The sequence below is a fragment of the Simochromis diagramma genome, unplaced genomic scaffold, assembly GCF_900408965.1.
Source record: "Simochromis diagramma unplaced genomic scaffold, fSimDia1.1 OVJJ01000510.1, whole genome shotgun sequence".
Classification (NCBI taxonomy): domain Eukaryota; kingdom Metazoa; phylum Chordata; class Actinopteri; order Cichliformes; family Cichlidae; genus Simochromis; species Simochromis diagramma.
In genome coordinates, this window is record NW_024387326.1 from 4,493,251 (window position 1) to 4,613,969 (window position 120,719).

A 120,719-nucleotide genomic window follows, 5' to 3' on the forward strand; every position below is an offset into this window, starting at 1 on the left:
AGAGACATGGCCAAGGTAAGAAAGGCTGAAAGACGACCACCACTGAACAAGACACACAAGCTGAAACGTCAAGACTGGGCCAAGAAATATCTCAAGACTGGTTTTTCTAAGGTTTTATGGACTGATGAAATGAGAGTGAGTCTTGATGGGCCAGATGGATGGGCCCGTGGCTGGATTGGTAAAGGGCAGAGAGCTCCAGTCCGACTCAGACGCCAGCAAGGTGGAGGTGGAGTACTGGTTTGGGCTGGTATCATCAAAGATGAGCTTGTGGGGCCTTTTCGGGTTGAGGATGGAGTCAAGCTCAACTCCCAGTCCTACTGCCAGTTTCTGGAAGGCACCTTCTTCAAGCAGTGGTACAGGAAGAAGTCTGCATCCTTCAAGAAAAACATGATTTTCATGCAGGACAATGCTCCATCACACGCGTCCAAGTACTCCACAGCGTGGCTGGCAAGAAAGGGTATAAAAGAAGAAAAACTAATGACATGGCCACCTTGTTCACCTGATCTGAACCCCATTGAGAACCTGTGGTCCATCATCAAATGTGAGATTTACAAGGAGGGAAAACAGTACACCTCTCTGAACAGTGTCTGGGAGGCTGTGGTTGCTGCTGCACGCAATGTTGATGGTGAACAGATCAAAACACTGACAGAATCCATGGATGGCAGGCTTTTGAGTGTCCTTGCAAAGAAAGGTGGCTATATTGGTCGCTGATTTGTTTTTGTTTTGTTTTTGAATGTCAGAAATGTATATTTGTGAATTTGGAGATGTTATATTGGTTTCACTGGTAAAAATAAATAATTGAAATGGGTATATATTTGTTTTTTGTTAAGTTGCCTAATAATTATGCACAGTAATAGTCACCTGCACACACAGATATCCCCCTAAAATAGCTAAAACTAAAAACAAACTAAAAACTACTTCCAAAAACATTCAGCTTTGATATTAATGAGTTTTTTGGGTTCATTGAGAACATGGTTGTTGTTCAATAATAAAATTATTCCTCAAAAATACAACTTGCCTAATAATTCTGCACTCCCTGTATGTATATGTATATGTATGTATGTATGTGTATATATATATATATATATATATATATATATATATATATATATGACCCAGTGTGCAATTCTAACAAGCTTGAAAGTCAAAATTTGGTACGATCACCTTTATTCTTCAACACACTTATTCTCTCTAAGGCAGTTTTTTTGACATTTCTTTAAGTCGTCTTCAGGAATAGTTCTCCAGGCTTCTTGAAGGACCTTCAACGCTCTTCTTTTCAATGTTGGCTTTGTTCTGTTCTCTGTCAGGATGATCCCATCCTGCTTCAATAATGTTGAGGTCTGTGCTCTGGGGAGGCCAATCCATGACTGATAGTTTTCCACAGTGTGTGTGGTTTATTTTCCTTCCTATCCAGGTTTGCTTTTACATTGCCAGTGTGTTTGGGATCATTGTCATGCTGAAAAATTTGATTCATCACTCAACTCAATTTTATTTATATAGTGCCAAATCACAACAATAGTCATCCTTAGACAGAACTAGGCTCAGGGAAGTCCAGATACTATTAGTCTATTGTTTCCTCAGATGTATTGTAAGGACATACAGCGCATCATGCTGAGTTATGCCAAGTTTTTGGCTAATAGTTCTTTTTTTTTTTTAAACAAACCCTTGTTTGTGCAAAAATACCATTTTAAACATGTCAAACTGTTATATTTGGTGTTTTTTTTGGAAGATTTTACTAAAGAGTAAATTATGTTGTAAATTAGTGCAAAAATGTACAAGTTTCACTGAACGAGCCCATTCTCACACCACACCAATGATTTTACTTGCCACAGATTTACAAGTTTAGACTCCCAAAACATCAAACCCAAATCAAATCGTATGTCTGAGGAGCCCTGCAAAACCACATGTGGACGGTTCAAGGAAAGGTGTCCAAGCAAGTGTTCGAGGTTTTATTACATGTTCATAATGACATGACTTTTAGTATAATAAAATTAAAACATCTTTGACACGTATCCATGAATAAAGCAACACCGCAGTGGTTTAATAAAACTCAATGAGAATATTTTTCTAGGGAGGCTCAGCAAAGGTTGTAAATTCAATAATTAATTGTTCAGTTATTTGACTTTGTGTGTAGTTTGGTGCTATCAAGTGGTGAGTTTTTTCAACAACATATTTGTTCCATTTTCAATGAGATCTCATCGCATTTATGTTTAACAACTCCCACCATCCCTTCAATATTCTACATAGAGAAAATGTAATCAAAGGGAACGTCTTATATTTTTATGTGGAAAATGTAACTAATTGCTTGGATTGCTCAACAGTGACATGTGACCTGCAGATGAAAAAAGTGGTGGAAAAACCATTTTAATCCAAAGCAGCTCTCAGACTTAATGATCCCAGTGTATTGATTGATATTGTATGTTTTTTCTAGGATATATATATATATATTTTTATATATATAAAATATATATATAGAAAAATCTTTTTATATAGATTTTTTATACACACACACACACTGTGTATGTGTCCTGAGATGTCTAGGGCCATCTCAGGCCCATCTCTGGGTGATGTCCTTGAGGCCTGGAGTTGCCCACCCCTGCAGTAACTGCTGGTTGTTCAATGAGAGGAACCAAAAACACATGTTTACAATCCGTTTCACTTTTATAGGTCTGTAACAAAGTGAATCCATCTAAACACCACCTGTTTTTGTGTGACTGGACAACACTCCCACTGTTGGGGAAACTGACAAATAACCAGAACAAAGCCTGAAAGAAAAGCTTACAACACTGAGTCACAATTTATTTTCTGAGCTTCAGAAAATGTTTTTTGACCTGCAATAAACACCTGCACTCACAGATTTTTGGAGATAAAATATCTTAATTTCAGGAGCAGGCCCACACCTCTAAACAGGCCCACACCTCTAAACATGCCCTTTCCGGTTCTTATACGATCCCTCAGTTGTACAAGCTGTTCTCGTTTGAAAAAGTCCAGCGCTGCCCCCTGCTGGATGATCCACAGCTGCCTTCAGGAGCTCTGATAGACTGAGCCAAACACCTGGGCAACTTGACCTTCAACATCTGGAACAACATGAAGGACATGGTCTCCTACACTCCTCTCATTCTGGACCCAAACACTGCTCATCCAGACCTTATCCTGTCTGAAGATCTGAACAGTGAGAGAAGGAGAGAGGCAGCGGCTTCCTGATAATCCAGAGAGGTTTGATTGGTTCTATTCTGTCATGAGCTCTGAGGGCTTTAACTCAGGGACTCACAGCTGGGATGTCGAGGTTGGAGACAGTACAAGCTGGATGCTTGGTGTGGTAGAAGAGTCTATCAACAGGAAGGGAAACATAGAGTCTGGATTTTGGGGAGTAGTGGTCTGTTTAGGTAAATACTCAACACGCTCACCATCAGCTGGATTCACTGCTCTCTCAGTTCAGAAGAAGCTCCAGAGGATCACAAATCAAAAGGATCAATCAAACAGTAAACACAAATCCATAACGTCTCACCCAGTTTCCCAAACATTGTATTGTCGGGTCAAAATGAAGCTCTAAACTCAAAACCATTCACTCTTGCTGAAAAACCAAACTTTGCCCACAGACATCACACACAAGGGCTCAGAAACACACACACTATAACATAGTCTTACACATTGGTGCAATAAATTACAATATTAATGATTTCCAAAACTGGCAAGTTACGTTGCTTGTGGTTCTTCCCCTCTAAACCTTTTCACATAATGAACACAAAAGACGCAACCAATGTATCTACAGTGGCACATTTTTATTCATGTACCATACAGTACAACACACACCAAAAACATTATTCCACCTCAGCATCCTGTCTTTGGTCTGAGTCAGGCCAGAAAATCTCATCCACATCACAGGCTATATTGGCCCTGGCCAGGCAGTGAGGGTAAAATCCTCATGCATGCCTGATCCACCCCTGGCATGCATCTACTGATATATCTAGGCAGGCTTCTTACAAGAGCCCGATGGCCAATTATGTTCCCCCACCTCCTCCCGGTTGTCCTAGACCACCTCCTCCTCCTCCACCTCTTCCTTTGCATCTCTTTGGATCCATTGCTTAACCAAAGGTTTTTAGTGGGAAGTTTTTGCAGCATGTACAGCATGAATAAGTGCGCTCGCATGCTCTTTTTTTGTCAGCATCATAAGATCTGCCACTAACACCAGATGGTGATTGGAAATATATTATCTTCAAACTCTTGTAAAAGTCTTTTGGAGATCTTTTTAGTTTCTGGTAGTGGGCCTCAATCGTCCTCTGTTTTTCCACACCATGAGAATAACCTTGTTCGTAGTTTTCGCTTCTTTCGGAAGAGGCGATCTTTGAATATAGAAATGACCACTTCCTGGTGCGGCTGAGCTACAGCCAGTGCAGTCTTTATGGAATATCCAGCACCTTTGAAATGTCTTTAAAAATGGCTTTTTCAAGACTTTTGATCCTCTTTTGTTTGATATTTAGTGGTTTTTCTTTAACTTGCGCCCACAGAGACGCTGACTCTTCGGACGGCGACACCTTTGCCTTTCTTGAGGCGCTTGTAATTACGGCATTTATGATCTCTTTAAAGAGCATCTGTTCCTTGGTGCATTTTTTGGGCCCTCTGCTACGGAGAGATCAGACTCCAGATCAGCTGACTGTGGCTCCTCCTGATTCAGTTGCTAGGGTGCAAGGATGGGGGCAGCACACACAGTGCTCTAATTTCTCCCCTGTACTTGTGCCAGTTTCCCACAAGTACATTTTTGTGAGTTAAAATCTAACAGGCAGAAGGCAAATGCATTTGGCACGATGTTGGTGCAGGCGACTATAAATCACACTGTTCACACAAACACAAACCCCGAGGCTTCATGCATTAAAGAAATGCACATTTACATTCCATGTGTCAAAAAAGAAACAAAAAACCCCAACTCAGTTTAAAAATACACAAAAAGCTGAAAAGTGTGTTTTGCTGTGTTAACTCAAGTGCATCAAGATGTAACACTAATATTTTTTTTAAATGTACACTAGTATGATAAGACAGTTACCATGGACTGACATGAGTTAAACTTAAACATGAATTATTATTGTTATTATTAATAACAATAATTTACAGAAACCTATTAAATCTTTGTTGTAATGAAAATCAATCAATCAATAATAATTGTCGATAGAACGAAAGTCAAAATGGAATTTCTTTACAGATTTGTCGTCAGCTCTTAAGGATTTAATTATTACATGATTTATGACTCATCACATTTTTGGTTATGATTTATGATGTATGTATAATAATTTATTATAAAAACCTGTATTGGATTAAGTAGCAGAATGTAACTTTTGCTAACAAATTAACAATTTCAAAATTGCAGCGCAGACTTCTTATTCAGCTACTCAGCACCCTTACCGTAATCTCGGTAATAAAGTAGCAACCAAATTCAAGGTGACTTTGGTAATTGCCCTCAACAGACCAGGTTTTCTGACTTGACTTGACCCTTCTGGACTACACAGCCGGGGGTATGAAGTACCAGAACCTCCAAGCTTTTGGCCCTTTCTGGCATGTCGTGGCAGGCCGTGGTATGTTACACTAACGAGTCCATGGTTTGCGGTATTTGTTAGCAATTGCAGTGTTACATCCACTAGGTGGCACCAAAAACCTGCCGTAGTCGTTTAGAATTGCGACATGCCGTAAATCAGCTGTCGCAAAAACAAACAAACAAGAAACGTGGATACTACTTTCTAATCATTAATTAATGTTTTTATTGCTTTTATTATTATTTCAACGCATGTTAATTGGTGGGTAGGTGACCAGTGTCCGGTCATCATGTTCGTGCTGGTGGAAATGGTCGACACGGTGCGGATTCCGCCGTGGAATTTTCACCGGCAACTCAACGAGGCTGTAGCGGAGGAACTGAACAAGAAACTGGCCAACAAGGTGATGGAGACAATTCTAGCAGACTTAGGATCAATTTTCACCACACAAAACATAAGCTGTACTAACAGTTCATCCAGGGTCCTTTATAAATTCATCCTCTTATTTTTAAGCTATACGCGTGGGTGGCAAATGCAAGGAAAAACCCGACCTCTCCACTGAGTGGATTCAGTGGCTCTGTTATTCAGTACGATTTGGTTTCACTTTGCCCTTTAGCAGATAAAACTAGTGTAGGTCACTAAACAAAGGGCTTAGATAACTTGAACACCTGTGTGAGATCTTGGAAAGCACTCACCATTATCATCGTTATCACTAAAACATGAAATGAGGGCGTATGTTGTGGAAAGTGATCATCCCTCTAATAGAGTTCAAGAAAGGCTAATGTTTCCATGGCATCTGGTGACCCTAAACCTTGCTGAGACCCATCCAGGTTATCTGAACTACTCCTGCGGTCAGAGCCTGATCAAAAAAGCCTTTAGATACCCATTACTAGTCTCCTTCAATGGTACAAGCCTTTAAACACTGAAGTTCTTGATAGTTCACCTCATGAGTAGTGCTTTGAGAAGAGATGCAATGTATTGAGGCATCTTCAGTAAGAGAAGACATGGCATTGCCACCTAGACTTGAGATACAACAATTTTAATAGGGAATTCCATTTACAAACATTTTTAGGATAAGACTGGTCTTTCTTTCGAAAACTGAGCCTCAGTGCTGTAAATAAACCTGCCATCATCAGTTTATACTCTAACCCATAATGAGGAATGGAAATGATTCTGTGAGAAATGTAAATATTTACATGTCTTTAAAAAGTGCACACAGCTCTGAAAAATATTCTTTACTTTGTCTTTTTGGCTAAAAAAAAAAAGATACATTTAATATTCTTCCTTAAAAATATGTTGCTACTGTATTTATATTAGGCATATAGCAGAGTCCTGATTTATAGACAAGAAAGCATTTATTAGCAAGCACATAATACCAGTATTTGGCAGCTAAAATACTGAACATATTTTGTCCTTTTAGCAGAAGTTTGTATGTTAAATTGTGTAGTGCTGTGCTTACATTAGGTGGTCTATAACGTGGGACTCTGCATCTGCTTGTACGACATCACAAAACTCGAGGACTCCTATATATTCCCAGGAGATGGAGCCTCTCACACCAAAGGTATGACGATCATCATCAAATAGCTGAGACAGCCTTGCTGTAGTTGAGTTAAAGTCATATACTGCTTGTAATACCTCAGACATCAAAGCAAAACTCACCTTTTTCTACTGTTAGTGCACAAACAAGGTAGATGGTGGTGAGTGGTACCTCCTCCTTACCTTCTCTGGTCTTTGTGTCAGTTCATTTCAGGTATGTTGTTTTTCACCCGTTCCTTGATGAGATCCTCATCGGCAAGATCAAGTACTGCAGTCAGGAGGGAGTTTACGGTAATTTTTGACATCTGCACAGCACCATTTTAACACATGTGTCTGCACGTTTATTCTCCACACCCTCAGAGGAAGGTTAGGGCGGCAACAAACAAGCATTCTCCTTGCTGACTGATATCAGCCTCGAAACCAACCATCAAAATCTCCCAGAGTTCAGGGTGACATCTTTAGAAGTTTTTTTTAACCAGTATTTAAGCTATTAACTGTGCAGTAATGCAGAGACTGTCTACAAATCAACATTTTGGAACCTTTTGCTTAAAAAATATAAATAACTTGTCAGTGTCTCCAGTGCCAGAAGGTGCCACCCTCATGTATGCTTTATTGGTACCCTCCAAATAACTTTCCATTATGGTTAAGACAGTATGGAAGGCACAGCAGGAACCTACAGAATGTCAAACACTGTATCAAAAGATCATAGAAACAGGAGAATACAAAATCAGTCCCATCGCATCATTCAAAATCATGGATGAGCTCATCTACCGTGTTGTCAAACTTACCGCACAAGACCCTGTTTCAAGTCTACATACCAAACAGCTTTGAGTGGCAGTTACTGGAGTGTTACCACCACGATCACGGGATTTTTTTTGGCTTTAAATATTGGAACAATTAGCACCGTGTGTTGTGAATTTTAGTAAATCAGTTTGGACGCTTGATTTAAATATTCTCCTCCCTGTTTTTGTGCCTTTAGAAAGAAGTTCATATGCAAGCGGGTCGGTCGCATCTTATGTGCAGTCTTCTCGTTGCGCTGTCTTTGTAAATACTGTATATAAAAAAATCATCATTATACATGATTTTTGATTAAAATATTTTCTACAAGGTATTTAAAGATGATCGTGAAGCTTTTCTTTAAAGTCTGCTTAAGAAACTTCCTGTGTCCCTACTTTCATCTGCAGCAGGCAATATAAAAGTACCTTTCTAAAGCACTTCTCTGCTTCACAGTGACCATGGGCTTCTTTGATGACATTCTCATCCCACCAGAGTCACTTCAGCAGCCTGCAAAATTGTATCCTGACATATGTTTCTGTGAATTACATAAAGGGTTCATTCACTTCACATTCACACACTGGTGGAGGCAAGCTACAGTTGTAGCCACAGCTGCCCTGGGGCAGACTGACAGAAGCGAGGCTGCCATATCGCGCCATCGGCCCCTCTGGCCAACACCAGTAGGCAAGTAGGGTAAAGTGTCTTGCCCAGGGACACAACGACCAGGACAGAGAGCCCAGGGATCGAACCGGCGACCTTCCGGTTACAGATGCGATTCCCAACCCCCTGAGCCACGGTCGCCCCGTCATAAAGTGCAGCTTTGTTTCCAAATCCCTGTTATTATAATCAAAATGATGTTTAGGTTATTTTCTTAGCTTAAGTGAAGCCTTCCTTAGTTGCCACTTCAGTGATGAAGCCGAGCAAGTTTGGCTTTGGGAGTATGAGACCGATGAGGGTGCCCATGACCTCTACATGGACCAAGGAGAGGAGATCCGTTTCAGGGTGACAGATGAAGTCTTTGTGGATACGTCACCAACAGGCCCGGCCACTGCCGCCTCTGATACGGCGGCACAACCGGGACAGTCAACGGCACCACCAAAAGAAGACGGCGGGGAGAAGAAAGAGGCACCATATACGCTGATTGTAAGAAAATACACTTTCTTATCATCTTCAATAAACATCATAAAGCTGTGTTTTACTACTGCAATCGGTTTTAAATCAAAAGTCAAGATGTGACTGAAGTGCAGTGAAATTGCAGACTTTCAGCTTTTCATTCAAAGCGTTTCACAAAAAAAATTGTATTGGCTGTTTAAGAAATTTATACACAGCCAAGATTTTCTGACGGGAATTGGAAAACTGGTTTTGTGGCCTCACATTTTTGCTGCTTTTCACTATAATTTGTATATGAGGCCAAAAGAGATGTCAGCGGCAGTGAAAGAAGCAGTCATTAAGCTGAAAATCCCAAATAAAAACATGTCAGAGAAGCACAGCAGAAACCTCAGTAGGAGGCAAATCAACAAGCTGGTGAAGAACTGACCAGCGTAGCAACCTCAAAAGGCCTGAAAAGACCACAGAAGACAACTAAAGTGTGTGACGATGGAATTAAGAAAAACAACTTCACAACATCTAACCAAGTCGGAAACACTTTTGAGGAGTGCCAAAGTGTACAAGCTAGAGACACTTTCATTAATGGAAATACAGCGAGTTTATAGCAAAGTGCAAACTGCTGGTTACACTCAAGGATAAGAAGGTAAGATTAGATCTCACCTGAAAACATCTAAAAGAGCAACAAAGAGAAAACAAGACGAACTTGACTGACAGAGGAAAGTATGAAGGAGTGATAAGCCACATAATACCGCATTGCCTGTCAAACATGGAAGTGTTGCAGTGGAAATGTTATTGCATGAGCATATATACATATAGACATACCTGTGTAACTGGTTTACTGGTGTTTATTGATGACGTTACCCATTTTTGAAGCAGCAGGATAAATTGTGAAGTGTAGAGCGCTGAACTCGCTGTTGAGATTCAGACAAATGCCGCAAAACTGGATAATGACCCGAATTAAACTGTAAATTTAACTCAAGAAACGGGAGGTTCTTTGGTGGCTGAGTCAGTCACCCGACACCCACAAATACAGCACAAACAAGCAGCTACTGAATGAGGTAGAGCATCTCAAAGGAGGAGACGGAGCATTTGGCGATGACCACGGGTCTTTCAAGAGTTCACAGTCACTGACTACAAAGTGTTTCCATCCAGTTATTAAAAACGATCTCTATTTTTAAATGACAATTAACCAGTTGTTATTGATCAGTTAATTCTGAGCCTTTGTACATAACGGACTTTGTATAAAAATGTCTGGAGTATCGGAATACATGTACCGGCGTTACGTATTGAAAATACAAAATATGAGTAACTGTATTTTGTTACAGTTACCATTTTAAAAGGTACAAGGCAATGAGTAGTTTATTGTTGTTACGTATAAAGTACAAGACATTGTAAGATGATTAAAACAAGCAAATAAACTAACTAACTAATTAACAAACAAACAAACAAACAAACAACAGTATATAAAATCAAAACAGATAAAATCAGAACAGTAGATAAAATCAGTAGTTAAATGTAAGTTTTGAAATTTAAGCTTAAAGTGTGGATTTGGTGCTTTATTCAAATGCAGCTGAGAACAGGTGAGTCTTCAACCTGGATTTAAATAAACTGAGTGTTTCAGCTGATCTGAGGCTTTCTGGGAGTTTGTTCCAGATATAAGGAGCATAAAAGCTGAATGCAGCTTCTCCGTGTCTGGTTCTGACTCTGGGAACTGATAAAAGACCGGATCCAGATGACCTGAGGGATCTGGATGGTTCATACTGGGTCAGGAGGTCATTGATGTATTTTGGTCCTAAACCATTCAGAGCTTTATAGGCCAGCATCAGAACTTTAAAGTCTATCCTCTGACGGACAGGCAGCCAGTGTAAGGACCTCAGAGCTGGACTGATGTGGTCCACTTTTTTGGTCTTAGTGAGGACTCGAGCAGCAGAGTTCTGAATGAGCTGTAGTTGTCTGACTGATTTTTTAGGTAGACCTGTAAAGATGCTGTTACAGTAATCAAGCCTACTAAAGATGAATGCATGGACTAGTTTTTCCAGGTCCTGTTGAGACATCAGATCTTTTATCCTTGATATATTCTTGAGGTGATAGTAAGCTGACTTTGTTATTGTCTTAATGTGTTTTTCTAAGTTTAGGTCTGCATCCATCACTACACCCAAATTTCTCGCCTGGTTTGTGGTTTTTAGATGTATAGATTGAAGTTCTCTGGTGACCTGTAATCGTTTTTCTTTGGCGCCAAAGACTATTACCTCAGTTTTGTTTTTGTTTAGCTGGAGAAAATTGTGGCACAACCAGTCATTGATTTCCTCAATGCATTTACCAAGAGCCTGTACAGGGCCTCGGTCTCCTGGTGACATTGTGATATATATTTGTGTGTCATCTGCATAGCTGTGATAGTTTATTTTGTTGTTGTTTATAATCTGTGCCAGTGGGAGCATGTAGATGTTAAACAGAAGGGGTCCCAAGATGGAACCTTGGGGAACTCCACATGTGATACTTGTCTGCTCAGATGTGAAGTTACCTATTGATACAAAGTATTTCCTGTTTTCTAAGTATGTTTTGAACCAGTTTAGTACAGTTCCTGAAAGACCTGTCCAGTTCTCCAGTCGTTTGAGTAATATGTTGTGGTCAACTGTATCAAATGCTGCACTGAGATCCAGTAAAACTAGGACTGACATTTTTCCACTGTCTGTATTCAGACATATGTCATTAAACACTTTGGTCAGAGCGGTTTCAGTGCTGTGGTTCTGTCTAAAACCTGACTGGAAGGCATCGTAGCAATTCAGAATAAAGTTACTTTGTTGAAATCGATGGATTACACAGCGGTCTTTTCCTGTTTCATATGTTAGGCTGTGTGCTCTCTATTTTTGGTAATTCCACACTGGTGGAAACCCCAAAAAACATGCATTAAGAGGCTCCAATGCCTGTGTCTCAATCTCGCGGCCCAGGTCACCTCTACATGCAGCCTGCATTATGACGTGAAGAAATATTTTTTAAAATTATTGTTCAAAAAATCTTTTAACATGAGGGCAACAGGCAGAGTGTTACAGGCATAGCCCTAACGAATGTAGCCTCATGGGCAGTGTAGTCCAGTTGTAAGTAAGCTATTAAGACTCGACTGTACACTGTGTTCGTGTTTTCCTCCGAAACAATAAGTTCTGTTAGAGCAGCCTTTCAACGCTTCTCTCTGTCTCTCGCTAGCAAAGTTGACCCAGACAACAAAGTAAAGCTAGTTTTTGGTTACGAGCCCGACACGGAGCCCAACACATTAGCCAGAGGTCCCTTTACTACGGTTCGGAGCCGTGGACCTGTTTTATATATGCGCGGAATAGTTTTCTATACGAGATCGCTGCAAAATTTGCAGCCTTACCTAATGTCCACCCTACTGTTACTCATTTTGGAATACATTTTAATAGTAACCTTCCCAACACTGGTAACACTTAATGCAATGCTTTCCTTTAACCCCTTGAATTAAAGCTCGCATTATGACTGATCGATATAAAATCCACTGCAGTGATGTTGAGAGGCAAAAACGACAAAAAAGTGCCCAACAAATTATGGCGCTAACAGTAACCTTGTGGTAATTAAGGCGTTGCCTTCATCTGTATGGCTGAAGGAGTCAACCAGGTTTTTCTTACCAAGCTGTCTCTAAATGGACACAAGAAAAGTTTTTTTTAAAACCATCCTTTTCATCGCTCTAGTGAAAGAAGTAATTACCACTGTGTGACTAAAGTGATCAAGACTTTTGCATCCCTCTGTGTTAGGCAGTGGGATGTGTTGTGTCAGTGTCACAAGCTAAGAAAAAAAAAACAAGAAGGCAATAGCAGTTTTGTTCTCTAGCTTTTCTGGGAGGAGCACCTTTGGAGCTAGACCTCGTTTCTTATGGTCGTGCAGTTCGGTCTCATGAAAATGATGCTGGGAGCTCGGACATCTAGAGATCGCAAGATAAAACACTTGATTAAAGTAGATATTTCCTATGAACTCCTGACTCCTGTTTGCAGTGCAGTAGAAGACCATAAACTTTGCTATCTTTACCTAACCTGACTGATACAGGACATTTACATTAGTGTACAAAGAAGTAAGAGGAAGGTGCAGCACTGATGCGAGACCAATATCATTACATTCACGTCTAAAAATGGGTCACTATTAAAATGTTATGTGTGTGCATGTTAAAAACATTTATCAAGCCCCAAATAGTTTTGTCTCTCTTTACTCATGCATACAAAATTAGGTACATGCTTATTTATAGATAACTTTTTAAATGCTGGATTGCAAAATAATGTCAAACTTGTGGCAGTGGAGCTTTAGCTTTTTGGAAGCCTTTTTTCCCCTGCTGTTTCTGTGTTGTGTTGTGTTCAGACCCGGAGATCATTTAGAAGCTTAATTGATGCTTAAAACTGGAGAAAATTGATGGAAAATTCATAACGAACAAGACCTGTAAGCAGAATAGATAATGTGAGTGGCATCTGTAAAATCTGAATTCTTCCATAGTGACAAGTTGCTCTTTTCAGCTCTTCAGCTTTATGTGAAAGCATAGTAGCCAGCATTGATTTTCTTTGTGTTTACCACACCAAGAATTGAAGTATGATGTGACCGATATGTATACGTTTTCCTGAAACAAGAGACCTACACAGCCTTGTGGATGTGCAGTGGCTTGAACTCTTCTAAAAGTCAAGGATCACACCCACCCTGACCTTTTCCACTTTTTGTTTCAGGGCACCATCTGTGAGCCAGGGCTCGGGCTGCTGTCATGGTGGAACAGCTAGCACTGAGTCTTTAACGCTAGCTGTTCAAACATCATAGCTGATCTGAGGCACGAGGGACCCTCGGCAAAGGTCGCTGAACCCCACTGTTTTGGTGCCTGTTTCCACCCATGTGGCATCCGTGTGATGGAGAACCAGTTCTTCCTTGGTGCCTTTTGAGCAGCAGTCCTTTCTGTGTCACATGCAGAACGTGGGGTAATTTAAAAGGGACGAGACAGTTTGTATGGAAGCACTGACTTTATGCAAGAATATTATTTACCATTTAATGTAATTAAGTTCAAATCTTTCAGGCGGGGGGGAGAAATAAGTGTGACCCTACTGTATATATAAACTGCATCCAGCGGCAAAATCAAAAAGAATATGTCACCAGCATTGCATGTTGTAAAAGATGTTATTTTTATTTGACATACCTCCACCTCCAGGATCTGCTGCACACATCCTCAGTGTGTGCTAACCCCCCACCCCTTCCTGTTTTTTTTTCCCACAATAAAAGTCGAAATGAGAGCTAGCTGCTCTGTGGATTTTTCATTCTGTGTGATTATAGAAAGTATATCAGAAAGGATTAGTGAGCAGCCTTTAAATCCTTCAGTGTAATGGGCAGTGAAGGACACAGTCAGATCTGCCCTCTGCACACTTAATGTCAGTCTACACACACACAGATGTGTTTATTGTGCAATCAGTGGGCTGTTTCATGTGACAACTGCATGGTTGATGTTGTGAAACAAGGACAGTCTGCGCTGGAAAGGGAGCAGCAGAAATGTTACATATGAACTAAGTCACCATTTGAATAAGTAGCGTTATGTAGGGTACTAAATAATGTGAACACGAGCTCATTTTTGCATCCTGACTCTGTCAGCAGTCATCAGTATAAATCTATAAATGCAAAGCCGTCAGTAGCAGCGCATAAACGACATACACGGTGAAACCAGCCTTCACCACACGAGGCTGGCATGGAAGTCAAGGAATGAGGGAAGTCATTTTCTCTCCCACACAGTCACATCACGGCATCGGAATCTCCGCCAGCTGCGCAGACTCACCAGCACCCCCCCCCCTACACTCCCCCGCCTCTCTCTTCGTCACATCAGGGTTTTCCGTCGATCTGCGCGGATTTGGCTTATTTATTTAATTACTCGTTATATAATACGCACTGACTTAAAACACACGCACTCACTCCCTGACCGTCCTCAGCCTACTAACGGAACAGATGCAGTAAGTATCATTTCTGGGAATGCATACGTGTGTAAGTGCCAGCAGAGAGGGTGTGTGTGTGTCAGTGTGTCTTTGTGCTTGGATCGGGACGTACTGTATTCTTTGCACGCCTGATTGACAGTCAGAGCTGGATCAGAAAAAGACAGGCTTGATGTGTGTTTTCCTGATTGTGTGGAGGATCGGTCGCCTTCCGTCGTCTCTCTGACTGTTGACGAAGCCACTTTTCACTCTGCTTTTGTTCCAACTTACACAGAGCACACAGAGCGCTTTATCCTCTTATTTTTTCGCAGAAATTGCACACTTGCAGGTGTGAGTCGAGGAAAATGTTTCTTTATGCTATGAAAAACGAAAACAAAGGAAACGACAGTTTATCCGGCTGTAAAGTGTATAATAGTGGATTCTCTGAGGACAGACTCCGCAATCAGTCAGGCCTTTCCATTTAAATTCTTTTTGCTTGATTCATTTTGTCATTCAGATGTTCTCCAGCTGTTGCATGTGGGTAAAAGTGAAAACTGTCGCTTCATTTCTTTCCCCCCTCTGTGATAAACACCTTAAAAGTCACCTATCATTCACGCAGAGAGCTGCTTTTCTTTAAATTTAATTTAATTTATTTATTTATTTGCATGCAGACTGCCATATCAGGTGCTAGTATAAGTGGGCCTTCTATTATGTTAGTCCTCTGGGATTACACTGACGTCACGAACGCGCCACTCTCCGCGGACTTCTGCAGCTGTTTTGACGTCACGTAGCGTGCCTGCATCATCAGATGAGTGGGCGTAAAGAAAAATACACCCTACACACACACACACATACACACACGCTATATCCTACCCAGCTTATATGAAATATAGACTATGATGTTAGTTTTCAGGACCATATTATTAGTTTTAGTTGAGTAGTTAAAATTGATACATTGATTGGAAGTGGAATTCAGGTAGCTGTAAGTTGAATATTATCAATATTTGCAAAGAGGCAATCCCAAAATGAGTTTATGCACTCATCCAAACACAGAAACAGCTAAATAATGCTTTTAGTGACTCTTCTTAACCTGACAGGAAGAACTGAGCTTTAACTGTGTCATCATGTGCCATGTCTTATACATCTGCACTATAGGACCTCTGCTAAGGATTTAAAAATGTGAGATGTTGGCATCCAGTGGCATTGCTCATCTTATTAATCTGTCAGTGACAAATCTCCCATTAATTAACGCGATTTACACTACTCGCTTGCACAATAACTCTTCTCCTTCAGCGAACTTCATCTATCTACATTTGGATCTAGTTCTTTGAATTGTTTGTGGTTTTTGGCTTCAACCATCTGGCCAAAAATATGACAGCTCCTTGATCTCCCTGGTCTCTCTTGCTCTCTGTTTCCTCACAGCTAGTCCTCCTAACAGACCTGAGGCAACAGCGCTGACCTGAATTTCCCCCAGACCTGTTTCCCAAACTGAGGCGGGCCCCTCTGAGCATACGGGCTAACAGATACACAGGAAGACAGACAGCAGTGTCAGCAGCTACATCTACAACATCCCCCCACCCCTAAATCGTCCTCTTCTTTATCACATCTGACATGGCGGACCCCAGTCTCACATCGCCCTCTGGGACCCCTCTGCGTTCCCCCAGCAGCTCTGTCACCCTGTCCTTCCCCTTCTTGAGCGAGAGGAGCCGGGTGTGGGAGGAAGGAAGGGAGCAGCCCCTGCCGCGAGAACTGCCCAGCCCACTGCCGACCAAACGCACCCGCACATACTCTGCGTACGTATCATTAGATTATTTACAAAGCAGTGAGAGATGAAAAGTTCTCATGCACTTGCATCTTACTTCAATGTTTCCATCTCTTACTTTTTAATTTTTTTAAATGCTTGGCTTACATTTAAGAGAATAATCAGAACCAGAATCAGAGAGACTTTATTTATCCCCAAGAGGCAATTAAGATACTGCTTTAACTTAAGTATGCTTTAACTTAAGTATGCTTAAGTTAAAGGTATATAAAATAGTTTAATGTAGTTCCACCTTGACTCAATACAGCAGCAACATTAAACTATCTGATCCAACACTGACCGACAGGTTACCCCAGGTTGCTGAGTACTTTTACCTGCTACAGAGTAATTTTAAATTGCAGTATTGTTACTCAGAATGTGTGAAGGACTGACACATTGTGGGACGATTGTGCCTCAGCAGATTAGTGCTCTCGTCTCTGCTGTCGTTGCGCCGTGACGTTGTGAGGCAGTTTGTGTGGGAGCAGATTTCATCAGCACTTCATCTGCTTTTCTCACCTCCTTGTTAAATGCTTCTCTCTGTTATCCCACGCCTGCATTTGTCAGGCTGAAAGAGTGTGACCCATTAAATGTATCACATAAGCATTGTTCCAAACTGCTTTTTGTCTTGTTTGTTTACTCTCCGCTGGAGGAACAGAACAGCTTTTGGACTATAAAAAGCCTATTTTATTGTTGATGTAAGCGATTTCATTGTCTTCCTCTTTCTGTCCACAGCACTGTGCGCGCTCACTCAGGTCCAGTTTTTAAAGGAGTATGTAAGAACTTCTCCAGGTCACAAGGTCACGGTTTCATCCAACCTTCCCACGGCGGTGAAGACATCTTTGTTCACATCTCAGAGTGAGTGGAAACAAAGCTGAACGCACAGCAGACTAATATGTTGTGTTAGCTGAATAAAAAATAGCGGATCTGCAGTGTCAACTGCACAGGAAGGACAGGAAGAACTGAGCAAACATCTCTGTACTTATTTTCAAATCGAAAGCATTTTTCTCTCTCACTTTATTACTTCTCTTACTCTGAATCCAGGAAAAGCTCATCTGTAGTGATTTTTTAAAATGATTTTTTGACAAGCAATGTGGCAAATGTTAGTAAAGACTCTGAAAACTGGTGCAAACTGATTATGCAGGATGATCCTGTTACCCTGGGGCTGTCTTCCAATTTTCTTTCTATGAACGGATGTCTGGACCTTATTGTGTAAAGGGAACAATTCCTTTAAAGAGAGCAGTCTTACATTTTGGAGAGGATTGAGTTGCTTGGATGAGGCGTTTTACTACTCTCATGTCTGTTTGTGAGAGTGGAAGGAGGAGGCATGTAGCTTTCTCTGTCAGTACACATAAATGTAAAAACAACAGCCACTGTTTTAAATCTTTTTAAGTTAATTGGTAGCTCAGAGGAGACGAGAGATCGATGTTAGGCTCTGAATGGAGGGGAAAGAGCTGCTTTCTCCTCTGTGTGCTCTAACACCACACTTCATCATGTGAATGGTTTTGGTATTTTCCCAAATGTCAGCCTATCCCTGTAAGTCGCTGCTTCTTTGGTTCATTGTGCAGTGTGGAGGAAATTTAGACAGAATAGTTAAAATAGAAGAGGCTTCAAATGGTCGTGATTATCAAACAGGTTCTCACATGTTGTGTGAATAACGCGAAAAAGTTAAAAACAGATTTTCTGTTGTAATTTTTACATAAGCGGATTGTTAATTGTTGATGGCGCCTCCTGTACAGCTAGGAAATAATCATTTGACCCCCTGCTGATTTTTGAATTTCCTAACTCACAAAAAAATGATTTGCATGTGACTGTGTGAAATAAGTCTTTGATCCACTACAAACCTGCAAGAATTCTGGCTCTCACACATTGGCTGTGTACCTATGTGGCACACAGCTTACTATCAATCAGTTACACATGTTTATGATCCAAACTCATTATGCACATGTACCACATCTGTTGACAGTTTCTCCCATTCCAACCTCTCCACTATGATACTCAAAACCAAAGGCCGACCAAGGGACATCAGGGACGAGACAGTAGGCCTGCAAAAGAATGGAATAGACTAAAAGACCTTGGTCAGAAGGAGACACCTGTCTACATGATTACTGGGAAATGGAAGAAATATAATATCAGTCGCCCTCGATCTGGAGCTTCATTCATGATCTTGCCTTATGGCAGCGTGGACCACAGTAACCAAGAACACGCTGCAATGGACTGAAATCTTGCAAGTCCCTCTGCTGAAGAAGTTTTACAGTTTTACAATGAACACCTAAATAACTCAGAGAAGGATTAGAAGAAAGGATTATGGTTGGGTGAAAGCAAAATCTAGCTCCATGATGGGTCAAGTTTTGGACCCATGGTGGGTCTCGAACTTGACCCGCATGGACAAAGAGAAATACTGAGTATAAGTCAAAGAACACCATCCCCCAAAGCAAAGCACAAAGGTGGAGACATTATGCTTTGAGGCTATTTTTCTGCTAAGGGTACAGGACAGGTTCAGTTTGTTCAGGAACTAATAGATGTGGCAATGTACTGCAATCCTCCCTCCCTCAGGCCGAACACTGATGGGTCGTGGGTGGGTCTTCTAACATGGCACTGACCCAAAACATACCAACAAAGGAGAGGCTAAAGAAGAAACACGTTAAGGTCATGGAGTGGCCAAACTAGTCTCCAGACTTCAGTTTTATAGAAAATCTGTGGAGGGAGCTGGTGATTTAAGTTGCCAAGCAACAGCAAAGAAAACTAAAAGATTTCTGTAAAGAGTAACATAGGAGTAGTAGTAAAGAGAAGTAGCAAATCCCTCATGAGATGTGTGCAAACCTGGTGACCGACTATAATAAACGTCCTACCGCTGTGCTAACCAACAAAGATTTCCCCACCACATGCTAGGTCATGTTTTGCTTGAGGATCAAATACTCATTATTACTCAATGACATGCAAATCATTTGATAACTTTCATGTAGCCTGTTCTTTTTTTCTGGATTTCTTTTGTTGCTTCGTTTTCCATTGAATCTGCCATATAAATTAGAGACTTTGTTTTTTGTAAGCAAGCAAACTTACAAATTCCGGCGTGGATCAAATAATTATTTCTCTCACTCTGTGTTCCTGTCAGCTTTTATCCTCATTGCAAAGCAAAACGCTCTAATTCAGTTTCATTGTCCTGAATTTTCTACATTTCAGCATCGAGGGGGAATACGTCCCAGTCGAGGGAGATGAAGTCACATACAAAGTATGCCGGGTCCCACCCAAAAACCTGAAGGTGCAGGCGGTGGAGGTGAAGATCACACACCTCAAGCCAGGAACGAAACATGAGACCTGGTCTGGGCAGATCATCAGCTCGTAGGGAGAGAGCTGTGGGCCTGTTGGGCTGCATTGGACTGGATTTGGTGTGCGCTGAAAGAGGTGCTCTGGGACTGACACTTTTTTTTAAAGGTTTTCCTTTCACAGAAAACATGCCCGGTGTTAATAAGAGTCAATAATGAAGTTGTTTTTGTGTCTACCCTACAGAGCTGACATGTCCTGTTCAAAAATGTCCACTGCTCTCATGAATTTTGTTTGGGATTGTAAACTGACCTGTGAGAGCTTTGAAAGGATGGGTCTGTAAAGGATGAAAAAGTAGAAAAGACATCATGCTGTTATATTATTCTGAAAACTGACATAAGTGAGGAGTAAACTGGGCAGAGAAAGTTGAACAACAGGCTGGATTCGGTTTTACTTCCCCTGATAGCAGCTCACCAAAGTTTCAGGGATCACATGTCTGGGTCAGATCACTTATCACAACATACTCACATGTCCAACTTTGAACAGATGAGTAGGAACTTCGTATTCAATGTGTTAAAATATTTAAAAAATATTAAGAGTATTAAGTCTGAAAAGATCTAAAGAAGTTAAAACTGGTTTAGCATTAAAAACCCACAAAAACGAAATCCCTACAAATCTTACAGTAACTACTTCCATATTTGCACCCATGACAGGACCTCCTTTTTGTTTCAGATCACCATTTTAAGACACACAACTGAGAGGGAAATGTTCTTCTGTGTTATTGTCAATGTTAGAGTAAACTTTTAAATGTTGTCTGTTGTGATGGGAGACCGAGGCAGACAAGATCAAACATTAACATTTCAAAAATATGAAATATATACAGGTTACTGCAAGCGTTTCCTTTAAGAATAACCACCTTTTACTGTATTGTCTTGTTTGTGGTCACTTCATTTTATCGTTCGCTTGTTGGTTTGTTTGTGCGTCTGTATGTCAGACTGCTTTGTTTTTCAAATAATGCAGTTAAAAGTTGCACTTAAGAAATTTTCAATACGAAAACTGCAGCGGTACTCGAGACATTTGTCTTAGTTTGTTTTTAAAAAAATCCTTTCGTCAAAGGATCTGGAGCCATGGATTACTTGTGTGTACATTTTGTTTTCTATTCATAGAAACATATATGTGTGTGATTTACTGAGTCATTGTGATTGTGAACTGCCAATGCGTTCTCATCCCAGAGCGTCAAATCCTGCTGTTCTCTCAGATGCGGCTTGTGTTGCCAAATTATGCATAAGATGTCCTTTGATGTCTGGACCTCAACACACTGCCTGTGGCATTTGTGCACGCTGCAAGTTAATGGTCCTCTTTTAAAGTCCACATGAGGAGGTTGCAGGGAAGGTGGTGCTGCAACTCAGAAGCTAGTTAGCCAGGATTCATTTGTTTGCTTCCTGTTTGAGAGCTTAACACTTTGAAATGTGGTTTACTTGGTTTTTGCTGGATGATTTTAGTTTTCAGGCCTGATTATTTCACCACTTTCCTTTCGCTGTACTAACTAACAAATGCAAAAATGTAAAAATAAATCCTGAAAGATGGGGGAAAAATGTGATCCCAAAGGGTTTTTGTTACACACCTAATGTCTAAACCTAAAAGGCCACCGTGTGTGTGTAATTGGGAGACGCCAGTGGCTTTACCAAAACGGGAGTATTAGACGCCATGAGAACGGGCTGCAACCAACTTGACTGCAGAGTTGCAGAGCTGGGTGCCAATAGTGCATATTGTCATATTGTTGTTCTTCAGGTTGAAAACTGTACTGTAAATCATTTTATGTGTTCCACTGAGTCTCTGTCTTTCTGTCAGTGTCACTGCCTGATTTTTTTAGTTTTTTCATTGTGAAATTTTACTTCATTAATTGGTGTTTTTGTCTTTCTGTAGACGAGCCACCGTTGTGGTAATCCTAGTCATCACTTCTACTGAGCCTTGAAAGAACATTAAAGCAGGTTATGATTCACTTGACTCTTGGAAGGTGTGTCTATTTTGAAAAATGCTGGACCACTGCAACTCAGGCAGCTTGTGTGGTAGACGGCTTGCAGAGGAAATGGCTGTTTCTTGTGGATGTAGCTGCTGGAGAGTCTTGTTTTAAACTGTTAAGCTGTTAATATGTATAAGAAATAAGCACTGATAAAAAAAAAAAAAAAAAAAATCACATAAGTAAACAAGGAAAAAGGTGATTTTTTTCCCCTTAAACAGTTTATTAGAGACTGATTAATTTTGCTTCTAACACAATAGAAGTTCTCTTTGAGACCATTTTAAATGTGAGTATGTGCTGTATGAGTAACAAGCCTCTATGGCAGGGGTGTCAAACTCAAATACACGGTGGGCCAAAATTCAAAACTGGAACAAAGTCACGGGCTAACATTAATATTTATTGAAAAAAAAAATCTTCCTCCAGATATAAGAATGAATCTTTTCTTATGGACTCAAATAAGTTTTGCTGGAAAACTGAATATGGAACAAGCAAATATATATTAGCTGTATAATACCAGTAGGCCAGCTCTAATAGTAATTTGGTATGGCTTCGCGGGCCAAATGTAATTAGGCTGCGAGCCAAATTTGGCCCACGGGCCAGAGTTTGACACCTATGCTCTATGGTAACTATTTCATACACAGTTAGTTACATGAAATATAATATTCAATGGTTTAATGGGTTTTTAATTAGAAAAGAAATGATTAAGGTTTGTTTGAGATATATTCAATATAAAACCAAGTATTAACAAGTACAGCCTGATATTATAATCCATCCAGTGGACAGTCAGCCAGTGCAGTGATGATGTTTGCAGCTTGATTGGTGGATAGGACAACTTGAACATGTCCAGTCAGTGGGAGGAAAGCGTGGTGGTCAGGGTGGAAGGCAGGATGTGGATCATGTGCAGGAATAGGGGCTTATCACACCATAATCAGCTGACAACAGTCAAAGAAGTTGACAACAAAGAAGGAGGAAGCGAGAAAAAGAGCTGCAACAAAAAGCATGAATAAAATGACAATCTTGCAGCTCTAAGTCAGAGGCCATCTAGTGACTGGGTATAGAAAGACAGGTAAAAGGCTGTTTACTGAAGAGCCACCGTCCCAATCTGGCTTTGTTTCTGGCTTCAGTCTCCAATTCAACCACAGAGAGGTGGAGCTGGAGTTTTTGTCTCTGCAGTGTTAGCACACCCAGGAAAGGAATCGTGGCAAGATTACAGAGAAAGTTTTTGTCAGCCTGAAGTGCTTCACATGTAAAATAGCTGAGAAAAACACCAACAGAGAGCTCTGACTGGAGAAACAAGTAGACGAGTGATTCCTGCACACTTTGATGTTCAATAAAGAGTTACTGGAAAACACATTGAGGTCCTTAGACAACATATCACACTGAACACAAAATGAATAAACATTTAATACAGTTCATTTTCATCCATATGTTACCAATCTTACAGTCAGCTTACAGGCTCATATCCAGATGTGCATGTCAGTCTACACGACCCCTGTAGTCTTTCAGGTTGAAGGAGTGCTCACAGTCAGAAACAGATATGTTCCATATATGACTTACTAAAATCCACATATTCGCATCAATGATCCATGAAGTACGATGATTTTTTTCAAACCAATAACAGATGTGACTGAAAAATGATGCCAACACATTTTAAACATCATTAAAAGGCATTTTTGAAACACTTTAACCTCCTAGGACCCGAACTCTTCCACAGCATGCATTTTTAATTTCTCTTTGATATTTGGGCTGATTGGGACCCGATGAATGTAAAAACAAAGAATTACCAGATTTTTTTTTTTTTTACCTTATTTTTGTTTTTAAGAAAAATAAGAGCCACATATGAGGATATTCGTTTAAAATTTTGACAGAACAGTAGCAGCATAATGTCCTCATAAGTGGATATCAGGCCCCTGTAGAGCAAAATTGAGTATTTTGGTCTAAATAACCCAAAATGTGATGTCCACATATGTGGACGCCAGGTCCTAGGAGGTTAAAGAGGACCTATTATGCTTGTACATGAATGAACACCTCAGGCTTCAGACTGCTCTAAAACCTTAGTTTCACTGAGTTTTTTCCAATATCGGCTCCATCTACTGATATCCTCAGTACCCAATTCTCTCCTGTTGTTCTCAAACCTTTGGTTTAGGACAAGCAGCCAATCAGAAGAAAGCTTGCATAAGAGGAGAGGAGCTAAAGTGGCTTGTTTCAGACAGAGGACGATCTGCAGCAAGGCTCAATGTAGGATAAATAAAGACTAGTTTGATCAGCATGAGTCAAAGAATAAATATAAGCAGCTGGAAATGAGCCTGAATGTTCCACTTTAAGCAGCTGTTGATAATGTCGTACAACTGGAAAACCATCAGCAGATGCAGTCACGCGTATCACATGCAGGCAAAAGCCCAGCTTGTAAGAAAAAGTTTCCATATTGAGCCACATAAGTATACAGTGACAGTAGCTTAATTCACTGATTACAGTAAATTCACATAGTCAGAATCTTTAGAACCTTCCCTTGGATGTGATTTATAAAGCTTTGAGAAGCAGAATGAGAAATGGCAGCAAGCTTCTTTCTGTTAAAGAAGTTAAAACAAAAATCCAATGTTCCTGTGATCACATAGTAAAACAGTCAAACACGTACAGTTCAGACATTAAAAACATCTGGAATGATTCCTCTGTATCCTCGACTTGAGATCTAAAAAAGGCCCTTAATTCCAATCTCGTTTTCATAGAAAATCCCATAAATCACCTGTTTAATGTCAGTCTCTCACACTGCTCGCCTCCATCAGCAGAGTTAAAAAACAATACATTGGCAAAAAGTATGTCAGCATTAGTGCAAGTCTTACATTTTTAAAAAAACTACATCAAGTGTTACAATCTCTCAAAGTGAACGTGATAACACGTCACAGTAACGCGACTCTCTGGTCAGAGCACATCTCCGGGCACAGTCCTCCGCACATGTAACACTTCCCTCGTCAACGTCCCTTCTTTAAAAAAAAAAAAAAAGAACTGCGACTTTCCGAACAGGTGTAGCTCATTCACCCCGCTTCAGTCCATTTAAATTTAGTAGAAATATTAAAAACATGGAGAGATCGGTATTGGTACCTTTCATCAGTTTAAAACAGCCTGGGCTCGCCAGCAGACGGCCACAGACTCGTGTTCAGACGGGGCTTGAGGAGAAAGGGGGCAGTTCGGGACATCAGGACTCATGTGGTAAAGCGTCAAAGAAAAGCTCCCGACAGAGCCGAGCTGTGTCCTCTGGAGAGTAGACCGTGAAGCCGATGGTCCGTGGGTCGTTGAAAATTTCATAGTCGTTTCCTCCCTGCAGAGAGAAAAGAAAAACCATTAGATTAGTGCCGCCTGGTTTGGCTTGTTTTGTTCTCTCTGAGCAAAACAAACCATAAAAAACAGATAAATCTTCATTTGGCTGAGGCCTGATTATTCTGGGACCTTTGGACTGAGATTGCAAAACAACTGAATGGACACTTAACAAGCAGGAGTCTTTCCAGGGTTTCCCAGAAGTGCAGCTGTTTCTCTTCACATCTAAACCCTTTTACATCCTCATAGAAAAACTACGTTATACGTCTCCACGTTATTTCTGTCAAATATGGTAAAAATGAATTTTGATCAAAACTTATCAAACTGATTCAAAGAGAGATTTTGGTCCAAATCAACATGATAGCATCAGACAGTTGCTGAAAATTTGTCAGATGGTACGAGGGATGAACATAGTCAGATAGGCTGATGTGTTTAAATGATGCTCATTGGTACACACACCATCACACCACCAGCAGCTTGAACCACTGTCATAAGGCAGGATGGATTTCATGCTGTTTACAACAAATCTTCTGCTTCTGTAGCCCGCTTGATATTTTCTATTTTTCTGTGTAAACGCTCACATTAGGCCATCTGACATCAACAACGACGGCACGTTCAAAGTCACTTCTTCCCCATTCTGACCTGTACCTAATGAAGTGGCCAGTACATGTAGAATCTAATGCTATTAATCCAGGAAGTCACTTTGTCAAATTTCTGCACTTCTTCTAGATATGCAATTGCTCATAAATGAAAACATCTAGGAAAAACATAAACAGGCTTACTGAAACTGCAAAACTCCTTGGTGCCAATTAAACATCTCATGTAAAAGTGAAAGCAAGTCAGATTTAAACCTTTAGACCAGCATTCTTTCTAACGGCCAGAAGGGGGAGGACTTCTCTGTTAGCTAAAACAAGTCGGACTGGATAGAAATCATAAACACTTCCCTAGCAAGTTATAGTTTCAAGTCATTTTTAATAGAATAAACATTTATTTTATAAATTATGGTCATCATAGGAAAACAAGAGGTACAACAAGGCCTTACTTAGAGAGTGGTTACACTGTGGCTGATGAGTTGTGACCATGTGAAGAGCTTTTCACAATTGTCTTCAACATGCCAAAGCACAAAATATGAAAAATGAAAGCCTGACTGGCCAATCAATGAGCTATTTCACAATCACATACAGCTGGGGTGTTGTAGTCTCCAGAACATTCCTGCTTTTTAACCGTTTATGACTGAACTTACATCTGAGGTCTCATTGCCAAAAAAGTAGATGGCATCCAAGCCTTCCCTCTCCAGCACCTCTAAACAGAGTCTCTTGTCCCAGCCCTCTGGGAAAATGTCAAAGCTGATGAGGCCACCTAAGAGGAGACAAGGACAAGAAACATGGCTGTCATTATAATGACTCAGACTTTAAATGTACACTGTGTGTTTCGCGAATGATAGCTTCAAAGAATAGCTTGTATTATAGAGTAAAAAAAAATTAACTTTTGGCTTCTTACTGACAACATACAGCAGTGTTTTTCTAGGAACTTTGTTGGCAGAGGAAACAACATACTAGGAAAAGGAATGTGTCCCCAAAACACACTTGTGTACGTCAATCTTTGTCGAAACAGCGCTGAGCACTTTTCTGTGTTTAAAGAGTCACAGAAAAGGGAGCAGAGATATTATCATGGCTGCAGGGTGATTTATGTTGCAGCTCAAGTTTTTTTTTAAACTCTAAATGTAACAGAAGAAGCTCTGTCGTTGCTCTGTGCTGACTTGAATGACCCCGGTGACATTTAAACTGTGAAATGTGGGTGAAACATCTTGCTCGGAGGCCTTTAGCAGGACCTCTTTCTCTCATCCTTCCCCCATCATATCTTACATTTTTTTGCCGTCTTGTCTTTCAGTTAAAGTCTTTAGAGCTCAAAAACAACAACAAAAGCCGAGAAGCTTCCAACCAATCGGAGCGCTACTTCCCTCACACACCCTCCACACGCCTCTGTCCTAAACACCTTCAACCTCAGACTTTAAACACGGCAGTTCTTCAGTCACATCTGTAATCAACCCACCCCAACCGTCGACATGCATTCTTCACCCTCATCAACTGCCCCCAGATGACTGCTGACACTGCACAGATGTACACACCTGACCTTTATCAAAACTTACTCAACCGCTTCAGCTAAATAGTTATACATCCACCTCTTAATCGCCTTCCTCATATAAACAGAGCCCTCTTTAAACTACAGGCATTATTTAATTGAAGAACACACAGGGTGTCGTTTACCTCGTGTCAAAGGTTTGTGTGCAGAGTGTCCCTTACATTCTGTACTCTCAATGCAGATTGGATAGAGTGTCACTCAGTTATATAACTCCTATCGCAGAGATCAGCTAATATCAGCAGCCATTCGCAAGAAGATAAACTCTGAGCAAAACAAACTAATAAATCACCACCGCTGCACATCCTCTGGATTGACTGACCTGTTTCTTTAGGTGTCATTAATAAAACACACACAGCTGCTTTAAACAAAAGAGAATACAAGTATATGCTCAGCAGAGATGGGCAGTAATTACTTTTTTCAAGTAACGAGTAAAGTAAGGGATTAGTATTGCAAAAAAGGTAATTAGATTACAGTTACTTTCCCGTAGGAACGCTGCGTTACTGCGTTACTAAAACTGTGATTTTTTTTTTTGCGAGAGTGTCTCATGACAGTGACGTAAGCGAGTGCGACGTTCATGACAACAGCTGTGCGCAGATCAACAGTGGATCATATATCGAGTGAGGGAGAGAGTATGAGCGTGCAGCGTTTAAAGCGTGGAAGTACTGACCTTACTTTGAGTTTGATTCCATAAAAAGTGACAAAAACATTAGCGTCCATCGTGCGTGGGAAGAAAACTTCTTTTTACAGCGAAAAAAACCCCTAAACTTCCAAGCAAGCACCGAGTGCGCTACGATGTAATGGGAAATTCACAGAGAAACTCGCGGATGCTTCAACTGACTGCTGCGGCACACCTGCACCAGCGTAAACCTCCGCCTACCCTACTCTTGCTTTACAGGTGAAAATAGAGCAAAAGGACCGCTGAGTCTTTGACTTTATTTATTTTCTGCTGTGTTGAACTTGCATCTATTTGAAAGACTGAGTGTAAACACAAAAAAAATAAAAAATTTCATGTGCTGGAATGTGCAGAAAATAGGTTTAAATGTTAAACTAATTTCTTCCAGTCAGAGAATGTTGCAGATAATTTAATTTTTGCTTGATGCATAAAGTTAAAAGATTAAAACTAATAAAACAAGTTTTAAAAAGAGACTTTTCCATTTGATTACATTTTGTATGATGGATTATGTAGAAAAAGTAGAATTGGGCTGAGAGATCTATCGCTTTATCACCTATTCAGGTTGTAAATCGTGTTTTTAAAAAGTAACTAAGTAACTAAGTAATTAATTACTTTTGAAAATAAGTAATCAGTAAAGTAACGGGATTACTTATTTGGGGAAGTAATCAGTAATTAGTTACTGATTACTTTTTTCAAGTAACTTGACCAACACTGATGCTCAGTATCTTTCTATTCATTTATCTGGGGAAGTAAGATCTAATCCCTTCTTTTGCTGCTACATGTCAAGGATGTTCACAAGCAGGTTTGCCGTGGGTAAACAAGGCCAGCTGTCTCGCATGTGGGCAGCCTTCATGCATCACCAGCTGAAGTTCACACCTCATGGAGCACGTAAGCAAACATCAAGTACTTGATTCACCTTCCCTGACACACTTTAATAAAGCAAGACAGGGAACAGCGAGTGTGTAATAGTTAACCGAGGCCTCGGATCAACAGCACAAGGTCCAAGACAATGCATACAGGCGGGAGACAGAGGGGCCTCTTTGTAAACTGAGATAAGATACAGCAGGCAGATAGATGTGGTTTGTCATTAAACTACATGGTATTGAGCTGAATACTGACTTAACTGAACATGAAAACAACATAAAAACAAAGGCGGTCTTACTGGTCTGACAAACCAGAAGAGTGAGTCGCTTAAAATAGTTCAAAGCCTGAAAGAACCAGTGTTAGGCTGATGATGGTGAACTGATTTGGCTGGTTCAGGTATGAAATAATACCTGATGTTTTGATGATAACTGAAGTGATTACCAAGACAAATAAATTACAATCACAGTGATAAAGTATCAGTTGCATACTATTTTAATCATCGCTTCAAGAAGTGTGTCCCAGTAATGTCAGCTTTCTTGCATGAAGATTTACAGAGAGCTTTATTATATTTATCAGTGGGTGTGAAGATGCTTTCAGTTTAAACTCTCTCACCTTTAGTAAACCGTAGTCCTTTTCCAGCAAACTCCTTTTTCAGAGCAGCAACAAATTTCTCTCTGATCTTCTCTCTCTGTGGAGGGAATGACAACCCAGTTAGCTCGATGGCAAAAACAAAGTAAAAGTGCTTTTGCAATGTAAAAGTTCGTCAAGTTCACAGAAACCGCTGCAGTAGCCATGTCATTTTCTCTATGAATACAGCAGAGAATGCAGGAATTTAAATGTTAGCAGGTAACTGAAGAGTTAACCTTCGACTTCCTCCATATCGCCTGTGTCTGTGAGCCATCAATGGGCAGCTTGTTAAGCGGTCCTGAAAGCTCGCCATTGTTTAACGTCCTTTGTCTTTGTAACCGAGACAGTAACACGACTTGCTGTAACTCTCAGTGACTGATATTTGATATTTAATTTTAAGGTTCATATGTCAGGACATAATAAAATCAATCATCTGGTCCTTCAGCTTCTAAAATGATTTAAATCTAAAACTAAATCAAATGCAGTGTGTGGAAAAACTTCGTGCACCCCATGAGTCAGTAGATTGTAGAAACACCTTTAGCAGCAATAACTCGAAGAGCTGTGGAGGAATTCAGTCCGACTCGTTTTTGCAACATTGATTCAGTTCATTGCGATTTGTGGATATTTGTTTATGCACAGCTCTCTTAGGGTCCCACCACAGCATTGTAACACCTTCATTCTTTTCTTTTTCAGACGTTCTGTTGTAGATTTGCTGATGTGCTTGGGATCGTTGCCCTGTTGCATGACCCAATTTGGACCAAGCTTTAGCTTTTAAACAGATGGCTTCGCATTTGAGTCTAGAATACTTTGGTATACAGAGGAGTTAATGGTGAACTCAATATCTGAGTCTAAGTCCTGTGAGTGTAAATCAAAGCTTAATTATCACTGTGCTTGGTAGAAGGATCAGCAGACAGCCAGAGATTGTTTTTTAGACTTAAGGAGGTTGCTGTCCTATTTTTACTCATGCAGAAATGCTGATCCCTTATGTTGATCTGAATTAGCAGAGAGCTTTGTCAAGGTAAGCGTGTTCAGTGTTGGATGAGTTTTCAGTTCAGCTGATTAAATGCGAGTTTGCTCGGTTAATGTTATCTCTAGAAAGCAGTGCATGTTCACAGTATTCAGTCTTGTTCACAGGTATTCCCAGAATGTCTTAATTTAATTTATAAAATATAAATATTTACCTGTCCTTGTATCCTTATCAGTACAATATTGCCACACAAATTATCATAATGCTATGCTTTATCGATTTTTTCCACCGCCCCTAGTGTTTAATGGTTGGTCTAAGGTGTTCCTGCTGATATGCTGTGTTTCGTTTTGGCCAAACATCTTAATCTTGGTCTCGTCTGTCAAAAGGACTTTGTCCCGGAAGTCAGATGTTATTCAGATGTTTTTTTTTACAATGTTTTATTGCTTTTCCCCCTTTTTTTGTAGCAAAGAAATGGCAGCTTAACTGCACTGCATAAGTTTTGCTGCTACTAAAATGCCTGCAGGGACAATAAATAAATACATGGTGTTTGCTTCTGCATAAAGTACTTCTGCCAATGAAGTTTACCTTGTCAATTTCAGAAAATTCAATTCGCTCCTCTGGCGTGCAGCTCCGACCGATGGGGGAGATGTTGATCATTCCGTTCCTGAACTCAATAAATGTACCCCTGCGGCAGAAAGGCATCGTCAGGACATAATACTTGAGTTTAAACATATTGTTATAGCTTCATATTTGATGAGAAATCACAACACAATTGTGTTCTCTTGCTTCAGTGCCTCAGGTCATTGCTGAAATACCTCACATTCCTGCAAAGCTGGAATTCAGGTTTGTCTTTCTGCCTTAGGTTAAAATAGCTTGTAGCCTAATTCTTGTGAGCTCTTTTTACCATCTCACCTTTTCTTTGGCAGTTTGATAAGTCCCATGTAACTGAGGCAGAAGTTGATCAGGTCCTGCAGCAGCTCCTCCCCGATCTGGTTTTGAATGGCCTGCAGGGATTAAAATACACGAAAAGACCAGGGTAAACAAATGGAGTAAAACTAAGTTTTACAACATGGTTTATGACAGCAAATTACTTTCTTTATGCTTTTGTGCAATCTTCCTTTCATTACAATTCTACTTGTATTCTTGTTACTGTTATTTTTTGAATCAGGACATAAAAACGTGTATCTGAGTATAGGAGGACTTACATGTTTTGAGAGGAGTTTCCCATCTTTGTACTGCACTGTCCCATTTTCAGCAAACACATAATCAAACTTGTGTATCACTGCAAGAAAAGAGACGGGTCAAATGTACCTAAATGTGCTCATCTATTTCTCTTTAACCTACATACTAAATTTGGAGCAGCTCCTTCGCTAATCGGAAGACATACCTGCTATATTTACCCAGCAGCAGATTAAAGTGTATGTAACGCTGGCTAGACGAGTTTAATCCTCCTGACTTTCACACTCACTCTGCACTAAGACAATGATGAGGAAGCTCTGTAGCTGAGCCTGTGTTAAAGCTGCTTTTATAACTTTAACAGAGGCAAAAGCCAGTAAAACAAAAGCATGCAGAACTGCATAAAAACATGTTAGTTACAACAGCTGTATCAAATTTCAAATACGCAACGTTAATATTACCTGTGACATTGTAACACAAAGTAAGTGAAGGTTCACCTTTGGCACACTTGGCAGGGTAAATGAAACTGCCGAGCTCTTTTTAAGCACAATGCAGCTGCATTCCAGCGGTAACCTCATATTGACTGACAGACAGGTTATCAGCCTGCCTGCAGCAGCTGGGCATGAACTCAGCTGAGAGGCTGCTGGTGCAATGCCCGTGTTACAATTGTGTGCTTTGGCTGCTGGTTTGGGGAATCACAAGATCATAAAGTGAAGTGAACATACATGCAACACACATGAAGTTAATGACTGGCCGAACCAGCTTGCGCTGTTATTTATTTATGGCAGGTCTCGCTTTTAGAAGGAAGCTTGCTTTAGTTTAATTTGCGGCTTAAATACAAAATTATTTCCAGAATTAATCATAACCTCAGCTCTACTCCCTGCAGCCCGTGTCAGGGCATGTTGGGTGATGGAGCTTGCTGAATCACAAGCGTCTGTGGCTGAGACAGGAAGAGATCTCCTCACCATCATCTCCCTCCCCAAGCTGCTCTGCAATCTTCGAGTAGTCCGACCCTCCCACGATGCCGATCTTCACCTTCTTACGCAGAGTCTGGAAGAACTCATCCAGCTCCGGGTCGATTTTCTACAAACAGGAAAAACACACTTTAATTATCACTTTATGTTTTAATGACACAAACACGCCTAAACAGACACACATATCGTCATCAACAACAAGCTCTCTATCTTGCAAAAAGGTGTAGTGTCATTTATTTGGAGCAGATTTAAAGTTTCCCAATGTAAGGAGGAAAACTCCCCGAACTGCACTCAAAGGAGACCACATTATGCAATATCCGGGCACTGACACGTCCTGCACACACGCACACTCACACACACACCAGTGATCCTGCATGAAACTGAGCATAGAAAGTCAAAGACAAAAGAACAAGAGAGTGTGCATAAATCAGACGCTCCAGATACAAAAATCAAAGGCTCTATTAAACTTTACATAACTGGTAACAAAAATAGTTATTTTAAATTTCTTGCAATAAGCCAGCTGAGCAATGCATTATCAGTTATTCTGCACAGCAACATGTGTACCTTACTGAGAGGCTTTGCATGCAGCTGCATGGCGAAGCCTGCCTTCAGTACCTTATGATAGAAGGACTTTCTGATGCACAGTTGATGTTGTGAAAGGTTAAAAACTTGGTAAATAAATTGTAAAAAACACCTCAAATAATAAATACAGGTTTGAATTCACATTGGATTGAAACCTCCTGGTTGACAGTTATGAGTTTATTGCATCTTAAAGTGCATAGTGTCGCCCTACACTTTTTTTTCCCTCCGAGATGCAACTATTACATCACAGCCCTGTGATTGGTCAGTTGCAGAGATCGCCATGGAGCACCATTAATATAACACTGAAGATATACATCCATGTGCATCCCCGCAGACCCGTACCTGGGTATGTGTATAGGAGGAGCAAGGAGTGCAAGAGGAAAGTAAACACTGTGAGAAAGAGCACGTGAAGTCATCAGGACACCGTGTTCTCTACAGTAAGGTGCCTCTCATCAGAGGTCAATGATGAGGGCAGAAGAGGAGAGAGCTGTCATGAAATCTGATCATAACTAATAACAATAATAATAAGATTATCGATGGGAAGCGAGCTCACCTCTCTCGGTGGTGTCAGAGTGCCGTCCACATCAAACAGGCAGAGGACGTTTCTGTCCGGAGAGAAGCCCTGTGCTTTCTCCATGTCTTCTGCTCCCTCACTGTTCTTATCTAGAAATGTTCAGCAGAAATGCTACTGCAAGGTCCACTCTCGTGTAAAGAGGCGCATAAAAATATCTAATTTACATAATGGAGAAAAAAATGCATCCGCTATCAGCTGCAGTGCAAAAACCAACAAAATAAAATATAAAATGAGCTTCCAGCTTTATAAATAAGGATGGTTATCTCTCTCAGTGCGAGGCTCTTCTCTCCCTTATCTTTCTTCTGAGCCGCAGTCCTGCTGGTTTGTTTTGGGTCCGCTTGGCTCAGTGAAGCAGCTCTGCTCACACTTCAACACACGCTGCGTGCCGTACGTGTTGGATTTTTCTGTTTCTGTTCTGCAGCGCTCATTAAATCACCAGCCAATCACAGCCAGGGTACATACGTGACGTCAGGAGGCGGGGCAGGTTAATTTACTCGCCATTCAACGGCCGACGGCCTTTCACCTACAAGCGATGAGCAGGAGCTAGGAGTGGTTGGAATAAGGAGGGTGCTGTATGTTTGACACTGAGTAAAGCTTTGTTTATGAATGAGAAGAGTCTGAATAACAGTGCAATTGCGGAAGCCCAGGTTCAGCAGGATATCATATGATGCAGGTTTTTCTAGAAAAGTAAGCCACAGTATTTCTAAAATAGATCCAGATGAATTAATTCTCAAGTTCCTCCAGAGTTTTGTGTTTTTGCAGTGAGTCAGAATTATGATCCAGGGACTTTTTCACAATGCAGCTATAGCTCTTCCTGTTTCTTCTCAATGTATTAACATGCATTTAAAATTTATCTTTGGAATAGAAATTTAAGGCTTTCCATATTAGATCTTTGCATTCTATTTTCTAATTATTATTATTATTATTTATTTATTTATTTTTTACCAGGGATAATGTACATTAATAAACATTTCTGTAAATTAGCCACAGGATAGTTTAAACTAAATTTCATCTGTAGTTCATGGCTACATATTTAAAGCACCTAATCAGTGAAGAATGTATGTAACAAGATTTTTAAAGTTAAGTAAGCTGTACTTTTGTAAAATTTTCTAAAACATTTTCAGTGTTCTAGTATATAGAGACTGAAGCCAGACTGTGACCATGTAGTAATACAATAATTAATATTGTAATAAAAATGTGTTAATTCTGTTCTTATAACCCTATAATAGCAAAAAGCATTTTCTTTATATTCATGTCCTCAGGCTTAAACCCTTAAACCCTGGATTTGATTTGGTCATGGTCTCCTGACCATGGGCAGGTTTGCTGCATTTGTTGCAGTTATGTCTTTAAATATTTGCACAATAGCCTCATTTTGCAGTTTTGCCTCTGTAAAAGACAAATTGGTCACTGTGAGTTCAGTATTTTCATCCTACTATAAAGCCAGTTCTTATATTTAAAATGATGTATTGGGGATGTGTCTAAAAATGTTAAATTAATTCATGCTCTGGACAGCTGGTTGTTTGTGGTCTTCCAAATACCCTTTTCCAAATGGGAAGTTGCAGAATGCCCTCTGGTGGACAAACTATGCAACATCCGTCATAGCATAGTTGTAGGACAGGGACATTAGCCTCATTTTACATTGTGGTCCACTTTGATCTTAAGCAAGCCAGACCAAATCAGTTCAATTCAGATCATTTATATCATGCCAAACACACACAAAGCACCACTAGTAAAATTCCAATTTCTGTCAATGGACACATTTAATCCCTGAGATATCTTCATAATAGAAAAAGAAGTCTAAAGAAGCCTAATTTGAACTGCACATCTCCGTCTTTCTATATGATGAAGAAATGCTGCTCCAGCAAAGAAAGAAATCAGTCAGCATGACTCTGTGGGATTAAGCTATTCTCTACATGTGTAAAACTGTAGAATAAGATTCTGGGAGCTCATTGCCCAGACTGGGCTGTAAGTATAAATAAGAAGATTTTTATTAATTCACAGAAAAGAAAAATAATAACTTTTCTGTCATTTGGTTGTTTTCTATTACTTAATTATTTTGATGTAAGATAAATGTAGCAAAAGCTGTAAAACATATGAAAATACAGTTAGAAGTCCAAAAATTTTTCCAGCTCTATGCAGCGGGCAGATTTTTGCAACTTTTCATCTTTTTCAGCCATTTTCAGCAGACAGCTTCACCGTTACAGCATCCACACAGCACTTTCGCAGGAAATGCAAATTTTTCTAGTATAAAATTGAATCAAGAGAAAAAGTCTCTTTTTAAAACTCTTTTAGTTACTTTTAATCTTTTACCTTTATGCACATTACATCAAGCAAAATTAAATTATATGCAAGAAGAATTATGACTGGAAGAAATTTGTTTAACAGTTGAACCTATTTTCTGCATATTCCAGCATATAAAATATTTTTTTGTGTGTGTTTACACTTTCACGCTTTCACATAGATGCAAATAAAACACAGCAAAAAACAGAAAAAAATCAAAGATTCAGCAGCACTAAGTCCTGTCGCTCTTAAATCTTAAATTTTCACCTGTTTAGCAGGAGTGGGGCTGGTGGAGGTTTGCCTGGTGCAGCAGTGGTCATGTCAGTGGGGGGATCCGGGGGTTCCTTTGTGAATTTCACATTCCCATTGCAGCGTGCTAGGTACTTGCTCAGATTTCAAGTTTAATTTTTTGCTGTAGAAAGAAGTTTTCTTCCCACGCAGTGTACAGCCGACGCTCATGTTTTTGTCACAATCAAACTGAAAGTAATGTCAGTACTTCCAAGCTTTAAACGCTGCATGGTCGGACACTCTCCCGCACGCCATATTATCCATTGTTGATTTGCACACGTCTGTTGCTACCACGGACGTCGCACACTCGTACGTCATTGTCATGAGAAACTCTCACAAACAAAATCACAGTTTAGTAACGCAGTGTGCTTGTGGGAAAGTAACAGTAATCTAATTACTTTTTTGCAGTAGTAATCCCTTACTTTACTCGTTACTTGAAAAAAATAGAATCAGATTATAGTAACTTGTTACTTGTAACACGTTACTGCCCATTTCTGCTTACAGTTTACTTGTTTCATTGTTTCCTACAAATATCTGACTTGTTGCCTGCAAATTGCATGTAAATACAGGGTATTTGCAACCTTATTCGTGGGTCATGTTTTAAAGTGGTTTTTGACATGCAAACTACAGAATATTTACATCTTCTCCACAACTTATCATCGTCACTGAAGCACAGCAGCCACAAGAGGGCAGAAAGAGAGCGCGATAGTAGCAGTCAGAACAGAATATCACAGATTACCTGTGTTAAAATGCAGTACATTTACAAAGCTTTAATGGAGTCATATTCTAACCTAAACACAAGCACAAATGCAAATGCATTCACCAAATGCACAGAGTGTCCAGCATGACTGTCACATCCAGCAGCCGTCAATGCTGCTCTTTTCAAACAAGATGAACTATTTGTGAGCACCTGTTTGTACACCTGTGTGAACACCTGTGTGTGAGAGCGCTTGTGTTCATAAGGCACCCATAAGGCACGAGCCTTCAGGCTCTGTTGGGTCCGGTGGGCCAGGCCCTGCCAAGCAGCACTTGGCCCTGCCAAGCAGCACTTGGCAGGGCCAAGTGCTGCTTGAGCTCCCAGTCCCGGACACAGAGAACCCACCAATTCACTCACAGGTGGGGGCATCAGCCGCTGGCAGGGAGTGTGGTGGGGGACAATAGGCCCCCGCACCTATGGGAGCCTGAGATGTTCCTTGAGAGTTGGAGTCTAAGACCTGAGCTGACACATAAACATAGAAAAACAGGCACACACAGACACAAGCATGCATTTCCACCGTCATGTACACATATACAAATACACGCACACTTGCCCAACATGGAGTCAAAACGGGTGCACAGACCGTTCTGTGTGCCCACCCAGACGCCCTATATGTATGTGTCATAAGAGTGTAAATAATGTGAGTGTCTAAGTCAGGGGTCGGCAACCCTAGGCACGCGTGCCACAGCTGGCACGTGAAGGGTTAACTGATGGCACGACCATAGCTGGACTGGCCATCGGGCACACCGGGCATTTGCTCGGTGGGCTGATGGTGAATTTTCGTTTTTATGGGCTGATGATTTTTTTTTTGGATTTTTTTTGTAACGGTATAAACAATGAAAGGTGGTGGATTGGCCAGATGCTGGCTGATGTGTAAAAATAACTCAGTTGTTTGGTGGTGGCTATGGTGGAGCTTCCACAGATTCAGTAACATTAGTAAGTGGTGGAGGCCAGCAGGTGGATGAGGGAAAGGGGAGGCAGGAGGAGGAGAGACCCGAGGCGGGGCCAGTCCGAGTGTCAGGTGAACTGAACTTCAGGTAAGAATTTATGACCTGCAGTCTATCTGGGTCAGATATAAACCAAGTTTAGGTGGAGTTTATTTTCGTTGTGCTGACTTTTTACAGTCAGTTAATGACTCGCACTGCGTACTAGCTAGCATGACGGAGTTTCTATACAGCTGGGTGGGTGCTATGATTTTACTGATAGTGATCTTTATTTTATTCATAAGGTTAATTATTAGAGTTGCCAACCGTCCCGTAAAAACGGAATCGTCCTGTATTCAGAGAAAATATTACGCATTTCGTATTGAGCTGAAAAGAAACGCGATTTGTCCCGTACTTCAGCTAGAATAGAAAAAAGGACAAAGCTGGACTTATTCTGCGTCATTACGCTGCACAGCTGCCTCTTCTTATCTCATTCTCTCCCTTCTCTCTCCTGTTGCTACTTCACTCATGAAACTGATCAATGATCAGCTGATCGGCTTTTCTCTCTTGTTTGTTTATTGCCCACTTTGTGCCAGAAAAGCTTGATCAGCTGTTGTTAGAATTGATTTAATATTGATTTCTAGATGTTTGCTGGAGCCACAGCTGGAAAAGCTGCTGGTCCTGATGTCGGTTTGGATATGTGGTGAGAGGGAAACATGAAGATGAAACCAGGAGATGTCCTTACTGAATCATCAGAGCTGAACAGGTGATGGAGAAACAGGTTTACCTTTTAGGTGACATGAATGAGTTGAAGGGAAGTTATGAACTGTTTCTGAGAGACAAATAACACCAGCATCCTTTTCTAAGCAGCTGACAGCTGGTAACTGTGCAGGGGCGGGTCTAGCAAAATTTTGCCAAGGGGGCCATGTAGGGCATTAACAGGGAGAGGGGGGCACAAAGAAATACTTTTCTTTCTTATTCTCATTTAAAATGTCTAGCTGTTATTAAATAATTTTCTGAAGCTTACAACCAAAGTTTTTATCTGACATAAAATGTATAGAAATCATATATATACCAACAAGACAGTGTACATCACTGTCACAACAGCGTTTGTTTTCATTCAAAGGCTTTATAGCTTTAATACCTGATGGGCCGGTCTTTAGTCGAAATGCCCGGGCCAATTTTTTTGTCCCAGTCCATTCCTGGGCATGACGTGCAGTGAATTAATCTGAGAAGGTGCATTAAAAAATAAATGGCCACGCCAGCGGTGCACATCGCAAATTAGCTCGCATAGACACATTAGTTGTGCCGCTTCTTAATGACAGTATCTTAGCTAACAACCCCAACTACCAGATTCAACTTGTAATTGGCTAAAACTAACTTAGCCTACTGGTGAGGGGGAAGTTGTTAGCTTTCCACATTCCGACACTTGAAAAGCTTCAGGAGCTGTCTGCTCAGCACAGCATCAGCACCGTGGAAATACACGGATACATCCGTAGACTCGAGACAGAATTCACAATGTGTTTTTGGGACTTTCAGGTGTATGGACCAATGTTTTCTTTTCTAATCAAACCAGAAATCTTTAATGAGCAGCTGGATTTGTCTCGCATTAACTGGCTGAGTTAATGCCAGTTAATGCAACATCGAAGCAGCTGGAATCCACAGCTGTGCGTGTTCATGGAGCTTGCATTTTCACCTGCTGGACATCACTACCTGACAAGTTTGACTGTCTTCAGAACATTGCAGAGGCCTTATTGACAGTATTTGGCTCTACATATCTGTGTGAGCAGATTTTCTCTCACATGAGTGTCCTCAGGTAGCCGTCTGAATGCTGGACCAGAGATCAGATTAACATGTGTATTAACAAACATGCCATATTGGCTCAGTTTATTTTTCTTGTCATTGTTGTGAGGAGACCATAAATAGCATTTGTATTTTCTGTTGTACAGTTCATTTGCTGTTATGGATAAAAAGTGTCTTTTTTTCTGTTTCAAAATAGCTGATAACTATTCGCTGATAGCTGCCAACATCTGCAAACAAATATAATTCTATAAAGTGGTTCTATATAGTGTATAACTGTTCATATAGAGCATTATTAAATTTATTGCTAATGCAATCATATGGCACACTTACTTCTGAGGAAATTTTAGATGGCACTTGTCATCAGAAAGGTTGCCTACCCCTGGTCTAAGTTGTGCTCAGTTTTATTTTCATTAGGTTTGAAGAAACTTTGTGAGACACACGTTTTAAACATTGAAAACAGAAATGGACCCAAACTAAAACCTTGAGGCACACCACTGATAAGGAAGGCAGTGAGAATAGTAGTTGGCAGTGGTATTGGAAAAAGAGATAATAGTCAGATAAGTCTTGAACCAGTTCAGAGCAGTTCCACAAATACAGTAGATCTATATACAAAATTTACGTGGTTACCCAAATGTAGAACAAAATTAGCCTCATTTAACCCAACTCACCACTATCTCCCGTATCGGTGTATTGGTTTATTTCTTTTACTATATAACACAGACCAAAATGAAGCTGTGTGAGATTTGTTGTCATCAATTATCAATACTGTAATGCTTTTGCAGTGCCTAAACTGAACTGAACTAACCTAGTTTTTCTTAATAGCATGTGATGAAATGTCCGGTTTCGCAACAAGTCCCAGGTTTAATAGTGGAACCATAAATTAATTGCCTGTTTTATCTTTCACAATAACCATAAATCCCCACTGCACATGAACCTGAATTTCAATATGAGCGATACAATTCTGTGGAAAGGGCTATGGAAAAAAACACTGTGCCACCAAATTGAAGTCGCTAGTTAGGCTCCAGATTTATTAGTATGCTGCCAGTCGATATGGTTAATATGGTGTATGAGAAGGGGGGCATTGGGCAATTATTGACTAATCATAAACAGACTAATAATTAGCTACTGAAATTTTAAGATACCTGTTTATCTTACTCTGACACAAATTTCTGTTATCTCCAGCCCGAGCTGACAGGCGTTTTATAGCCTTTACCTTTGTTTAAAGCACAAGGTTGGTACTTTTATAAACTAAGATTAATTGTTGCCATCAGATACCATGAAAAGAGGAAACCCAAACCTAAATCCAAAGTTGTCTTGTTGCACTAAGCCCATACTGAAGATTTTAATCTTTCTCTGACTAACAATAATATACACTTTTAATGCTTTCTGACCGCCATTAAACAGCCAAGGTGAGATAATAAAACAAAGAGACGTGTTCCTTCTAACATGTTATAATTTCCTGTGGCTGATAAAACTCTGAGTAAAAACATATAGAAAGCCTCTTCAAATGGAACTGCAATGGGACTAATGACTGTGTGGCCCTGTGTCGACTGTGCAATTACGCCGTCATATGTGTGTGTTTGCTTAAGATGTTTACAACCCTGCAAGGTGGCAGCCGGACAGGAGGCTGCGTGATGTACAGGAAGAAACGATATGTTTGTTGGTTTTGTGTAAACAGGGTTAGGCATTATTAATGCCTAATGTTAATGGTATGTAAACACAGCACACAGCTGTGTGAAAGACTTTATTTTTACAGGATGCCATTTATATTCACGTGCACAGAAACAAGTAAATCTGTCTTGAAGCAAAGAGAATGAGTCTGCCTCAAGGAAGATTTAGGAATAGATTTGGGACTGCAGGCGTCTTTGGGGATTGCTTATTTGGTAAATGCGTACAGAGGATGGAAAGATAATGAAGTGACACATGAAATTACTTTGGAATACTATGAAACCAACTATGAAAAAACAAATGCATCCATCAAAAATGTGAGATTTGCATGATGAAATGTTCAGATTCACATCTGGTTAATGTCAATAAATCAAAAGACTTCGCAATATTAAATTTAAGGTATAATCCGCACACACCAGATGAGTTTTATACAGTAAAGAAAGGTCAGTGCTCACTTTTGGATACATAAAGATCCAAACCAGTCTTCCAGCTGAAAGTCATCAGGTAAACTCACTGCAACACTGCATCTGCCTCTTTTAATGCAATATTTTAATGCATCTGTCTTTGTTTTGTTCTTTTTAAACAATGACCTATAACCTGTGAACAGACAGTCAAAAAACATCTTGTCATATACACACTAGTTGTACTGAAAACAGCTTTAAAAACAACAACAACAAAAAAAACAAAACCCTAAACAACACTTTTTCTCTTTATGTACATCTAAATTCTGTCTCATTTGTTGCACTTTGAATGGGTCTCAGAGTGCAACAAATGAGTTCAAGTCAACACTGCAAGTTTCTTTCTTGCTAGAAAGTCTAACAAGGACATCGAGGGGATGTTCAATAAGTAATAATAATAATAAGAAGAACTTTATTTATATAGGACTTTTTAAAACACAGAGAAAAAAATGAAATGCTTTACAGTTCAAATAAAAACCACACAACGAAGATGAGTGCACATGTTAAAATGTACCGACACATAAACAGAAACATAATCAGCCATACTGACAGACATTCATTCCAACATACACACATTCATGTACGCATGCAAAACATCAGAGTTGGGAAAGGTATGGATGTTCTGTGCTTATGAGAATACTCCAGTAAAAGTTGAGGTACTGATTCAACTTCTTTACTCAAGTAAAAGTTAAAAAGTTCAGACTCTGAAATGTACTCTAAGCAAGAAAGTGAAAAGTAGCTCTTTTGGGGGATGTTTCTATTTTTGTGCAAAGCTAATTGGACCTTGTAGTTGCTCGTTCTGAGGAAAAAAATCATAACTCACAATAATTCCTATTGGGAGTTCTGGTAGATTTTTTTTAGTGTACAGGCTATGATCAGCTCTTTGTGGATGTACACAACTTAATTCAACAAGATGTCAGCAGATGTTTCATGAATTATCCTGGCTGATTTCCATCCTCTACACTGACAGTACACTCTTTATGCTGTCTTTTTTTCTAGATGTATGGTATGAAGGTGGAATTCAGTGAATGAATCTCTGCATCATCAGCTAAAATTCATATGAATCTCTGCTACACTTGATATAACCTAACTCTGACCATGACACCACAGCCACTGTGCACCAGTCACACACTGTTCCTTACTTTAAATCTATCACAGTACAGCAAACTAACCTGTTTATCCTGCACTAACCTGCAGAGTATTTTCATGTAACCTTTAAATAACACAGTTGGGCTGCCTCAGTTTGCAGCATTTTTCATAATATGAAATGCTAACATATAAAAATGAGTTTTCAGCCGTTGCAAAAACAAATAAAAGAGTCAGCTGACGTCAACTCTGGTTTTAAAATCAGAGCAAGCGTCAGTTAAAAAACCCTGAGTAGATGATCAGAGAGGGTGGCTGCTTTGATACGGTGTTAGAAGCTTTGCAAAATAAGCAGGGGCCTGTCCATAGAGAGCCTTATATGTCAATAACAGAATTTTAAAGTGAATCCTGAATTTCACTGCAAGTCAGTGAAGGTGTAATATGTAAACCCCTGCTAGCTCGTTCTGAATTGATTGAAGATGAGCTATAGAGGACTGAGAGACACATGTGTAAAGTGAACTGCAATAATTCAAGTGGGAAAAAAACAGAAGTGTTCAATATGAGTGACTGACAGTAAAGGTTTAACTTTTGCAATAATTCTGAGATGAAGGAAACAAGAGTGGCTAACCTTTGAGATATGAGTTTCAAAGTTAGGTGCTAGTCAAAAATGATACCCAGGGTTTTAGCAGATGATTTGATGTTATTGGTGAGGTGACTGATGTAGTGACTGCCCTTCCTAGCGAAACTGTCTGGGCTGAACACTAGAGCCTCAGTCTTACCTGAATGGAGAAGGAGGAAATTAGAATACATCCAAATAGTAATGGTAGAGAAACATTCATTAGGCAGGATAAGCTGTTGAGGTTGTTGGGCTTGACAGAAAAGTATAACTGTGTGCCATCTGCATAGCAGTGGTAGAAGATTCAGTTAAAAGCATTAATTAGATTTCCCAGGGGTAACATATATATATATATATATATATATATATAAAGAAAATAGAACATGTCCAAGGATTGAGCCCTGGGGGACTCCACATACGAGCAGTGCAGATGAGGGCATACATTGATTAATATGAGTTCTGAAGTGTCTGATAAGTATGAACCCCCCCTCACATTACTCTGGACTGCGACCACATGAAAGGGACGTTGAGCTGATGTCCCAACTTTCCTTTTGAAACAAATGTTTGCTGTAGTGATTTCTACTTAAGCTGAAATGTAACTTTTACATTTTCTCTCCTTTTTCCGCCCAGCTTCTGGAGCCGCAGTAATTAGTGTATTATTCAATAAACCCAGTAACTGAAAATTAGTAATCAGTTAATCAGTTTAATTTTTTTTATAGGAAATGGTAACTTTCTTGCTTAAACTTTGATTTAACTTGTTTTCTTTTAAAAATGGTTTCATTTCTGCTTTTAAGAAATGTTCATATCATCAAAAAATGCTCTCACAATGGACATTTACTTTTCCTTTATGAATTTATGCACTCGCATGATAGGTACTCTTTTGAAGTACTGGGTTGAATCCACTTTTGCCTTCAGAACTGCCTTAATGTTTCATGGCACAAGTTCAATGACGTACTGGAAAACAATCCTCACAGATTTTGGTCCATGTTAGTAACTCACTGCCCATGATCAATGAATAGTTCCTCTTTTTTTAGGCCATTCTTTATAAACCTCGGAAAGGTTGTATCCAAAAATCCCAGCAGATAAGCCGTTTCTCAAACATTCACATAAGACAGATGATGCGAATCATGAATCTGTACTTAAGTAATTTTAATCAATCCAGTCAAATTGGACAAATCCATGTGAAACAGGCACCATTAAGAGTCTATAGTCATAACTTTAGCTTAACTTTATGTGTCAGTTTGCTCAAAATGGCAAAGCTGTGATGAAAAGATAATCATGACAACACATATTCTATTCAATAATACATTTCACTGAAAGTCAAAGATTTCGCCGTTTAATCAAAAAGTCGGATAACTGGCTAAAGTGAATTCATATTTAATGGTTTTTAAACTCTGTGGTGGAGAAAGTTTTAGTTAGTTGGAAGCAGAAAATACCAAATCAGTGCATTTATCAGGTTATTATGACTTTGCTCTTGACCTTTATCCTGATGTGATAAATAGGTTTTTATGTGATGCTTGTGATAATAATTAATACTGTCTTAATTGGGTCGTAATTACACGATTTATAAGCTATACACTAATAGTGTTTTAAATACAGATTATCTTAGTTAGAAGGTACTTAGCTGAGGATTTCAAAAATTACTTAAAACATTGAACAGCACCTCTGAGGATTTAAATGTTTTTTTCTTCGGAAAATGCAGTGGCACAGGTTTTATGAGCATTTTGCAAAGAATTTTACAGGCTTAATCGACCTGGCTTTTATGGTCGGCAATATTTATCCGCTCCACACAAGCCTTCGCTTTTATGGCCTCCTGTGAGCTTTGACCCCCTCAGCATTAAAGCTTCTCCCCCACCTCTGCGTAAAGACGTCTACAGTGCAGGAAACAAAGCGGTTAGAAAAAAGGCAAAACAGGTGTTTAAGTGGTGCCACTGTGTACTGTTGTGTTCTGTTTCCAGGAGCCAGATTTAATGTGCTGTTGTTAAAAATCTGACATTTGTTCTCACACTTGACGGGATCATCGCTAAAAACAAGGAAATAAACTTTTTTTTAGATGGTAATAGGGAGGCAGGTCTAAACTTGGTGTTTATAAACAGGGTAAATTATAATCCTGGTCACTTTTTAAAGTAAGGTGTCATTCCAGGTAGAGTGTGTGAGTTTTTCCTGCCCTGCCCTCCCTCTCTCTCCCTGCAGTTGTTCATTAACAAAAGGAGACCAGCCTGTACTAAGGTGGACGATTAAAGAACTCGGTCTTTACCAAGAGGAACATAACAGCTGTTATTTCTTTTCTTTTTGGTCTTCAATCTCGATATTCTGAATTTACTGAAAGTTTTGGGGGCCGGATCTTACACAAAACTTCTCTTACCTGGATTCTTCGCATTGGATCAGGAGAGCGACTTCTTTTTGGTTACTGCAGAGATGTGCTGACTTCTGTTTTTGAACTTTTGTCATCACTGGGGAAGATATGTCATGCTTCCAGCATCCTGTTTACCTGAGCAGAGGTCTCTATTTTTGACATCTATACTAGAGCCAAAAATTCAGAGGCAAAAATGAAAGTCTCAGTGATCAGGATGTCCAGTTTACTTTACCTGGGCGTACTTACGCTCGCCATGGTCGCCAGTGACATGATTGATGACTGTTTGAATTCAAACCATTCTTACTACATGAATATTGTACTTCTGGAGGACAACACTTATGAATGGAGCATGCCACTTGTGAAGGCGGCCGTGGAACAAGCTATTCTAGCTGACAAGCAGGAGAACGATAAGTATGGTATGGACAGATAGATACCCTACAGAAAAAACACACAAAACAAAACACATCAGGCTCGAAGAACAACAAGAAGGGTATCAATATATACAGCAGTATCTTAAAAGTCTCTCTGCGAATGCATTAACCTACACAAAACATACTTTACTGTCAACTTTCACACTTAGCTTAAAAATTAAAAATTAAAAAACTGGACTGCTTGGTTTTTGTTTGCCTAGTCTAAAAGTATGACATTTATGTATGACTATTATCTTATTTTCACATGAAATTGTATTTATCATAGGTTAAAAAGATATAACATATAAATACATTTTTCTCAAGCTGCCTGCAGATGGATATAAAAGATACCTCTTTCTAGGTCCTTTTACTGTGTGTACAAGGTAATAGTCGGGTCCTGCAAGGAAACCATTAAAGTAGCTTTTAAAAGTGTTCTGTGTATTTGAATCATTCTTCCAGGAATCTGCCTCACTGATGTTTGACCAGTGTTTTACTGCTTGTGCGTGTTTACCACGAAAAAGTTAAATACATCATTAACTTGTGGTTTATGTACCAAATCATATGTCACTTTCGCTGTTGTTAAATAGTTCAAGGTTGCTCGTTTTATTACTAAAAGGACTGATGCAAGATTTCTGCAGTCAATGCCAACAGAAGGACAAAAGATGACTCACGGTTCTCAGGAATGTTTAATAGCTACCCGTAACACCATTCGACTCTGATCCTGTACTCCGTCACACACAACCTTGGCTGTGCTGTTAACAGCGGAGCCAGAGCTGCTCTGGTGGACAAAAGCATTTGTTATGATGCTATTTTAAGTAATTTTTAGCATTTTATTCTGTAGGGGAAAAACATATTGACAGATATGATACAAATGAAACTAATTTAGAGATTTAAATATGTTATGTTTAGATATGTTATTTAAACATATCTGCTGTATCTGTTATTAAGGGACCCTTTAAAAAAAAATGTTATTGTTCTTCCTGCTTCTGATGCAAATTCAACCATTAGACCTATTTTTGCCAGTGTCAGACTAATCTAATCTCATTGTTTTCCGACATTCATAACTCTTATCAATTTCTTTCCATGACTCAAGGTTTAGACTTCACTTTGACTGCTAACTTCAATGGGTTCAACACCAACTTGTACAAGCGGCAGGGCTGCGGGAGCAGCACGTGCGAGGGGTTGACAATACTCAAGAAACTAAACGTAAGTGTGGTTACTTGCTTAAACATAGTGGGCACAATCAGACATAACACTTTCTGATGTGATTTTCTTGTTCCTAAAGCCCCTGAGTTTTTTTAAAGCCTTTGTTTTAGATCTTGTAAATAGGTCTGAGGGGTTTTTGCAGTTCTGCGACTACTGATGGTTTGAGGTTGTTATGCTTAAATTGGCTTGTAACTGGCATCATTACACACAGCAGGACAGTTCTAGTTGTAAACATGAACTTAACATCGTGAATGGACATTTTCATTTCTTGGGGATGCATGAAAATATTATTTCTAAAACATCATCAGTAGAAAACAAAGAAATCAGTGATGACCTCAGCTCTCTGTAGACTTTTTCCATAAATGTCACCACTGTTATTCATCATAATTCAAATAATAATAATAGTAATATTTATATTTGATTTATAAAATAACCTTTCCTCATATATGAACAAAAGTAATGGGACATCTACATGTTACATCTAGAGAAGGTGCCATGAAGCTCCCGGTGGACAGTTTTTATGCTGATGTTAATGCCAGAAGGGATTGGGAACTCTTTTGCTAAATGCTTCCACTTTGCAATAAAAACACTTACATCTGATCATAGAGGATCTAGGAGGGAAGAAATTTATGAACTGACTTCTTGCAATGATGGCATCCTATTACAGTGGCACGTCTGAATTCAGCAAGCTCTTTAGAACAACCCACTCTTTCATCAGTGATTGTAAAGGCAGACAGCATGACCCAATACTTTTGCCCATTTTGTGTACCAAAAAGTCATACAGTATAGACCTCAGGTAAACAATAGTCAGTATATAAGGTCTGCAGCTTGGAGATATTATCTGACAAGTGTCCAGTGTCAGCCGAGCAGAGATTTGAGAGGAAGGGGGCAGAAGTGAAAGAGATCAGAGAAATACTGAAATATTTTTCTGAGTGGTGTTGGGGGCAGGATGACTTGATGACTTGTGCTTGATGCCACAGACTCATTGATTATGTGAAGATGATACTGCCATCACTTGCAAGAGGTTAAATTATGAACTTTGTTTGGTTTAAACTGGAAGGTAACTGTGTGCATCGGTCACAGAGGCAGCTGAGCTAAAGAGGAAGTTTACCAGAGGGTTTGGTGATATAGAAGTTATGATACTTATAAATTAGTGGAATGTCAAGATACAAGTATCACCACAAACACCAGGCTAAATAGAAGCACAGTGCAATGTAGACAAAGCATGCCGCATAGTGAACTCAGTCAGTGCAGCTGACATTAGGCCAAACAGCTGACACTGCTTCCTCCAGCACAGTCAAGAGCAACAGATTTGTCCAATTTTACTGGGGACTAATGAAATGGATTTGGGGAAATATTGCAAAATTACAGAGCTAGGAGGAATTGAAGCAAAAAGACTAAATGCAAGTACTAGACTGTGAAGCAACTGCTCTGAAGTTCATTTTCCTTAATGCAGTTGTAACTTTCTTCAGGCTAATGGTGAAGTTGGATGTGTCATGCTGGGGCCTTCCTGCACATATGCCACCTATCAGTTAGTAGAGTAAGTATGGATCTTTTTCTTTTACTTTCATGAGATTTTTTAATTCATGAGTTTTTAATTTTTGCCCGTTTGTTTTTCTCCAGTGAAAACATTGGTCTGCGTTTAACCATTCCCATCATCTCTGCTGGAAGTTTTGGCCTCTCTTGTGACTACAAGCCTAAACTAACCCGAATTCTGCCTCCAGCACGAAAGATCTGTGACTTTTTCCTTCACTTTATGAATGAAACTCTGCCATTCAAGCAGGAGCCGTGGAGCCGATTCTACGTCTATAAGAAAACCAACAATGCATCTGAGGACTGCTTCTGGTGAGCCAAACTCAAGTGATTATGGATAAGATCTGTTGTTTCATTTGTACTCCAGCATAAACCAGCTTTTTGATTTGTTTCATTGCTTTGCCACAGGTATATCAACGCACTGACGGCAGCTACTAACAAGTTTATGCTGGGCACAAACACAGAGACAATTCATGGAGAGGAGGGCCTGAAAAAATTGTTCCAGTCTCCGAAAAGACACAGCAACAGTGAATATATATATATTTTTGTCTGTTTTTGAGAATTTATAGTTTTTTTTAATAAAGCAGAAAATGCCTTGGTCCTCTGGGGATTTCATTGTAAGTTGATTATTTAAGCCGTAGCAGTAGTCAAGACTGAAAGAGCTGAATAACCAGTAGTCTGACTGAAGAAGTGCACAAACACAGCTGAAGAATTTTCCTTCTTGCTTACTGTAAAACTGATTTATTTCTTTCAGTTTTAATCTTATGTGGGAACACTGATGAGATGGTTTCAGTAAAGGAGCTGGTGGGCCAGATTCCCAAAGACTTCCTGTTTATTCTCATAGATGTGTACAAGTAAGCCTGGACATGAATTTATTGTTTCACACATGCACTGCTACCACAATGTTTTTATTAAGTGGGAATCAAGAAATCTTAATACTAAGAAACTATTTTCCTTCATTCAGCCCTGATTATTATTTAAACACCACATCTTCTGCGGGTATGGAAAGTGTCTTAGTGGTCACTCTGCCGCAGAGAAACTACACCTCTGGCTCTTCATTCAATGAAACGGTGAGTCGCACCTCAAGCTCAGAAAGAAGACCACATGAAGTAACTGCTCGGTCTTTTATCGTCCATTCTTTCGTGCAGATAAATGATTATGTGGCTGGATATCATGATGGGACTCTGCTGTTTGGTAAAGCACTCAGAGAGAGGATGCTCAGCATACAAAAATACAACGGGACCGACAATGGATCTCTGGGTGACAACCCATTTGGAAACATCTCATTTTATGGTGCGTATGACCAGAGATAACACAGCTGGAGGCAGAATGCCGGAGGACTGTGATAAGCAGTATCCGGGAGGACACCATGCCTATTCAAGTAGCTGAAATAAGAAGGATGAGTTAAACATTCTTTTATTTTATGCCCACAAGATTGATGTTGCTTAGATCAAAGTTTGACTGCAGCTGAGGAACAAAGATGGCTTTCACATTAAAACACAACCGCCGTCTCTTTTTTAAATTCTGCTGCTCTGTGTTGAGGTTTTGGATGCTATCATACAACAAAACCAATCATACCTGAAGATGACTTCAGATGACTTTGAAAGGATAAAGAGATTTTCATTGCTTGTTTTTTCTTCAAGTTAATATTTACTGCAGTTCAGCTCACTGTAATGTGGAGATTGTCCTCCAAGATACAGAGTATGAGATCAAAGTGAGTATTTACAGCCCTTGATCTTTTGTTTTATGGTAACTTTTATTGTTTTCTGGCTAACTCTTATCCTGCCCTCTTACTTGTACCCAAGTAAAAGGGTCAGTCGGTCTTCTGGATTTTTCTTTATGGTTAAAAGGTACAGGTATGAATACGATTCCATTATGATTTATTTTTCTGTACCGACTACAGCAATAATGGGATGCCACAGACTGTATATAAAAGATGGATGAGTCACCATAAGGTCACCTGCTTCTGGGCTCAGTTTTATGAAGCCTGCATGTCAGGGGTTTTGGAAAATGGCTTCTTTTTTTTGTAGCCAGAAGTGATTGTCACCTCTTGATTTCTACATGGAGGTTTGATTTGTTCTACGCTTTCTGTCATTACTGCAGTCACAAATAAACAGCTTTTCAATTGTTTAATTCACATAACTGTTGTTTGTTATATATAACATTAGGAATCTATCAGGGCAGGACAGTGGCACGGTGGTGAGCACTGTTCCCTCACAGCAAGAAGGTCCTGAGTTCAATTCAACCATCAGGGCGGGGTCTTTCTGTTTGCGTGGGTTCTCTACGGGCACTCTGGCTTCCGCCCACAGTCCGAAGACATGTAGTCATGTGAGGGGTTAGGTTAATTGGTAACTCTAAACTGCCCATAGGTGTGAATGGTTGTCTGTCTCTATGAGTTATGTGTACCCTGCCTCTACCAATCAATTTTATTTACAGCAGTCACATGTTTTATTGTGAAAGGTAGGGCCAGGAAGAATCCCTCTTTGAACATTCATAGAACAATTTAAGTTTCAGGTGTATTATTTTATGCATGTATACAATAAATCAAGTTTCCATTTATGAAAGTGTTACCGTCGTCAGCAGTCAAAGCAGCCACATCCTGAACTTTACGTTTTAACAAAATACAAATGGATGAGTAGTTTTTGGGCTTTTAAACATGGGAGTCTATAAGGATTGAGTCACTTTAGGAGACAACCTCCAGTGGCCACTCCAGGAGCAGCAGTTCTTGCCACCCTAATCATTACTTTAATTTTTCGAGTAGTGCTTTTTGTAATTTGTGTGTGATTTATCTGTTAATCCGTTCAGCTGGCAATAATTTTGATTGGAGTATATAGAATCTCTATGTTTTGTAGTTATTGTGTAAAAAAGAAAAAACAAAGCTTCAAAAGATCAACTTTGACTTTCAGAAATGCAGATTTCTCATGTTGTATAGCTGCAATTACCTAACAGTTAATAAAGGATATAAACAGAATTTATTGATAATGAAATAATTATTTGCAGTTTTTCATGTCAAATTTTTAGGTAACATTGAGTCAAAGCATTTTTTTTAAATGAAACTTTTTGGAAAAGCATAATGCAAAAATGTTTTATTGTCTTGTTTATATGATTGTGTGTGCAAGCAGGTATGGGAGGACACTATGTGCTTGATGAATGTGGGGACAGAGATGTTAACTTCTCAATCATTTACACATCAGCTAACACTGCCAAGGTGAAACCTTTGTTTATTAATCAGTTAACACTGCTGCTTTAAAAGTGAATAGCTGTTTTTTTTCCTTACATTTTCCCTCTCTCTCTTCCTCTGTAGTATAAAACTCTGCTATTGTTTGATACATCACTAAATAAAACCATCAATTACACCCAAAACCCCACTCTGCTGTGGGCAGGAAACAAGCTGCCTCCTGACGAGCCAAAGATGCCGGATGGTAAAACACACATGAACTTTTTGCAGAATAATTTACAGAATGATTTAATGCTTTATTCAAGGCAAAGCTCTGAATCTTCTACTCTATTCATGCATGTCTGCTTTCAGAGTTTGACATGCAGGAAATCATTGTGATTGTTCTGAGTCTCAGCGTTGTGGTGGTGACGGGAGTCGCTCTTATCTTCTACAGGTAAACTGCAGATTCATTTCCCAGTTGTGGTAGAAGAGCTGCATGTTACATTTTAGCACAAGTGCATCACTAGAGCTGAGCTGAAAAAATGAGGCAGTATTTGCCTTATTTAGGTAAAGGAGGACAGGGTAACAGCTCTGTGGCAAATACTGCCTTGTGTTTTTCAACCTGGAGCAACAACATCTTATTATGCAGTAAACATATACGATCATTTACTGCATGCTTTTTAAAAATATTTTTTTACTGACAGGCAGAACAGGAAAGAACGCTGTCTACAGAAGAAATGGTCTCACATTGAACCTCACCTGATTGGCCCTCTGGATGAGAAGGAAGTGTCTCTGAAGGTAAATGCTCTCATCAGCAAACTTTAACTCCAGATTTTATTCCCTGACTGCTGAAAAAATGCAGCTCTATGACACAATAAAGCTTTTTTTTTTGATATGCATTAAATAAGATAAATAAGATATGACTACATGAAAATGTCAGAGTATGTGCTAAATTGTTAAAGTTCAATAAAAAGTGAAACTGATGTCCAAGAGTCACACAATCCCAGGTGATAACAGATGATCTTAATGCCTCTGCAAGCTGCTTTGCAGCCCATGTTGAACATGATACACCTAGAAGGAAGGTGAATGTTAAGTCATGGATGCCTGCTCTGTTTTGGACCTGTTTGCTCAGTGATTCTTGTGTTAGAACAGGGCCATACATCTGCAGCTATCTTATTGAAAATAAAACCTGTCCTAAAATGTATGTAAAGCTCAAGGTTTTTACCATTGACGATCAAAAAGCTTTCAGATCTATAGCAGTTCAAGATAAGAATGTATATGTGTGTGTTTATGAAACAGATTGATGAAGATAAGAGGAAGGACAGTATATACTTCAGGCAGCGAGGCCGCTACGACAAGAAGGTATCAGCAATCCAAAAAATTGATATCTGATTTTAAAAAGATTCAAAGGGAAATGATCATGTCCTTTTCTCTGTGTTCTCCAGCCTGTAATCATGAAAGAGCTGAAAACCACAGAGGGAGACTTCACCGAGGACCAGAGGATTGAGCTCAACACTGTAAGATAACTCTGCGTTTTATCTTAGAGGTTAATAAAAGTACATAAAAAAAAAAAAAAACTCTCCCTGCCACTGTCTTCATGTTCCAGCTGCTGCGCATTGACTACTACAATCTGACCAAATTTTATGGCACAGTGAAGTTTGAATATGGTGTGTACGGTGTGTTTGAGCTGTGTCAGAGGGGCTCCCTCAGGGTAAGAGCAGAGCAACGTTCACACACTGTTTCTACCTTCATATCAGGTCCTGCTGCTGGGATTTCTGTTCGTAAATCAGTTTATCTTATCGTTTAGATTGTTTTCTAATCTGTATAACAATAAAAAAAACAAACACCCATGAGCACAGAAATACACTCACCAGCCACTTCATTAGTTACACCTGCTGTTCCCAACGGTGCTCGACTGGATTGAGATTTGGTGATGTGGAGGCCGTTTGATTACAAAGTTCAAAGAACCAATTTGAGATGATTTGAGCTTTGTGTCTGCTGTAGGCCATCTACATCCCGATTTAAAATGTTGTGCATTCAGAGATATCTTGGTTGTAATGAGTGGTTGTTTGAGTTATTGCTGCATTCCTGTTAGCTTGAAACAGTCTGGTCATTCTCCTCGAGTATCAACAAATCACTTTTCTTTCCTATTCCGATTCTCAGTTTTAACTTCAGCAGGTCTTCTTCACCAAATCTGCACGCTGAGTAGCGGCCATGTGATTAGCTGATTCAGTATTTGCATTAACAAGCAGTCAAACCTGGTGAAGTGGCCAGTGAGTGTATGTTGTCATTGTGGTGCAGATGATCACATTTCAATAACACTTTTATTAATATAATATAATGGTCAAACTTAGCAATAACTTAATAGATATTGTGTTATCATTCAAAACCTTTGTTTAGCACTTGCGCTGACTGCAATGAAAAGTTACTGTTTCCAATGGCAACAGTTTAAAGACCACATGTGCACACTGCATGCAGAAAAACACAATTTTTGACTCTATGCTGATTTGACTTTTCAGTGCTCAGCGGCACGCATAGTTCACAGTGACTTTGATGTTCACTTGTTGATAAGTTATGGACACACAGTGTTTAAAGAACACTTACAGTGTGTATGAATGCATATGATTCAGACTCTCTCACACACAGACTTGCTTCAGTTTCCAAAAATGCTAAAACCTGAATTTGCTCATGTTCTTTTCCCCCCCAGTACATTCTCAGTGACAGGATCTCTTACCCAGATGAAACATTCATGGATATGGAGTTTAAAATATCAGTCATGTATGACATAGCAAAGGTATTGTTTCTTTAAGTTGCCTTTCTGAATATGTGATTTATTAAATGCTTTCTTTTAGTTTTATTTTGCCTGTTTTCTTTTGGGTAACTGGTTTGTTTTTAAATACCACATTTAAAGCACCTCCAGCACATATTTTGTTTCAGCAACATATAATTTCAGGATTTTCTTAAGAGAAAAAACAACCAGAACACATGATAAAAAATTGTTGAAAAAGCAAATAATAACCACTGCTCTGCTGTATATATTCGATAGGGCATGTCATATCTCCACTCAAGCAATATTGCAGTCCACGGCCGCCTCAAGTCCTCCAACTGTGTTGTCGACAACCGTATGGTGGTCAAGATCACTGACTTTGGCTGCAACACCATGCTAAATACAGGAAAAGGTAAGCTTTAAAAAAATGTTATCAGTGTGGCTGAGTATTGATCTAAGCTCTGAGACCATCGTTTTCTTCTAAAAGCTCCTGCTGAGTTAGAATCTTGTTCTGAGTGTTTGTGTGAGAGTTTTGAGTGTTTGAAGCTTTTGGAGTGTATTTCTTGATTTTAATTTAATCATATAATTTCTTGACTTAGAGAGTTTAACTGGGTTGATTGTGTTTTATATGCTTGGGTTGTATCATCCTTCTCTAATGAGGGTTGCCAGCATGGGTTAGACTGACGGCTCTCTAATGGTCATTGTTGTCTTGCTCTTGCTTTACCTGTTGGTTGAGCTTGGGATGACATGTCTGTGGTCAGGTGAGCACAGTGATGTGGTGGTTAGCACCGTCACATCACAGCATCAGCCAACCTCCCTGTTGGCTGTGGCCATTCTGTGCAGGGTTTGCCTCTTCTCCCTCTGATTGCATGGGTTTGCTCCTGGTATTCCGACTTCCTTGAATAATAATCCTCCCCTCATAAACTGTCCAGGATTTATGTTAATCAAATATAAACATTAGCTTAACTTAAGCAACGATATGACTGGTTTGGCCTCCGACATTACCTTACGGCGACTGCAATGCATGACTAAATCATGACAAGCTTTTCTTGTTAGTTTTTCTCTGACTTCTGAAGTCAGTGTGAGGAAAAAAGACTGGGAAGGAAAAACAAATTAGTTTTCTGGCAGCAAACTGGCACAAAACACACAACAGTTATTATAAAAGGTATAAACTGGGGAAAAAAAGCTGCTTTTAATTCAGAGAGTTATTTTAAAGTACTCTCAGGAGTTAAATAGGCTACTTATGAAATCAGAATACAGAATTTTTAACTGAAGAACAACGTGACACTATTGTATTGCTGTAGAACCTCCCGAGACACACAAAAAAAATGCACATAGCAGCAGCATCTCTATCATAAACAGCAATCACCTTGGTTTTAAATGCCGTCCATGTTACTTCACAGAGTAGCATAGATGCTATTTTAAAGTTCTCCTTGACCAGCCAGACATAGACTTTTTTTCACCAGTGGATTCTCCACACTTGGACAATTGTTTTAAAAAACAAAAGAGATTGCTCTCATTTGTAAGGGTTGTAACAGTAACACTGCCGAGGAGCTTCTACTCCACGACCCAGGATGCTCGGCTCTGTTAGTGTTCAGGGGTACCTTGTAACAGCAGTGGCGGGTCTGAGGTCTGCAGGGAAGCAGAAAATGCAGCCAGGCTGGCTCAGGAAACTGGGGTGAGGTCTCAGTAACTTCTGTAGAGGCTGCTGGATAAAGTCAGGATTGTTTGTCCTGTTAGATGTATTCAGGACTCATTCTGCAGGTAAACAGTTAATCTCTTTGCCTGACTTTCCATCATTGCTGAAGGATCACTATTATTATCTTTTCAAACACATCAACTATGAATAGTCAGAGGTGTTGCTTTGTCTACTGTACCAGTAATAGGCTTCAGGGGCAGCTGGAGGTCCCTGTACAAAGCTCCCATAGAGACACACAGTAAGGATCTCCAATAGAGAGTCACTATCTGTTTCTGTCAGGCTGAGGAAATATTGCACCGCCTGTGGCTTGGCTGTCAAAGACTAGCTAACCTTTTTCTTTGCTCCAGCAGCAGCTCACTGGGTTACGTGTAATTTCAGATAAGTCTTCTTATTTTTTGTTCAAAGTACTGCAAGACAGCAGAGGAAGATATGTCTGACGAACATTCTAATAAGCCAGGCTAAGATGAGCACTGGCTACAAGGGGAAGTCAGATGAAGGGGGCTGACTTTGTAAATGCTGAACTTATGTTCAGGGTTAGGGTAGCTGCAGATTTAAACATAGAATTAATATATTTGAAAAATGTGTCTGACATTGAAAGGTGTGATTCTGATTGGTGAAAGTAACTGATGATAAACTGATGTTGCTGGTTTTCTGTCCAATCAGATTTGTGGACTGCCCCGGAGCATCTTCGTAAATTTGGGGTGTCTCCAAAAGGCGATGTCTACAGCTACGCCATCATTGCCCATGAGATTGTTATGAGACAAGCCCCTTTCTACACAGAGTACTGCACTGATGTTAGAGGTAGGCCACCATTATACTGCCATAAACAGCAGAACTGAAAAAAATGTGTCTGTCTTTGTCAATCGGTTTTCGTTGATTTAAAGACCATTTTACACATACAAGATGCAAAATTCGGCACACTGTGAAACACAGAGGTCACAGAGTAACATGTGCCCCATACTTATCTTGTTTAACTGACCGCTGTGCAAACCCACAGAGAAGATCTACAGATTGCAGCATCCTATCGGGCACAATGTCTTCAGACCTGACCTGAACTTTGAGGGTGTGTCAGACAGAGAGATTGAGGTAAAAAAAAAGCCTTTCAAACGCAAAGGAGCTGTTACAGCAACACACCCTGATTCTTATAGAGTTTATAAAGTTTTATGGATCCATTCAACTAAATGAAGTATATAAAAAACACTTTCCTCTTCTTTTTTTTCTTGTGTTTTTTATGCGTGTTTTGTGTGTATCTCTGTGTCTATACAGCTGTACACACTGATAAAGAATTGCTGGGAAGAAGACCCAGAACGGAGGCCAGATTTTAAAAGAATCGAGTTAACGCTTGGAAATATTTTCAGGTAGATTCCCATTGTGTGTTTCTTCGGTGTGGCTTCGATTCATTTTTATAACTTGACACATTCCGAACTAACTGCCAAACACCTCACCTCAAAGACCCAAGTGAGGAGGTTTTCCTCAAAAATACGTCTTTCTGTCATATTCTCTTAAATGAAGAGCAGTAAGTAGCAGTAACAGCTGATATGGTGATATAAAACATTTTTGATCTGATGCAGTAACCTCCATAACCAAGCCACAGAGACGTACATGGACAACCTGATCCGTCGTCTGCAGATGTACTCCAGGACTTTGGAGAAGCTCGTGGAGGAGAGAACGGCTTTGTACAAAGCTGAGAGGGACAGAGCGGATCGCCTCAACTTTATGCTTCTTCCTGGGTGGGTTTTTACACTCAGCTGACTCAGAGGCAGGAACTTTCAAGTCTGCATTCTCCTCCTCCTTACAGTGTTTCTGTATATGTTGTGCTGATTATAGTGTTGCACACCACACATGTATAAATAAGCAGGTTTAGCAGCAGCAGGCAGTGGTTTTGTTTAAAAAAACAAACCCCTCTAAATATCCACCTGTTTAGGGACATAGGTTATGCAGATTTACACTATTTATGAATACTGATATTAATAATGTTATCAAATATAACACATGGGGCAGGGATAGCTCAGTAGGTAAAGCGGTTGCCCCATGATCGGAAGGTCAGGGGTTCGAATCCCCTGAACGGCTACCCTGAGGTACCCTTGAGCAAGGTACCACCCCCACATGCTGCTCCCTGGTGGCTGCCTACTGCTTCACTGAGTGAATGGGTTAAATGCAGAGAAGAATTTCCCCACGGGGATCAATAAAAGTGTACATCATATAAACATAATATAATTATAACAAATTTTCAATCATAATCAGTGATTGGTAATTGGAGTATTTTGTAATACAATACCTGGCAAAATCTATAGAATCTCCACACTTCATTCTTTTATTTGTTTTTGCAGAAGAAAAAAAAATTAAGAAGTATTAAAAACACTTAATACTTTGTTGCACAGCATCCAGCTTTTATAATGGTCAGAATTATATCAGGCCTGGGGTTTACTATTGAAAAATCATATTGTCCATCAAACTGCTTCCAACATTTTGAGGTCAGAAATAAGTTGCTAGGTCAGCTTTGTAGGGAGGAGGCTTGTTGTTGTCCATTTTTTGTTGTTCATTAATTTTTATTTGGATAGAGATACAGACCTTTTCCTTTGATTGCCTTTCAGCAAGAAAAGATTTAGCATTCGTTGCGCTGTAACAAGATGGATTATCATCCTCAAAGTGACTTTGCCATCACAAATCTAATCATGAATTTGATTGTACACTTGTGCATTTACTGTTGAAGTAATGACCGCCGTCTCTTCTGGGCATTCTATCTGACGCAGCCTTATAACCGCATAGTCATGACCAGTGTTGGTCAAGTTACTTGAAAAAAGTAATCAGTAACTAATTACTGATTACTTCCCCAAAAAAGTAATCCTGTTACTTTACTGATTACTTTTTCAAAAGTAATTAATTACTTAGTTACTTAGTTACTTTTTAAAAACACGATTTACAACCTGAATAGGTGATAAAGCGATAGATCTTTCAGCCCAATTCTACTTTTTCTGCATAATCCATCATACAAAATGTAATCAAATGGAAAAGTCTCTTTTTTTTAAACTTGTTTTAGCAGTTTTAATCTTTTAACTTTATGCATCAAGCAAAAATTTAATTATATGCACCATTCTCTGACTTGAATAAATTAGTTTAAACATTTAAACCTATTTTCTGCACATTCCAGCACATAAAATAAAATATTTTTTGTGTTTACACTCACTCTTTCAAATAGATGCAAGTAAAACACAGCAGAAAATAAATAAAGTCAAAGAGTAGCGGTCCTGTTGCTCTATTTTCTTCAGTAAAGCAGGAGTGGGGTAGGCGGAGGTTTACCCTGGTGCAGGCGTGCCGCCGCGATCAGTTGAAGAATCCGCGAGTTTCTCTGTGAATTTCCCATTATGTCACTTGTTTAGGGGTTTTTTTTCGCTGTAAAAAGAAGTTTTCTTCCCACGCACAATGCTAATGGACGCTAATGTTTTTGTCACTTTTTATGGAATCAAACTCAAAATAAGGTCAGTACTTCCACGCTTTAAACGCTGCACGCTCATACTCTCTCCCGTACTCGATATATGATCCACTGTTGATCTGCACACAGCTGTTGTCACGAACGTCGCACTCGCTTACGTCACTGTCATGAGACATTCTCGCAAAAAATCACGGTTTTAGTAACGCAGTAACGCAGCGTTCCTACGGGAAAGTAACTGTAATCTAATTACCGTTTTTGCAATAGTAATCCCTTACTTTACTCGTTACTTGAAAAAAGTAATCAGATTACCCATCTCTGGTCATGACTAAGCGCAGAATTTACACTCCAGCATTTACTGCGTGTAGAGGCTGAAAACCCCCATCATGCTGTATTTGGATGTTTACATGTTGTAGTCATGTAACATTAATATATCTGACAGTAATCACATTTTCCACTCTCTCTGCGTCTCCATAGCCCAGTGGTGCGTTCCCTGAAGGAAACGGGGAGTGTGGAGCCAGAGCTGTTTGAGGAGGTCACCATCTATTTCAGTGATATTGTGGGATTCACCACCCTCTGCTACTACAGCACCCCCATGGAGGTGGTCGATATGCTCAACGAAATCTACAAGAACTTTGACAGCATTCTTGATCACCATGATGTCTACAAGGTAGCTTAGCAGGATAACAGAAACCCAGGCCTCTACTATCAAGGAGGTCACAATTTCTTTAAGCATTAATCTATAATTTCTAAGAAAGTGCTTAGGGTTAGACATAAATATTTTCTTTTTGAATAAAGACAAAGATTTTATAGATAAGTTACATTTCCATTGTCTCATAGGTTGAAACAATAGGAGATGCTTACATGGTTGCATCCGGTTTGCCCAAACGTAACGGCAACAGGCATGCATTGGACATTGCCCACATGGCCCTGGACATCCTATCATTTGTGGGGACGTTTGAGCTGGAGCACCTGCCTGGGATTCCTCTATGGATCCGTATTGGTGTACATTCAGGTACCAGAGATTCACAATGATTTTACTATGGTCTCATCCGAATTTCGCAAAAGTTGGGATGCTGTGTAAAATCTAAATAAAGACAGAGTTCAATGATCTACAAACTTCATAAAGCCAGACTTTGACAAACTGATCATCTCTACACTAGATAACATGATCACAGATTGAGATATCTGCAGTAATCTCTCTGTGCAAGGGCCAAGACTGAAAATCAATACAAAGATACTTGTGATCTTCGGACTCTCAGGCAGCGCTGCACTAAACACAGACATGATTCTGTCACTGCATGGGCTCAGCAACACTTCCAAAAATCATTGTCTGTGAGCACAGCCGACCGTGCCATCTACAAATACAAACTCTATCATGTAAAAAGGAAGCCAAACGTCAACATGATGCAGGAACATTTCTGTCTATGCTAAGCCAAAACTCATTTAACATGGACTGAGACAAAGTGAAAAAGTATTTTGTAGTCAGATGAATCCAAAAATTCTTTCTTTTTTTTTTTTTTTTTGCAAACATGGATGTGCCACATCCTCCAGATTAAAGAGGGTAGGTATCGTCCAGCTGTTCAGCAGCAAGCACTCAGTTCATAATTATCTATCTCTGATGGTATGGGGGTGCATTAGTGGAAATATCAGTTTGAAGCATAATTTCATGTTTGTTTATGTTCTCCTAAAAATTCTATAAACCATTAAGTTTAGACCTCTCTGTGTGTAGCCCTCAAACTCGGTTTTCCTTTGTCTGTCATGGAGCTGCTGACATCTAGTGGCCAAATAATATACGTGTAGGTTAATGTTAATTATATGCTAATAAAAAACTAAATACATTTTTTTTAAAGGAAGCATAAATTGAATCTTGTTATGTAATTGTGTCCAGGACCATGTGCAGCAGGAGTGGTGGGGAAGAAGATGCCTCGCTACTGTCTCTTTGGAGATACGGTTAACACGGCTTCACGGATGGAGTCCACAGGCCTGCGTAAGACAACCACACACATTTTACACACTCACAACACTGGCAGCTTAGGCGCTTAGCTTGAATTGGCACAAAGGGAGGGCAGATGCAAGCACAGAGTCCGATGGCTGCTTTTCACATCATCTTTCCAGCTCTGAGAATTCATGTCAGCCAGTCTACCATCAACATCCTGCAGAGGACGGACTGCAAGTTTGAGTATGAAAAACGAGGAGAGACGTATCTGAAGGTGAGCTGGGTGGTGTTGGGCTTTTTAACACATGTAGATATTTACTTTAAATGCCATACCACACAAACTGAGGTCACGAGTGTGTGTGAGTGTTTCTGTTTGTCTGCACTTCACCCACAGGGTAAAGGAAAAATGATGACATACTGGTTAACAGGCGTGACCGGGGGAAGTTACAACCTGCCGACGCCACCGAGCGCGTGAGTAAAGTCCTATCAATAAAGATTTTTTACACAAACTGTTGAAGAACTCTGGACTGTGGTATACCCTGAACACAATACGTAAACAGTATTATGATTTAATAAATAATGTATGTTCTTTATATTATTAGATTACCACCTACTTTAAAGTGCTTCATTTGTTAATTGATAGACTAATTAACTACATTTTTTAAAAAGTTACTACATGAGGATGAATTATGCGGATGTTGGCGTGATACATGCTGCCACTCAGATAACTGCTTTTCCAGCCTTGCTTGTTTTAGCGAGACAATACCAGACTACCCTGTGGACATGTTACAGTAAAAGAGTCAAACTGGTCAGCCTGAAGTTCAGACCTGGCACTCACTGAAAGTATTTTTCATATTATGAAAGAAAAAATATCACAAAGAAGGCTCCAAATTGTTGAAAACATTTTTCATCATTCGTCTGCTTGTAGGTAGTGAAATAACTAGCTTGTCAGTCAGCTGTCCAATGACTTTTGAGCCTTTGTAATGCAATAGTTTTTGTTAAACCCCTTGTTTTAAAGCTGCAAGTCTGCACTTCAGTCACATTTAAAATATTTGATCTGAAAAAATTACATAATTGTGGCACAATCCAAAAAACCTATGGATCTAAGGGATGGTTCAAAGCTTGTCCGATGTTATGCACACTGAGTTCATAAAGAGCAGTTTCCCCCTTTTAATGTAGTTTTCTTTTAGACAGATTGAATATTAGATAAAATATATTGTAGGCTAGCATTTGGTTTTCAATTTATATTTTACCTTCCACATTGTTTTTCAGAATCTGCCTGATACCTAATTTTAGTTTTACATCATTACACAATAATCTAAAACAATGTTACTGTCTCAGGGAGAACTTCCAGTCGCTTCAGAAGGATCTGGCAGAGATGATCGTGTTAAGTCTGGAGAAGCGTGGAGGGGACAGCTTCAAAAAGAGGAAGACCCTGTCCACCAAAATCCGCCGGAGGGAGACCAACAGCAGCGCGCAGAGCGACAGCCTGCCAGAGTACTTCCACCTAGCTGTCACTGAGAACCCGAGCACCTACCTGTGATCATAGAAGAGCTTTCAGCACAAGACGTAGACTTTGTACAAGTTTGTCAAGTTAGATTCAGGACTGCTGGGTTTCTTTGGACAGCTTTGTTCATTCATCGGTTGGAAAGACAACGCCGCAGCAGCACGTCTCTTCATCCCCAACAGCCTAACGCCTTGAGATCAACTCGCCTTGCTGATCCTTTAAAGATGTTAAGTAGTTACTGTTGTGGCACAAAGAGCGGCATATTTATATACAAATGTTTCTCCATAAGCGATCCAGATAACGTGGACGAGGATACCCAGTGCACTCTTCTTTACTTTGAGCCATCCTTCTGTTTATGTCTCAATGTTGCCTGCAGGAAGCTCACTGATTGAGCAACACGTGATAAAGAAAATATATATTTATCGTGTAAATATCTTTTTCTGCTTCAAAGACAGTGGAACTCTATCGAAACAGTACTCATCAAGACTATTTTGCACTGTAATGATGCTACCTTTCCGTTTTCACAGCATCAGAAATATTTGTGTTGATTTTTAGTTTGTTTTATTAAAACATGTTTGAAATACGACAAGATTTAAAGCAGTTCCTGTACTTTTCCTGTACAACGGCAAAAACAACAAACTATACAGTCACCTGGTACACTATTTTTTTCACACAAGCAGTGCAGAGGAATAAAAACAGCTGTAGAAAATCGTAATCTTATTTTTAAAAAAACCCATAAAAACATGGTAGAAACACAGAAATCTCAGTATACTGAGTACAACGTGCAGTATAAATGCAGTGAATATACGTTTTTAAGAACACAGGTGTGTTTTCATCTCTTTAGAGAATATTACTTCGACCTCACATTTCATGGAGACCCCTCTCAGTACTCATGAAAGCTGTACCCCAACCTGAAGCCAAGTCTTCACTCTAAGGTTTAATGAACTTGCTTTTTGCCCACAAAAGGGAGAGGTGTGGCCACAATGTTAGTGAGCAAACAAATGTGTTTCCCCACAGCGTGCTTAAAGAGTACGACCACACACCCGCAGCCTTACATGGTTTTAGTTGTAACTAAAGCAGTGCCACCCAGCTCTGTGGCAGGAAGTGGGATCCTGTGCTCCGCCATTGTGCTGCATGCAGGCGAGTCTCCGCCCACCTCTGCTCCACCACGCATCATGAGGTCCCTGCAAGCTGTGAAGCCATTCTCCCACTCTGAGCCTGTTTGGCTCCCAGAGTGCACGTGAGAGCAGGGTGATGGGGCCTCTGCCGCTCTCTGAAATATCTCAGCTTGACCGTTTCTTTCTGAGGGCAGAGGGTGCAGTTTGGCAGGTGGCTGCGCTTTCTGAAGAAGTTCCTGTCTTGGCATGCCATCCTCTGTGACACAAACAACAGAAAAACTGTCACTGAACGTTCACGCTGAAAGACTCCTCAGCCATTCACAACATTATACCCCCCTTATTTCCTCAATTGATCAATAAGGTGCTTTTTTTATATATTAAAGGTAATCATGTTTTTCTTTAAATTAAAGGTTCATAACATGCTTTAAAATAATTAAACGAATGTCTATCAAAACAGTTAACGAGGTCATGAGGTTGATGAGTATATAAATCCTCTGTATGAAAAAGAGGACTTCCTCTGACTGGTTGCCCCTCAAAAACAGAAGGTTTGCACAGAAAGTGGGCGGGACTTCTCACAGGCAGAACTGCGGGCCTGGGATGAATATATTTTTTTACGGGTTGTACGGAAGCCCCAAACGCAATTTCATTGTTCTTTGACAATGACAATAAATAAATACTTGATACTTGATATTGCCCCTTTAAAGGCTGTACCATTAAAAAAATTGCCACAAAATTCTATTTTTTTTAGTTGATTGTTCAGTGAACCTCCTGACAATTTAAATTAAATATTAATTTGCATATATGATTTTTAATTTACATCCTATTTGCTAAATTCCTAATTTTTCATCTCTTAGAGAAAACTTTACTGTGACTTAAAAAAAAAAAAAAAAAGCTCAGCACGAGCTGTTATCAAAGTAAAGATTGGGAAAAATGTAGGCGTGCAACTAAAATGTTTGAACTACTGCACTGCAACAAAAAGCAGCTAAGCAGTAATGTTTTTACATTCCATGTTTCCTGTGGTAAGAGGTGTGAGTCGACAGATTATTCACTGACGCAAAGGATGCCCAAGTGACTTGAGCTTCTCCTCAGCCCTTTCTTTGTTTTTCCTCTTTTTTTAAATTAAGTTAAGGCTGAATAAGAGCTGCATTCCAGGAGATTGAAAAAAAATGGCCACAGTCATGTTGGTGTATTTACGAAACACAAAAACTCGTGTGTCTGATTCAGGCCATCATCAGACACAGAGGCCTTTAAAAGCAGCTGCTGTTGGCTGTCAGACTGTCAGTTTTAGTTTCACAGGTTTTGTGTTTTCACAAAGTAAATCTGTAGCATTCAAATGTTCAGCCTCGGGCTATGCAGTGCTGTGAGAAAGTAATTGCACCCCTTTCTGATTTCTTAGTTTTTTTGCATGTTTGTCACAGCTGCGTATTTCGGATTATCAAACACATTTTAGTATTTGACGGAGAAAACCTGAGTAAATACAAAATGCTGTTATTATAATGGATTCATTTATCAAGGGAAAAAATCTATCCAAACATGCATGGCCCTGTATGAAAAAGTCATTTCCCAGAAACCTAATAACAGGCTGTGCCACCTTTGGCAGCAACAACTGCAATGAAGCGTTTGTGATAACTGCCAATGAGTCTTTCCCATCACTGTGGAGGAATTTTGGCCCACTCTTCTTTGCAGACTTGTTTTAATTCAGACACACTGGAGGGTTTTCAGGCATGAATGCCAAAAGATCTCAATTGGATTTAAGCTCAGACTTTGACTAGGCCACTCCAAAACATTTATTTTAGATTTCTGGAGTCATTCAGAGGGGACTTGCTGGTGTGTTTCAGATCATTGTCCTGCTGCATAACCCAAGTGCACTTGAGCTTCAGGCCATGAGCTGATGGTCGGACATTGTCCTTCAGGATTTACTGCTAGACAGCAGATTCTATGGTTCCATTGATTACAGCAAGTTATCCATGTCCTGAAGCAGCAACAGCCCCAGACTGTCACACTACCAACACCATAATTGACTGTTGTTATGATGTTGTCTTTATGAACTCCTGCGTTCGTTAATGCCAGACATAATGGGACACAAATCTTAAAAAAATAATAATTTTTTGTCTCATCAGTCCACAGAATATTTTCCCAGAAGTTTTGGGGATCATCAAGATGTTTTTTTGACAAATATGAGACGAGTCCTTTTGTTCTTTTTGGTCAGCAGTGGTTTTCATCTTGGAACTCTTCCTTGAATGCCATTTTTTGCCCAGTAACTTTCTTATTGTTGAATCATGAACTTCCCCTAACTAAGGAAAGTGAGGCCTGCAGTTCTTTAGATGCTGTTCTGGGTTATTTTGTGACCTCCTGGATGAGTGATGGATGCACTCTTGGAGTAATTTTGGTGGGCCAGCCAATCCTGGGAAAGTTCACCACTGCTCCACGTTTTCTCTATTTGTGGATAATGGCTCTCACCGTGGTTCAGTGGAGTTCCAAAGTTTTCAAAATTGCTTTGTTGTGTTGATAGTCCTCTCTGCATTGAATCATACTTGTCATTAATCCGTGGCTCTCTTCCACAGCATGTCTTTTATTCTGTCTTCCTTCTCTCTCCCCAATTGGTCATGGCAGATTGTTGCCCCTCCCTGAGTCTGGTTCTGCTGGAGGTTTCTTCCTGTTAAACAGGAGTTTTTCCTTCCCACTGTCACCAAAGTGCTTGCTCATAGGGGGTCATATGATTGTTGGGGTTTTCTCTGCGTCTATTATTGTAGGGTCTACTTTACAATATAAAGCGCCTTGAGGCAACTTTTGTTGTGATTTGGTGCTGGATAAATAAAATTGAACAGAATCTGTAACCATTTTTGAGACAAATAGATATCAATGACTTTGTCTCTCAGAGTTTTTTTAGATGGTGGCATGCTGTGCTGGTTTGAGATCTTTCAGCCTACTTCACTTTGTCATACCGGTTCTATTTAATTTTTTGAGCAAACAAATACTTTTTTCACATATGGTTTGGATAACTTTTTCCCCTTAAGAAGGGAAATAATCATTTCAAAACATCATTTTGTATTTAATAATGTTAAAATTTGTTAGTTGACCTGAAACATATAAATATAACCAAGCAAAAACACACAAAAAATAAGGAAGGGGCCAAATACTTTTTCACAGCCCTGTACAAACTCTGGCATGGAAGAGTCTGTTTATGTGTTTTCAATGTTGTGCAGGGGGTGCCTGCGTTTTCTTGCCCAACCAGCGGATGTGTGCTGAAACCAGAATAGATGGTAAGGGAGCGGGACTGACCCTTGGGACAAGTGAGAAGAAGAGAACAGAAACTGTGGAGTTTCTACTGTGCTGAACGTCACAGTTCATCACCTGCCCTTCTGCAGCCCTGTTTCCTCCACCCGACTGTCAGCTCTGCGTGTCAGATCTCCTCTTTTTAAGTAAACCGACTTCTCTCCACAGCTTCAAAAACCATGTTGTCTTGTAAAATATGTATCTTAGGAAAAGACCTCTTATAACTTCTCTAGATCACTAGATGTATTAAAAGCATCTGATGTATATTTTGCTATTTAGTCTAATGAGCGGAATTTAAACAACTATAAAAGCTGCTTTCAGCTTCCTCCTTTTTCACAAGCGGTGGTCACAGCGGGGAGGTCTGCGTGTTTGATTTTGGTAGATTTTTACAGCGAATGCCCTTCCTGACACTACCCCAAAGGGATTTGTGTCTCCTCCTGTGATCGAACCAGGGATCTTTCACTTGTTAGGCAAACTTAGAAACCGTAACACTCTAAGTGACACAAACCATCAAAAGCTTGTTGTCCTTACCGGAGGTGCTGCTGCGTCTGGTCTGTCGCTTGTATATGATAAACCAAAGAGTCAAAGCCAAGATGGACCCCACCACGACCACGACCACAGAAATCCACAGAGTCGGACTCAGCACCACCATCGAGGTGGGCTTGACAGTGGTGTTTATGGCTTTGAGCTGGTTCATGACAGTCAGGGGCGGCTCTGTGAGGGGGGAGGACAGCCACACGCTGACTACCTCAACAGTTAAACAGTTTGCATTCTGACATGTAAGAAAAGTTTCAGAAAGAAAAAGGATGAACTCAAGTCTGACTCGCTCACTCATTTTCTAAGCGGCTGTACAAGAAAAAAGAAGATGATAACGTTGATGTATTAGGTAGTCAGGTAAAATAAAAGTCTACATGATAAAGTTGTAAAGACATGCTGAATCCACAACTGAGACATACTCCAAGACAGAGGCAGGACACTGAGAGAACAAACTTGTGCCCAAGAGGCAGAAAAAAATGATTAGAATTCAGTGAAACTCACCTTTTGGTGGATCAGGGTTAGATCTCATTAGTGACTTGCTGGGCACACACGTGTGGACTAAGTTGTCAAACTTTTTTCCCTCAGGACAAGACTTCTTATCCATTCCTGGTGCTACGTGAGTAACGAAAAGTAAAGTGGACTGTTGCCTTTGTCTAATGCTGTGTTTGTTGCACGCACACACACAAACACACAAAAACACAGAGCGGCGAGCCACAGAGGAGGGCTATGACGGGAGGATTTGTGAAATGAATGCAGAAGGCCCAACAGACGTTTCAGTTCCTCCGTTTAATAGGAAAGAGTGAATCACTACATGTGTCTCCTGGGGACAGTGTGACAGAGAGAGAGAGAGACCACATTTCTATTTCAAAAACAAAGAGTTCCTGACTTTCAAGCTTGCAGGTTTATATTAAACAGACTCTTCACTGCAGACATCTCAACATGACGGCTTTATCAGTCTTTTTTCCCCCCAACCACTGGAAATATTGTTTGCAATGAACGCACAGTGCATGGGGTCAGATTTCAGAACCCTTTGCACAGAGGGGCCAAGAATTATGCAGATATTTGACCTTATATGCTGCTGGTCCTCAAGCCTTGAGCAAAGACACATATCACTGAATAAGAACTCTGTTTTATACTGAGATGCAGTGACATGTAAGAAATAATGCACTATAAGAAAAAAAAAAAAAGAACAAAACAAACCGCTAAAATGCTCAAAGCGCATCACCGGGTAAATTTCAGCACCCAGTGATGCGTTTCAGCACACTGGACAGACAGTTAAAGCAAAGAAACCACAGTGAGCTCAGGTAAAGATGCTTTCTGTGACCCCACTGTGATCAGGAAAAAACAGAAACACACAAAACAGGCACCATCTAAAGGTGGACCCACAACTTTCAAATTCAAATTGCGCTTGCTACGATAGCAATGATGAAAACAGCAGCTCACCCTCTCTGAGGGGAAAACTACGACGGGAGTTCAGTACAACCAGGCTTTCTTTGCGTTAGCTGGTTAACCCCCAAACCTCAGCTGGAGATAACGATTGTCGCGACGAGGGTTATCAACTTTCTCCGATAAGTCGGGTTTTCTGCTTCCGGTACACCCCGGATCTGTGTTCGCATAAATAAACAAAAAAAAAGAAAAAAAGGAGCATTTCTCGGATCATGTGACTCTTCTTCCGCAGAAAAAAGGCGGCTTCTATGAGTGCAACTTACTCACAAATGATGACGATTAAATGTATAAAGAATGTAAAACAAAAATAACAGTTAAATGCAATATCTTTGCACACAAGACAAGAGATTAATGCTGCAGAAAATCTGGGATTTTGTTGATGTTTATTTCTAATTTGAAGAGTGCCCATCAGAGCTCTGAAACTGTAATCTGGATACATTTAAACATTAAATGTTTCTGTCCCACAGGACAGGTAAGGACGTGTAAATCTCTTTATTTTGTTGGCAGATCAAAGTGAAATGCATTTTGATTGCTAGTCGGTCTTGGTGACCAACGAATGTAACTGATCAGTTTTCCAATCTGTGTACTAGTAGCTGCAATTCCATCCAATGTAAAATAAGACCATCCATCCATTCGCTTCCGCTTATCCTTTTCAGGGTCACGGGGGCCGCTGGAGCCTATCCCAGCTGACATATGTATGATGTAAAATAAGACTTTACAGCCAATTACAAGTACGTATAAAATTATAAACATTTTTCTGCTTCATTAAATTGACATAGGTTTACGGGCCAATACCAAAAATCACTTTTTTCGGACGACAGCTACAGAAGAAGACAAGTTTTCAAATTGTCTTGCTTTGTTACTTTTCCATTAAATATTTATGAACGCCTCAAACTCACATGAACAATCCACTTGATCACTAGATTTGACTTTGGTGACAAAAGATCAAAGGCTTAAGAACTCTAATGCTAAATCTGGTGATAAGTGACTGATGGAGGCTTAGAGCCACATTCATTTAGAGAAGTTCACCGCAGAGCTCGATGAGATTCCAATCCTAATGTCCTGGTTTGATCCCTTTTTGTGGGGATCTGATTTAAAGCCTAAACTTGAGCTCACTTAATTTGATGTAGATTTAATAGAACTGAGTTTAGATTGTGAGGAAAACTAACTGAAATCTGAGTAAAGTTTAAACTTAATCACTCAAACATATGTTTTAAAATCTCACACATCAAATGACCCTGCACCAGAAAAAAAATCTAAACCCGAGTAGCTGAAAGTCCAGACTGTGAGAATTTAAGTGTAAAACAAAAATGGAATAAAAGGCATATCGTAGACATGCAAAGAAAGAAACACAAAAATACAAAAAGAGGTTTTTAATTTTGCACAGCACAATAAAAAAAAGCAGCAAACAAAAATCAGATCATAAGAGATGATCAGCTCCTGAGTCCTGAGGCATTGCACTGATTGTTTCCTCTACTCCTGCAGCAATAGTGTTTGTATATATGAAGACATTCAAGCATCAAAAATAAAGATTTTACTTTAAGGTGGCACATCTGCTGATTTTGTGATTTGGTATTTTATTATATCATAAAGCTACTGTGAGCATCAAAGGCACCAATGGCTGCACACAGGACACCCTGGGAAAAAAAACGTGTTTAGAAATAGATCAGAAATCTGTGTTTACCAGCGTTGAATGAAATCCTATATATAAAAAAAAAAAAAAAAAAAAGTGACTGCTGAGAAGAAAGGAGATCTACTCATGGATGCAATAGCAAACATGCAGAAAAAAAAAAAATCATCTGCTGGATGGACATTGAAAGGACAGATAAAACCCGCCTCCCAGAAACTCACTGGGTTGTACTGATGGGCGTGGACCTCCATTACCCTGAAAGAATCTCTATCGCGCGCACACAGTCACACACTGATGCTCATGGATCGAAAAGTATGGGCTGCATCTTGATAAAGGTGAAGTTGTAATACTGTGGCAGACCCTGGTGGCTAATGCTGCTGAATTTGTCCCAAAAGAACGGCGGGAGTCCGTCCTGTGTTGTTGGCCCGTTCACCGCCTCCGCACGGAAATCCCCAGCCAAGTGGAAATCTGTCACCTGCACAGGGAAAAAGACGCCAATAAGAAGAAAGCTGGGTAGAGCTTAAAAGCATCTGAATTCATGAAACCTGTATGACTGCTACTGATGAAAAGGCTAATGTGGCGCTCTGGGAATACCTTAGTGTCATAGCAGCCTCCTGGTGAAGGCCTCTCGCTTTGCAGGTCGTTACGGCAACAGATGGACTTGCAGGGGTCACCCTTTGAGTATGGATCCTTCTTGTAGTCTGAAAACAAGCAAACCAAAAATATCATGCTTGTGAATGTAAATGGGTGGCTACTGGAAAAAGAAATGAAAAGATTTCAAAAATTAAACAGAGATCCAACTAAGCCTAATTCTGTGTCACAGTTCAGCTATCACACTGGCTACTGCAGAAGAAACCCTGGGACACTCGTGGTCCTGGTTGGGAAGAAATGCTCTACCTGTGCATCTTTGGTTTAAACAGATGTGCAACAAGTCTGAACAGAAGAGGTACCTAAAAGAAATGTATAAAACTATATCAGCTCAAGCTACAGCTATCAAAATAGCTAGGAAAAGGCCACTTAATTAGGTACAGTTGTTCAACTACTTGTTAATGCAAATATCTAATCAGACAGTAAAACAGCAGTAACACAGTGGATTTATGCACATAGACATGGTGAAGACAACCTGCTAAAGTTCAAACTGAGCATCATTTAAATCCCCAAATCCACTTCAGTATTGTTATGACTGTTATGACCATGTTCTACCAATCTTCTAATGGCTGCTTCCAGCAGGACAACGGACCACATCGCAAAGCTCAGATCATCTCAAACTGCTAGATGTGATTTGAATCCAGCAGTTTGTTGAATGTGTGCCTCTAACAAGATGTAACTAATGAAGTGTACTGCAGCCAAAAATCTAGCTTATGAAACAGCAACATACAAAGAGTCAGCAGAATGAGCTAAAACTAAGAAGCTGAGATGGAGCCACACACCATTGAATCTCATGATGCGCTTCAAGGACTCCAGGTCCTTAACGCCACACTGGTCACGGCGAAAGATCTTGGCTCTGGGACAGAGGTCATAGGAGAAGTCCTCTCCGTGCTGCTCCCACATTTTTACGTAACCACTCATTGTGTAGATCTTCCGATGGAAAGGAATGTTGTAGGACGGCCAATAACCTGTACGAAATGGATGTGGTGACGAAATCACAGAAAAGTCTAAAAATGAAATACGATACAAAATACAATTGAATGTAGAAAACGATTAGCTGCCTCTGCGCAGAGTCTGTGTCTGGTCCGAGTACTCCACCAAGCTGGGGATCTGCTCCACCACAGTCAGCGCACCGTCGTCGAGACTGTGGCCCAGCTTCACTTTGCTTCTGTCCAACACCATGTACTGATTGTTGTAGGTTCCTGCAAGAGTTACAGGTGGATTTATGGAAGAGAAAAAAAGTTTAATAAAGAGGGCTGAGTATGATTTAGCTTTTTCTATCAAAACACAGCACAGTTTCTGTGCTTCGTGTATAAAGATCCATGTACATAAGGCAGACATGCTCACCAGAGTTATACATGGAAAAGGTTTTGGCCCATTCTTCTCCGGTTTTTGCCAAACTGTGAGCCAGCCTGACCCTCTGCCAGGCCAGTAGGCTATTTGGGGTGATTGTGTCAAAAAGGGAGGAGTTGAAGACATTGTTGGTCGTCTGCGTCATCATCAGACCACTTCCCAAGAGGTAGAAGTCATCCAGCGACACCAGGAACCCTGAAGCCACAAACAAGCCACATTACAAACATGAGCTTTATGGATGATCTTCTTCCATAATGATGTTCTTTTTGCATGTGTGCCATGCGTGAAGAGGGCGAGATAATCAAAATTATTATACAGAGACAGCAGAATGAATGGTTGGCCTTCTGGAGATGGCTGACACTGACTGAATTACGAAATGGAATCATCAGCAAAACTCTAAAACTTAAGAAGCTGATCTCACCAAATTCATTTAAGGCGTCTTTAACTGACCTGGAGGCAGCTACTACAAATGTACTGCATGAATATTAACAGCACAGTACTATTCAATAAACTCAGTGACTTTTACTTTTATTTATGTTTGTTTCAGCAGTTCATAAATGTTGGTTGTGTTTGTATTTTACTCCATCAGTTTTACATTCTTATAGTTTTAGTGTGTTTTTGGTGTGTATTTTCATCTGTGTTGTACTAGTCTGTGCAGTTACTGACTGTAATGCTGCCTGTCTTCGATAGGACACGTTTTAAAAGAGTTTTGTAACCTTAAAGTAATGTTATCCTGGTTAAATGAAGGTTCAATCAAAATAAATGAGGTACATTTTCACTGATGCTCTTGCTTTCTTATATACCAGGGTAGCTGCTAAAGGATAGTTTTCCAGTGGCTGTATGGGGCTCGCTGATGTGAAAGTCCCAGTGTTTGTAAATCCGCATCGTAGCAGCGTACGTGTACCAGCTGGAATGAGCGAACAGGAGGTTCTCGTACCCCGGCAGCATCTAAAGATGATGACAGAAATCAGTAATGAGACAATCCTGCGTCATGTCCAACAGTTATGTAGCTTAACCAACATAATAACATTGGTTTAGTTAGATAATTAACTTAAATTCAAGAATGTCCTTTCAACAAAAGCCACAAAACAGACAGAACAAAAGTCAGAACAGGTGACGTTATAGGACTTTTAAATTTGGCCTGTTATTTAGCACAAACATACATTTGTTAAAGCTGCTGTGCAAAAAACACTTTGAAGTTACAGGTTTTAGAATATGCACCTCTGTGTACAAAACTGTCCCCTGATTTAATTATGACACTGAAAATTAAACTTAGTTTCTTTAAATATGAAATAAAGATGAATAATGCGTTACTGCACTAATGCACCAGCACATTCGATTACACAGGAAATTTGCTCTTCACTGGTAGTTTCTTGTTCTTCTTATTTTGCACACCTATGAAAATCAGGTTACAGCTGATGTCAGTGAAGCATTACTAATTTGCTGTGAAGAAAATTTGAGGAACTACTCATATACATCAGCTGCTTTTGGTGATATGTGTATTTTTTATAATATCTAATAAGAATAAGAGCCTGATCAGGATCGTAGACTGTATATAAAAGATGGCCACTGTAAGCAGTGCGCAGACTTGTGTTTTAGGTCCTCGGGTTTGGCATTTTATCAGTTGCCATATTTTTTTCCCCCTCAAACTTGATGAGCAAGAGGAGACACCACATCTTCATAAAGTGAACTTATCAACTGCTCGTTTTATGTTGCAGAAATGGAACATTTCGGTTTATTCACCAAGACTTGAAACCAGCGGCTGAGAGGAGGAACTGAAAAGTAAGATGTTTACGGAGTTCATAGATCAGATGCTTCTTCAAAGTCAGACTACCTTTTGCAACCAGAAAAAAAGAGTGAGTTGATTTTAGGCATCGCTAGCTTCACTTTTGGTCTCTATATCCATCTTTTATATACAGTCTGTGATTAACTTGTGTTTTGACCTCTGACCTTGATGAGTGCAGAGCAGTGGCCCATCCCTGGAAGTTTGAAGTCTCTGAGTGAAGGATAGGAGCTGGGGACCAGGGCTGGGATCAGATCCAGCAGGTCTCCCACAGAGTTCAGGAACTGGACGTCAAACAGCGTCAGCGGCTTTGGGAAGGACAACAGATAAACAGCTGGTCATCAAATGCAAACAAACAGTGCTGCTGCCCCTGAAGTGAGACGGCCATTTATCAAAAACCCCAAAAATATACAGAATAAAAGCTACAAAATAATTAATTATGAGAAAAGAAAACATAAAAAGTCCTCTCACATCTTACAGCAAACAAAAGTTGATCCATTAAGCAAATAAAATAATTATTTGAATTCATAACTGCTGGTATGTAGTATTACTGCTAGTGCCATTAATGTAACACTATTGGCTCTATAGCATATTTCTAAAAATTACTTCTACTTTTTACATTTAACATGGCTTAAGGCTGTGAAACCTGATATGAAACTGTTGGTTGATGCTTCTGCATCTCAGAGTGCAGATTTATTTGTTAGTAATTTTTCACTGTTCTTGTTTTTGGTCACATGGTTATCCTACCTTCTTCCCTTGCTTCTTGGCCCACGCTGCCACTCCTGCCTGCAATCCGTCCAGCTGAGCCATGATGAAGCCGGCGTGTTTCCACAGAGGATCGGAGCTCTTGTTCCCTTTCACCTGCTGTCTGACCCATGAGTCCTGCTTCCTGAATATACAAGAATCATATTTAGACTGACATTTAAGTAAACAGATAACTGCTACTGTACAAAACTCCCACCGTAATACTGCATCAGCAGAAAAACATGATCAAAACTGTTCTTTATTCTGCAACATTATGAATGTCAGGGGTGAACTTCTGTAAGCTCTGTTGTGGTCAAGAGTGGCTGAATGCTAACGCTGAGAGTGCTTAAATGTTTGGTTGAACTTTTTTCAGAAGAGGATATGAAAGATGACAGATTGTGAAGTAGATGTGACATTTCTGCTGCTCGGGTTTTAACTCTGAAAGGAAAAGGGAACAGACTCACTCCATAAATTTCTGAACTGGGTCGAGCATCTTTGGTTCGGTGATCAGCTGCGGGTACATGTTGGTGTAGTGGTCCATCATCTGCCTCGGGAGGAGGAAGAATGAGTACAAGTATAAGAATGAATACAAAATGCCCATAGCCTATAGAGTAAAATAAATAAGGTTATAATGAGAACTGACAGCACTTACTGGGCGGTCAGGAAGCCTTCGAGGTAGCCAGCCAGGAAGAAAGTGATCTCATCCGTTTCAGGAGTTTTTCCATACCCTGCTCGGATCTCCAGGACGCTCCAGCCTGTACTGGATAGGGTGTTATTCAGGAACCCGTAAGCATCCCCCTCGACCTCCATCACCCCCTCCTTTAACTTGACAAGCTTGTGATCAGGGGTCCCAGTACACAGTGGCTGCTGTCAGCTCTGAGAAGACATCAACATAATGAAAATATAAACAAAAAGGGAGGCACAGATCCCAGCTCCTCTACTTAGGGATTTTTTTCCCCTATATTTGCTGTGATGAATTAATGGATGCAAACAAAAATGAAAGTTAAATGTCAGGTTAGGGATCACACTGCACGAAACACTTCACTCAGTCTCCAAAACAACTTAAAACTCAACGCGTACAAAAATCATCTGTACGGCACATTCATACAAGCAGCACGGACGCTGGAAATAAACCACCACTTCATTCCTGAAAGAATGAAACCAACAGATCCTTAAACAATCACCCGTGACTTCTCATGGACTCGTCCTACTTACTGTCAGCAGAGCCGAAGGTCGCAGCCACGCTGAACAAAAGACAGACATGTAACCAATTTAGCGAAGACATGTCTGCGAGAATGGAGCTAAAAACTAAAACTGCTGCGGGACATAGAAATGGTTCGAGCAGAAGTGGCAGAAGTAAAGAGGAAATCTGCGTTTTCTACGCAGGGAAAGTCCAAGTCACGCGAGCTCAGAGTTTCCTGATTGGCTGCGGCCAGGAGCGGAAAAAAGGGAACAGTAAGCACACGTGAAAACACTTCGAGATAAGCTGCAGGAACAACTAAGATAGTTGGTAAACAAGAGATTTTTAGTTTGGGGACAAGAAAAGAAAGAAAATAACTTTCCACCCCAGATGGGACTCGAACCCACAATCCCTGGTGTTGTGGATAGGCGTAACTTTGGGTCACGTGATTACTATGTTACCTGTTCTCCACCCGAGGGAATCTTTCTGAATGAGCGGGTGACGGGGGAAGACGACCTTTGCTGACCGCTCAAGTCTGGAATGTCTGATCACTGTTTTTCCATGGATTTTAATGATTTTTGATAACAAATAAATGAGTTTTAAATTGGAATTTTGACTTACGTTTTAACAGCGGGCGCGTCAACATCATTCCCCTATTCAGCTGCTCGGTGACTCTAACGCCAACGCGAGCCCATCCACCGCCGCCACTACACCCACAAAAACGACTTGTCTGACAGAGAAAGAGAAGGCGACAGTGGTATGTTGAATGCTTAAAATGAGTGGTACGCAAGCTGCATCTGTTGTTGGAAAACCTGAAAAGGATAAAAGATTAATTGTTCTCACTGAGAAAGCTTTTGCAAATAAAATTGAAACCACCCAAGCAGATCGGAAAAGGCATGTAAACAAAATGAAAAGTGTGATTATGTCTTTTAAAGAGCTAATGAAAGATGATAAAAGTTATTCACAAGTTAAATCACAGTTTGATGAGTTAACACACTTGTTTAAGGATGCCAGTGCATTACATGAGTCTCTGTTTTCTTTAATCTCATTTAACGAGAAAGATACACAAAATATATGGTTCTCAAGCATTGCTAAATACAATAAAGAGTTTATGGAGGATGTCAAGATATAGCTTGCTGAAACTGAAAAACATTCAGGCAGGCCATCATCTGACAAAGCATAGTCAGATGATGGCCTGGAAACTTCCCTGGGAGGAGAAGTGGAGGTGCAAGAGCACATTGGGAAAAGAACCTCAATTATGTCTTAATCCCCAGAATGATGTTCAGGATGACGTGTTGTGTCAAATCAAGGCAGTAGATCGAGCTCAAGAGTATCATCTCCTTCATCTGCACATCTCAGGGCAGAAGCTGAAATGGCTGCTTTGCTCGCACAGCAACATATACTTAAAGAAAAACACTCTCTTTAAGAACAGGAGGAGCAGTTGTGGAGAAAGAAAGAACAACTTCAGCTTGAAGCAGATATAGCTGCAACTGTTGCAAAAGTGAATGTGCTGAGAACTGGTTCCACAATGCGGATCGTTGCTTTGTAGAAATCTAATGGAATAGAATCATATTTTAAAACGAAAGGAAACAGGCTTGAAATCCTTATTGTGGATGCACAGACTTTTGTTCCACAGACGCTTACAAAAGGTAATGCAATCACTGGGAATGCAGAGCTTCAAGTAAAAACAGTACAACAGAATATGAAAAGGAAAAGGCCTGCACCCGCTCTTATGGGGCCTTCTGACACTTTTAGACCAATTCCATCTTTGTCTAATCAACAAGCTGCTCATCCAGTAGCCAATGAAAATCCGTTGTCCATTATGGAAAAACAAAATAAATTAAAATGTATGTTGGTCAATCAGCAAAGTCTCTTTTCACTGCCCAAAAGGGAGGTTCAAACCTTTGATGGCGATCCTTTACATTTTCAGGCTTTTATGCGCTCGTTTGAACAGATCATTGAAGCAACGACTGGCGATACTGGCGACTGCCTGCATCATCTTGCGCAGATGAGCGGGAGCAGCTCAATGAACTTGTTAAAAACTGTCAACATGTGTCTGATAGTGCTGGATATGTAAAGGCAAAGACTCTGCTTTATGAGCACTTTGGGAATGGACATGTGATTGCATCTGCTTATTTGATCAAAGTTCACTCATGAGCACTGATTAGATCGGAAGATGGAAAGGCTCTTCAGGCTTGCTGTTTGTTCCTACGTGGATGCTGCAATGCAATGGAAGAGATTAATGATCTCTCTGAATTAAATACACCTGCCAATATGCTTGCTTTGATTAGAAGAATGCCATATAAGTTAAAAGACAAATGGTGAACGGTAGGATGTGACATCCAGGAGAGGCAACATCGCAGAGCTGAATTCGTTAACATTGTTTCCTTCCTTGAGTGTCAAGTTAAAATTGCTACAGATCCTGTCTTTGGAAATCTATGTGATGTTCCAGCAACACATCTAACAGCCAAGGGCAGCAATGGAGGGAAACGTTCTCCACATCCAAGAGCTAAAAGGAGTAGCTTTGGTACAACTCTGATGCTAAGAGACAGAATCAAGCAGGAGCTCAAGATCGCCACAGTACTGTGAAGGCTTGTTTGTTCTGCAAAGGCGGACACACACTGGGGTCATGTGCTCTGCTTGATAAGATACCTCATAATGAGAAGATTTCATTTCTTAAAAGGAATGGCATCTGTTTTGGCTGTTTGTATACTGGGCACATCAGCAAAGAATGCAGAAAATGTCTTTTATGTAAAATTTGTGGTTTCAGACATGCCAGTATTCTCCATATCCACCACAAGGAGAAGAATGAAGCCAAACCTGATAACGAGGCAGATAACAATCCAGATTAGTGGTCATACGGGGCCGGTGAATGAGATTGTAAGCTTGCCATCATGCCAGTTAAAGTAAAATCAAAGAGAGGTCAAAGAATAGTTGAAACATCTGCCTTTCTGAACCAAGGGAGTTCAGCATCCTTTTGTACAGTGGATCTTATGGACAAGCTGAATATTGCTGGGAGGAAGACAACGATTCTCCTGCACACTATGGGACAGGAGAAAGTGGTGGACAGTTTCATTGTACCTGAACTTGAAGTTGCTGGATTGGACAGTGACATATACTGTGATACACCTGACCTCTTCACTCAGCACAAAATGCCTGTAGATATTGGTAACGTCCCACATCAACAGGTCCTGGATGATTTGCACATTTGAAGCATGTTCATTTGCCAGAAATGAAGTCCAGTGTGGAGCTTTTGATTAGCATGAATATGCCCAGAGCTCTGGAACCTTTGGAGGTCATCCGGAGTGTCGGTGATGGACCTTTCACCGTTAGACTGTGCTTGGTTGGACAGTGAATGGGCCACTTAATCGAGAATGCTGTGGAAGGCCAGGATGTTTGGCAACAGTTACTCCCAACAGAGTTTCTGCTGTCACACTGGATAAGCTATGGAAACAGCAGTTCAAGATGGACTTCCCTGAGAGCAGCCATGATGAGCAGATGGGCTGTCAAAGGAATACTCAAAACTCCTGGAGTTGGTGATGGGTGATTTGGTATATCCCTCACCATGGGGTTTACCATCCTACCAAGGAGAAGATGCGGGTCGCCTTCAGCTGTGCAGCATCATTCCAGGGTGTCTCTCTCTTCATGCGCAGCTCCTGAGTGGCCCTGACTTAACAAATGCTTTGGTTGGAGTACTGACGAGGTTCAGAAAAGAGCCTATTGTTTTGATGTCTGACATCCAGGTTATGTTTCACCAGGTGCATGTGCCAGAGGAAGATTCTGACCTATTGATATTTCTCTGGTGGCCTGGTGATGACTTTAGAGCATGCAAGAGTACAGGATGGCTGTTCATTTGTTTGGGGCAACATCCTCTCCAAGCTGTGCCGACTATGCCCTGCGGAAATGCGCAGAGGACAACAAAGCATACTTCAGCCAGCAGGTGATAGACACCATTCTGTATAGTTTTTATGTGGACGACTGCCTTGCTTCAATAGGCTCTGAAGACGAAGCCATCAATCTTTACTCAGATCTCAGAGACATCTGTGCCAGGGGTGGCTTCCACTTAACAAAGTGAGTAATAGCTGCAGCATTCTGGCAGTTATACCTGAGGAGGAAAGAGCAAAGAAAGTTAAGGTCATAGACCTGGATCGTGACCTGTTGAGGGAGCATTGGGACTGTGGTGGTGCCTACAGTCAGATGCATTTAAGTTCTGCATATCCATCCCAAATAGGCCATTGACCCAAAGAGGGATCCTATCCACAGTAAGCAGCTTCTATGATCCTCTGGGGTTCCTTGCTCCTGTCAGCTTCAGAGCCAAGAGGATCCTTCAAGATCTGTGCCAGAGGGGGATAGGATAGGATGATGCTATACCATCAGTGGTTGCTGAATAATGGGAAAGCTGTGTGGAAAAATTGCACCTCTTGGACAACATCAGCACCAGAAAATGTTGTAAATGTAAAACCTGATTTTGGAGAGACGGCCACTGCTCAGTTGCATCACTTTGCATATGCGAGTGGAAAGGGGTGTGGCGCTGTTACTTACCTGCTGCTGCACACCAGTCACTCACAGATACAGTTTCTTCATAATGGGAAAGTCCAGTGTGGCACCTTTAAAACCAGTCACAATCCTACGCATGGAATTGATGCCAGCAGTGGTAGCAGTTCGCGAGGATAAAATGTGGAGGAGGGAGTTGAGACTACCTCTCCTAAACTCAGTATTTTGCACAGACAGCACCGCAGTGTTGAAATATATCAATAATGAGACTTCCAGGTTCCGTGTTTTTGTGGTGAACCAAGTGTCAGAGATCCTCAAGGCTTCTAGTGCCTCCCAGTGGAGGAATGTAAACACAACGCATAACCCTGCAGACTTTGCCTCCAGAGGCATGAAGGCAGAGACCTTTCTATGTGACACTGAATGGATATCTGGTCCTGCATTTTGTTACACAGCCAGAGAACAATTGGCCTGTGAACCCAGAACTTGCAATAACTTTAACATGAAGATCCTGAAGTTAAGGTGTCTGCTGCCATGGACGTCTCACAAGCACATGATGATGATCATCCTCTGACCCTTTTAATCCATTGTGCTTCATTCTGGACTTGTCTCATCAGGGTGATGGGTTGGATTTTGAGGTTCAAGACCTTGCTATTGCACCGTAGGAAGAACAAGACACACTTCCAGTCTCCATCTGATACAACTCAGTCTGAAGGTGCTCATCATAGGGTTGAGTTCTGCCACGGCTTTCTTTCACTGGGAGAGGTTGAGGATGCTGAGATGCAAATAATCAAGTTCTGTCAGAGGAAAAGATATCCCGAAAGGATATTCCTGCCTCCAAAGAGGAGAGACTTTGAAACGAAGCAGCCACATACATAAGGTGAATCCTGTTCTGGAGGATGATGTGCTGCGGGCTGTCAGACGTCTGAGTAGAGCTGTCATGTCAGAAGATTCCAAGCATCCTGTCATAATCGCTAAAGATCTTCACATTTCTTTAAAAAAAAATTATTTATAAGATTTTAAGGTCAAAGATCTTCATATTTCTAATCTAATTCTGAAGCATATTCATAAAGAGGTGGTTCATGGTGAAAAGAACCACATACTCTCAAAGCTACATCAAAAATACTGTGTTCCTGGTGCTGGTATTTTTATTAGAAACATTATGTCGACGTGTGTGGCCTGTAGAAGGTTTCATGGAACTGCAGGCCAGCTGCAGATGGCTGAGTTGCATGAAAGCAGAGTGACCCTTGAGAAATCCCCATTAAGCTTTGTTGGAGTGGACTATTTTGGTCCATTTGAAGTACAACGTGGGAGAAGTGTTATGAAGCGGTATGGCGTTATTTTCACTTGTTTGGCGATTAGAGCCAGGGGTTTTCAGGCAAATACCAAAAATCACTTTTTTCGGATGACAACTACAGATGAAGACATGTTTTCAAATTGTCTTGCTTTCTTACTTTTCCATTAAATATTTATGAAAACTTCAAACTCACATGAACAATCCACTAAACCAGAGTAGCTGAAAGTCCAGACTGTGAGAATTTAAGTGTAAAACAAAAATGGAATAAAGGCATAACGTAGACATGCAAAGAAACACAAAAATACAAGAAGAGGTTTTTAATTTCACACAGCACAATCAAAAGGCAGCAAACAAAAATCAGATCATAAGAGATGATCAGCTCCTGAGTACGGCATTGCACTGATTGTTTCCTCTACTCCTGCAGCAATAGTGTTTGTATATATGAAGACATTCAAGCATCAAAAATAAAGATTTTACTTTAAGGTGGCACATCTGCTGATTTTGTGATTTGGTATTTTATTATATCATAAAGCTACTGTGAGCGTCAAAGGCACCAATGGCTGCACACAGGACACCCTGGAAAAAAAAGTGTTTAGAAATAGATCGGAAATCTGTGTTTACCAGCGTTGAATGAAATCCTAAAAAAAAGTGACAGCGGAGAAAAAAGCAGATCTGCTCATGGATGCAATAGTAAACATGTAGAAAAAAAAAATCATCTGCAGGATGGTAATGGAAAGGACAGATAAAACCGATGGTCGTGGACCTTCATTACCCTGAAAGAATCCCTATCGCGCGCACACAGTCACACACTGATGCTCATGGTTTGAAAAGAATGGGCTGCATCTTGACAAAAGTGAAGTTGTAATACTGTGGCAGGCCCTGGTGGCTGATGCTGCTGAATTTGTCCCAAGAGAACGGTGGGAGTCCGTCCTGCGTTGTCGGCCCGTTCACCGCCTCCGCACGGAAATCCCCAGCCAAGTGGAAATCTGTCACCTGCACAGGGAAAAAGACGCCAACAAGTAGAAAGCTGGGTAGAGCTTAAAAGCATCTGAATTCATGAAACCTGCATGACTGATGAAAAGGCTATTGTGGCGCTCTGGGAATACCTTAGTGTCATAGCAGCCCTTTGGTAAAGGATCCTCTCCTCGCAGGTCTTTACGGCAACAGATGGACTTGCAGGGGTCACCCTGGGAGTACGGATCCTTCTTGTAGTCTGAAAACAAGCAAACCAAAAATATCATGCTTGCTGAAGCTAAAGCTTGAGAATTGAGCTTCAGAATAGCTAAATAAAAAAAGGCCACGTAATTAGGTACACTTGTTCAACTACTTGTTAATGCAAATATCTAATCAGACAATAAAATACCAGTAACTTGACAACCTAATAAAGTTCAAACTGACCATGGTCTACCAATCTTGTAATGGCTTCTTCCAGCAGGATAACGCACCATGTCGCAAAGCTCAGATTATCTCAAACTGCCTTTTTGAAAGTGACAATTTACACAAACAAAAAAGTACTGATGTGGCCTCCAGTGTCATTTTATCCACTAGATGTGATTTGCATCCAGCAGCTTGTTGAATGTGTGCCTCTAACAAGATGTAACTAATGAAGTGTACTGCAGCCAAAAATCTAGCTTATGAAACAGCAACATACAAAGAGTCAGCAGAATGAGCTAAAACTAAGAAGCTGAGATGGAGCCACACACCATTGAATCTCATGATGTGCTTCAAGGACTCCAGGTCCTTAACGTCACACTGGTCACGGCGAAAGATCTTGGCTCTGGGACAGAGGTCATAGGAGAAGTCCTCTCCGTGCTGCTCCCACATTTCTACGTAACCACTCATTGTGTAGATCTTCCGATGGAAAGGAATGTTGTAGGACGGCCAATAACCTGTAAGAAATGGATGTGGTGACGAAATCACAGAAAAGTCTAAAAATGAAATAAGATACAAAATACAATTGAATGTAGAAAATGATTAGCTGCCTCTGCGCAGAGTCTGTGTCTGGTCCGAGTACTCCACCAAGCTGGGGATCTGCTCCACCACAGTCAGCGCACCGTCGTCGAGACTGTGGCCCAGCTTCACTTTGCTTCTGTCCAACACCATGTACTGATTGTTGTAGGTTCCTGCAAGAGTTACAGGTGGATTTATGGAAGAGAAAAAAAGTTTAATAAAGAGGGCTGAGCATGATTTAGCTTTTTCTATCAAAACACAGCACAGTTTCTGTGCTTCGTGTATAAAGATCCATGTACATAAGGCAGACATGCTCACCAGAGTTATACATGGAAAAGGTTTTGGCCCATTCTTCTCCGGTTTTTGCCAAACTGTGAGCCAGCCTGACCCTCTGCCAGGCCAGTAGGCTATCTGGGGTGATTGTGTCAAAAAGGGAGGAGTTGAAGACATTGTTGGTCGTCTGCGTCATCATCAGACCACTTCCCAAGAGGTAGAAGTCATCCAGCGACATCAGGAACCCTGAAGCCACAAACAAGCCACATTACAAACATGAGCTTTATGGATGATCTTCTTCCATAATGATGTTCTTTTTGCATGTGTGCCATGTGTGAAGAGGGCGAGATAATCAAAATTGTTATACAGAGACAGCAGAATGAATGGTTGGCCTTCTGGAGATGGCTGACACTGACTGAATTACGAAGTGGAATCATCAGCAAAACTCTAAAACTTAAGCGCACTTCATTTAAGGCATCTTTAACTGACCTGGAGGCAGCTACTACAAATGTACTGCATGAATATTAACAGCACAGTACTATTCAATAAACTCAGTGACTTTTACTTTTATTTATGTTTGTTTCAGCATAAATGTTGGTTGTGTTTGTATTTTACTCCATCGCTTTTACATTCTTATAGTTTTAGTGTGTTTTTGCTGTGTATTTTCATCTGTGTTGTACTAGTCTGTGCAGTTACTGATTGTAATGCTGCCTGTCTTGGATAGGACACGTTTTAAAAGAGTTTTGTAACCTTAAAGTAATGTTATCCTGGTTAAATGAAGGTTCAATCAAAATAAATGAGGTACATTTTCACTGATGCTCTTGCTTTCTTATATACCAGGGTAGCTGCTAAAGGATAGTTTTCCAGTGGCTGTATGGGGCTCGCTGATGTGAAAGTCCCAGTGTTTGTAAATCCGCATCGTAGCAGCGTACGTGTACCAGCTGGAATGAGCGAACAGGAGGTTCTCGTACCCCGGCAGCATCTAAAGATGATGACAGAAATCAGTAATGGGACAATCCTGCGTCATGTCCAACAGTTATGTAGCTTAACCAACATAATAACATTGGTTTAGTTAGATAATTAACTTAAATTCAAGAATGTCCTTTCAACAAAAGCAACAAAACAGACAGAACAAAAGTCAGAACAGGTAACGTTATAGGACTTTTAAATTTGGCCTGTTATTTAGCACAAACATACATTTGTTAAAGCTGCTGTGCAAAAAACACTTTGAAGTTACAGGTTTTAGAATATGCACCTCTGTGTACAAAACTGTCCCCTGATTTAATTATGACACTGAAAATTAAACTTAGTTTCTTTAAATATGAAATAAAGATGAATAATGCGTTACTGCACTAATGCACCAGCACATTCGATTACACAGGAAATTTGCTCTTCACTGGTAGTTTCTTGTTCTTCTTATTTTGCACACCTATGATGTCAGTGAAGCATTACTAAATTTGCTTGTGAAGAAAAATTGAGAAACTACTCATATACCTCAGCTGCTTTTGTGTTATGTGTATTTTTTTTAATATCTAATAAGAATAAGAGCCTGATCAGGATCGTAGACTGTAAATAAAAGATGGCCACTGTAAGCTGTGCGCAGACTTGTGTTTTAGGTCCTCAGTTCTGGCATTTTATCGGTTGCCATATTTTTTCCCCCTCAAACTTGATGAGCAAGAGGAGACACCACATCTTCATAAAGTGAACTTATCAACCTGCGCACAGTTTTATGTTGCGAAACGGAACTTTTGATGTATTCACCAAGACTTGAAACCAGCGGCTGAGAGGAGGAACTGAACAGTAAGATGTTTACGGAGTTCATAGACAGTGTTGGGAAGGTTACTCTTATAATGTACTCCACTAAAGATTACAGAATACATGCCCCAAAATGTATTTCGTAACATATTCCATTACGTTACTCAATGAGAGTAACGTATTCTGAATACTTTGGATTACTTAATATATTATCAAGCTTTTGTACAATTACATGAATGTACGATTGCTGTGCGATTTATTACTATTACTGAAGACTACTCGCCATACAAATACTAACTAGATTTTTAAATCTTAATATAAAATGAGTAACAGTAGGGTGGACATTAGGTAAGGCTGCAAATTTTTGCAGCGATCTCATATAGGAAACTATTCTGCGCATATATAAAACAGGTCCGTGGCTCCGAACCGTAGTAAAGGGACGTCTGGCTAATGCGCTGTGCTCCGTGTCGGGCTCGTAGCCAAAAACTAGCTTTACTTTGTTGTCTGGGTCAACTTTGCTAACGAGAGACAGAGAAAGGCATTCTTTAGGGCTATACCTGTAACAATCTACCTTTTGCCTTCATATTAAATAATTTGTTGAACAATAATTTTAAAAATATTTCATCACGTCATTATGCGGGCCGCAAATAGAGGTGACATGGGCCGCGAGATGGAGACACAGGCATTAGAGCCTCTTAATGTGTGTTTTATTTATTTCCACCAGCGTGGAATTACCAAAAATAGAAAGGGCATAGCCTAACATATGAAACGGGAAAAGACCGCCGTGTAATCCCTTTATTTCAACAAAGTAACTGTATTCTGAACACTACCTTTTTAAACGGTAACTGTAATGGAATACAGTTACTCATATTTTGTATTTTGAATACGTAACGCCGGTACATGTATTCCTTTACTCCCAACACTGTTCATAGATCAGATGCTTCTTCAAAGTCAGACTTCCTTTTGTAACCAGAAGAAAGAGTGAGTTGATTTTAGGCATCGCTAGCTTCACTTTTGGTCTCTATATCCATCTTTTATATACAGTCTGTGATTAACTTGTGTTTTGACCTCTGACCTTGATGAGTGCAGAGCAGTGGCCCATCCCTGGAAGTTTGAAGTCTCTGAGTGAAGGGTAGGAGCTGGGGACCAGGGCTGGGATCAGATCCAGCAGGTCTCCCACAGAGTTCAGGAACTGGACGTCAAACAGCGTCAGCGGCTTTGGGAAGGACAACAGATAAACAGCTGGTCATCAAATGCAAACAAACAGTGCTGCTGCCCCTGAAGTGAGACGGCCATTTATCAAAAACAAAACAAAACACAGAATAAAAGCTACAAAATAATTAATTATGAGAAAATAAAATATTAAAAATAATTCACATCTTACAGCAAATCAAAGTGGATTCTTTAAACAAATAAATTATTTGAATTAGTAACTGCTGGTATGTAGTATTACTTTTACTGCCATTAATATCGCTATTGGCTCTATAGCATATTTATAAAAATCTTCTTAAGTACTATTACTTCTACTTTTTATATTTAACATGACTTAAGCCTGTAAAACCTGATATAAAATTATTGGTTGATGCTTCTGCATTTCAGAGTGCAGATTTATTTGTTAGCATTTTTTTTTTTAACATTCTTGTGTTTTGTTGCGTTTTTGTGGGACAAAAATCGAGCCAAACGGCTATCCTACCTTCTTCCCTTGCTTCTCGGCCCACGCTGCCACTCCTGCCTGCAATCCGTCCACCTGAGCTACGATGAAGCCGGCGTGTTTCCACAGAGGATCGGAGCTCTTGTTCCCTTTCACCTGCTGTCTGACCCATGAGTCCTGCTCCCTAAACGTACAAGAATCATATTTAGACTGACATTTAACTAAACAGATAAATGCTACTTTACAAAATCCCCACCGTAATACTGCATCAGTAGAAAAACCTGATCAAAAATGTTCTTAACTCTGCGACATGGTCTTTTTTTCCGCCCATCCCGTTTGGTTCTTTAGCCGTCAGAATTACTGTCTGAAGGCCAAGAAAGATGCCCAACAGATTTACTTTGCCAAGTGGGTCATCACAGGCTTGCCGTATTGGTCAATTTTAATGACCTTCGTTATTATTATTCATTATTTTATTTTATTTTCAGTTTTGCAGACGGGACAAACATGACTGGGGGATAGGAAAGGGAGAAAGAAAGAAAGAGAGGGAGTGAGCGAGGGAGGGAACGAAAAACAGAGGTGAAGAGGGACAGTGAGAAAGGGCACTTAAAAAAAAAATCACCTGGATCACCTGTTGAGAGAAGGAAAAAAAAGAGAAAAAAAGAAAACAAGTAAAAAAGAGAGCAATATAATAAATACGACACCGTCGCAATAATCTGGCTAAGTGTAAGTAACCGTATATGTTGAATGTTATTGTGGAGCATGCAAGACTGACAGCGCACAATGTGCTTTTGCCAAGAAAGGTGTAGTTTGTGTTTGTGAACACCCGTGTGTACACCTGTGCGCAACCTGTGTGGATGAGCACACTTGTATTCAAAAGGTTTCTCCATTAAACGATTTGCTAGAGGGTTTTGGGAGCCATACCCCCGTCCCCCAGGGCATGAAGGACATCCAGGAGCAGAAGCCAGAGGGGGCTGCAGTGACATGTCCGTGGGCTCTGCCAGCAGCCAGCTGCGCCAGAGTGGACCGAGCCCAAGGAGGCATCCCCGCTCTCTGGAATCCACAAAGGCCAGGGGGCCCAGGCCCATCCGGACCAGGGCCCACAGAACCCGCAGCAGCCCACGAGATCCATCATCATCTCCCAAACTACGCAAGACAATAGACACGCAGGTTAAGTTCGTTCTCCACCCCTCCTATATTTCTCCCCCGCCTCTTGACCACACCTCTGTTGTGGTCAAGAGTGGCTGAATGCTAACGCTGAGAGTGCTTAAATGTTTGGTTGAACTTTTTTTCAGAAGAGGATATGAAAGATGACAGATTGTGAAGTAGATGTGACATTTCTGCTGCTCGGGTTGTAACTCTGAAAGGAAAAGGGAACAGACTCACTCCATAAATTTCTGAACTGGGTCGAGCATCTTTGGGTCGGTGATCAGCTGCGGGTACATGTTGGTGTAGTGGTCCATCATCTGCCTCGGGAGGAAAAGGAAGAATGAGTACAAGTATAAGAATGAATACAAAATGCCCAGACTCAGAATTTGAGTGAAAGAAATAAGATTATAATAAGAACTGACAGCACTTACTGGGCAGTCAGGAAGCCTTCGAGGTAGCCAGCCAGGAAGAAAGTGATCTCATCCGTTTCAGGAGTCTCTCCATACCCTGCTCGGATCTCAAGGACACTCCAGCCTGTACTGGATAGGGTGTCATTCAGGAACCCGTAAGCATCCCCCTCGACCTCCATCACCCCCTCCTTTAACTTGACAAGCTTGTGATCGGGGTCCCAGTACACAGTGGCTGCTGTCAGCTCTGAGAAGACATCAACACAATGAAAATATAAACAAAAAGGGAGGCACAGATCCCAGCTCCTTTACTTATGAAATGTTTTCCTCTATATTGTTCTGATGAATTAATGGGTGCAAACAAAAATGAAAGTTTAATACCGACCAAAGGATCACTGTATCACCTCACACCCTGGACACTCCCTGTTTGTACTGTGTGCCCGAGGGCAACAGTTCAGAGCAATTAGTTTAAGGACAAATAGAGTCGAACACAGCTTTTACCCAACCGCAATAACATGTCTGAATGCTGCTACTAAAAAATGTCCATCACGCCACTCTTGAAATGATCTATGCACTGACTGAAGCATGTGTGTGGGAATGTTTGCTCATACTATTCTTATTAGCACTTTATTTGTTTTATTTAGTGATTTAATTAAATGTTATTGTTTTAATTTAGATTTTTATATTTCTATGGATGATGCACTGATCGGATACCACTTTTATTTTGGATGTACCTGCGACAACGACAATAAAGACATTCTGATTCTGATTCTTCAGATCCTTAAACAATCACCAGTGACTTCTCATGTACTCGTCCTACTTACTGTCAGCAGAGGCGAAGGTCGCAGCCACGATGAATAAAAGACAGACATGTAACCAATTTAGTGGAGACATGTCTGCGAGAATGGAGCTAAAAACTAAAACTGCTGCGGGACATAGAAATGGTTCGAACAGAAGTGGCACGGGTAAAGAGGAAATCTGTCTTTTCTATGTAAGGAAAGTCCAAAGGTGACGCGAGCTCCGTTTCCTGATTGGCTGCGGCCAGGAGCGGAAAAAGGGAACAGTACGCACACGTGAAAACACTTCGAGAGAAGCTGCAGGAACAACTAAGATAGTTGGTAAACAAGAGTACATGGTCTTTAGTTTTGAGACAAGGAAAGAAAGAAAATAACTTTCCACCCCAGATGGGACTCGAACCCACAATCCCTGGCTTAGGAGGCCAGTGCCTTATCCATTAGGCCACTGGGGCTGTATGGCTTTGTGACTCTCACAGGAAACTGTTTAGAGATCATAACAATCACCCTGCGACGATTTCATATCGTAGGTACCAGGGCCTGAGTCCGGAGCCGTGTGTGGGCTTTTCGAAGGTTTAGTTCAGAGTAACATGACGCGTCTACAGCGAAGAGAATTCTTTCTGCGCAGCTGGCATGTTTCCGTTCCGTTTTACAACTGAAAGCAAAAGCCCCATATTCATGTCCATTGGAGGCTTCGAGATTACATTGTTATATTTAACACACAACCCTCCTTTATATTTGGATTTACTTTATTTGATATATTACAATGTCACGGACAGTGCATCTGCGCAATTCATGTGGCAACAGACCCTATCGAGGTAAAAGAAAGTTAAAATAGAAAATAAACCGACAGCATATTCATTAAAATGATCATATATTTAGTCAAGTTCCGAAAAGTCATTATGACGTAGTACGAAGCAACCAACCAAGAAAATTAAGAAACACAAACAATGGGTCCCTTTCTTTGCATTCAGAGAAACAAAAAGAAACATTTAAGAGCTGATGCGACACTGCCCCCTAGTGATAAATTTTGGAACAGTTTAATAAAATATCAGATTAACTTTTCCTTAATAAATTTTCAGATATAATTTGATAAACACAATAAATAAAACAGTAAGTAAAAGAGCTTTTACACCTCTTTTCTTTTTCTACACACTTCTAGTGTTTTTTTTAAAACTCCTTTTTACAACACGGTGAAGCTGTGAATCCATTTCGTTTCTTCATCATACTGTGAGGGCACAGCTGGAATGCAAATGTAGTGAGGGGAATGTGAACACTCCACCTGAAGCATGCTGCCCGAGAAGATAAAACAGACACCTTAGACAAAGAAAAAAAAGAACCTCGGTCGGACAACTTAAAATGTGCAAAGATGGAGGAAAAAGGCTGAATGTAACAAACACCCTGACATGTTGTAAAACTATCCAGTGGTTTGTGTTGCACTGGGAATTTCTCTTTGCAGTGACAAACATTTAGAGTGTGATATCATTTCAAGCAGGTAAACAAATAAACGTCAAAGATGCAGCAGGTTCTGCAGCAAAGAAAATAAATATTATCCACACTGAAACAGCTCAGACCCAGTACACTTCACTGTACAGAGAGCAAAGGCACACCTCATATGCTTACAGATCCCAGTCTGAAACATTAAAACCCAAACACATCACTCACAACAAAATAAAGCTTCATTCAATTGATTGTGTCCCTCACACTCCTTCAGTGATGACCTTATGAGACACCATAAATGATTTTCTTTAAGTGAAAATTTGCAAATGTAAATAATATCATAAAGTAACCGTAAAGCTATAGAATTTTTAACAATCCACAGAAACAACTGTAAAAACGCCCACATACAGTATCATAGCAGCATTTCTAATCAGTATTCCTCTCTGTGTGAACAGTGTTAACCGCTCCTGCAGCTGCTTTCTGCTGCAAGGATCCCTGCCTGCTGAGTGTGTAGACATGAACACAAACGCATGCGGGCTTTCTCATTCGTCATCGATCAGCTTCTCCGCTCCGTTTTCTGCTTGTCTGCCAGCACTGCTTCCTCCTCCCTCTCCGCCTCCCTCTTCCTCCTCGTCTTCGTCTGTGTAGGAGAACGGCTGGCTGCTGTAGTTGATCATTGTGCGGGAGAGGTCCACCTCGATGGGGAACACATCTGCCTCCTTCAGGACGGCGTAGCAGTCATTGTAGTAATGTGACATTCCCGACACGAAGCGCTGCAGCTGGAACACGATGTCCTGAACTGGAGACGAGGAAGAAAGAAAACAAAAGCAACATGTTGAAGCTACTAAATCCTCAGCATCTGTTTACAGGCCACGGAGGACAGAGGAGGGAATAGCTAAAGGTGAAAAACAGCAAGAACAGACCGTGTTTCTGATCCAGCAGCTCTATCTTCTCCAGGACGTCTTTCCTCATTTTGGCAAAGCGGGCGCGGGCTTCCTGCCGACACCGAAGCACCAAACGGTACTCATAGTTACCAGTGCTGACGCGGTACAGAGGCTCCCCCATGGCCTGTGAGAAGGAAAATAGGATTTACTGGTTCATATTAAACATGTTTTCAGCTGCGGAAATCCAAGGAAAGCTTATAGCCAGTTCTTCCCCAGAGTGCTTATCGGAAAATGAGAGGAAAAAACTTGCACTTGCTAAGTCTGCATCAGTGTGGTGAACTAAAGTTTGACTGTGAGCATGAAGGATATAGAGGCGGTCATGCTGAGATGGTAAATATCTACACCTTTTAAAAAGAACACCTGTTATCACCGAGTCTGACTCTAATCTAACACCTGTGTACAAAACAGAACATGATTAAACGCAGTCATCTCAAGCAGCTTCATACTTCAAGGCACCATCCCTATAACTAGAGAGAGGAACATAATGATCTCATGATAATTAAAGATGGGCATCTATAGTTAGAGTCTGCAGATACAAATGTGATGTTCCATCTTCTTACAGTCAGTTTTTCTAATGTTTTCATCTTTCTGCTAGAACGTTCAAAAAGTAGCAGGTTTCGGTTACATTTTTCCTGGGGTCAAATTTTTCCTCAGAAGAATAATCTGACACACTGAACAGGAAGAAAATGTTGCAATCAAAATGTCAGTTTTACATCAACTGTCAATATCATACTGATATAATTAAATCAGTAAAAATTGTGACTCACGATGCTGCTGTATTCTTCATCATCCATTTCCTTCACCTTCAAGCAGTACGACTGAAAGACACAAAAAAACCCGTCCTGTTATTCAACCTACAGGCTGACAGTGAACTTCAGTAAACGGAGTGACAGCACCGCAGGTCTCACCAGATATTCAAACTTCACATCCAGGTACTTGCGGATGGTGAGCTTGGTGTCTGGTATGGCCTTATTAAGGTACGTGTTCAGATCATGGAGCATCTGCACAACGAGAGAGACTTTAAAATCTAACATTCACTGGAAAACTGACATCTTACATAATAAATTTCACTCTGACAGATTTAAGGAACACAATATAAAGTATACACAGACAGTATATAAGCCTGACTTTTTTTCCAAAGCTTTCTTTAAAATGAATGTTTTTAAACTGACGTGTGCACTTTTAGTACAATGAATGACTCAAAGCATAAATTAAATCTGTGCTTACAGGTTTGATGGTCTTTAGAAGCTGAATGCCGTATTTCTCAATGTTGCGGTGAGCATCAGCAAACTTCACAAAAGCCTCGCTGGCAGCAGCCTGGGGCTCTCGTACCCCGATGACAGAAAACACATCTCCAAATGCTGCAAAGGGACAAAACCAGAAACCGCTCAGATATAGCTACGAGCAAAGATCTGCTAAAGTTAGAAAACAAAAAGTATTAAATACAACTCCACCAGCAAGCAGACATTGTATGAAAACATGACATTTTTCTTCATTTTATGGTCACGTTTCAACTAAAAGCTCCACCAGGTTTTAGCCTTTATTGGGGAAAAAAAAACAAAAACAAAACCAACAACAAACTTTCACTTGGGGGTGAGAGCGGATTATTCCATTGGTGTAATACTGTTTTTCTCGTTTGTGATTTTGGATATAGTGACTGACCTCTGTGGGTTTGAGAAAGCTCAAAAAACGCCCTCAGTAGTCTTTTCGTGTGCTCCATCAGCCCTGCAACGCAAACAGAGAACAACAGCGTCTCTGTGGATTAAAAGCTCTCTCATATCTGTGATTATGGAGTTTTCACACTACATGATTAACTTATCATTCTTTACCTTTGTACAGCTCTGCTGTTTTCTCCAGCTCTTCCAGTCTTTTGACAAGTCCATCTGTAAAGAAGAATGAGTTAAATCTAAGTAGATATGAACAAACCTGCAGTTACCATCCTAGCAGTCTTACCATTGCATAGAATAGCTCGACTGAGTCCAAGAGCATCCGCTGTTCCTGAGCTCAAATTCTCTACGAGTCGATGTTTGACTTTTTTCAGCACTGAAACATAGAAAATATCAATGTTTAACACAAACTAACGCAGCAGTGAAAACGATTTGTTGAGATTCTGCAAGAATGCAGTACACAGCACTGCAGTGCACGCTTCAAAAGGAAGTAACATAAATATAAATACCTATGTCTAGAGACTTCCCCTGTTTTGGGTCAGCCTGCAGTTTATTGTAGTGGATCACTGCCTCTCCCTGCGAAAATAGGATCAACAGTTAAATGAACCAAATAAATAAATAAATATAGGATGGTGAAAGGAAGAGCATCTATTGTAGCAGTGCTAAATATAAGAAATAGAACTGTTTTAGCTTTTGTTGAGATTATGCAAGAATGCAGTACAAAGCACTGCTATGCATGCTCCAAAGAAAGTTACATTTCACCTTAGTAGATAAGTTAAAATTAATAATGTGCAACATTCATGGTGCTAAGTGTGAAATGTATTTTCAGTGACGGGCAGCAGCAACACCACCTAATCCTTTTAATCCCACACTGAACCCCATCTTTATCCCACCACGCAGGAAGTCATGGAATTTTTTGGGTTGTGAACAAAAGATGCCAAAAACAACAGCGCCACTATTCACCGGTGATGGTACGCCACATGCTACAGGCTATTGTCCCGACCTCTTCAGCACAGCTTAGCAAACCAGTGAAGTCACTCCTACAGTGTCCTGTCTACAGTGGGAAGGTGGGCTCATATCTCACTAACTGTTGGACTGTGCTGGACATAAAAAAGTGAGTCATCTTTGAATTCTTTTCAAAATTTCTTTTAAATGACACACAGTGTTTCAACATGCAAGTAAAGCTGTGGTTTGGTTCTTTTTTTTCTTCATTATGGGGCACTGGTCATCAGAGGTGAGGGTGAGTATGAAGAGTCGCTGTCTTTAGGTTTAAAAGGTTAAAAACAAGAGTTTAATAATAGGGCTCATGTTAACATCATTATTTCAACAAGGCTGTCATAAGATTTTCACTGCAATGACACTATTATTGTATTCAAAATAATCCATGGAAATAATCATCACATCACAACAACTACCAAAAATCTGAAAAGGCTAATAAAGCTATCAGTCAAATGCATCTTTTTCGTCAGTCTGCATGGAGATGGTGAGAGTTTTTGTAGCTACAGAAGCACAAATGACTGTATTATTATTCTAAACTGTGTGCATTTTTGTCACACTGGTAATATTCAATGTTAAATAGCAGTTATGGTCAACAGAGTAATGCTGAGTTTTTAATAACCTCCCACTTTCAGAGTCGGTGTACCTGCACAGCTTGAATCATCTTGGCCACCTCCACCTTAGTTTTGCCCTTGACTGCTTTCCCGTTCACACCTGTGATTTCATCACCTGCTGCCAGTGTCCCATCCAAAGCTGCCGGTGTGTTATCAAACACCTGCAAAGCAACAGCAACCGCATTTTAAAAAGTACCGTGACAAAGTACAGTTATTTTTCCTGAATAAGAGGCGATAAGCTGCATTTAATGACCTGTATGCTAAACAGCAGCAAACTGAGACAGATACAGTCTTATAACATTTAAAGCATGATGGAAACTTCTGGTGATCGATGACATGTTAATAAATAAAGTCATAATAAATTATTCTGTGTGCACCTGAACAATGTAGAGGCAAGGGCAGTACTGAGCCCCACCACCAATGCTGATGCCTATAAGATTATTAGCATCTTTCTTCAGAGTCACAGTCCCAGGCACTGTTGGTATCCCCCTGTTAAGACAGAGAAAAAAAACACACTAATTGAGCTTTGAAGCATTTTGTTCAGCTTATTCTGGGACATTCTGTAATGTGGGATCTATATCACAATTTATATCAAGGCATTCACCCCATCAGTTACTGTTTTAGATGTTTAATAATGATTTATGTTTATAATGTATGAAAAGCATATGTGATTCGGCGGGGTGGGTAGAGAAAGCTCATTAATGACTCACAGTTTGTCCTCCTCCAATTCATAGTCCATATCTGTGAACATTGCAGGACAGCGTCACTCCTGTCCCTGTGAAACCTGCGAGAGAGTACAATAAAACAGAAATCAAAGGAGGTTTTAACTGGATCTAGTGATCAGAAAACCAAAGAAACGCTCATTAAAAGAGTGACAATCAGAACACGTTTAAGAGTTTGAGCTACTGGTGAATTTAAAAGTAGTTTATAGTCAGATGGACTATCGGAAAATCACCAAAATTGGCAGCTTTGCTTTCCTGATGCAGCAAATCTAATCGCTGTGGAGTCAGTGAGGAAACGCTGGAGCAGAGCAAACAGCTGGTAACCCGCAGTGCATGCTAACATCCCAACAACAACCATTTAAATACGTTTTAATTAATGTAACTGTTGCACTTAATATATCTGCATTTACACACAAACCAGTCACTGTTAGATTTCACTACAGTGACCGAGGTCAGTAAGGAACTTGGATTATTAGCTGCTAGCCTGTAGGCTAATAGCAGGTGCATTTAGCTAATGTTGTCCCCTGAAACGTCAGCAGCCCATAAGCAATTTACCTTTCTTAGACGTCGCACAGAGTCGTCATAAAGATATTCTTTAGTGTGCATAAAATCAAAATATCTTTTGTTGAATCGCCCTTTTTATTCGCAATTATCTCAACTTCTCGATCTAAAGACAGCTTCTATTTACTTTATTTTGTCACTTCCGGTAGGATGACGGAAGTTGTTGTTAAAACGTATTACAAAAGGAAGGACTGGATAATCATTTTCTAGTTTTTTCTTACAGTCTATAATTCTATATTCCTCAGTGTAAATGATACAGATTATTTATTTTAAACTTCTCATCAGCTCATATGAAAACACTGTAATTGTATTTTAGCAGATTTAATCAAAGTCCTTCCATGATTCGCTTGTTTCTAATTTAGACTACGCGTTTTACTGCCATCCAGTGGTTAGAGTGTCAACTTGCACCTGTATGAAATTTGTCAAATATAATATTATTACTGATTTGTTTTGATGGAAAAAGTGAACATTTCACTAATGATCTTGTTTGTAGATCATTTTAAATGTCAAGCATACAAATACAATTGTTACAAAATAGACTTATTGCATGGGTATGGTACACTAGTATAGATTATTTTGTTCTAGAGTCATCTGCAGTATATTGAAGGCACTCATTAATGTGCAAAATGAATTCCAATGAAAAATACAAAAATCACACTAATTTGTTCATATACTAATTTGCTGTTGCAGGTGATTAAACAGAGTGGTGCTTGTACTGAATATAGTATTTGGCAAAGATGATGATGATGTTGAATGAGTCAGCGTCAAAAGAGAATCTTACTAAAACTCATGTCTTGCATCAGAAATAAACTAGAATTCACAGTTACCCCATTTACCTTTTTTTCTCCTGGCACGGTAGACTGTACCTCTGTTGAAACTCCATCATCCAGGACTGTTCACCAGCAACCAGTATGAGTATGGTAAGCTTAGGTTTGTGTATGCCACTACATGTCAGCAAATTAACTACATTTTACCCTTTAATAAATTATTTGCAAAACTGAAAATGCAAAGTTATTTCATTCTCAAGACTTCTTCAGATTATATTCTAACCATGTGTTCAGGAACTCGAACTGAAGAATGTGGATTTGAGAGCCGGAGATGAGCTGAAAATAAAAGGGGTAATTCTGCATGATGCAGAGAGGTAAGCTAATAAAACTCATAACATTTATTTTTTCAGTACAGTAACCATATAAACTGAATGAAAGCTACATATGCTGTTAATCCTGCAGTAGGAAAATCTAATCTAGCACAAAGTGGACTTTTACAAATTATATTATATCTTGTACTCCACTGTGTGATCATGTGTTCAAAGCTCTTAAAGCCATTGATATTAAAACCTAGTTTGTACAACCTCTGCTCAACAGATTCCAGATCGATCTCGGCTGTGATGCAGATGACCTGGCACTGCACTTCAATCCTCGGTTCCATGATGACACTGATGGTGCTGTGCTGGTGTGCAACTCAAAGATTGCTGGTTGCTGGGGCGATGAAAAACGGGAAATTCACAACCCCCTACAGAGGGGTGCTGATGTGAAGGTGAGGGAATGTGATCGAAGTAATTGATGATGTAATGAGTGTCTGAGTATTATAAATATCACAAGAAGGTTTTTGATTAGATCAAATGGATGTTTGGTTTACCCACATAAAACACAAAAAACACACTAATATTCTTGCAGATATTAAGCTGGGGGATGAAGGTTGGGTTGCATTTGATTGTGTTTTGGAAAAAATGTTTGCTTATGAACTTTTCTTCTGTTTCAGATTGTGTTGAAACTGGCTGAAGACACGTTTGAAGTGGAACTTCCTGATGGACAGGAAGTCCAGTTTCCAAATCGTGTTGGTATGGGTACCATCAGCTACATCAGAGTCACAGGAGACTTTAAACTGAAATCCTTCAAGATCTGCTAAGAGATACAACTGTAAACAGACGCTGTGTTTAACACTTTAGTTACAGATGAGGTTTGACTGTCTGAATGTTATTCTTACAATAACAGTCAGTTATTGACTGAAGAATCATTAAGAGATAAAGAGAAATTAATACATTTAAGTGGATTAAAATGTCCTGTTGTGCAAAATGATATAAAATGTTTACAGTCAAATAATCCTGTTTTGTCATCTTTAAGGTTTTGCAGCCTCTTACAAACACAGTATAAGTCAAAGCATGAAAGAGTAAAAGTATGATGACACGGAACAATAAGAGAAAATGCAAATATATTAGTTCTTTGCTAAATCCAGTAACTGATTATTTATAGTCATGTAAACATGTAGATAAAACATGCAGAGAAAAATGACCCCAAATGATACAAAATGCATGTGGGGCACGAGGGTTCCTGGTTAACACTTTTCTATGTGGAGTTTGTATGTTACTTGTGCCTCCATAGGTTTCCAACTTCTTTTGAAATGCATGTTAGGTTAATTGGTGGGCCTTTTAAGTTCCAAACAAAAAAGTAGTCCTGGAGTTGGCCACCCCTGAAATATATCATATATCAGTCAAATAAATAAAGCCATCTAGCATTGGAATCCTGCTGAATTATGTTGTGGAAATTTAAAAAAAACCCTGCAAACACCTCAGTGAGCATGATTTGAAGTGAGTTTAATAACATATCGCAATATGGAGAGACTCTGGTCAATCACCTAAGCAGTCTTTGAAAATGGGCACGGTTGCTCATGTCTTATGTGCTTTGACCAAACTCAGAGACAAAGAAAATTCCTCAACACATCAGGTGAGTCTATACCTTCAGCACAGCTCATCCTTGAAACCCTTTTCTTCAGAGAGAGAGAATTACAACCTTGTTTTCTGCTTAGCCGTGGCGGGGCGATCGTGGCTCAAGAGTTGGGAGTTCACCTTGTAATCGGAAGGTTGCCGGTTCGAGCCCTGGCTTGGACAGTCTCGGTTGTTGTGTCCTTGGGCAAGACACTTCACCCGTTGCTTACTGGTGGTGGTCAGAGGGCCCGGTGGCGCCAGTGTCCGGCAGCCTCGCCTCTGTCAGTGCGCCCCAGGGTGGCTGTGGCTACAATGTAGCTTGCCATCACCAGTGTGTGCGTGAATGGGTGGATGACTGGATATGTAAAGCGCTTTGGGGTCCTTAGGGACTAGTAAAGCACTATATAAAATACAGGCCATTTACCATTTTAGCCGTCACCTAGAGATCTACATCCCTGATAAGCAGAAGGAGCCCTACTATCCGCTTAATGTCTCCCATGAACTTACAATGGCCCCATTGTGTATGTTTTTTTTTCTTTTTTGTCTGTCCCGTTTGGTTCTTTTGCCATCAGAATTATTGTCTAAAGGTGAAGAAAGATGCCCAACGGATTTACTTTACCAAATAGACCATCCCAGCCTTGCCGTAATGGTCTATTTGATTCACCTTTTATTGTTTATTTTATTTTATTTTCACTTGCTAAATACGGGACAGACTTGACTGGGGAAAAGAAAGGGGAGAAAGAAAGGGAAAGAAAAACAACGGGGAAGAGGGACGGAGATAAAGGGCAAAAAAACAAAAACCAACAAAATAAGCAGACAAAAAATACAAATATCAATCACCTGGATCACCTGTTGAGAAAGAAAAAAGAGAGAACAAGCAGAAGAAAACGAGAGCAATACAATAAACAACATCACGATGATCTATGGGAATGTAACAGTAAATAATAAATATTATTGTGCAGCACGTAAGATCGACAGCGCACAGTGTGCTTTGAGGTAGGAGCCAAAAAAGGTGTAGTTTGTGTGTGTGAGCACCCGTGTGTACACCTGTGAGCATGGACGCGCTTGTATTTAAAAGGTTCCTTCATGTAATGATCTGCTAGAGGGTGTGGGGGGCCACAGCCCCGTCCTCCAGGGCATGAAGCAGGTATGGAGGAGATCAAGACTCCAGACATCCAGAGGCCCCCAGAACACAAGAGACCAAGGAAGACCAACGGAGGGGCAGCCGCGCCACTATCCCAGAAAGAGCTGAGGAGAGTCCCAGATGAGGGGTCACTCAGCAGCCGCGGAGCAGAAGCCAGGGGGGTTCCAGTGACGTGCCCATGAGCTCCGCCGGCAGCCAGCTGTGCCAGAGTGACCGAGCCCCAGGCCGAGAGGCCGAGGGCACCCCACCCCCGAAGGGGCCCGGGCGAGCCCATTGTGTATGTTGGATAGAGCATAAGGCCCATTTGTAGTGCACATGCATACAACTGGTGGTATAGTGATTCGACAATTACTAAAGTGATACGGTTAAAATATGTGATCAAGACATCAGAAAATAAATCTTCCACCACAGTTATCATCTGTGACTAAGATCATGTATTTATAGTTATAGGTAAACTGTGATAGCTTTGTACATATTGGATAAAAGACACAGACGATCAGTGACTCGAGGAATAGAACATAATCTCTGTTTATTATCAGTCTGATAATTACATTGCAGTTATAACCAAAGAAAAATCTCCAAACGTTTTGCCAAAACATGTCATTAAAGGTATGCTTTCCAACAAATATTCTAATATTCTGTATGTATGGTGCAACACACGACCTTGAATCAGACCAGCAGTTAAGAAAATTGATAGATGCTGCACAGATAGATCACTGGCTGTGGGGTCTGGGAGATGCTGAGGCACTTCAGTTTTTCTCAGTGCACATTTATTACGGATGTACCACCAGGTAAATAATCTCAATTTCAGTGTAATGTTCAGCTATGTTAAATTGAGAGAAAATATTTCCATTGTGTAGTGATCTACACATTTGTTTGACAAGCAAAAGTGTTGTTGGTTCAGTTCCAGCTACAGACCCTTTCAGGGTTGCACAAGGAAAGGCATCTGGCTTAAACCTCAACCAAAATCAAGCATGAGGAGCTGTTTGGTGCAGTGAACCCTTGTGAGACAGGAGCAGCAGAAAAATAGCTTTAATGTATCAGAAGCATATAATATCTCTCTGTTCGTGTTAATTTTTTTTTAAAAACCATACCCATTTAAAATGCAAATAATAAAACATTCAAGGATATAGACAATATAGGATTTTCAGTACTGAAACACTCAAGATAATATTGGTGTAATTTCAAATTACATAAGCCAGTTAGAAAATTAATATAACTTCCATACAATATCAAAAAAATAGGGTGTGAAAAACACTATTCATGTATTCTGCATGAGCTAAAGTTAAAAATTTTCAGATATGATTAAATACAATTTTAAACCATCCTTACATACAATAATTTCATTGGTGCTCTTTGTGTTTTTCTTCAAAAATGAATAAAAAGATTCTTCTGCTTTTCCCACATGAGAAAAATGTCCTAATCACAAACTTTGTTGATGACACAGTGATTTAATATTAACACTGACATATTTCTCACTGCATTCTCAAAATGATTATTGTTCCAATATTCTTGCCTGTGTGTTTATGTCTATGAAGCAGTTTTCTTTTTACCAGTTTAATCACTTATTGATTCTTCACATTAAATGTTTCAATCAGTATTATATGTAATCATTATCTATTTTGTGAATAATCAACTGAGAACAGGTGTTGTGATTTTCAGCAGAGTTGAAAATGTGCTGACTCATTCAGGATGTATGGTACATTTCATCCAGACTTTCAATAGCCTCTTCTTTAGTGAATTCTGTCCATTTAGGGGGAATCTCACCACGTCCTGTGAAACTTAAACCATAGTGCTCTTCTAGCCTCTTCTTAAATTTGCAAACAAACCATATCCAGTACTTCGATGTATACTCATCAGGAGTAATGCTCCTGTTAGCAAACCTCGGCCCAGCTTTTCTGTAATCTTTATAAAGAAAAAGCTCCCCTGAAACTCCATCTGGGTAAAAATTTCCATCACTTGCAACTTCTGTTGTGCAGAACTTAACACACATTTCCTTAGTGTTTCTGTAATGCACACCATTGACTGCTTTAGATCGATGAAAGGGGCAACTGTGATCAATTTTGTCCTTAATCACATGATCTTTAACAGTGTTGGTACAAACAGCTGAACAGAACGGGCAGGTTTCCCAGCAACAGTTACACAGCTGATCAATGAGGATTTCATCAGGTCTCACTCTGAATTCCTTTATCTTATCCAAGGAAAGCCGATTCAGCTCCTCTTTGATGGATATAAGACCTTTCTCAATCTCTTCTTTAAGAAAGTCAAAATTGTTTATGTCCATGAAGTTTTGACAAGAGATGGCACCAAGAGTCAGTTTATCTTTAAGGAAACTGGAAAATTCCTTTGCCCACATGTCGATGTCTCCGTTCTGTGTTGTGACTTTATTTGTTGCATCAAATAAAGCTTGACTGACAAGTTTGTTGATGTCATCCACATTTTTCCTGAGTATATCCAATGCTGCATCTTTTGATTCTCCGGACATGTATGTGTTTACTCTCGCTTTGATAAAAGCTTCTACTTGCTTCCTTGGATTTTGGATGTAGTTGATGAAACCATTAAAGTCCTCTTTCTCTGCAAAGGACTTCAACAAATGCTTCTCTAAGTTCAGTCTGTTCTCACTGAATGCTGGGCAGCTGCACCTCATCTTTCCAGCGAGATCAATGGCAGTCTTGTTACAAACAGCCTCAACAATGGAAACCTTCAATTTTTCACAGATCATTTCTCCTAAAAACGACAGCAGATGAGTTTCCTTTGCAGAAGCTTCTAAAAATGTTGTAGTATTGTATTTTCTTGCTTTCCAAGTAAGTGTGTGCATCATTTTTCACAGTGAATATTTTGTGAGACTCTGAAAGCCAAGTGGCTGCCCTGTCAAATACATACAGTAAGAGATCAACTGTGAACTCCTTCTTGAAATCATACTTCTTGTTTTTTTCAAACTGTGTCACTGTCCGCTGAACATTTTGGGCCACTTCTTGTAAGTAAGTTGGACTGTAGCCTCTTGTTGCTTCAGGTTTCTTCATAATTCCATTAAGAGACTGGTTTTCAACATTGGTTATTAGTGATCTAATCAGTTCCTGGTCCCCATGCTCAAGAAGTCCTTTAAACTGACATTTTAGTTTTTCAGTTTTATCTCCAATAAATGCATACATTTGGCTGGCAAACCCCTGTTCTCTTGTGTTTTGGTGCTTGCGAAGGACTACGTATCCAGTGTAATCAGCAACCTGGGATATTGTTTTGTATCTGCCATTCTTTTTGCATTTAAATATGAGATTCCATTCGAAACCAAGGATATGAAGGATATTTGCCAGGTCATCTTCAAGATTGATGTCCTTAATGGGTTTTGTATCTGCAGTTAAATCCTTTACCCAGTCACTCCAAACACCATCGAACTGCTTTTGAAGTTCCCTGTTATCTTTTGATTTGTCTTTTAACTGATGAGCGAGCTCTTTGCTCTTTAGCAGCAGTTTGCTCTCAACGTCTTTTTTCTTATCATCCAGCTTTTTACACGCTTTCTTCTGCTGAATAACTTCATCCAGTTTTCTTTCTGTTCCTCTCACCAGCTCCTCTTGGAACTCCTTTATTTTGTTTTCAAATTGGCCTCTCCACTGAACCAACATATCTTTGTCTCCGTCATCCTCAAAGTACTTTAACATATCTTTTTTGATTTTTTTCAGATGTTTTGCTCATTTCTTTAAAAATATAACTACGCTTAATTTTGTCAAGTTCTCCATTTTCAATTCTGGTGTGAAGCTGGTTTTCAATAGTCAGCATGTTGCTCCTCAGGGCCCAGGTCCAGTTCCCATATTCAACCTCAAGTTTTCTGTAAATTGCAATTTCTAATGTGTTTTTGAAGTTGAAAACAAAGTGCTCATTCATCAGGGCATTCCACAAGTCATGAATTTTGATTTTGAAATGTGAGAGAGTGATCCCAGTGGACTGTTTAGCCTTAGACAGGATGATGTTCTTCAGCTCTTGGACACTCTCACTGTAGCCTGGATTTGGAGGAGCCATTGGTGGACTTCCCTCCCATAACTGAGCAAAGTATTTCACATCTGTTTGCACATCAAAGGCAATGACGTCACTGAAGCACTCAGCATCACACACTTCCTCTTTAGCAGCTAGCTGAGCCATCTGGTCCAGTTTTTCTTGTAGGCGTCTTTTCCCATCCATGTTTTTCTCAGCAGCTGCGATATCTGTCACATTCTGGTGAACAAACACACAACTCGGAGAAAGTTTAACTTTCTTCATCCTCATGAAAGCCTGAACAACAATCTGCAGGACATCCTGCATGTCAGCTGGATTCTCACCAAAGATGTTGATCAGTGTCATGTTTCCCAGACCAACAGTAAATGTTGCTAATTCATTGTCGTGATGAAGAGTATCATTACTTTCCAGCTCAAGAGCCCGCAGTCCTTCAGTGTCCACCACTAGAACATAGTCAAACTGGAAGTCTTTCTTGATTTCCTCTGACACTTTGACCAGCTGCATGAAGGCACCTTTGGTGCACCTGCCTGCACTCACTGCAAACTTCAGTCCAAACATGGCATTCAGCATTGTTGATTTTCCACTGCTTTGTACGCCCAAAACTGACAACACAAAAACTCTCTGGTCACCTAGTTTCTTAATGACTTCATCAAAAAGATTTGAGATCCATATTAAAGGCACATGACCTGCATCACCATCCATCAGCTCCACTGGGTGTCCTGAAATCATCAGATCTGCAGCCAGTTCAGGGAATGTAGTCCAGTAGGTCATACTGCTCTCTGCTTGTACTGCTCTATGGGCTTCATAGATCTGTCCCATTTCCCTGAAGATGTGCTCCAGGCCAAAGGTTGCAGACTGCAGTTTTTTGGAGATTTCTTCAAGCTCTATTTGTTTGCTTGTTAACAGATCAGATTTGTCATGTTTCTTCTTCAGAGTCAAGACCTCAGTCCACTTTTCATCATAGCTTTTGAGAATTGAAGAGAGATCATCTGTGGATAGGGCATCTATTAAGATCTCAGTCCATTTAAGGAAGTACTCCTTCTGTGTTGATGGCTCTTTTGATGACAAGAGGCTTTCTGTGAATGACTTCATCAGTTCATTACATGAAGCTTGGCACTGATTTTGTCTTATTTTATTCAGTTGCTGCTGTTTTTGACTTTTTTCCTGCTCGGTGTTTCCTTTAAGGTGATACAGCTCTTTATTTATTCTGCACCACTCATGCCACAGATCGCCTTGACAAGGTAGAAATGTAACTTTGATCTTTGAAATTTCCATCCCTTGAAGCATTTTAACTGTTTTCATTGCAGCTGATTTCCCTTTTTGACAGACTTCATCATCTTCATCCACTGTGACTCCAGGGACTTTAGCCATGGATTCAAGCTTGAAGGATCTATGAGGTCCAGATGAAATTTTTTTGATAATTCCTTTCAATCCTTCAGAAACATCTGACTGACTTTTGTCTTTCAGACCCATTTTGTATTTTCCATCTTTCACTTGAACTGCACCACGGTCATTATCAGCAACGAGAATAATGAGAGGCTTTGGTGACTTGAAAAGGTCTTGGATGACTGTAGTACTTTTCTGGCCTTTTTCCAGAGTTGGCACAAGAACAACAGTGACTGATGATTTTTCTGTCAGTATCTTATGCTGTTTTTCAAATGACAGAGCATCACCATGAAGATTACAAAAGGCAATGCAGTCTGTAAAGGAGTCATTGGGTTTTCCAGCAGGGCAGTACCAGGCAATCTCTGCCACACCATCCATCAGCAGGCGACATTTGGTGCTACCTGGACAGTTCCTGTGGAAGAAGGTGCTGTGACGGTCATTGATCAAAGTGTTCATGAGCTGAGATTTTGACACTGGAAGTGAACCCAGGCGGAAGAAAAACACCATGGGTGTCTCAGCTTTGCAGATGGGCATACTCTTCATGTTGACAACATTTGAATTTTCTTTGATTTGAGTTTTCTTCCATGTTTTTTGTATCTGCCTGAATGTCCACAAAGGACATTCAATATCCTTTGTGACTGGGTCAGGGACAAGCAAAGGTAAGGCGTACTGACACTGTGATAGCTTTGTAACCAGGTTCTGCTTCAGGAAACTGTCTGAGCAGTGAAATACTGCCATCTGAACATCCATTGGATGCACCTGAGATTGTATTGAGTTATCAGAGTCTACACTGTCACTAAATAAATCATCAAAGTCTTCACTGTCAGACACTGGAACAGACTGTGAATAACTCAAATCAGGATTGTCTTGTTTTACCTGAATATATCTGGCTCTGTAGTCTAACATCATCAACCTCTGAATAAAAGTATGAGCTAGATCTTTCTCAGATGTGTCATGGCCCTGTTTCACAGGAGGGCCTATTTTAAGAAAGTCTGCTGGTGACATCTTCTGTTGTTTGTGTTGAAGGTTGAGTCTTCTGAGCAGTGTTTCACTTTCTGCTTGAAATCGTTGACTGTTCCTCTCATCAGAAATATTAAAAGTCTGTAGTTTAAAAAAGAAGAAATTTACTAATTGGCAGAAATTATAACATTTTATCACTAACATCATGCAAAATAGTTTTGTATGAAGTTTCTGACCTTATCCTTGTTTCCACTCACATCCTTGAAGGCACCTGCACAACAGATTTAATTATGACATGGAGAGAAAGAGATTAATTCACCATGGAAGTATTAACAGTACAAAGTTATGACCAGATTGTGCAGTTGTGGGGTGTCTATGCATATGCTTATCAAACCCATCTGCTTTGCATTGTCTTTCTAATATTTGATGCTTTATAGCCAATACCAAGCCTTTTGCTAAAACAACAATTGAGAAGAAAGCTCTGAAATGATCCCTACAGCTTTACAGTGCTCTGAAGTAAAAACAAGACGATTGAAGCTGAAAGCAGTGATTAAAAGGCCCTTGCAACACAACAAACCATAAACATTTTTATGCCCGGTAGATGGAAATGTAGAATACTAATCAAATTCTAATCAGTCAATGATTTGTATCATGGATGGAATCAGCATTTCAAATTTCATCTAGATTGGATGATGACCATAACTCACTCTATATTTCCTATCTTCACTAGGTGCCACAATAATTGTGACCTAATACTGATACATAGATGTTTTGAGACTCAGACTCCCACCAAGTATGTAAAGTTTGGATCATATTGGACAATGTATAATTGGGATTTGACAATGTCGTTTTCTGTGGTGAATGATTGAAATTCAACATGCTGCCAAGGATACACCCTTTCATGAAAATCACTGATTTTAAAAATAGCTTGCAGTTGTAATTCAGAAATTCAGAAGAGAGCGCCATCTTTCCTCTGCTATGTTTTTAAGGGGTACAAACCTCATAATATCAACTGCACGAAAACTATATTCAGTAAAAAAGATGGATACAGCTACTGGGATCTCGATCACTGGTTTCAGAAGTCCCATTTTGAAGGCTCAAGATGATTGTTTGCAAACTTGTTGCATTTCATTTGCAAAAACCTGGATGTGATATGAATGGATGGGGATGACTACGAAACCACACACTTTTCTAGTAATGAGTTGAGATTGACAAGTTGTTTGCCAAACCGCCAAGACAGAAAGCCATTTCCTACAGATCAATGAAACAGGAAGTCTATTTGCAACAACAGCAACTGCCATTAGAGGTCTTCAGCTAGAAAATGGTTTAAGGCACTTTCAAAATGGCTTCCTTTTTCTGACCTCGAAACTACATCAATCTTTTATACTGGCTATGATACAAACTCCGGGGTCAGAAGAGGGCAACGACTAGAATAACATCCAACTCTACACTGTTGCCTCATTCTGTTACAGCAAGAGCAGTAAGTTCTACCATATGGGAAAAACCAAACAAGTTAAAGAAAAAAACAAAACAAACCTTTGAATTAGTAAGCATGCAATGTAATTCTTCAATAAGATGTTACCTTTCTCCTCAGTTTCAGCTGATACAGTCTTGTGTCCACCTTCTCCCCCTGCGCTGCCATCATTCTGCTGGGAGTGTCCAGCAACTCCAGGTCCATTCAAAGACCCACACTATGAAAAGGATTATTTTAAACAACTTAAGTTTATTCTTCATTAGTCCAACACTTGGACAATTCACATTATTACAGCACCAGAGTGGACAGAAAAAAAAAATAGATCCAGCATATGTAGTGGTGGAAAACCAGAGTAAGAAGGTTGTTGTGATTGATGTAGCAATGCCAAGTAATAGCAACATCAGAAGAAGGGATGTGAGAAGGTCAACAAAAACCAAGGGCTAAGAAAGGTTTAAAGTTAAGTGTAACTATATAGTGTAGAAACTACATGATATGCAGAGAGGGTATATTGAATTGTTCATATCATGTTCGAGTGAAGTAAGTCAATAATATAGGAATGTTAAATCTTGCAACACTGCATGTGATTTCATCTCGCGCACTTTGGATTGTGGTTTGAGGAAGGCATCCATCTCAGTCAAGTCGAGCAGCCACCTTTACTTTTTTCGGTATACCGAAAAAGGACATTGGGTGGTTGTTACATTTACAAAAGTCTTAACTTGTAATTTGAACAAAATAATTTCACGTTTCTATGGTGAACATAATTAAATCATGTAGGATCTATAAGAAATTCAACAACTTAATTTGTTCTTGTTTAGATGACATGATACAATCTAGTCAGAGTGGTTAGTTGCTGGACTCGTGAAATTCACAAGATCACATGAGATTTTAAACTGCAGGAAAATCACTCGAGTTGTAAGTGGCAGAGAACTACACACACACCAAATGTATGCTATCGCTATTTATTGTGGTTTAACCTGTCAAGGACAAAAACGTACAGAAATCATAGCTTTCGTACTTCATTAATCCTGGATTGGTGGCATGGTGGCTAGTGCTATTGCCTCACAGCAAGAAGATCCTAGGTTCAAATCCACATTCTCACTAGTTTGCAGTGGGTTCTCTCTGGGTATTCTGGTTTCCTCCCACAGTTAAAAGTCATGAAATTAGAACTAGGTTAATTGGTGATACCAAATTGCCCATGAATGTGAGTGCAAATGGTTGTTTGTCTCTACGTGATAGACTGGTAAACTGTTCAGGGTGTATCCTGCCTCTTAACCTTTCACTTCTGGGATATGCCCCAGCCCCTCTGCAACCCGGATAAAGATAGGATGGTAGTCATTGTAAATCCAATTGCTTTTTATGTTAACCACACTCTAGACTTTGTTCAACATTAAGTAATATAAAGACAACATGTAGTATTTAAGTGGCCAAGTAATGTAGTGGCAAATTTCTGTCTCAAGCTTTGAAAAAAGAATTCTTCCACTTCTTAATGTGAGCTGTCCAGATTTATTTCTGACTCGTACATACAAACAAATGATGTCACGGTCAAAAAACTATTTGCTGCTGCAGCTCACATTTCCATTGCTGTCCTGGCTCATTCTGACCTGCTACCACACATGCGCCGTAATGTTTTCCTACCCGACACAAATCAAACATGCAGCATATATTCTCTAACAATCAAACATGTAACATAAGAACGGAAACAGTATCAAAAATATTTCTCTATAGATTGGCTCTAACAAGTAGTATTGGGGTAAAGGTTATTGAATAGTGTTGGAATAAAATTACAAAATTGTGATAGATGAAAATATTCCAAGACCTCAACTTGCTTCATCTAAATATGTTTCAACCCCGTTTCATCAACAAAAAATGCACAGTTTTTTTTAATATGAATAATTTGTGTTGATTTGACTAAGTTGTTTATGTTTCTGCTAAAGCAAAACAATTGTGTGCAACCAATAAAATTTGAATTTGAATGTCCACTATAGTCCACTATAATTAAGTAAATCCAACATGCTCTTTTTTTAGTGTACGGAAAGACCCTCCATGTACATAAAAAAAATAAATAAATTAAGATCAACAGGACAGACAGCAACAACAGTATAGTAAAAATATGCAAAGTTCCAAATTTTATCTTTCAAAGCTGGAACTTTTCAGTTAGAAAAAGTCTGAACTAAAAGGGCTTTAAAAAATTATTTTATTGCTGTAATGAATGTGAAGTACATGAAAAAAAATAATCTTACCTTTAGATTTTCAGTCAGATTCTCCCTCTCTTCTGATGAAGGATTATGTAAGAAGAAAAAGATTGGACCAGGTCATTGCATAGTTTTATAACACAAGAGTCACCTACTATATATTCATTATATGTTGAAATTTTCTCATCCAACCGACCCTTTAATTTTTTTCCTTTTGCAGTATTCATTAATTGTGTAAGTTATATCATGTTATTGCAGATATAGAGCACTTTGTGAAAAGGCAAATCAAGTCTTTACAAAATATTTTTAAAAAAATACTGGACCAAGAGTTTTAGGTTTGGGGATAATTTGAATTCTCTCTAGCTTTGGATCCTTAAACATATTTGCGTAGTGTTTGTATTATTATTTAGCTTTGTGCTAAGTTATTTCTTAGTTATTATGGTGTGATGTTTATAGTCCTTATATATTTATTAATTTCCTGGTTTCTGTGCCTTAAGTTCCTCACCTAATTGACAATAGGTTTGTTAATCACCTCTTGCATTCTCATTCTGTTCTTCTAGTGTGCTGTCTGTGATGGTTTAGATTCTGTCTTAGGCCTGGTCTCAGTGATAGTTATTTCATGTCTTATTTTGACAGTCTTTTGTCTTATGTGCTTTTGGCTTATTTCTAATTACCCTGAGTCCTTATTCTGTGATTAGTTTCTGTCTTGTCCTTAATTATTTTGTATGTGGTTTGTGATCAGCAGTGAAGCTGCTTTTTAATCTTATTCCCATTTGAAGGAAAAAAATCAATCACTACTGCGAAGAGGACTCCAAAATCATGTCCAAAACACGAAAACGGAAAGATCGCGTTTGTTACAAAGAGCAGAAGGTGGGAACACTCACCACTGCAGTGTCATAAAAAAAAATCAAATGATCAATTTTGACGTTAGAAGAGTGTAGATGGATTGGTTGTTTACATCACTCAACACAAGCAGAACTGCATTACAAAATCAGAAGACACATCGTCCATATTCAGAAGCACATCTCTGTATAGTGACAGTTCTTATGATTTAAACAGGCAAATGTTCAGCATTCAAACTACAGGTTAACAATAGTCAAATGTTTCCCCTGTTATGTCGATATCAGCTAGTCAAGAACACACCTACACAGCATGTCAACAATCTGTGAAAAAAAAGCCACAAAAAATAAATGAATCATTGCTGATAAGGGTTTCTATAGTACAGGGTGGGCCATTTATATAGATACACCGTAATAACATGGGAATGGTTGGTGATATTAAAGTCCTGTTTCTGGCACATTAGTATATGTGAGGGGGCAAACTCCTCAAGATGGGTGGTGACCATGGTGGCCATTTAGAAGTCGGCCATCTTGGATACAACTTTTGTTTTTTTCAATAGGAAGAGGGCCATGTGACACATCAAACTTATTGTATTGTATTGTATCGTATGATTGCAAGTGAGCTGCTTTTCTTCATTTTGTACTCTGGTTGTTGACATGGCATGGCAATTTTATAGTCTTAAAAGATACAATTTTATTCAGTTAGTAGCATCAGTTGAACTACTATAAATAGTGAGACATTTTCTGTTTTACATGGGCCTATTGTTATAAAACCTGTCTTAATTTTAAAATCTTTAAAACTTTATGCCAAACCCCCAAAATGCCTTATGGTGTGACTGTGTCAACCCTGCTTCAAGAAATACTAACTTTTATAAATGAAAAAACAAAGCTTACAAATAACCCTGACATAACTGTATGTCTATTATAGTAAACCACAATATTTTTTACATATATTACACTCAAGCATGGCACTGGATGTGCAGATGATTAAAGATAATTTTGACATGATAGATTAATCATGTGATATTGGGGATGGAAAACTGAAAGCTCTGTGTTGCATTTTACTTTTGGAAACTTTAGGAACCACAAGTAAGTCTTCCCATATGGAAAAGATATATATAAATCTTCTAAGGTTTGTATCTGTCTTGTGTGAAACTTGTATGAAAAGCATACAAGAGTGAAAACAGATATAAGATCCGTTGAAAAATTATATAATGAAACTTGTATGTTTTGGATACTTACTAAAACAATGTATGAAAGTAATGAGAAAGTGGCCACTTTCATGAGTAAATCATGTAAGCCTTAATCACATATAAGTTTTTACTATTTCTTTTCCATATGGGTTCAAGCAAACTGAACATTAATTACACATGTACGTCAGTTTAGTGTGTTTATTTTCTCTCTACTCACCTTTTGATGCCAAACTTACTAAACACTGCACCAGGTCATTCCTTCCCGTTAGTGTCAATACCTCAATTGTTTTCTTTGCTAAGTTTTCATTGTAAGTCTTCTTCATCTCATCCACTGTCTCCATTATGTTTGCTTTTTCCAAATGTCTCTTTGGGATTGGAGAGACTTTATCCTGCTGCAGGATCCATTTGAACTTTTTAAACTCTTCATCTGACAAATCCTCCAAAATTCTCACCAGCTGGATAGTTATTGGCAAGGGTTTTTCTTGGTCCTCCATGTCTTACTAATCCTGTTCAGAATTTAGAAATAAGAAGCTTAAAATGATATAAATAATTAATCTTCACTATGTAGTGTTAAAAACAAACACAATAAAGCAATAAAAGTATGGATGTTGTAAATATAAAAAATATTTCTTAAAATCTTAATTTTTTTGCTAGTTAAAATATGTGTAAACATAAATGGAAATACAGTACACAGTGTTCCCTTGTTTATCGCGGGAGTTACGTTCTAAAAATAACCCACGATAGGTGAAATCCGTGAAGTAGCCAACTTTATTTTTTACAATTATTACAGATGATTTAAGGCTGTAAAACCCCTCACTACACACTTTATACACTTTTCAAAACAAAACACAGGAAAAGGCATAATGAATATCTAGAAGACAGCAGACAGTTGAGACCAGGGGCGATTTTAACCCATTTTTGGGGGTGTGAAATGAATCAAAGCACCCCCAAAGATTTCTTTTTTTTTTTTTTTGACAATATTTGCTGTTTGTGTGACACACTACTAAAAACATAAAAAGCATACAGTACTGTACTTGTTTGAGACGTAACATTTTAACAACAAAAGTATGGATAACCCCCCCTCCCAAAATGGTTCCAGCTTGGCTCTCCCCTACTCTGACTCTAGCGCTCTTGCTGCTAAAGCGATGGTGGCTGAGACGCAGCGGAGCGGAGGTGTAAGTGTCTGGCTTAAAACAGGACATATGAGCTGCATTTAACCTTCAGTTACTCTTTATATAGTTAGGTAGGAGTCAGGCCATGTTTCTTTTTAGCTGAAAAACATTACACCCAGGTAACCTGCAGGGTTGAAAACGTGTTTTCCGACGATGTTTGCTACCTTACAATCCGTCCTGCTCTGTAGTAAAATCAGCTACATTTGACCATCCTGTTGCTCCCATTGAAATGTATACAGCCTATTTAAAGTCTGAAACTTAAAATTGTCCGCAGCCTATTGTTGTTACCACTGTCCTGTTTGAAATGGATACTAACTAGCTAACTGAATGCTGACTGAATGCCCATTAACCTTATAACTCCTGTTTTGTATCTGCGTGTGTGTGTGTGTGTGTGTGTGTGTTTGTGTACAGAGAGACAGCCAGGTTCATAATGGATATAAGGAAGTTCTTTTTCAAAAAAAGGAGCCACATTCAGGTAAAAGTGTAAAATCAAATGATCCGTCAATCAAGAATAATGTTGGATCAGTGTTTCAATATTTATATCTTGTATTAGATGTTCATGTGGTTTGGTTATTTGTCTTTTGGTTGAAAGTACACTGAGAGAGGACTTTTTGTTAGTGATCTTAATATAATTTTTTTCATATTAATGTAATTTTTCATCTAATTGAATACAATCTATTTGTGTATGATTGTCAGTCCGAAGAGGGAGAGAGGAAAGAGGGAACATGAGGAGAAAGTGCAAGGTCAGGAAGAACCAGGTAAGAAAACAGACAGGGAACAGTGACAGGCAAAACAGAAGCTGCTAAACTGACAAAAAACCTGATTTTACTCATACAATCTGGAAGTTGTGTTCTCCCTATATTAAAGCTGCTGTACAGAATCTGCAAAACAAACTGGGTTGAAACATTTTTACCCTCTTTAACAACATTCCAACATAACATTATAATTGATCGGGGAGATTAAAATTAATGATATATTTTTATGTGGTTCAGCCACAACTCTACTAAAACCTCAGCCAGTAATAGGTAGGCCAACTTTTGGACCGTCCAGTTGTCTGTATGACTGCCGCAGTACGTACAGTGGGGCAAAAAAGTATTTAGTCAGCCACCGATTGTGCAAGTTCCCCCACTTAAAATGATGACAGAGGTCAGTAATTTGCACCAGAGGTACACTTCAACTGTGAGAGACAGAATGTGAAAAAAAAATCCATGAATCCACATGGTAGGATTTGTAAAGAATTTATTCGTAAATTAGGGTGGAAAATAAGTATTTGGTCACCTCAAACAAGGAAAATCTCTGGCTCTCACAGACCTGTAACGTCTTCTGTAAGAAGCTTTTCTGTCCCCCACTTGTTACCTGTATGAATGGCACCTGTTTGAACTCATCATCTGTATAAAAGACACCTGTCCACAGCCTCAAACAGTCAGACTCCAAACTCCGCCATGGCCAAGACTAAAGAGCTTTCGAAGGACACCAGGAAAAGTATTGTAGACCTGCACCAGACTGGGAAGAGTGAATCTACAATAGGCAAGCAGCTTGGTGTGAAAAAATCAACTGTGGGAGCAATCATCAGAAAATGGAAGACATACAAGACCACTGATAATCTCCCTCGATCTGGGGCTCCACGCAAGATCTCATCCCGTGGGGTCAAAATGATCATGAGAACGGTGAGCAAAGATCCCAGAACCACACGGGGGGACCTGGTGAATGACCTGCAGAGAGCTGGGACCAAAGTAACAAAGGTCACCATCAGTAACACACTACAACGGCAGGGAATCAAATCCCGCAGTGCCAGACGTGTTCCGCTGCTGAAGCCAGTGCATGTCCAGGCCCGTCTGAAGTTTGCCAGAGAGCACATGGATGATACAGCAGAGGATTGGGAGAATGTCATGTGGTCAGATGAAACCAAAGTAGAACTTTTTGGTATAAACTCAACTCGTCGTGTTTGGAGGAAGAAGAATACTGAGTTGCATCCCAAGAACACCATACCTACTGTGAAGCATGGGGGTGGAAACATCATGCTATGGGGCTGTTTTTCTGCCAAGGGGACAGGACGACTGATCCGTGTTAAGGACAGAATGAATGGGGCCATGTATCGTGAGATTTTGAGCCAAAACCTCCTTCCATCAGTGAGAACTTTGAAGATGAAACGAGGCTGGGTCTTCCAACATGACAATGATCCAAAACACACCGCCCGGGCAACAAAGGAGTGGCTCCGTAAGAAGCATTTGAAAGTCCTGGAGTGGCCTAGCCAGTCTCCAGACCTCAACCCCATAGAAAATCTGTGGCGGGAGTTGAAAGTCCGTGTTGCTCAGCGACAGCCCCAAAACATCACTGCTCTCGAGAAGATCTGCATGGAGGAATGGGCCAAAATACCAGCTACTGTGTGTGCAAACCTGGTAAAGACCTATAGTAAATGTTTGACCTCTGTTATTGCCAACAAAGGTTATGTTACAAAGTATTGAGTTGTATTTTTGTTATTGACCAAATACTTATTTTCCACCCTGATTTACGAATAAATTCTTTACAAATCCTACCATGTGGATTCATGGATTTTTTTTTCACATTCTGTCTCTCACAGTTGAAGTGTACCTCTGGTGCAAATTACTGACCTCTGTCATCATTTTAGGTGGGGGAACTTGCACAATCGGTGGCTGACTAAATACTTTTTTGCCCCACTGTACATCACATTTGCACACTATCAGAAAGTGCCAAACAGCCCTAGTGGAGTGAGGAGCTGTAAAGAGAAGCAGATGTTCTGTTTATATTCTAAAAATGTTTTAAGCATGTTTCAAAGATTCTGTCCTGCAGCTTTAAATGTTTTCCAAAAGCACACACACACTTATCAGTGTTTCTCAAACTTTTTACAGTATGTACCACCTGATAAAAATTTCAAGCTCTCCTAAGTACCACTATGAAAGCATGAAACTCATAAATCTTACAACACTAAATTATTATTATTAAATTAGTAAAATTAGTATATGCAATAAAGATTTTTTATACGTTGTATACATTCTACGACAGGCAAAGTTGCCCCCATTTTTATAGGTTTTATTAATATTTTGTAATAATTTATTTGTAATAATTTATTCTGTTTTGGGAGTGTTTTTTATGTATCTGTATTATATTATATATGCACATTAAAAGTAAATCTCTGTCCAAAAAATGCACTCAGTTTACTTTTTACTCACTATGAGGATCATTCATTATTCTCCCATAGTAATTAAGGCTGGGATATGTATTTTTTTATTTCAATCCATTCTTCTTTTGCAGCATTTAAATAGCCTTTATCAGATTTGATGGTTTTGTTACAGACTTTAAAAAAAAGTTTTTTGCTTTTCTTTCACAAATGTGGGGATTAAATTGTGTTAAAATGTACACAAGGAAGGCTAATCAATGCCGTAGCAAACAACCCGGAGCCGTACGACACCAGCTGCTTTCTGGACCGAGACAGGAATATAAAGGACCGAGCTTGGAGGAAGATATGTAAAGAGATCGGGCAACCTGGTAAGTTCATTCATTTCTCTTAAGTTTTCTCTAAAGTTTTCACTGACCCGGGGAAGCCGCACAAAAGCTAGCAAGCCACCGCTATTTTCCCACTGACGTACAAATACCGTTCTGCTTTTAGGCATGTTGTCATTTAAGAATATATTTTATTGTTTATTAATAAACAGCACACAGTGGTCCCGCTGTTCATCCGTCACTGCCTCTTTTTTCTTAATTTTCATTTTCTTTTTTTTGCACCGTACAGCATTGCATTCTGCAGCCTGATTGACAAATCTCCTGCGCTTGCCAAATTTATCATGTTTGGTTTTGATAACCATCACGTCCAATAGAAAAAACAGCACAAAAACACCCATAACTATGAGCCTCATTCGGAAATAGACACCTGCACCGCGAGGGAAAAAGGCGCACGAAAGTGGCAGGCAGAACACGGCATAATAATACTTTTACGTTTTGCAATCTACAAAGGTTTGCACTTTGAGAATCAATTGTGAGAACTGTGACCAATGTTCATGTGTGTGTGTGGAAAACAGTGTATAAAGTGCGTGGCCAGGGGCTAGTTATTCTGAGAACCCCTGCTGCAATAAATGAGGGACCACTGTCTACTCTATGATTATTATATTCAACCTGTTAACATTTAATACTGTATTGATAGAACCAACTGATTCTGCAGCAGAGCATCCCCTGTTGCTTCTCCTGGCTGCCCAGTCCCTGAGCTCCTGCTGCTGCACCCACAGATATGTACAGCAAGCACTGATACCTTTTTAGTCAGTGGGATTGCCTGTGATCACCTTTACTAAATATCTACAACCAATCTGATTATATCCTGTTTTTGGTTTGTTTGTTTTTTTCAATGTTGAAATTAAAATCTAGTAGCAGCCTTCTCATTTCTTTGTGTTTTGTGCTGTTTTACAGGCCCACAGGGGAGGACGGCTCCGAGGCAGATGAGGGACGGGTCCCAGGACGGTCCATCGGTGGTGGAGCTGGAGCCACACCAGTCTCCAATGGAGCATTTCCTCCTCAGCCTGGTTCCTGCTCTGGAGAGCAGCTGGTCCTTTTTATTCCTGTCTCTCTGTAAATACTTATATTTTATATATTTATGTTTAATGTATTTCTGTGTGAGAATTTTAATATTATTTCAAATAAATTTTTATAATGACTAATGTCTCAGTTCTACTACACAGCAAATGTTGGCACACGGCTTGACACATGTAGAATTTATTTCATATTATACTAATGACAAAATATACTAATACAGTGGGATGCAGAAGTTTGGGCAACCTTGTTAATAGACATCATTTTCCTGTATAAATCGTTGGTTGTTACAATAAAAAAAATGTCAGTTAAATATATCATACAGGAGACACACACAGTGATATTTGAGAAGTGAAAAGAAGTTTACTGGATTTACAAAAAGTGTGCAATAATTATTTAAACAAAATCAAGCAGGTGCATAAATTTGGGCACCACAAAAAAGAAATGAAATAAATATTTAGTGTATATCAATGTGTGTGTCTCCTATATGATATATGGGGTGCCTTTGTCTGGACGTGCTTCCCATCCAGAGCTGCACAGCACAGAGGGAAGTTCCAGCGCTCCTGGAGTCCCTCTGTGATGGACCGCCAGTCTCCAGGTGAAGGCACAGCCATGAAGTCGTCCACTAGACAGTCCCAGATGGCCGTCGCTGCCTGGGGGGGTGATCTGACACACCGACTCTGTAACTGAACGCTTGGTGCTGAAGCAGTCCACGGTGACAAGGAACCTGGACAAAATTGTTCAAAATCAGTATTATGTGTACTGCAGTTACAAAATACATTATTCAAATTCCAAAATACTTTTGTGATGTCAGATTTAAATCACAAAACTTAAATCTTACATAAAACCTTTTGTAATTATAAGGATAATTACAAAATGTATATTAGATAATATCTAAAACAGTTGTGTTTTATTTTAACTTTAACATATCATAATTTGATTGGTAGCAACTTTTCACAACACAGTGAGGCCAATCACTCAGAATTC

The 120,719-nt window shown here is 39.9% G+C and overlaps 11 protein-coding genes and 1 non-coding gene across 13 annotated transcripts; 4 read left to right on the plus strand and 8 right to left on the minus strand.

Moving 5' to 3' along the window:
- The first annotated feature begins 5,661 nt into the window (after nt 1-5,661).
- On the plus strand, nt 5,662-14,210 carry polr3h (polymerase (RNA) III (DNA directed) polypeptide H). The gene is made up of 6 exons (XM_040006090.1): nt 5,662-5,925; nt 6,987-7,083; nt 7,263-7,349; nt 8,289-8,352; nt 8,741-8,975; nt 13,655-14,210. The coding sequence occupies exons 1-6, from the start codon at nt 5,815-5,817 to the stop codon at nt 13,703-13,705; spliced, it is 645 nt and encodes a 214-aa protein (XP_039862024.1). The 5' UTR covers nt 5,662-5,814; the 3' UTR covers nt 13,706-14,210.
- A 532-nt stretch (nt 14,211-14,742) lies between these two features.
- csdc2b (cold shock domain containing C2, RNA binding b) lies at nt 14,743-21,935 on the plus strand. Its single transcript, XM_040006091.1, has 4 exons — nt 14,743-14,911; nt 16,292-16,662; nt 17,400-17,522; nt 19,848-21,935. Exons 2-4 carry the CDS (start codon nt 16,481-16,483, stop codon nt 20,008-20,010), a joined length of 468 nt encoding a protein of 155 aa, XP_039862025.1. The 5' UTR covers nt 14,743-14,911; nt 16,292-16,480; the 3' UTR covers nt 20,011-21,935.
- Nucleotides 21,936-24,023: 2,088 nt separating this feature from the next.
- Nucleotides 24,024-34,241, minus strand: LOC120717830 (phosphomannomutase 1). Its single transcript, XM_040006093.1, has 8 exons — nt 33,819-34,241; nt 32,675-32,792; nt 31,739-31,815; nt 31,446-31,537; nt 31,119-31,218; nt 29,552-29,627; nt 26,504-26,619; nt 24,024-25,264 (listed from the first exon to the last, which is right to left on the minus strand). The coding sequence occupies exons 1-8, from the start codon at nt 33,900-33,902 to the stop codon at nt 25,142-25,144; spliced, it is 786 nt and encodes a 261-aa protein (XP_039862027.1). The 5' UTR covers nt 33,903-34,241; the 3' UTR covers nt 24,024-25,141.
- Nucleotides 34,242-45,551: 11,310 nt separating this feature from the next.
- gucy2ca (guanylate cyclase 2Ca) lies at nt 45,552-64,149 on the plus strand. The gene is made up of 27 exons (XM_040005997.1): nt 45,552-46,487; nt 47,575-47,687; nt 49,160-49,227; nt 49,311-49,532; nt 49,629-49,747; nt 49,975-50,074; nt 50,185-50,290; nt 50,369-50,513; nt 52,343-52,428; nt 52,525-52,642; nt 52,750-52,831; nt 53,082-53,175; nt 53,677-53,739; nt 53,823-53,894; nt 53,984-54,088; nt 55,085-55,171; nt 55,424-55,556; nt 57,507-57,644; nt 57,841-57,929; nt 58,110-58,201; nt 58,415-58,573; nt 60,751-60,943; nt 61,114-61,288; nt 62,165-62,263; nt 62,392-62,486; nt 62,607-62,683; nt 63,554-64,149. Exons 1-27 carry the CDS (start codon nt 46,265-46,267, stop codon nt 63,753-63,755), a joined length of 3,255 nt encoding a protein of 1,084 aa, XP_039861931.1. The 5' UTR covers nt 45,552-46,264; the 3' UTR covers nt 63,756-64,149.
- Nucleotides 64,150-64,263: 114 nt separating this feature from the next.
- Nucleotides 64,264-71,330, minus strand: LOC120717777 (tumor necrosis factor receptor superfamily member 17-like). Its single transcript, XM_040006004.1, has 4 exons — nt 70,094-71,330; nt 69,152-69,262; nt 68,645-68,827; nt 64,264-65,093 (listed from the first exon to the last, which is right to left on the minus strand). The coding sequence occupies exons 2-4, from the start codon at nt 69,252-69,254 to the stop codon at nt 64,771-64,773; spliced, it is 609 nt and encodes a 202-aa protein (XP_039861938.1). The 5' UTR covers nt 69,255-69,262; nt 70,094-71,330; the 3' UTR covers nt 64,264-64,770.
- Nucleotides 71,331-71,454: 124 nt separating this feature from the next.
- plbd1a (phospholipase B domain containing 1a) lies at nt 71,455-77,804 on the minus strand. Its single transcript, XM_040005999.1, has 11 exons — nt 77,470-77,804; nt 76,907-77,130; nt 76,719-76,802; nt 76,258-76,399; nt 75,678-75,818; nt 74,531-74,675; nt 73,722-73,922; nt 73,436-73,576; nt 73,157-73,342; nt 72,321-72,427; nt 71,455-72,201 (listed from the first exon to the last, which is right to left on the minus strand). Exons 2-11 carry the CDS (start codon nt 77,062-77,064, stop codon nt 72,025-72,027), a joined length of 1,482 nt encoding a protein of 493 aa, XP_039861933.1. The 5' UTR covers nt 77,065-77,130; nt 77,470-77,804; the 3' UTR covers nt 71,455-72,024.
- A 5,720-nt stretch (nt 77,805-83,524) lies between these two features.
- Nucleotides 83,525-91,419, minus strand: LOC120717773 (phospholipase B-like 1). Its single transcript, XM_040005998.1, has 11 exons — nt 91,229-91,419; nt 90,429-90,651; nt 90,235-90,318; nt 88,894-89,035; nt 88,276-88,416; nt 86,283-86,427; nt 85,491-85,691; nt 85,205-85,345; nt 84,926-85,111; nt 84,329-84,435; nt 83,525-84,215 (listed from the first exon to the last, which is right to left on the minus strand). The coding sequence occupies exons 1-11, from the start codon at nt 91,296-91,298 to the stop codon at nt 84,039-84,041; spliced, it is 1,617 nt and encodes a 538-aa protein (XP_039861932.1). The 5' UTR covers nt 91,299-91,419; the 3' UTR covers nt 83,525-84,038.
- Nucleotides 91,420-91,580: 161 nt separating this feature from the next.
- On the minus strand, nt 91,581-91,653 carry trnar-ccu. The gene has a single exon. It is a non-coding gene; the product is annotated as a tRNA-Arg (tRNA).
- A 276-nt stretch (nt 91,654-91,929) lies between these two features.
- pick1 (protein interacting with prkca 1) lies at nt 91,930-98,296 on the minus strand. 2 transcript variants are annotated; one of them, XM_040006000.1, is made up of 13 exons: nt 98,137-98,296; nt 97,570-97,643; nt 97,237-97,348; nt 96,892-97,020; nt 95,759-95,825; nt 95,536-95,625; nt 95,412-95,465; nt 95,245-95,307; nt 94,810-94,943; nt 94,491-94,583; nt 94,350-94,400; nt 93,562-93,706; nt 91,930-93,437 (listed from the first exon to the last, which is right to left on the minus strand). In XM_040006000.1, the coding sequence occupies exons 2-13, from the start codon at nt 97,608-97,610 to the stop codon at nt 93,181-93,183; spliced, it is 1,236 nt and encodes a 411-aa protein (XP_039861934.1). In that variant the 5' UTR covers nt 97,611-97,643; nt 98,137-98,296; the 3' UTR covers nt 91,930-93,180. The 2 variants fall into 2 exon arrangements, with proteins under 2 accessions (XP_039861934.1, XP_039861935.1); XM_040006001.1 differs by lacking the exon at nt 98,137-98,296 and adding an exon at nt 97,815-98,113.
- On the plus strand, nt 97,614-100,533 carry LOC120717778 (galectin-2-like). Its single transcript, XM_040006005.1, has 5 exons — nt 97,614-97,900; nt 99,002-99,062; nt 99,204-99,283; nt 99,507-99,678; nt 99,904-100,533. Exons 2-5 carry the CDS (start codon nt 99,054-99,056, stop codon nt 100,048-100,050), a joined length of 408 nt encoding a protein of 135 aa, XP_039861939.1. The 5' UTR covers nt 97,614-97,900; nt 99,002-99,053; the 3' UTR covers nt 100,051-100,533.
- A 3,120-nt stretch (nt 100,534-103,653) lies between these two features.
- LOC120717776 (interferon-induced very large GTPase 1-like) lies at nt 103,654-104,669 on the minus strand. The gene has a single exon (XM_040006002.1). It carries the CDS (start codon nt 104,635-104,637, stop codon nt 103,678-103,680), a length of 960 nt encoding a protein of 319 aa, XP_039861936.1. The 5' UTR covers nt 104,638-104,669; the 3' UTR covers nt 103,654-103,677.
- A 23-nt stretch (nt 104,670-104,692) lies between these two features.
- Nucleotides 104,693-112,777, minus strand: LOC120717771 (interferon-induced very large GTPase 1-like). The gene is given in 5 exon segments (XM_040005996.1): nt 104,693-105,661; nt 105,663-108,464; nt 108,560-108,594; nt 109,906-110,014; nt 112,038-112,777. Coding segments are annotated over 2 exon segments (3,666 nt in total). The 5' UTR covers nt 108,369-108,464; nt 108,560-108,594; nt 109,906-110,014; nt 112,038-112,777; the 3' UTR covers nt 104,693-104,701.
- Nucleotides 112,778-120,719: the final 7,942 nt, after the last annotated feature.

What these genes read in the sequence shown, in the direction of transcription:
- LOC120717773 (XM_040005998.1), bottom strand. Translation starts at nt 91,298, where the DNA reads ATGTCTCCACTAAATTGGTTACATGTCTGTCTTTTATTCATCGTGGCT. An exon ending in ACTGCTCTGCACTCATCAAG is followed by an intron (nt 86,428 to 88,275) that starts GTCAGAGGTCAA and finishes CATCATCTTTAG; the next exon opens with ATGCTGCCGGGGTACGAGAA. An exon ending in GCACATCATGAGATTCAATG is followed by an intron (nt 84,436 to 84,925) that starts GTGTGTGGCTCC and finishes GCTTGTTTTCAG; the next exon opens with ACTACAAGAAGGATCCGTAC.
- LOC120717778 (XM_040006005.1), top strand. An exon ending in ATTCTGCATGATGCAGAGAG is followed by an intron (nt 99,284 to 99,506) that starts GTAAGCTAATAA and finishes TCTGCTCAACAG; the next exon opens with ATTCCAGATCGATCTCGGCT. An exon ending in AGAGGGGTGCTGATGTGAAG is followed by an intron (nt 99,679 to 99,903) that starts GTGAGGGAATGT and finishes CTTCTGTTTCAG; the next exon opens with ATTGTGTTGAAACTGGCTGA.
- pick1 (XM_040006000.1), bottom strand. Translation starts at nt 97,610, where the DNA reads ATGTTCACAGATATGGACTATGAATTGGAGGAGGACAAACT. An exon ending in GAATTGGAGGAGGACAAACT is followed by an intron (nt 97,349 to 97,569) that starts GTGAGTCATTAA and finishes CTGTCTTAACAG; the next exon opens with GGGGATACCAACAGTGCCTG. An exon ending in AACAGCAGAGCTGTACAAAG is followed by an intron (nt 95,308 to 95,411) that starts GTAAAGAATGAT and finishes TTTGCGTTGCAG; the next exon opens with GGCTGATGGAGCACACGAAA.
- LOC120717776 (XM_040006002.1), bottom strand. Translation starts at nt 104,637, where the DNA reads ATGAGGTGCAGCTGCCCAGCATTCAGTGAGAACAGACTGAACTTAGAG.
- plbd1a (XM_040005999.1), bottom strand. Translation starts at nt 77,064, where the DNA reads ATGGAGGTCGAGGGGGATGCTTACGGGTTCCTGAATAACACCCTATCC. An exon ending in ATCCTTTAGCAGCTACCCTG is followed by an intron (nt 73,923 to 74,530) that starts GTATATAAGAAA and finishes TTGTGGCTTCAG; the next exon opens with GGTTCCTGGTGTCGCTGGAT. An exon ending in GACACAGACTCTGCGCAGAG is followed by an intron (nt 73,343 to 73,435) that starts GCAGCTAATCGT and finishes CATTTCGTACAG; the next exon opens with GTTATTGGCCGTCCTACAAC.
- polr3h (XM_040006090.1), top strand. Translation starts at nt 5,815, where the DNA reads ATGTTCGTGCTGGTGGAAATGGTCGACACGGTGCGGATTCCGCCGTGG. An exon ending in ACAAGAAACTGGCCAACAAG is followed by an intron (nt 5,926 to 6,986) that starts GTGATGGAGACA and finishes TGCTTACATTAG; the next exon opens with GTGGTCTATAACGTGGGACT. An exon ending in AGGCACCATATACGCTGATT is followed by an intron (nt 8,976 to 13,654) that starts GTAAGAAAATAC and finishes TTTTTGTTTCAG; the next exon opens with GGCACCATCTGTGAGCCAGG.
- LOC120717777 (XM_040006004.1), bottom strand. Translation starts at nt 69,254, where the DNA reads ATGGATAAGAAGTCTTGTCCTGAGGGAAAAAAGTTTGACAACTTAGTC. An exon ending in TAACCCTGATCCACCAAAAG is followed by an intron (nt 68,828 to 69,151) that starts GTGAGTTTCACT and finishes CCCCCCTCACAG; the next exon opens with AGCCGCCCCTGACTGTCATG. An exon ending in CAGACGCAGCAGCACCTCCG is followed by an intron (nt 65,094 to 68,644) that starts GTAAGGACAACA and finishes TTTGTGTCACAG; the next exon opens with AGGATGGCATGCCAAGACAG.
- csdc2b (XM_040006091.1), top strand. Translation starts at nt 16,481, where the DNA reads ATGGCGGACCCCAGTCTCACATCGCCCTCTGGGACCCCTCTGCGTTCC. An exon ending in CGCACCCGCACATACTCTGC is followed by an intron (nt 16,663 to 17,399) that starts GTACGTATCATT and finishes TTCTGTCCACAG; the next exon opens with CACTGTGCGCGCTCACTCAG. An exon ending in ATCTTTGTTCACATCTCAGA is followed by an intron (nt 17,523 to 19,847) that starts GTGAGTGGAAAC and finishes TCTACATTTCAG; the next exon opens with CATCGAGGGGGAATACGTCC.
- gucy2ca (XM_040005997.1), top strand. Translation starts at nt 46,265, where the DNA reads ATGAAAGTCTCAGTGATCAGGATGTCCAGTTTACTTTACCTGGGCGTA. An exon ending in GTCAGAGGGGCTCCCTCAGG is followed by an intron (nt 54,089 to 55,084) that starts GTAAGAGCAGAG and finishes TTTCCCCCCCAG; the next exon opens with TACATTCTCAGTGACAGGAT. An exon ending in GTACTGCACTGATGTTAGAG is followed by an intron (nt 57,645 to 57,840) that starts GTAGGCCACCAT and finishes GCAAACCCACAG; the next exon opens with AGAAGATCTACAGATTGCAG.
- LOC120717830 (XM_040006093.1), bottom strand. Translation starts at nt 33,902, where the DNA reads ATGGAGAAAGCACAGGGCTTCTCTCCGGACAGAAACGTCCTCTGCCTG. An exon ending in CTCTGACACCACCGAGAGAG is followed by an intron (nt 32,793 to 33,818) that starts GTGAGCTCGCTT and finishes TCCTGTTTGTAG; the next exon opens with AAAATCGACCCGGAGCTGGA. An exon ending in AGGACTACGGTTTACTAAAG is followed by an intron (nt 26,620 to 29,551) that starts GTGAGAGAGTTT and finishes GTCTCCTCTTAG; the next exon opens with GTGGCCTCATCAGCTTTGAC.